The following is a 118704-nucleotide window of genomic DNA, read 5'->3' as shown; positions in this document are numbered from 1 at the left end:
ACCAGAAGAGAGAGTTGAATGGCCAGAAGTTACAAAGGGTTGTGAGCCATGTGGAAACTGGGAATTGAATCCTGGTCTTCTGAAGAGCAGTCCAACTCTGTTATGGACATTCTTGATTTTTGTTAGATCCAGTGTGTGTGTGTGTGTGTGTGTGTTCCTGCAGAAGCTGGAATTTCAAGTTAGGAAATAAGGTTTCCAGAGTTAATCCTACATTGTGGGGTACTAGTTTGGAGCAAGTATGGGAGTGTTTTTCAGCATTCACAAGAGAAGCTCAGGCCGGAACTATTAGTGAGGGAGTAAGTTAGAAGGTAAGAGGGCTGTTATTCAAGGGACATTAACTTCTCCCAAGAAAGGTACTTAGGAAATTGTGAGAAAGCCTCAGTCACTTAAAATTGAGGGACTGAGGGAATGCTTCAGGGGTATATCTGGGTGGAATATCCAGGGTTAGGGCAACCTGAGGATGTTGGGAAGGGCAAACGATTTTTTAAAAAAAAAAAAAATCTGTCTTCTGTAAAAACTCAGGGGTCTGGAGCTATGGTTCAGTGATTAAGACCATTTGCTGTTCTTGCAGAAGTCTGGGTTAGGTTCCTGGGATCCATATGGGGAAATCCCTCGATTTCTTCTGCTCTCAGTGACCATCAGGCACACACCAGGGTCACAGACATACATGCATGAAAAATGCTCAAACATATTAAAGAAAAGCAACAACAACAAAAACCCCCAACAACAACAACAACAACAACCCCAACCAACCTAATTTCCAGGCCTTCATACTGCCTTCTTCAGGAAGGGGAGTAGGTGAAGGATTTAGAATCCACCTCCTCCCGCCAGTTGCCATGGAGACAAACCTCAGTCTTTTCATTCCTTCTGGTACTGGGAATGAAGTCTTAGCACAAAGGAAGAGACGGTGCTTGTACTGTGTGGACTGTAGTGTGGCTCCTACTGCAGCTATAGAACCAGACCGGGGGACAAAGGCTAAGGTTAGTCGCAGCTCAGTCCTTCCTTCTGCTAACAATTCTAGTAGTTTCGGGGGCTCTATTGGGCGGGAGGACGGAGTGATTCGTGAACAGAGAAGAGAGAGTAGACTCCCTGGAGTTCTAGGGAATAGGGGAGCAGCTTGGCCACCGCTCTCGTGGACGCACAAGGGAGGACGCCCCTCACTCAAATCCTTTGGGCCCCTCCACGATCGCTTCCTGCCTGCGCTGACCCCGCCTTCATCCGTCCTGAGTGCCTGTCGTTGGATGGTGGCGCGGTCTCTTCGGCTGGAGTCTGGGAGCCTATTGGACAAGGCCTCTGGAACCCGCCCCTAGCCAGCTCGGATTGGCTAACTGCACGTTGGCGCAACGGAAGAGGCGGCAGCCGGCGTGCGCCTGCGCTCCAGCGGGCTGCGCGGAGGCGGCAAGGCGGCGCTGGGGGGCTGGCTCGGGCGGCAGCGGCGGCTGTTGCGGATGGGAGCGGGCCGGTTTGGCGCGCCTATGGAGCGCCAGGGCAGGGCTGCCGCCACCTCAGCCGCGGTCGGCGAGTCTGCGGACTCGGAAGCGCGGAGGCGGGACCCGCTGAGGCGCCGGGCGAGTAGCGCGGCGCCGTCGGGGTCCGGGGAGGCGGAGAGTGTGAGACGGGAGCGGCCCGGCTCTCTCGGCGGCTCCACCTCGGCCGGCCGCCCGCGCGCCGAGGGCCTCCGGAAGAGGCGGCCGCGTAAGTCCCCGGCACGGTCGTCGTTGTTTGCGCGCCCGCGGTGCCCGCGCGAGGGCTCCCCGCCACTTCCTCCCTGTCCCCTGGGGTGTTCTTTTCCTGAGACTCCCTCTTTTTTCTTGAGAAGGCTCCTCCTCTCCCAATTCCCTTTGAATCATCCATCGCGCTCACAACTGAAGCCTTTTCTATGGTGATTAATTTGGAGGTTACTAGAACATGCCCCTGAGGCGCAGCAGGCCCAAAATTCGACACTGGGCTCCGTACGCTTCTAAGCTTTGCTCGCTTTTCTTCCCGAGAGAATTCAGGTCATCTCGCATCCAGAGGTTTTTCCCCCGTTTCCCTTCCTAACGGAATTCCTCACGGGAATTCCGGTTTCAGCATAGCATTCTGGGCAGTAAAGCCTTTTCTTTGGAGGGGAGTCGACCTGTTCCTCAGTTACTCTTAAGCCTAGGGAGTTACTCTTTTCAGAGAATCGGGTTCTCATTACCAATTTGTGTTTCTTGTCTTGTGTGTTTTCTCCCCTTTAAAGCCTTTAGGGCTGTTGTCTAGCATCCACGACTACTGCTGAAAGTGTCAATTGTCCTGATACTGTAATAGGAACTTTTCAGCATAGCTGTCTGTGTTTTACATGTGGTTAAGACCTGGATATCAGATTACGGTATGAGGAAGGTAAATGCTGAGTGCAGGCAGGCTATGAAAATTATGGGAAGTGGCTTGATGTGTGAGGTCTGTTGGATAGTCCAGCCCTACCTGCTCACCCCCGACCCCAGTTGCTTTTATCGATGATTTGAGCGATTGGATGTAGCTCTGTTTTGCCGTGGAAGGTTTGGGGATGTATGTATGTATGCATGTATAGTACTTTATATCATTATATGTATATGTATATATATATATTTTTTTTTTTTCTTTTCTCGACTTGCAAGAGATTTGATAATACCAGCCACTTGAGAGGTGGAGGCAGAGGAATTTGAAATTTAAGACCCTGATCTAAAAGAAAAAAGGAAAACGGATTTTCAAAGTGTTCCTGGTGTAGAGTCATTTACTTGATAAATAACTTCCTTATTACACTTATTTATATTGTGTGTGTCTTGTGTATTGGTGTAGGTCAGAGGATTGGGGATGGAGCTCAGGTTGTCAGGCTTGAGGGCAGGTTTTGTTTTTTGTTTTTGTTTTTTTTTCGAGACAGGGTTTCTCTGTGTAGCCTTGGCTGTCCTGGAACTCACTCTGTAGACCAGGCTGGCCTTGAACTCAGAAATCCGCCTGCTTCTGCCTCCTGAGTGCTGGGATTAAAGGCGTGAGTCACCAGCCGGCTGAGAGTAGTCTGATGAATTACCCAAGTTGGCCTCGTCCTCAGGGCAGACCCTTCAGTGCTGGGTATATACTGTGCCAGTGCTAGGCTCCTCTTCCCCTTTCTCCTTTCTTTCAGGTGTGGGTTGGAACACAGGGCTTTGTACATGTGGTAAATGTTCTGTCTCTGAGCTCTATATAGTATCTACAGTCCAAGCACCTGAGTTTTGTTTTTGTTTTAAGACAATCTCATATTCCAGGATATCTTCTCCTCTAGCTCCCAAGTGCTGAAGTTATAGGCCTGTGCATCAAGCACTTGATTTCTTTTTTTTTTTTTTTAAACATTTATTTATTATAAGTACACTGTAGCTGTCTTCAGACACTCCAGAAGAGGGAGCCAGATCTCATTACAGATGGTTGTGAGCCACCATGTGGTTGCTGGGATTTGAACTCAGGACCTTCGGAGGAGCAGTCAGTGCTCTTAACCGCTGAGCCATCTCTCCAGCCCAAGCACTTGATTTCTAAGCAACAGAAAAACCTGAAGTTCCTTTGTGGGTTTGTATTACATTAACCTGAGCGTCAATGTTAGAGGGTTAATGTGACAATTAGCCATATGTAGATGATTATGTCACCCAATTTGCAGTGTTGTTTTTGATTAGTTGTGAGTCTGGCACAATTCAGCCTGATGAACTCCTGTGGTAGGTATGTGGTGATAATCTGTTTCACTGACCAGAAAAATGGTGCCCACTGACAAGTAGCTACTCTGCAATTGAGGAATTTAAGCCTTTGCGCTTTTCCTTCTATCTACTGGTTTTTGTTTGTTTGTTTTTTGTTTTTTGTTTTTTTTTGAGACAGAGTTTCTCTGTGTAGCCCTGGCTGTCCTGGAACTCACTCTGTAGACCAGGCTGGCCTCAAACTCAGAAATCTGACTGCCTCTGCCTCCCGAGTGCTGGGATTAAAGGCATGCACCACCACTGCCTGGCTCTATCTACTGTTTTATTGAATTGTTCTTTTTCTTTCCCCATTGCTTTAGACCAAAACAAACATGACTTGTGTATGTGTGTGTTCAAGGCTGTCTTGGGAAAAGTTATGACTAGCAAGTACTGAATGTAAAAAATGGCCTACAGGGCTGGGGAGATGGCTTGTTCAGTAAATTGCTTGCTTCAGAACCCAGGTAAAAAAGCTAGGGGTACAGTGGCTTGTGCCATTGATGGCCACATGGGAGAGCAGACAGATCCCTAGAAATTCACTGGCTAGTTAGTGTAGCCTACTCGGCAAAGTTCCAGGCCAGTGAGGCACACTAGCTCAAAAAGTAGAGGGCACCTGAGGAGCTACACCCGTGCACACATACAAATGAACATTAGTTTGCACCTGCACATTTTACATGCCTGGAGAGTTAGAACACAAGTTGCTGGGCCCAATTCAGTAATTGGATTAAGAATTGGGGAGGTGAGGCCCATGCCTGTAATCCCAGCAAGCCAGAGGTAGAGGCAGGCAGATTCCTGAGTTCATGACCAGCCTGGTTTACAGAGCAAGTTCCAGGACAGCCAGGGCTACACAGAGAAACCCTCTCTCAAAAACCAAAAAGAATCTGGCAGGTGCAAGCCTTTAATCCTAACACTCAGGAGGCAGAGGCAGGTGGTTATCTGTGTTCAAAGCCTACAAAGGGAGTTCCAGGACAGCCAGGGTGGTTACACAGAGAAACATTGTCTTAAATTAAAGAAAGAAAGAAAGAAAGAAAGAAAGAAAGAAAGAAAGAAAGAAAGAAAGAAAGAAAGAAAGAAAGAAAGAAAAAGAAAGAAAAGGAAGGAAGGAAGAAAGAAAGGAAAGAAAGAAAGAAAGCCCAAGAGAGAAAGAGAGAGAGGGAGGAAGAGGGGAAGAGAAGAAGGAATATGAATCTTGAGAGGTGTTTAAGACACTGCCTTAGCCAGGGCTACAGAGAAAAAACAGTTTCAGAAAACAAAAACAACAAAAATCAAAACAAAACCAAAAAAGCTGCCTTACAAATAAGTCATTCAGATCCAAGAGAAATTCTGAAAGACATTTGGGAGTGTTGTATTACTATGGTTTCAGAACTTTTTTGAAAGTACTATGTAGACAAAGCTTGAGTTTCTGTATTTACTTTTTGAAATTGTGTTTTATGTTTCCCAAGGTGATCCTCAGATTTTATGGTTAAGTGGTTAAGGATGTCCTTGAACTTCTGATCATCTTCACCTCTTGAAGGCTGGGATTATAGGTTGGGTGTTTTTTTTTTTTTTTTTTTTTTTTTTGGTCTCTATGGCTGCTTTGTTTTGTTCTGGGTCTTGAACTTAGGGCTTTTTGCATGTTAGGCAAGCATTCTATACACTGAACTACATCTCTTTTTCCTCCCTCCCTCCCTCCTTCCCTTCCAAGTTTAAATAAATCACAGACACTTAGTTACTTATTTGTATATTTACTTATTTTGTTGTGTTTGTATTTATGTGTATGTGAGGGCATATACGGGGAGTTCAGGGGACAACCTGTAGGAATTGTTTCTATTCTACTTGGTGAGTTGTGGGAATTGAACTTAGGTAGTCATGTTTGAAAATAGGCATTTGTACCCATTGACCTATCCTGCCAACCTCTGATTTCTGTATTTTTCTCTAATATGGTGTCTGATATTGGCCAATTTCTTTTCTTTGCTTTCTCTGATTGTATGACAAATCATGAAAGACTATTTCAGATAATGAATGTGCTGAAGAAACTGTTTCTCCCACTTCAGCTTTCAGAGTGCTAAGATTACAAACAAAGCCACCACTCCAGGATTCACACAGGATATTGGCTTGTTTGTTTTTACACCATTTGATCTTACATGTGGTGTACTACCCAAGGATTCCCTACTGGATGGAGAATGCAGATATTGGCTGTTGACTCCTTCCAATGGTATACTTTAGTTATAACTCTGAGAGAATCCACTGATAACTAATAATTTGTCTATTGGAAAGCCATCAGAGGTTAGAAACACTTGTTTTATTGTCTTATACTTCTCTTCTCTTCTCTTCTCTCCTTCCTTCCTTCTTTCTTTCTGAGACAGGGTTTCTGTGCACAGCTTTGGCTGAGCTGGAACTCACTGTAGATGAGCTTGCTTTGCAGTCACTGAGATCTGCCTGGCTCTGCCTCCTGATCAGAGGCATGTTGCCCCATGCTTAGGCAGTTGAAACTAGTAGGAGCTCATTTGTTTTGTAGCTTGTGGTCCTGGTTTATAGTAATGCTCCACCACACGTGTTAATTGAGCAGTGCGGTTTCCAGATTAGTGTCATCCTAGACTTCTGTATTACACGAGGCATGGGTAAGAAATGTAAAGTATTTTAAAATGATTTTAATTTGGGCTGGAGAATTTGTTGAGCAGTCAAGTTTGTTGCTTTTGTTAGAGGGTCTGAATTGGATTCCCAGCACACACATGGTGGTTCACAACTATCCCAGAGGATCTGTCTTGTCTTTCCAACTCTTAGGGTACCAGGCACACAGGAGGTGCACATACATGCATTCAAGCAAAACACTTGTATACTATAATAAAATCTGAAAACAAAACAAAACCCTATACTGAATTCTGAAAAAAAAAGCATAAATATTGTTGTATGTGTTTGGGCACACATGTGGAAGTCAGAGGACACGTTTTAGGAGTTGGTTCTCTCCTTCCACTTTGTGGGTCTCAGGAATTGAACTCACTTGTCAAGCTTAGTGACAAGTGCCTTTACCTGCCATCTTACTGGCCTAGAAGTTCTTTAAAGTTTTTAGATCAGGTAGTTGTTATATATCACAGGATGAGAAAATACCAAATAAAGACGATGTTAAAATTTTGGGAATTGGCCAGGGAGATGGTTTAGTGGGTAAAAGCACTTATGTATTGTGAGGAGTTTGCCTTGGGTGGAGAAGGCAGCTTCTATCCTCCTCTCCTCCCAAAGTTCTAGTGACAAACTGCAAAGTTCAGTCCCACAGAAGTTCACACTGATGAACCAATGAGTTGGTTAAGGTTACTTACAGCCTAAAGCAGCCACATTGCAAAGTCTGGGCTTAGCATGAATGATGGCTTCCTTAAGGCCCCTTCCCTAGAAGCAATCATCAGTTATAGCAGCATTGCACACAGATGACTGGGAGGAGTGGCTTGGTACTTAGGTGAGGGTCCAGTGACCCTCCCTACCCTCTTTCTGTGAGGGAATATTAGCAGTCTGCGAGCCCAGTTGTGATAATTTTTTGCAGGTGGAATGAGTGATGGCTCTTTGGTTCAGAGGACAGTGCTTATACAACACCATACAAACCTTACTACCTCAATTTGATCCTTAGACCCTGTCTCTACTCCAAGCCTTTTTACACTGAGATGGGAGGCAGAGACAGGAGAATCAGCCAGAAACAGAAACAATCCCTGTCTTACAGTGGAAGGAGAGAACCGACTTCTGGAAAGTTGTTCTGTGATTGAGGAGGGTGTGTGTGTGTGTCACACACATGCTGTGGCACAAGAGAATAACTAAGAAAGAAAATAAATTATGGGGGCTGGAGAGATGGCTCAGCAGTTAAGAGCACTCACTGACTGCTCTGCCAAAGGTCCTGAGTTCAAATCCCAGCAACTACATGGTGGCTCACAACCATCCCTAACAAGTTCTGATGCCCTCTTCTGAAGTGTCTGAAGACAGCTATAGTGTGCTTACATATAATAAATAAATACATTTTTTTTTTAAAGAAAGAGAGAGAAGATATGGTAAGACATTGCCTTAGCAATGTCTGTATAGTAGAGTATACAGTATGTAAGAAGCATGGGAACTCTGGGATCACAGCCCCCTTGTATTGTGGAGGACAAGCTCTGTCTCTGAAGAGGGCTCCTTGTATGCTAGAGCACATGGAGCTCTTTAGAACTTGATGGTTTTCAGACTCATTGACAATCACAGGACACCCTTCAATTTCATTAGTTTAGAAAATGAAGCTTTTTGTAGCTTGGCAATACTAATTTAGAAAAGGGGTTCCTTGGCTTTTGGAGAACATTGGTGTTGGCAGAGTAGAGCTGTTGTTTCATAAGTGTCCCTTTTTGTTTGGAAACCAAAAGGGCCTGCCTACTGCCCATCAGTGATAAAAACTTTTAGTGCTTTTGATCTTCAAGGGGTTTTCTACTTCATTTTTAACTAATTAAAAATCTTTTGTGTGTGCGTATGATTTGTGTATAAGTGCAGGCATGGGGCCTTGGCATGGGGGTGAAGGTCAGAGGACGGTCTTGAGTGTAGGTCCTTGTCTTCCATTTTGGTTGAGATAGGATCCCTTTGTTTGCTAGCTGGCTCATAAATTTCTGGGTGTTCTCTTGTCTCTGTTTCCCATTTATCTTTAGGAATGCTGGGCTTGCAGATGGGAGCTGAGGAGTTCAGCTCCTTATATTTGTGCTGGGGATTAAGGTTTATGTCTTCACGTTTGTTTGTTTTTTAAAGATTCATTTATTTAGTTTATGTATGTGAGTACACTGTAGCTGTACAGATGGCTTTGAGACTTCATGTGGTTGTTTGGGGATTGAATTTTTAGAACCGGTCAACCCCACTCACTCCAGTCAGCCCGGCTCTCTTGCTCAGTCCCTGCTTGATCTGGCCTCAGAGATTTATTTATTATACATAAGTACACTGTAGCTGTCTTCAGACACACCAAAAGAGGGTGTCAGATCTCTTAAGGGTGGTTGTGAGCCACCATGTGGTGTCTGGGATTTGAACTCAGGATCTTGGGAAGAGCAGTCAGTGCTCTTACCTATTGAGCCATCTCGCCAACCCTGTCTTCATGTTTTTACAGAAGTCAGCTTCTGTCCTTTGAGCTACTTTTTTAATGAGTTTTTTTTTTTCCTGTAGCTAATCTTAGCATCCCTTTTAAACTTTTGTTGCAAAGATACTTAATTTAAAAAAAAAATCTCTCCATATGAACTTTTTCATCTTTGATTTTGAGAGAGAAGACTTTTTTTTTAAAGATTTATTATTTTATATATGTGAATACTGTTGCTGTCTTCAGACACACCAGAAGAGGGCGGTGGATCCCATTACAGATGGTTGTGAGCCACCGTGTGGTGCTGGGAATCGAACTCAGGACCTCTAGAAGAACAGTCAGTGCTCTTAACTACTGAGCCATCTCGCCAGCCCTCATCTTTGATTTTGTAAATTAATTAATTTGTAGAGAAAAATTTGCTATCTCAGTTGTCCTAAGGTGCTTGTGGTGCTGAGGTAAGAACCTCATTTGTACCCCTAGCACCCACTTACAAGCATGATGCAGGCCCATGATCGCAGAGGTGGAGATGAGGATCCTGGGGCCTGCTAGTATATCCAAGTTGTAGGTTTAGTGAGAAACTCAAACAATATGGTAGAGAAATGACTGAGGCAGGCACTCTTTGATGATTTCTGCCTCTTGTGTGTTCACACAACCACACGAATGAAGCTGCTAGAATATCCCACACTGACCCCCATGCTGAAAATTGAACTTAGAGCCATGCATGGTATTCCCAGCCCAGGTATCATGACTTTGTTGTTGTTTTGTTCGTTTGTCTTAAGTCAATAGAAATAAAAAGTTTGTTAAGAAAGACAGTCTCAAGAATGGGAGTAGGCATGCAAAATTCATGCACTCAAAAGTCTCTTTTGGTCTATTGTAATGGCTTTTCCAAGACTTCATTTATTGATCAATATGCACAGTAATTTTTCTGATTTCATTTATATCTTTTGTTCTGTGTATGTGTGTAGTTGTAGGTGCAGGTGTGTGTGCCTCTGTATGTGTGGAGGCCAGAGGAAGACACTGGATTGGATATCTTGTTCTACACTCCCTGCTTTTTTTCTTTTGAAACAGGGTCTCTTTCTAAACCTGGATCTAGGGTGGAGGCCAGCAAGCCTCAGCCATCCTCCTGTTTCCATCTTCCACAGTGATAGGGGAACAACTAGATTTTTACCTGAGTGCTAGGATACTAATTCAAGTTTTCCTCTTTTACAGCAGGTGCTGTATGGCCAGAGTCACCTTTCTAGCTCTTAAGTTTTTTTCCCTGACAGTTTTGCTTTGTAGCCCTTGCTTGCCTATACATCATGACAGTACTCCTAGTACTCCCTGAGTGCTGAGATTACAGACGAGTATTACCATGCCTGGCTGGCTGGCTTTTGCCCATGTTAGGTCTAGCATTTTCTAGCATTTGAAGTTGTACATGACAGTATATACATATGACAGTATATACATAAGTTTTTATTTGATAACACAGGGTCACACTCAGGCTTTCTTTGAACTTGTATTCATCCTCCTGCCTCAGGCTCTGGAGCACTAGAATTACATGCCTGGGCCACCGTACTCAACTTAAAATTTGTCTTTAGCAATGTGTAAAAATACAGCCTGGTCTACAGAGTGAGCTCCAGGATAGCCAGGGCTACACAGAGAAACCCTGTCTCGAAAAAAACCAAACCAAAACAACAACAAAAAAGCACCTGTTTGTGGGGAACTGTGGTGTTTTGACTCATGTCTATTATATGTTTAAATCATTAATGTTAACATATCTATTCAAGTGTAGTTTTTCTGGGTGAAAGGTTGCAAAATCTTTTAGGGCTGGGGATTTAAGTGTTAGGGTATATACATTATGGTATGTGAGTTCCTAGGTTAGATCCACAGAGCTACCCCCACCCTCAAACAGTTATCCCCTGTATCTAGTTATTTGAAATCTTATGTTCCTCTTCTCTTCTGGGGCTGTATACATGCATGCATGCATTCCTCCATCTATCATGGGGTCTCATGAAGTCCTAGCTGGCCTGGAGCTCCATATGTAACCATGTTGGTCTAGAATGTGCAGTGATCTGCCTTTGCCTCCTGAGTGCTAGGATTGCAGCCATGCACCACCACTGCATGTTTTGTTTTGTTTTAAAGCATCCCTTTTCTGTTCTTGTCTCCAGCTGCTGTCTTTTCTTTCCTTCCCCTACAAGACAGACGTGCTGTATTCATTTCCTACTCCTTTCCTCCTTGATGTCCTTTGTTGAAATCGTGTAAGTATTCAGCATGCATTTCTTTCTCTGCTTATAGCTTATGGATAATTTTTTTTTTAGAGCCCTATAAAATTATGCTGCTTTGGATGTATATGATTCAGAGACTCTTTGAGTAGCAGTCCTTGGGTGTGAAGTCTCTCTTGGATTTCTTCTTGAAAGCTGCTTGACTAGATAACACTTTTTAAACTCCCCTCCCCCCCCTTTTTTTGAAGTTTATGTGTCTTTGTCTCCTAACACACTTGTTGCTGATGAAGAGACTGTTTACCTTTGTGTAGTTTATTCTTTTTGTTTGTTTTTTGAGGCAGGGTTTCTCTGTGTAGCTCTGGCTATCCTGGGACTCACCCTGTAGACCAGGCTGGCCTTGAACTCAAATCTGCCTGCCTCTGTCTCCCGAGTGCTGGGATTAAAGGCATGTGCCACCACTGCCTGGCCAGTTTTGATTTCTATTTTGTGTGTCTGCACTCCCACTTTACAGTTAAATGTATGTTGGGCTTAGAGTATATAGCTGTAAGACCCCCGCTCCCAGGCCCATAAAGTTTAGATGTGGATCACACCGACCTGTCCTTGTGAAGTCTGTCAGTCTGTCCTCTGTCAGTGTGATCATACAGTTGGCTTTCTCTCTTAGGTGCAGACATGATTAGTTTGTGTTTCTTAGAGCATGTAGCCTTTCTGCAAGGCTTCTTTGACTCAGCTTGTTTTTTAGGTTCATAGATAATTTTGTGGGTTTTTTTGGGGGGGTGAGGGCAAGTGTTGAAAGCATCCCACCACTTCCCCCATAAATAGGAACAAACTTATTCATCAGTTTTGTTTTGTTTTCCCTTAAGACAGGCTGTCCTAGAACTCATCTGTAGATCAGACTAGACTGGCCTCAGATTCAGAGACCTACCTACCTCTGCCTCCTGAGTGGTAGGATTAAAGAAGGCTTGGGCCACCGTTGATAGGTCAGTTTTGGTTTTGTTTTAAATTTATTTTCTTTTAAAATTATGTGCATGTGTATTTGTGTATCAGTGTGTATATTGTAAGTGTAGATGCCAGGGGAATCCAGAAGAGTGTTGGGTTACCTGGAGCTGTTGTAGTTACAGGCAGTTGTGAGCCACAGTTACAGTTGTGAGAACTCAACTCTGGTCCTTTACAAGAGCAGTATCTATTTTCTACTGAACCATCTCTCCAGTTTTACACACTTATAAGTCTCTTGTTCTGTATACTTTTTTATTGTACATTAATTCTTATAGTTTTTTGTTTGTTTGTTTGTTTGTTTTTGGTTTTTCGAGACAGGGTTTTTCTGTGTAGCCCTGGCTGTCCTGGAACTCACTCTGTAGACCAGGCTGGCTTCAGAAATCCGCCTGCCTCTGCCTCCCGAGTGCTGGGATTAAAGGCGTGCGCCACCACGCCTAGCAATTCTTACAGTTTTTAGTTTTTGATTTTTCATGGATGAGATCACGTTGTGTTTGAAGATGTTTGCGATTCATTATTCTTAGAAACCTTTCTTCAGACGCTTTATTTTTTGTGGTACTTGTGTTCTTTTTTGTGATTCATCTTTGGGTGAGAGTTGCTGTTTATCTGTCAGTGGGTATAGATTCTGTTCTAGGCCATGGGATGGAGTGTAGTGGGGAGATGGGGTGTAGGTGGCCAGGTTTGGAGGCTGTCTTTCCTCTGGATGGCAGCAGCCAAGTGCTTGCCACCTTGACTCTGATCCATTGTACTCAGGGAAGAGAGTCTTTGCCTCTGTCAGAGAAGTACTCTTGATAGAAATTGGTGGCATGTTGAGTTCCTCCAAATGTATTTCCTGCCCATATCCTCGTGGCTGCTTGCTCTGGGCAGCCACTCCATCTGTTGTTGGGTAGAGCAACCCTGTGCGCTTTCCCACCTTCACAGTTGCTTTCTGTCTTATTAGCATTCCTTTTGATGGTTCTGGACAGCCACTGACTAGATGGTTTGTGTGTGTGTTTTCCAGAATTTTTTTTAGGAAAGAATTTTTTTTTATCAGTAAACTTACACTTTTATTAGTCATTTCTTGATTTAGGGTTGGGAAGGGACATATATGTCCATATTTATTTATGTTTCTGAAGCTATTATTTTTTTATTTAATTTTATGCATATGGTTTGTATGTCTGTGCACCAAGTGCATGCCCAGAAGAGGGTATTAATGGAGGCCAGAAGAGGGTATCAGATCCCCTGGAACTGTAGTTAAACGTGTTCATGATCTGCCAAGTAGGTGCTCTCTCTAGCCCCCTATTTGTTTAATTTTGAAATTCGTTTTGAGTAGCAGGTAGCTTGGACGTAAGGTCCATCGAAGCTTTTTATTTTTAAGCTGCCAGTGTTTTCCTTGGTCTTCCCAGAACTTAGGGCCTGATGTATAGTGACAAGTACTCTACCACTAAGCTGTACAGGAAGCCCAGAGTAGGTTCTTAGAGGACTCGGCCCTGGGGATAGGTAGGGTTAAGGCTTTCCTAGCACGTTAGGGTGAGTCCCAGAGCGCTTACACTCCTTCCTCTGAGCTGGAGGCGGGGGTGAAAGTTTACATTTACAGTTTTTGGTTTTCAGGGTTGAAACTTAATTTGTTAGCTTTTAAGTGTTCATAGTATAGTTTGGGCATGACTGTACAGAAGAGTTAGTTTGGCTAATACTTTGGTATTTTTTTTATTAGATATTTTCTTCATTTACATTTCAAAATACTTTGGTATTTTTGATTTACATTTTTTTTCCTCAAAACATTTTAGTTTAAAATTTTATCCCTTAGAAACCAAACCACAGCATATGGAATAAGTTGCCAGTCAAGTAAATATAAGCTTTATTTTTAGAAAAAGGTATTTTGACATTTTTTTTTCTTTCCCATTTAGTTTTTCCATGGTTTGGCTTGGATATTGGAGGAACCTTGGTCAAGCTGGTTTATTTTGAACCTAAAGACATCACTGCTGAAGAAGAAAAGGAGGAAGTGGAGAGTCTGAAAAGCATCCGGAAGTACCTGACCTCCAATGTGGCTTACGGATCCACAGGCATTCGGGACGTGCACCTTGAGCTGAAGGACCTGACTCTGTGTGGACGCAAAGGCAATCTGCACTTTATACGCTTTCCCACCCATGACATGCCTGCTTTTATTCAGATGGGCAGAGATAAAAACTTCTCAAGTCTCCACACTGTCTTTTGTGCCACTGGAGGTGGATCATACAAATTTGAGCAGGATTTTCTCACAGTATGCATTTTTTAGCTTATATATAATTTATGGAAATTTGATTGTTTAAAATGATGCCGATTAAAAGTGGTAGAATCATTTCCATTTCTAATGGAGCTTGAATAGTCTTAGGGAAATGAACATATATTTAAACTAGGCAGTCAGGAGTTGATTGTGTAGCGATTGTTGGGTAGTGTACTTACCTGGTATATTGGTATATATCAACATAGCATTTTACCATTTCTTTAGTATGAAAACTTTTGAGTATAGGATAAGCATAAAAGTGGGATAAGAGTAGCGGATAAGAGCCTACAAGGAATAACATCACCCCATCTCATTAAGGAGTTAGAAACAAAATTTTGAAATTTAGTCCTGGCGTAGGGAGATGGTTCAGTTGGTAAGGTTTGGAGGATCTGAGTTCATTCCTTAGAACCTACATAAAATGACTGGGTATGGGCCAGAGAAGTAGCTCAGGAAGGACCTGAGTTCAGTTCCCAGTACTTCTATCAGAACAGCCCATAAACTGCCTGTGCTTCAGTGCTATGATATATGACACCTATTTGTGGTTGTCTTGGACAGTGCACACACACACAGACATAAATAAAAATTTAAGTTGGCTTAATTTTGGTCATCTCAGCAGGACTCAGGAGTTAGAGGCTGGCAGATCTCATTGAGTTTGGGGCTAGCCTGGTCTACATAGCAGTTGCAGATCTGTCTGTCAGGGACACATAGGCCATCTCAGAAACAAACAGCTGGGTGGTAGTGTCTCAGCACTAGGAAGACAGAGACATGTGGATCCCTGGGGCTCAGTGGGTAGTTTTTTCACCTTACATGAGGAATTCCAGGCTAGTGAAGGATCGAGAGAAAGTTGGTGACACCCGAGAAGGTTGTCCTCTGATTTCCAAATGTGCACACACACTATCTGGGCACAAAACTGTTTCCAATCATGTGTACCTCATAGTGTCTCTTCTGCCACCTCAGTTATTTTCCAGCATGTCTGGTTAAAAGTTTGTGTTTTTGAGGAGTAGTGGGGCAGGAGTGATGGCTAAGTGGTTAAGAGCTCTGGCTTCTCTAGGGTACCCAGGTTTGGTTCCTAGAACCCACATGGTGACTCACAACCATGTGTAACTACAGTTTCAGGGGATCCAGGTAAATACACGTGGTAAATGTATACATGCAGGCAAAACCCCATACACATATTTAGAAATAAAATAAAAATTTTAAAGTGGTTCGTTTCAGGCATTAAAGCTGATAGCCAATCTGTTTTACTCAAACTAGGCAAATATAGTCCCAGCTTGTGCTATGCTTGCCAACCAAATTTCTCAACCGTATCTAAACTCCTAAGGCCAGTATAATACTGGGCATTAGGTTTTGCTTTTCTCCTGTGACCTACAAAGTCTTGAGACTAGGTCTCTTTGAGCATTGATGTGGCAAAGGTGCAAGAACTAACAAGTGAATTGGCCAGGCTCCTAGCCTAGCTTTTAGCGTGCGGTGCCTGTAGAACAGTGTCCTCAGTAACTGCTTCTCACAGGAAGATTTGACTCTGTCAGCACAAAGCATAGCTTTTACTTCTCCGGAATTAAAGTTATTCTGAACCAAATATGAGCAGCCAGGCTTGGCAACACAAATTTGGGCTGCTTTGAATGACATTAATGATATCTTTTTGTGGAAGAGATTGAAGAACAGAAGGAAACCATAAGGCAGAGCCTTATGCATTGGTGGAGACACTAGGTCAGCAGGTGCTATAAGTTTCAGATTTTGTCTAATGGCATTCTTAAGCTTAAGTTCATGGTCTGTTAACACATTCCAAAGGCTTTAGTTGACAGTCTTAAGAAGATGTTAGGTTACATATAAAAGTTGGCAGTGGCTACTGAGAGGACTAAAGAACAACTAAGAACAACTAACTGAGCCAGCGCAGTGGCCACGCATGTCTCATTCCTTTCCCCTGTGTGTAACTTCATAGGCCTTGTTCTTTTCTGATGTGCTCCCCCCACCTCCCCACCATCCTCCAACTCTACCCTGGAAATGGCTGTTATAATCCTAGCATAGAAGATACATGAATTAGCCAATAGGGTTTTATACTCTTCCCTTGGGTTTTTCTTGTTCACTGTTTTTTTTTTTTTTGGTTTTTCGAGACAGGGTTTCTCTGTATAGCCCTGACTGTCCTGGAACTCACTTTGTAGACCAGGCTGGCCTCGAACTCAGAAATCCACCTGCCTCTGCCTCCCGAGTGCTGGGATTAAAGGTGTGCGCCACCACGCCCGGCTTGTTCACTGTTTTTTAGTGGTTTCTTTTCCATCTATGAATTTGGGTGAGGCATAGAATAGTAAGTTCTCCTTTGTGAGAGTCTCCCAGTGACCATAACTGATAGGTAGAGAAAACTTCTGGTTCCAAGACACTGTAGAGGCCCAATTACAACATATTGAAAAATCATTCAGACCATTAACAAGCCTCAGTTGTGTGAGAATCCAAGGAAAGAGTGCAAAATGGACTTTGTATATAAAGAGTAGGTGCTTAGGCAGTTGTCTTCTGTTCATGTTCTCAAGTGATGAAAACTACATGGAAGGAAAGATGTTGGGAAAGTGACCCCGTGGGTAAAGTGTCTGCCACTCGAGCATGAAGACTGAGTTTGAATCCTTAGCACCCACATTAGCAAGCTGAGAGAGTGTGCCTGTGCCCTCAGTGCAGGGAGCAGAGGTGGCCGGCCAGCCATTCTAGGCAGTCAGCAAGTGCTAGGTTCAGTAAGAGACCTTGAATCAAACGATGAGGTGAAGAGCTATTGAGAAAGCCTTGTTGACTTTCAAGCTCCACATGTGCACATATGTTACACACACACAATGTATACAGACAAAACATGTGAAAGGAAATGCTACAAGTGTATTAGTAGTGAAAATGGTTAATAATGTATATTTTTTTAAATTGGGTTTCTTTTATAATGTGAGTCAGATTTTTTCCTTTTTTTTTTTTTGAGGCAGAGTTTCACAATGTAGCTCTAGCTGGCCTGGAACTAGCTCTCGAGATTCACACAGAGATGCCTCTGTCTCCTGAGTACTGGAGTTGAAGGTGTGCACCACCATGACTCCTCAGGTTTTCCTGATCCTGGTTTTGCTTCTTGGTACTGAACTTACATTCTGAGAAAGCTGGACTAGTAGAATATTGGCAGATGAGTCCTTGGGTGTGACATCTGCGCTGATACTCATTAGGAATAGTAGCTCAGTAGGATGTTTCTGTAGTGAGAATTTTGGTTTCTTTAAAAAACACAGAAATATTATAATGTTTTTATTCTAATCCCAGGTGTGGGATATGGGGCTGCTTCAGATTGTCCACAGTTGTTAGCTATGATTTGCTTCATTCAGGGGTGTGATTTTTGCCAGCTGCAGATAGTTTCTGTGATTGTGTGACATTTGAGAGGGTCTATAAATGCTGTGACATTGAGAGGTGGGGTTGCTTGTTGTTAGTTACAGTTTGTTGAGTAGTTCTGCACAAAGAAGAAATTAGATATTCTGACAGTGAAGATTAAACTTGCTCCAAGGAACTGGAAGCCCCTAATCAGCAGCAAGTAGTTTAACAATAACATTGTCTTCCCCTCTATTCTTTTTTCTCTTTTGTATAGTGTTAGAGGGTTCCTTGAAAGGCTGGAGAAGGGTGGGAGAAAAAAGAACCCACAGATTAGCCAAAGTCAGCTGCATGTTTCAGAATAACAAATTCTGGGAAAGAGAAATTGGTTTGACATTCAGTGTCAAAAACTACTTGGCCGGGCGTGGTGGCGCACGCCTTTAATCCCAGCACTTGGGAGGCAGAGGTAGGTGGATTTCTGAGTTCGAGGCCAGCCTGGTCTGCAAAGTGAGTTCCAGGACAGCCAGGGCTACACAGAGAAACCCTGTCTTGGGGGAAAAAAAAAACAACCCCAAACCAAAGTACTTGGGTTCTAATATTATTAGTCTACCAGTGTGATGTGGTATTTAATGTAGAAGTGAAAACGCTGACACATACATAGCATGGAATTACCTTGAGAGGGAATGGTCAGGTAGAGCTACAGTGACCATCTAAAGAGTGGGTTCTGTAGGAAGAGAGCTTAATATATCTAATTGGAAATTAAGAATTCATCTGAAGTTACTAACTTTTGTTGCTCACAATAGACTGGAATAAATCGAGTATAAATATAATTGAATGGTGTTGCATAAAGAGGAGTGAAGTTTGTAACAGAATTGGGTTCTTCAGTGGCTGTGCGGCATTCCTACTTTTGTAATGTGTTAGCATGTTCTAGTCAACCTTCAAACTAGTCAGCCATTCTCCAGGGTTACTATGAGGACTTCTGTATCTTAAGTAGCTATGCATATATATACACATATACATATACATATATATATACATATGAACATGACTGTAAAATAGACAAATCCAGTTGTAGTTTATAGTTTCTGATTTGACTAAATATGTCTTGACATTTTCCCTACTTAGGTAGGATTGCTGTATTTCCTACATTATATGAATAATTAACATTTCCCTATTAATTCCCTTAAGGAATTAAGTTGATGAAAGGATTTAAACTTGATCATATTAAGCTTTGCTCTTCAAAAAAGCTATAGTCATAACCAATTAGATAGTAAGAAGTCTTGCCTTTTCTTTTGAGCTGGAAATCTCATGTAGTTGAGTCTGGCCTTGAACTCCCAAGCTTCCTCCTTTAGTATAGGGATTACAGGTATGTGCCATAGGACTTGACTACTTTTCATGGACACTTTGTAGGTCTTTTACAAAAGGTAGGTTGTTTTTGTTTTTTGTTATTGCTGTTTAACTGAACCCAGGGTGTCATGCTTTATAGGTGAACTTTACCTTTGAATTATCTTCAGTTTCAGGTTCTTTTTTTTTTTTTTTTAAAGATTTATTTATTTATTTATTTATTATATGTAAGTACACCATAGCTGTCTTCAGATGCACCAGAGGAGGGTGTCAGATCTCATCACGGGTGGTTGTGAGCCACCATGTGGTTGCTGGGAATTGAACACAGGACCTTCGGAAGAGCAGTCGGTGCTCTTACCCGCTGAGCCACCTCTCCAGCCCCCAGTTTCAGGTTCTTAAGTAGTAAAATGTGGTGTCTTTGATGCTGCTTGATAGCTTTTAGATGGTCTTTTTGAAGGTAGGTATTTGTGTGTGTGTGTGTGTGTGTGAGAGAGAGAGAGAGAGAGAATGAAAATGAGAGAATGAGAGAGAATGTGCATATGCCCTGAGTGTGTGTTCATTTACATGGTGTCCAGAGGTCAGCCTTGGTATTGTTCTGTCCAAATGGGCTCCTTGATTAGACTCGGCCACCTAGCCAGGGAGCCTTGGGGATTCCCTCCTGCTCTAGGGGATTACAGGTATGTGCCACCACATTTAGTTTTTTGTTTGTTTGCTTGCTTGGTTTTTTCAAGACAGGGTGTTTCTCTGTGTGGTCCTGGCTGTCCTGGAACTTATTATGTAGATCAGGCTGGCCTCAAACTCAGAGATCTGCCTGCCTCTGTCTCCCAAGCACTGTGACTAAAGGCGTGCGCCACCACCTGGCCACACTCAGTTTTTTATGAGTGTAGGAATGGAATTCAGTTCCTCTGTGTAGGTGGCAGAAACCTTACCAACTGAGCTATCTTTCCAAACCCAGCATGCCAATCTTTATGGATTCTGCCTTTGTTGCTAGGTACTCTGATAAGCCATGGCTTCCACTGTATCCTGCTCTGCTGTCCCCGTCAGCAGAGGTTCTGATTTCTGCTACTCACTTAGGACTTTGTATGTATGTAGACTATTTGTGTCTCTAGGAACCAGAGTTTGTCTTGGTGGTCCATCCTCCCATTTCCCTGTCCCCAGATCTGCTCTACAAAGTGTATACAAATGTCACACATCTGTGGGTGCACTTTTATGGTTCTTCAGTGTAGCGATGTCTTTTAAAATGGAATTATTTTTTTTCTGTTGGTTGCCAGATGTAGTGGCTCACACCTGTAGTCCTACCACTTAGTAAGAGGGGGCAAAAGAATTTGAGGCTTAGGCTACAGTGATACTTTGTTTCAGAAAAAATGTTGGTTTATTAGAAAGTCTGATTACATTTTTATTTTATTACAGATAGGTGACCTTCAGCTTCGAAAACTGGATGAACTAGATTGCTTAATAAAAGGAATTTTATACATTGACTCAGTTGGATTCAATGGACGGTCACAGTGCTATTATTTTGAAAACCCTGCTGATTCTGAAAAATGTCAGAAGTTACCATTTGATTTAAAAAATCCATATCCTCTGCTTCTGGTGAACATCGGCTCAGGGGTTAGCATCTTAGCAGTGTATTCCAAAGATAATTATAAGAGGGTCACAGGCACCAGGTAAATCCTTCATATAGTTATTGTCTATACTTGATATAATAGATCACTAAGTTGTCAGGTATCACAACAACACTCGTTAAAATTATATGAAAGACTTAAAGTTTCGAAACTACGCAAGCACATATTGCTTCTCTTTAGACATTCTGATATCATTGACCTCTCTTAATCTCATTTGCTTAGGGTCTTTATTATTACTTCATTAAGTGTTGCCTTAACAGACTCATTCCATCCATAGTTTACGGTGTGCATGTATAGAGTAGCTGTTAACCAAATAGCCCTTTGGAAGAGAAAGCAAAGACAGTCCTTCCTTTGAAATCTGTAGACTTTGTGACATACATGCATATATGCTTTAGTATGTGCCTGCATGTATTCATAACAGAGGATGGTATAAGGTGTCCAGGGGATGGGCATATGGCAAGGGATGGCCCTGGGATGGTGTGCGGTGGTTTGAATGACAATGGCCCTCATAGACTCACATATTTTAATACTTGGCTCCCAGGTGGTGGAAATGTTTGGGAAAGATTAGGAAATGTGGTTTTATTGCAAGAGATACGTTACTGGCATAGGCTTTGAGGTTTTAAAAGCCCAAGCTATTCCCAGTTAGTTTTCTCTCCTCATGGTTGTATCCAAGATGTGAGTTCTCAGCTACTGCTCAAGTGCCAGACCTGACAAGTACTACTATTGTGCCTAATGTCATGGTCCCACCATGATGGCCATGGACTCTTAAGCCCCCAGTAAACTCTACTATAAGTTGTCTTGGTTATGGTGTCTTACCACAGCAATAGACAGAAGGTGGTACCAGGGAGTGGGCTATTGCTGTGACAGGCTTCACTGTGCTATTTAGCTCAATATGTGGATTTTGGATTAGGAAGGTAGTTAAATGCTGTAAGCAGGGCTGAATAGGAAGACAGCAGTGCCTAGAGCAATGTTGACTATGGATAATGCCCAGCTTGTCCTGCTGGTTTTCAGTCTTGATTTGACTCAGTATTTTCTCACTCTGCCTGTTTCCTCCATTTGGAAAGCTAATGTGTATATTCTGTGCTAATGTATGTTGGGAATACAGGACTTGCTTTTTGCTTTTACATGGAGTTACTGTAACAAGATTGCCTGGAGTCTCAGAAGAGACGTAGATAGATTTTGGAACAGTGTTGAGATTGAAATACTATGGGAACTTTTGAAGGTGGACAAAATACATTTGCATATGATATGCCTACAAACCTGTGGCGCCAGGGAGTGGAAATGTGGTGGTATGAGTGTGAATGTCTTCCCATAGGCTTATATATTTGAATGCTTGGTCCGCAGGTGGCTGAAATGTTTGCGAACGATTAAGAAGGGTGGCCTTGTTAGAGGAGGTATATCACTGGGGATGGACTTTGAGGTTTCAAGAGCTCATGCAATTCCCAGTTAGCTTTCTCTGCCTCATGTTGTGTCTCAGATAAAAGCTCTCAGCTACTGCTCCAGTGCCACTGCTGCCTGCTGCCATGTTCCCTGCCATGATGGTCAGGGACTCTTAACACTGAAACTGTAATGCCCCAACATATATTCTTTTCTTCTATAGGTTGTCTTGTTCATGATGTCTTATCACAGCAATAGAAAAGTAACCTAGACAGTTTGGATCTAGGAGTTGAGGTACAGATAACTAGAAACATGATTTTAAAAGGGAGAAGTAGGTGAACAAGAATGGATGTTTTGGTTAAGGTTCAGAGGTTACTTCAGGTAAACAAAGGAACTAAGGATTTGAATGACCTGGATTTACTTAATGAGTACAAGCCAACAAATGAGAGTAGTTTGGGAAAGCAACAGATGTCAGTAGTGGAGTCTCGAGGGTTAGAATGACAGGTGCTTGAATGACCTCAGAGGTCGTTCTGTACTTGAATACAGAAAGGTGCCAGCATGACACTGGGTATGTTGGCCTTATGTGTACCTGAGCTTCCATACTCAGCAGAGGTAGACTGACTACATTGGGGACACATACAGGGAGATAGGCTACATATATTTTTCTACTTTGTTGGCTCACGTGAATATGTGCATTTTGTGTTTATGAGGCACTTGTATTTATCTTCTTGCAAACTTAACTTATTGGTATCACTCATCGTTTAATTGAGGCAAGAGTAGACTAATATATAAATATTGTTTGGGGGTTCATAAATCCAACATTTCCATTCCTATGTTTTAAAAATACTACATTGTTTGCTTTTGATCATAGTCTTGGAGGAGGAACTTTCTTTGGTCTCTGCTGTCTTCTTACTGGCTGTAGTACTTTTGAAGAAGCTCTTGAGATGGCGTCTCGTGGAGATAGCACCAAAGTGGACAAATTAGTTCGAGACATTTATGGAGGAGACTATGAGAGGTTTGGCTTGCCAGGCTGGGCTGTGGCTTCAAGGTAAGGGAATATGTAATGTAGTAAGAAATACAGAACTAAAATCCTGTTAGGTATATGTTTTATTTTAAACAGTTTCATTGAAATATAATTTATAAAGTTATTTGTTTAAAGCATTTAATTTGTAGCTGAAGATGTAGTTGAGTTAGTAGAATATATACTAGTATGTTTGAAGCCTGTACTAGTGTACACGGTCCCCGGCAGTGCATAAACTGAGTATGGTACATGCCGATAATGCCTAGAGTCCCGTCCTGAGGTGGAGGCAGGAGGGTCAGGAGCTGCAGGTCATTCTCTGCTTCGGAGTTAGTTAGAGGCAAGACTGGTATACATAAGCACTTCTCTTTTTACAAATATATAGTTTAGCGATTTGTTGTATATGTGCAGAATTTTGCAACTACTGTAATTCAATTTCAGAACATTTTTATCATTTTAGAAAGAAACTTTCACAGCCCTTAGCTATCACTCTTCCATTGTAGCCCTCATCCTTCCCAGAGCTTCTATTTCTGTGGATTTGCTTACTCTGAACATTTCTCATATGTGTGGTGTCATAGTATGATCTGTCATGACCAGCTTCATCTCTGTTAGTGTAATATTTACAGAATTATTATTTGTTGTTGTTGAGTATTGTTGATATACCATATTTTATGTATTTATTAGTTAATAAACATTGGATACTTCCATATTTTCTGGCTGTTGTGAATAGAGCTGAAGACCTGTATGCTTGTCTTTGTTTGGACATATTTTTAATTTAATTTTATTTATTTATTATTGTTTGTGTTTTGATTCAGGGATTTTTTTTTTAAAAGTCTTATTTAACCTGGAACTCACTCTAGACCAGGTTGACCTCGAACTCAACATCTGTCTGCCTTTACCTCCAGAGTCATGTAATTAAAGATATGTGTGCCCTGCTTTAATTTTCTTGGTCGCTTTCTAGGAATGAAATTGCTGTGCTGCATAGTGACTTTGTTTAATCTTTTAAGAACTAATAGACTACTTTCCAGTGTGACCACACCATCTTACAGCCCCAGACATTCTTATTTGCTGTCTCTGTCTGTTGTTTAGGAACCGCCTCCATCCCCACCCCTTTTATAAACTGCTTTAGTAACTTCATTTTTCCCATACAAATGCTTAAAACTGTATTATCGACACTGCAGTTAGATACTGACATAGTAGCAAAGAGTAAGGAAAAGAGAACCCTGGGAGTCCCAGTGGCAGTTGCTTGGGAAGTGGCAGAAGTCAGACAAGCAGAATTCATCCTATTGTCATTGAGATTCGAGGGCTCCCACAATAAGGATTCAAAGACAGTCGCTCTTTTAAGTTTTCTCCTAATTTCTCTTATCTGTTTCCTGATTTTTCATTCATCTCTACTTCTGAGTCTGCTTTTCTTTCCTTTGGTGAAGCCTTTGTCTCCCTCAACAGAGGCGGAAGTGGCCTTGAACTTGTAATCTTCCTGTATCAGCTTCTGACTGTTGGAAATAACAGGGGTATGCCCCCAGACCCTAATTAATTGTGATCTTGAGTTTTGTTTTTCTGTTTATCATTTAAGGAATATGCCTGCTGAAGTCTTTTGCTAACTAAAATTATATTTTTTTATTTATTGGGCTCCAAGAATTCTTTACATGTTGTAGATAAAAGTTCTTTACTAGATAATATATGTGTATCTAACAACATGTATGTGTGTGTATATATGTATATACATACACATATACACATATATACACACATATATATAATTAAGAATGTATTTTCTCTGTTTTGTTTTTGTTTTTTTTTTCACTGCCTTGGTGTTTGTACTACAGACATTTCTTTGTTTCTTTTTCTGAACAAGGCCTACTGTATCTCAGGCTGGTCTTGATCTTGCGATGTCTGGCTTTTTGTATCTACGTTCTCAGTACTTGGATTACAGCTCTGAGCGCTGAGTCCAGTTTGTTTTGTGCTGGGGATTATATGTAGGGCCCTGTGAGTGACAGGCAAGCACTCTATCAATTGAGGCTACATAGCTAGCCTCATTTGGGTTTTTTGAGACTGGGTTTCAATGTGTGGGCCTGGCTGGCCTTAGACTTTGGAGTCTGTTTCTGCGTCTGCCTCCTGAGTGAGGCAAGTGCTGTCAAAGCCAGCAGAAGTTCTGGTGAAACCTGTCTTTATGTGTTTATCTCTTGTGCTTTTAGTGTCATTTGCCCCATCTAAGAGTTCTTTCCCTATTCTTTTGAGCCCTTTGTCAGCAATCAGTTGACTGTAGATGTTTCAGTTGAATTCTCTTTTTTTAAAAAAAGATGTATTTATTGCTGGGCAGTGGTGGCGCATGCCTTTAATCCCAGCACTTGGGAGGCAGAGGCAGGCGGATTTCTGAGTTCGAGGCCAGCCTGGTCTACAGAGTGAGTTCCAGGACAGCCAAGGCTACACAGAGAAACCCTGTCTCGAAAACCAAAAAGAAAAAAAAAGATGTATTTATTGTTATATGTAAGTACACTGTAGTCGTCTTCAGACACACCAGAAGAGGGCGTCAGATCTCATTACAGATGATTGTGAGCCACGATTTGAACTCAAAACTTTTGTAAGTGCAGTCAGTGCTCTTAACCACTGAGCCATCTCTCCAACCCTCAGTTGAATTCTTGATTCTCAGTCCTGTACATTTGTCTTTAGAGCAGTACCATGCCCCCTTGCTTACCGCAGCAGCCTTGCACTAAGTTTTTAGGGGAAGGTGGCAGACGTACAGGACACACTTCTCTAACTTGCTCTTCCTTTCCACAATTATTTTGGCTGCTTTGAATTCTTTTGACTTTCTATATGAATTTTAGTATCAACTTGGTAATGTCTGTAAAGAAGATAGCTAGGATTTTAATAGGGATTGTATTGAATCTGTTGACCAGTTTGAGGAGTAAATTTTCTTTTTCTTTTAATTTCTTTTAATCTTTTACTTTTAATTTTCTTTTCAATTTTTCTTTTTAGTTATTTTAAAAGTTTGTGTTTTTTGGATGTTTGTATGTATACCCACTGTGTGCCTGGTGGCCGTGAGGTCAGAAGAGGATATCGATCTAGAAACACAGTTATGAGCCTTCATTTGGGTGTTGGGAATAGAACCTGGGTCCTTTACAAGAGCAAGTGCTCTTAGCTGCTGAGCCATCTCAGTAGACCTGAGTATTACCAGCTTAACACTGTCAAGGTTCAGGAAGATGGACTTCTTTCCATTTCTCTAGGTGGTGGTTGTCTCTATTTTTTTTTTTTTTGGTTTTTTTTTTTTGAGACAGGGTTTCTCTGTATAGCCCTGGCTTGTCCTGGAACTCACTTTGTAGACCAGGCTGGCTTCGAACTCAGAAATCCGCCTGCCTCTGCCTCCCAAGTGCTGGGATTAAAGGCGTGTGCCACCACGCCCGGCGCGGTGGTTGTCTCTAAACTGCAAAAGATTTTAGTACACAAGCATTATATTTCTTTTGTTAAGTATATGCCTATTTAGTTCTCTTTAATTCTGTAAAAAAATGGAAGTCTTTTTTTTTTTTTAAATCTTTTAGATTTATTTATTATATGTAAGTACACTGTAGCTGTCTTCAGACACTGCAGAAGAGGGCGTCAGATCTCATTACGGATGGTTGTGAGCCACCATGTGGTTGCTGGGATTTGAACTCCAGACCTTTGGAAGAGCAGTCGGGTGCTCTTACCTGCTGAGCCATCTCACCAGCCCGGAAGTCTTTTTCTCTGTCTTCCTCATGCTGTTTTTGAGTCAGGATTTCACTGTGAAGCCCAGGTCTGTCTTGGTCTCTCAGATGCTGAGATGCTGGCCTGTGCCACCATGCTTAGCTTGGGCCTTTCTATATTTTATTTTGTTTATTTAGGTATGTAGTTTTTAAAAATAATTACTTTTATGTGTATGGGTGTTTTACCTGAATTTATATCTGTGCAACATGTGTGTGCCAGGTACCCATGGAGACTAGAAGAGGGCATCAGATTTCCTAGGACTGAAATTAAATACTTACAGACACTTAGCTGATATGTGGGTTCTGGGAATTGAAAGGGTCCTCTGGAAGAGCAGTCAGTCAGTGCCACTGAGCCAGGTTTCCAGCTCCCCTACGTATGCAATTTTTGTATTTTTGTGTTAGAGCACATGTGTTTTCTGTTTTGTTCTGTTTTTGAGTCCAGGTCTCACTATGTAGCCCTGTCTGGCCTGTAACTTGCTATGCAGACCAGTCTCTCCTTAGCCTCTCAGAAATCTATCTGCCTCTGTCTCTTCAGTGCCAGTTAAAGGTGTGCACCACCATGCCCAGCAGAGGACTTGGTTTTTAATAATAGAAAAGGCATTCATGTGCAAGTACTTACTTGCTGGGAAATAGGCACTGGATAAATAAGCTAGATTATGCATTTTTGGCAGCATTTGATCACTGGTCATCTTTTCCTTATTCTTGTCCTTGGATTTGGGTCACAGTTACTATTGTAGCCCTTCTACTGGTCAAGAAATTTGAAGTCTTTTATTTACTTTCTAGGGCAGCCTGGAACTTTAGTAGCCACTGTGCCTCAGCTGTTTTGTACTTTGTGTGCTGATCAAATGAGTTTTCTATAATAGATGTAACTGTGACTGTCTGAGTAGAACAGTTGCACAGTAGGGATGACCTGCCAGTAAGGCATGTCTTCCTGGAACACTCTGTCGGTAGATCAGGCAGTGCTACCTTTCGGAAATTGTACTGAATGCTGCTTGGATAGGGAACTATCTGGTACCAAAGCTGAATTTTAGTACCTGACAGGGAATGCTACCTGTTCATTTAGAGTGTAATTTGTAGGCTTTTTTTTTTTTTTTAATTTTTTTTTTTTTAAACTGAGTTCCTTTCAGTGGATGCTCCCATCATTCTGTAATAAAACATAGAAAGACTTGATGTAAAGTCATTTTATCATAGTAAAGTAACATTGAAGTTCTCTTGGACTGTGTTGCCTTTGTTTCAGCAGTGAAATGTTTTTCTTCCACCACAGTTTTGGAAACATGATGAGCAAGGAGAAGAGAGAGGCGGCCAGTAAGGAGGATCTTGCCAGAGCAACTTTGATCACCATCACCAACAACATTGGCTCCATAGCAAGAATGTGTGCCCTTAATGAAGTAAGGGCACATGAGATTGTTCTGTTCACTCTAGGGAAATGCTGACCTTCCTAAATGGGTCCTACCCCCACCTTACAGTGTCTATCTTCTTAAAATGTGCCCAAATGTAGTTATATGGGGTAGACTTGAAATGTGAACTTTACACTCTTCAGATTCCTCTTCTTCTTCATTGATTGTCCTCCCATTCCCCACCATACTCCTTGTCTCTTCCTGAAGATAAGCACTGCTGCAAGAGGTGAATGGTTTCTTTGAGGAGAATTCTAGAGGGGCCAAGGAAGAAGGCCAGTCTTGAGCTACGGATGGGCTGAATGATGGGTCACAATGGTGACTAGATGTTTGCTGGGTGCTGTTGAGGTGTGGACAGGAAGCCACAGGAAGCCACTGGAGCTGGGAGAAGACTGAGCGGTCAGAGGAAGGCCCACCTTGGTTCTTCTCCACCTCAGCAGAGCTGTCTTCGTGCTTTCAGCTTCTTTACAGTGCTGCCTTGTAGCATTCAGGTCAAGCAGCATTGTACAGGGCTATGAAAGAACCAAGAATGGGCTGCCCTTAGGGAAAGAGGATCTAGGATCTAGTTGGTGCAGCTTATGGCTTGTCCCTATTTATACACTTTGGTTTACAATTATTCTTTTAATAATATAGGCATGTGCCTTAAAAAGAGACCTCAAGACCTAAAAGGATTTGTCTAAATTTTAATTTAGAAGTTATTAAACACCAGATTTAAAAAATTCCATCTTCATTTGAATAACATCACTCATATGTTTGCTTTCCTGAGCTTAAGTATCAAAAATTTTTAGTTGTTGTGCATACATTTTATGCTTTTAATTGAAATACATGGCTTGTGGCTACATTTTGTGTATGTGAATACATGTGTATACATGGTAGGTGTGGAGGTTAGAGGTCAACCTAGGGTGTTCCTCAGGTTCTGTCTACCTTGTTTGTTTTATTTGATTTTGGTTTTGGTTTTGGCTTTTTGAAACAGGTTTTCTCTGTGTAGGCCTGGCTATCCTGGAAGTTCCTTTGTATACTAGACTGGCCTCCAGCTCAGACTTGTGTGCTTCAGTTTCCCAAGTGCTGGGGTTAAAGGTGTGTATCACCACTGCCTGGCTTTTTATTTTTAAACTGGTTAAGGACCTCAAACTCCTAGAGACCTTGCTGTGTCTGCTTCCCTAGTGCTGGGATTAAAGGTGTATGCCACAATGCCTGATTCACCTTAGTTTTTGGGACAAGGTCTCTCACTGGTTGAAACTTGATTAGGCTGGGTGACTGTCCAGTGAATCCCTAGGATCTGCCTGCCTCGATTTCTAGCGCTGGGATTATAAATGTGCCAATGCTACTGCTTTCCTATGTGGACTCAGGGGAATTCCACTCAGCCTCGTGTTCACATGGAAGCACTTTGCTGACTAAGCTATCTCCTGAGGTCATGACTGTATATTTGATCAGATTCTTATTTTGTCATAATTATTCAAATAGAGCTGGGCATTTGGTTTCTTGGAAGTAGGGACTGTGGTAAGTATTTAGAAGTATGAGCCTGCTCTTTGGCTGTTTTATTCTTGATACGGGGCTTTCTTGGGAGCAAACCTTGTGATCCTACATCATGATTGTACTTAATGAATCCTAGGAGGTTACCGAGGGGTTTGCACAGGTGTGTGCCCATTCAGAGCAGCATCTTTAGCATTGATGGCTGGACAGCTTTACTGATGCTGTGGGTGGAATTTCACTCTGTTAAACAGCTGTAAGATTTTGCTTTCTTGGTTCACAGATGGTGAATTGTTTTTAACTGTCACATACCTTGCATAATTTGCTATTTTGTGTCATGTCCTGTTTGGGTAAGTTTTCTCCTTGCTCTGACCAAATCCATGACAAAAGTCACTTAGGAGCAGGATTTACTTTGGCTGACAGGTGAGAGTATAGACTGTCATGGTAGGGAAGGCATGGTGGTAGTCACTTGGGGCAAAGTGTGACGCTGTTTATTTATATCTGAATATGCTAGGGAACAGATGAATGCTGGCTCTCAGCTGGCATGTCTCTTTTTCCCTTTTTTTCAGTGTAGGATGGTATTACCACATTCAAGGCAAGTCGTTTTAATTACTCCTCTACACAAGACACAGCCAAAGGTCTGCCACACTAATGCTCTGGGTGCTCCCTACTCCAGTTATGCTGACAACCAGTATTGCCCATCTCAAACTTATCCCTTGTTAACTTGGCATCATATACCTCACTTTAATACTCGACTTCTCACTGCTAGTGTCTCATTTTGTCATCATCAGAGTACATGCTGTCTGAGTGTCCACAGTCTGTCTGCCACATTACATGTGCTCCTCAGCAACTAGTTTTGTCTTTCACTGAACCTTCTTCTACCCCAGATCTTCCGCCTACTTTGATGTTTTTGGTTTTTGTTGTCATTGTGTTGTTTTTGGACCACTGCATTTAATTGGAGTTGCTTGCATAGGTAGGGCATTGTTTACTTGAGTAAGGCAACTTGGTTCTGAAGCTGGACATAGAGAACCATGCCTTTAATCCTAGCACTCAGGTAGCAGAGATAGGCAGATCTCTGAATTCCAGGTTAGCCTAGTCTACAGTGCGAGCTCTAGGCTAGCTGGGAGTACATAGTAAGAATGTATCTTAAGAAAACAAAGCAAAACAAAGTTTGTTATGAGACTTCCATAATTGAATAATATTGAGGTTCTATAAAAATCAAAACCCAAAGTACACCTTCCAGTACAGTGAGGCAGAGTAAACATTTTAGTCCATATGGAGAAACAGGAGCATAGCGAGGAGATTACAGACTGTGGGCTCATGATGACATCATTTAGGCTCCAGCAGGCTTTCCTAGTTCTCTTTCAGCTGTTGTTGGTGGCAGGTGTAGTTTCTCTCTTGAGTTGACTTCACATGGAGTCTATAGTTTTCCTTGGCAAATAACCCATGTTCCTGGCATCTCCAATCTTTTCAAAGTCTACATTGCCTTTTAGACTTTACATTCAACCCTGTCCCATATTGCTTGACCCCATTAGCTGTCTAGAGCCTTGGTGACGCCATCACTCTTGTATCCTTTAAAAACATTACATACTGATATAGTGGGTGTGTTGTGTTTTATAAGAAGAAAAGAAGTGTATGTTTGGTGGAGGCATAGTATGGTGGGGGGGAGGGGGTACCTCTGTGGGCCCATGCTGAGGCATCCTTTCCCTCTGAGGTACCAGTCTCAGATGGTAGAGTATAGAATAGAGGTTATTTAGGACATGGGGAGGGGAGTTGAGGGAGTGGTGGAGACAGAAAGGCAGAGGTGGGTGGAGAGTGTAGCGGAAGAGAGGCCAGCCATGAGCACTTGGAGAGAGAGGGAGGAGGGGGTTGGGGAGAGACAGGGAAGAGGGTAAGGGAGCAGGAGCAAGAGAGTGAGGAGGGGGCAAGCAGCGCCTTTTATAGTGGGTCAGGCATACTTAGCTATTGTCAGGTAACTGTGGGGCAGAGCCTAGATGAAATGCCAACAGTGTGTGCTTGTGTTTGTATGCCAGAGGTTGTGTTAAGTCAGGACAGCTTTTGGGAATTTGTTCCATCCTCTTACCATGTGGAATCAAACTTGGCTTATTAGGCCTGATGACAAACACTTTACTACTGAGCTATCTTACCAACCTAACTCTGAGATTGTGATGCCTGCAGAACAGTACCATGGTGCCTCAGCATGCTGCCTGCAGCTCCAGATGTAACTGTTATAACAGTGACAGGCCAGGCCTCTGGGAGTCTGAACCTAGGAAAACACTGCCAGCACTTTGGAGCAAGGTGTCACTAATTTGTTTGGGTAGTATTTTGTTTGTTTGTTTTTTGGTTTTTCAAGACAGGGTTTCTATCTATAGCCCTGGCTGTCCTGGAACTCACTCTGTAGACCAGGCTGGCCTCGAACTCAGAAATCCGCCTGCCTCTGCCTCCCGAGTGCTGGGATTAAAGGCACGCGCCACCATGCCTGGCGTGGTTTTTTTTTTTTTTAGGTATTTATTTCATTTACATTTCCAATGCTATCCCAAAAGTTCCCCACCAGCTCTCCCACCCACTCCCCCACCCACCTACTCCCACTTCTTGGCCCTGGCATTCCCCTGTACTGAGGCAGATAAAGTTTGCACGACCAATGGGCCTCTCTTTCCACTGATGGCTGACTAGGCCATCTTCTGCTACATATGCAGCTAGAGACATGAGCTCTGGTGGGTACTGGTTAGTTCATATTGTTGTTCCACCTATAGGGTTGCAGACCCCTTTAGCTCCTTGGTTACTTTCTCTAGCTCTTCCATTGGGGGCCCTGTGATCCATCCAATAGCTGACTGTGAGCATCCACTTCTGTGTTATTTGTTTTTTAAGATGAGAGTTTCTCCAATAAGACTTCATTTGTTAGGCCCTGGAGCTCTGATGGTGTATTCTTAGCCTCAGCTTCTTTCTTTCTGTTGTCTCAATATACTATCCCTGGTTTCTCTGTAGTAACAGTTAGTTACTTTATAGGATTTATGCTCCTTTCACATTGCCCATTTTTCATGTTTCTTGGATAGTGCTTCAAGTTCCAGACCTCCCTGTATGCTTGCAGACCAGTCAGTGTTATCCCCATGATGGCCTTACTTCTTGGAACCAGTTTCTTTTAAAGTGTAATTATTATCATTATGGGGGTGGAAATATACATGTGCCACATCCTGCTTTCAGATGTCAGAGGGCAACTTGTGGAGTTGGTTCTGGCCTACCTTTATGTGGGTTCTGGGCCTTTAGAGTTTGAGGTAAGCATCTTTTACCCGATTCTCCATTTCACTGGCCCATTGGTACCAATTTTCTGTGCTTTTCTGTTTTCTTTTCTCTAGAAAGAGTGTCCCTCCTTTTCTCACTCCCTCATTTCTTTCTCTTCTCTTTTCTCAGTACCTCTGTTTCTCTCTTTTATACATGTGAATGTGCAACTAACTGTGCACACTTATGCTCATATGTGGCCAGAGCCAGAAACTGCATGTCTTTATCTTTCTGCATCTTACTGTCTTGAAAGAGACTCCAGGCTCTCAGGATCTGCCTGTCTTGAACCCCAGTGCTGGGGTTTTGGGCATGTGCAACCCAAGAGCTTCTGATATAGGTGCTGGGATTTGACTCATGTCCTCTTTCATGCTTGCAGAACAAGCACCGTTACTTACTGAGGTGTCTGTCCCAGACTCTCTGTATTCCTGTGCCTGTTGGCAAGTTTCTAGCAAGGGCAGTTTAGGGGAAGAAGTATTTATGTGAACTAGTGATGGGAATTGCTTGTGCTTGTGGCAGTGTGACTGTGAGGCTCCTGAACACAAATGGATGGACCAGGAGTGAGAGGGAGCACGGTGAATGTTGGTGCTCGGCTGGCTTTCTGTTTTCCTCAGAGTGCCCCCCACCCACCGATTCAAACCTCTCTGTAAGTACCTTCACAGATAATCCTAAAGTTGTGCCTCACTAATGCCCCAGGGCATCTTAATCTAATAGGTTGACAGAGTTAATCATCAGGAATTCTACTTTTTTTTAGCTTACTGTTTTATTTTCATTATTGTAATGTTATTGTTTATCATATTTAAGTTTTTTTTTTAACTAATCATTCTGTGTACACTTTGGGGCAAGCTTGCAGTGGGCCCAGCATTGTCTAAATATCAGATCTCATTAGACCTGAACCAACTGGATTGAATTTGATCCATCAGTCAAGTTGCTGCTGAAACTGCATGATGCTGCCGGGTTAACCTTATGAGGAAACAGAAAATCAGGGTGTGAGCTCACTGTTGCTTTTCTGTGCTCAGAACATTAACCAGGTCGTATTTGTCGGCAATTTCCTGAGAGTCAACACGATTGCTATGCGGCTTCTGGCGTATGCGCTGGATTACTGGTCCAAGGGGCAGCTGAAAGCACTGTTTTCCGAGCACGAGGTGAGTGACTTGTTTCTGATACCGTCCTACAGACACAAGGGCACAGAGTGAGAGGACTGACGTGGGCTGCAGGGAGTCCTCTGTTCTCACTGCAACCAAAGGCCTTGGGCTTTTACTGTTGGTTCTGAAACTTCTTACCAATGTACTGAGGTGAGTGTTGAGCTAGTTTAAACAGTTTTGTTGTTTCTGGAAGCAGGGCCTTGCTCTGTAGCCATGGTTGTACTGGAACTTGCTATATACATCAAACTGGTTTTAACTTTGTACAATCTCCCTAATCTCTGCTTTCCAGGGCTGGTTTGAACCTTTTTCTAGGTAAACCGTGGGAAATAGTTTCTTAGAATGGCATCCTGCCTTCCTCTCCATCTATACAGATTAAACATCTCTGGGCAGCAAATTTGAAAATTTGAGTGCTGAGGTTTTTGGGTTAGATGTGGTACACTAGTCAGTCTATGCAGATACATTGAAATATCCCAACCAGAACCACTTCTGGTCCCAAGCAGTTTGGATAAAGGAAACACAGCCTGTAGTCTTATAGTTGTTGGTTTCCTTGGTTGCTCATTTTTCCTTCTGCTCAGCTTGGGCCATTTGTTCTTGGCTCCTTTGCCTGGTGAGGCTTCTCATTTGCATGTTGATATCTGCCTTGCCATTCAGTATTGTGGTCCTGAGGACACTGACTTGTCTGCCCTCTCAAGGCAAGGCAGGCAGGTTAGGTTAGCAGGTAGTTGGTTGAGCAGTTTGGAGGTGTCTTCGTCTCAAGCTTTCCTTTGGTACCTAATCCTTTCCACAGTGACGAATAGTCACTGCAGCTTTTTTCTTTACTCGGCAGTAGGTTCACGGGTTTTGGTCTAATGTAGCTTGGGCGTGTTGTCGATCTTTTTTTTTTTTTTTTCCCTTATAAAGTAAACCTCAGACTCTTACAATTTGCCTTTTTTTTCTTTTGTAACTGAGAAATAGAGAAACTGGGACCTTTAATCTTTTTATTTATTTATTTATTTATTTATTTATTTATTTATTTATTTATTATATGTAAGTACACTGTAACTGTCTTCAGACACACCAGAAGAGGGCATCAGATCTCATTACGGGTGGTTGTGAGCCACCATGTGGTTGTTGGGATTTGAACTTTGGACCTTCGGAAGAGCAGTCGGGTGCTCTTACCCACTGAGCCATCTCACCAGCCCGTAACTGGGACCTTTTTAGTTATATTTAGTGTGTTCTTTAGAATCTAATCCAATCCATGGGTATTTTCCTGCTCCGGTTGTTGTTTTGGGTGGGCCTGGGGAATCAGACCCTGGCTCTATGTTCCAGCCTGACAGTCTGCAACAGACACCCCAGCCCAGTTGTTCTTTCTTGCAGTACTTTAATTTCTGACATCCTGCTTGGAGTCAGTCCTTTGTATGATTCTTCTGACTCCTGTTATCATTCTCTTTCTGTTGGTTAGGGTTTTTTTTCCTCATTTTATATTTTTTTATCCTTTTTTGGTCCCTGTTTGAGGCCACTCTTTACTGTTGGACTCAGTAAGGCATGTATCTCCCCCCCTCCCCCTTTTTCAAACTGAGCTTCACTATGTAGCTGGCTAGCCTGGGACTCTGTAGACCAAGCTGTTGAACTCACCTTCCACCCTTATCCCCTCCTGTATAGGTAGGTTTGGACTTTTCCACTTCTCCCTCCCAGACCATTCATGTGTTCATCCTCCATTTCTCACCGTTAGTGGTTGGCTGTTAGAAATGTACAGGCCCTGTCCCAGGACAGGAGAGCCACTATCTATCTGTCATTGTTAGTTTTTGTTGGAGGGGAGGGGTGGTTTTTTTTTTTGTTTTTTTTTTTCCCCCCCCGAGACAGGGTTTCTCTGTGTAGCCCTGGCTGTCCTGGAACTCACTTTGTAGACCAGGCTGGCCTTGAACTCAGAAATCCACCTGCCTCTGCCTCCTGAGTGCTGAGATTAAAGGCGTACGCCACCACGCCCAGCTTATTGTTAGGGTTTTATTGCTGTGATACAGACCATAACCATAAGCAGCTTGGAGAAGAAAGGTTTATTTGGGTTACATATCCCTTCCTGGCCGCAAGTCCATCAAGGGAAGGCAAGGCACTCAGACTGGGTGGGAACCTGAAAGGAGGAGCTGATGCAAAGGCCATGGAGGAAGACTTACTGGCTTGCTTTTCAGGGCTTGTTTAGCCTTTCTTACAGAACCCAGAACCACTTACCCAGGGGTGGGACCCCGACAGTGGGCTGGGTCCGCCCACATCAGTCACTAATGAAGAAAATGCCAAATAAATTTACCTACTGGCTAATCTAATTGGCATTTCTCAATTGAGGTTCCTCTCTTCAATCTGACTCTAGTTTGTGTCAAGTTGACAAAAAAAAAAAAAAAAAAAAACAACAACAACAACAAAAAAAACTAAGCAGAGCAAGATCTTTGCCAGACCTTTCTTCCCTCAGCTGCTGTAGTACCTTCTCTTGTTGGGCATCTCCAACATCCAGCTCTTCCCTGCAAGAGAGTTCCTTAGGGCTTTTCCAGACTGGATATTCTCTTTCTGCTTGGGAAACAAATGGGTTGGGTGTTAAAGGGACTTGCTAGCTTTATTTGAGTAATCCTAATTGTGGGAGTTAATGACCTCACTGGGTTGAAGGCTGGCTCAGTGGCTGACAGCACACAATGCCCTTGCAGAAGACTGATGTTTGGTTGTGTGTACCCCGTTTGGGTGGTTCACAGCTGCTTAGCCAGCTTAAGCTCCAGGGGATCTGATGCTTCTAGCTTCTGTACGCACACGCACACTACCCCTCCCCATACAGACTTAAAAATAATTTTTAAAAAATCTTACTTGTGGGGCTGGAGAGATGGCTCAGTGGTTAAGAGCACCGACTGCTCTTCTGAAGGTTCTGAGTTCAAATCCCAGTAACCACATGGTGGCTCACAACCACCTGTAATGAGATCTGATGCCCTCTTCTGGAGACAGCTACAGTGAACTTAGATACAATAATAAATAAATCTTTAAAAAAAAAAAAAAGAAAGTATAAGATTAATTAAAAAAAAATCTTACTTGTGGTCTGTCAATTTTCAGGGTTATTTTGGAGCCGTTGGAGCACTCCTTGAGCTGTTGAAGATACCCTGACTTACCGAGAGGACTTCCTGAAACCTGCCACAGAGACATCTGTGGATTTTTTGTTTTGTTAAGAGACTCAAGTTTTATGATCGTGTACTACTCAAATCAGAGCAAGAAACAAATATATTTTTCTAAGACATCAAGATAAATTCTTAAAATTTTGTCTAAGGACACCACCACCACCACCCCCGTCTAGGCAGTATGAAGATTTGCTGTTTGTAAGGTATTCTCAGGGCAGCGTTATTAACCCCTGAGGTGCTTTGGAATCCCAGCATCACCCACTTGGGTATATGTGGAGCTTTCTGGACTCCCACCAGCAGCTGACTGCTTGTCCTGTTGAAATGTATGTGAGAATCTAACCACTTTCATCACTATGCCTTGGAGGTCATCTTTCTTTGCGCGCTGGATCATGTTTAGCCTATGTTAACATACTGAAAATGGGTTATTTCAAGCTTCTGAAAACTTGGCAGGATTGTTCTGCATCTGATGTTAAGAGATGGCCTGCATTGTAGCTGAAGGCAAGGGTGGGCCTGTCCACAGCAGCCTTGGAGCTGGAATGGAGACCTCGAGCTCTGGCTGGGAAGGATTCTGCCGTTCAGCCATGGGTTCTGGTGCCAGCTCTGGGGCAACAGAAGGCTCTTGTTGGTTTGGACCATGGGAACTCAGGATTGGATTTGGCTGGCTAGCCTCCTTGATGGTTCTCAGTTCCCACAGGGATATAGTTGGCTTTTATTACATACTTTGGCCCATTAGGACTAAGGGTTCCATTGTGCTGGGGTCTCAGGCAGCACAGTACACAGGGTGTTGCAGGGATGGTAGTCCTTCCCTCCTGCTAATCCCTGCTTTGCTTCTGAGAGATCCTCAAAACTCTCCACTTTTATCAGAAAGTTTCTCCATCTGTGGCAGGGCTGTGTTCTTCCTGCCATCCCTCAGGTGACTCCTATTTGACAGTTGTGACCAGTGCTTTGTATTCATGGTTCTGTCTTCCTACATTGAAGCTCCTACAGTGTTAGAAGAGCAAGCCTCAGGATCACAAGATCCCAACAGGATGTGTGGTGCTGTTCTGCACCCACACCATCTTTCCTCAGTTGTGCTCAGCCCAGTGTCATTCTTGGGATGGGTTCTATTTCCTTTAAATAGTGTCTCAGATGGTGAGGGCTAACCTCAAACTCGACAGTAATACTGTATAGCTGAGACTGGCCTTTGAACTGCAGATCCTGTTGCCTTCACCTCCGAAGTGCTGAATTATAGGTGTGCGCCACTAGTAAACTCCATAAATACAAAGGGTTGTTTCAGAGCCTCATCTTATCCAGTTCTCACCTGCTTCCCTGGCTGCTGTCTCACTCTGACAGTTCCACTTTCAAGCTCAACTGTGAGTCTCTCCAAGCTGTCTTCCTGTTGATTCCAGCACTATTGGCAGAAATACACACATTCCACCTCACAGCCACTTCTGAACTGGGAGCCACTTGCAGTGTCTGTTAGAACCATCTTGTCTTTTCTTAGCTGTCCAATCCAGGTCATTGTTTTGATAGCCTAAAGCCCCACTTCACTTCTCCCACTCAGAAAGGAAGGTTTGTGGCCCTGGAGCACAAAGTAGCTTGAACTAAGATGGGAGGAGGCTGGCCTATGCCAAGAGGTAATGTTTTGTGGGTATCAGTGGCTGGGTCTAGGAGGTGCTTGAAGATACCTAGTTTGGCTTTAGAATGCCTGGTTTTGAGAACCCCCAAAGCACGGGTCATTTGGGTCAGAGACAAAAGCAGAGGATGTATTTATTTGTGGGAGGGGTTAGTGAACCCCAGAGCACAAGAAAACACGACAGATCGGCAGTGAAGGAGCAGGTTACAGGGAAAACCACCCGGGGTATGGGGATCCGGGAGTCTAAGAGGCAAACTGTTATAGAGAGATGGGTTACTAGGTTGCTTGGAGGTAGCTCCAGGGTTATGTGTGCCTTGGTGAAGCCATGGGCTAAAGCTGAGTTCAGAGCTGCTCACCACCTGGCATTAGGGTTAGGGCAAGTTCTGGGAATGTTGCAGACTGTCAAAGGACAAAGCTATATACATCAAGCCACCACAAATGCTGGTGGTCACAAATGGAATGCATGGTGTGGTGTGGCCTGATGCCTTTCCCCCATCAGTGTGCCACACCTTACCTCACCCTAGTGCAAAAGTTGACAGGTCCATAATACAAAATATTTCAAAATTTGCGCTTTATTTACACGTTTGGGTCGATTACATGCATGTTTTATTTTTAAACAAGTGATTAGCAAAAAATGCATTAAAGTTTTAAAATAGCAATTAAATATACAAAAATATAGCTTACAAAAACCAATGTTTAAAAATATTCTGCTGCAGAATTCTTAGTGTACAAACACGTCTATGAAACCTGAGGCTCAGCATTTCATAAACCTTTTTTGAGGGAGTTGTATCTAGTAAATAAGCCCCATAGGGCTAAACGACAAGACTAAAGTGCCATTCCTCCACCTTCCTGGACATGTCAGCAGGCAGAGGCAATGGCCCCAAGCCGTCACCTTCTCCACCACAGCCTGGAAGGAGAGGCATGGACGGCGCTGAGGGTTCAACCACACGAGGCCCTTAACACTGGTGCGGTCATGATCTGAGCTACAGCGCGTCTTTAAAACAGCAGGGGTAGCTTTTCCTGATCCTTGAACAAAGGAACTAAGAATTTGGATGCGTGCTGAGCTAACTGGAATGAAAGCATCTTGAAATAATTTGGGTTCTAAAGCTGAACCTGAAAACTGATAGGTGTTCCAACTTAGTGAACCCAGTCCTGTTAATCTTATTTTAAAAACCTTTACCTGGCATTTTACGTCCCTACCTCTAAGTTAAATACTTTGATGGTCCCATTTTAAGCAATTTTTTAAAAATAAAAATTTATTTTTATGTGTATGAGTGTTTGCTTGCATGTGCATGTTTGCACCTGGTACACTCGGATGCCAGATCTGTAACTGAAGTTACAGATTGAAGCTGAGAGTCACAAGGTGGGTTCTATGAACTGAACCTGGATCATCAGAAGAGCAGCCAGTGCTCTGAGCCACTGAACCATCTCCCCAGCTCCTCAGGAGGTTCTTATCAGGGGAAGATTAACCAGGCTAGAGAGTCGATGAAGTGCCAAAGGGGTGAGTCTCCACCTTACCCACTGGCTGCGGCTTAGGCTGCAGGGAAGCAGGTGAGTAGCGAAGACCTTGGGTGGTGGATGCTGGAGAGCAAGGTACAGTATGCTTTCTCCTTCATTGGCTGCCTGTAGGAGACAGCTTTAACTTTTACCTTAGAAGGGGAGAGGGCAAAAATGAGAGTTGGGTGGGAGAAAATTCTATACCAAGTATTTGCTTCTATGTCTCATTTGCAGAATGACTGTTAGCCCTGGGGACTTAAAGAGATCTCTTAATACATGCTTTCCTGCTTCAAAAGCACAGGTACCAACTAAGTGAGGAAGGTGGCAGCTGGTCCAGGCACCTGGAGAGACTGGTTAGGGCTGGGGGGCAAGCTTTTGTCATCCTGGAGAAGGTAGGGAAAGCAGCTGTGCTGTTTTATTAGGGATACTGAGGGATGGATCTGTGAAGGAAGCCATATAAAAAGGAATGTAAATGCAAAAATGACCTCTACTTCAGGCTTACCTTTCACACACAATACACTTCTGGGTAGGCTCTCTTTATAGCCCCACCCCCACCCCCAACACACATTCCCATGAAAGGAGACTAAAGAAACAAAAATGAATCCAGTGCTCATGGGGTATTTTTTCAAGGAAGGCAACTATTGTGATGTGTGAATTTCATAAGGATTACCTATTCAAAGACTCAAGGAAGACTGAGCAAGTCAAGATTCAATGTGGAGGCTCGGCATGGTGCTCTGCCTTTAATTGCAGCAGAGGCAGAAGGCCCTGGATTTCTGATTTTGAGGCCAGCCTGGTCTATACAGTTTCAGGATAACCGGGAGTACGCAGAACCTGTCTCAGAGAAAACTGTGGTGGAGCCAGGAGTTAGTCCCATAGTTGAGAAGTTCCTGAGTTTGTGACCAGGAAGGTATGTGCTATCAGCAGCTCCTGCTCCCGTGCCTGTGCCTACCAGACTGGACTGGCAGATCATCTAGAAACCTTGCTAGTTCCTAGGTGGTGGTTAAAGAAAGGAGGGTCTGAGAGGTTGACCTGCAGAAAAGCACAAGCAACCAATTCAAACTAGTCCAAGATTTCTGCATAGAGCTCTCAGGAACGTCTCTATATAATCTCAAATTCTCAGTAAGTGTTGTAGGTATTTAGCACAGCCTAGAGTGGCTATTCCAAGTTAGAGATAGCATGCTGTGGAACAGAGCCATGGAAAAGATGTTTTTGTCAAGTCTTGTCAAGAACAGTGTTTGGCAATGGTGGGAGCCCCCTTGTTCCTCAGCACAGATCTCACCCAGAGACTACCTGTCCCTACATGGCTGTTTTGTTCTACTTCCTGGTTAGGCAAGTAAATGTTAAAAGAACCTTAAATGGGAATAGACCAAACTAAATTACACTTGACAAAGAAAAGCTGCACGTGTCAATTTTTGTATGTTACAGTGACCCAGGTAGGATAGATGGGTTTTGTTCCACTTCTAACACTACAGCCCACAGTGACACCCAATCCTCTAGCTACTAAAGACACTTAAGAGTCCAGTGGTCTGAGAGTAGACCCAAATCCTCACACATCCACACAAAAAGGTTACCAGAAACTTAGGAAATGGTGTGGAAAGAGTGATCTCATTGTAAGTTTGGGCCAGTGCTGCAGGTAAAGAGAAAGCACTGATGGGGACCCAGATATCAGGAGCAAATACTGGGTTGCTGTGGCTGGCAGGTGCCAGAAGTAGGAGCAGTGGCCAAGAAGGGAGACGAGAAACATACTTTGCAGCTGCAGCTTCTCGCCCAAGGAATGCCTTTTGGGAAGAAATCACATTAAGAGTGGCTGAGCAGAAAAGGTTAGGAGACCTCATTCAAGTTGAGCAGAGCAAAGCACCCAGGATTCTTCCAATGCCCCTGACTATTCAGGTTGCACACCAACCACCTCAACCTATCTGGAAGTCTGATGAGCAATCTTGCCTCTAGAAATACGGGGCTTTGGTGATGCTGGCTTTTGAGTAGTTGAATCCAAGGACAGGAGAAGCTGCAGCTAAAACTAAAGGCCAAGATTCTATGAAAGCTGTGAGTGGCAATAATTTATAGTATCGATCATATTGAAATCTTTAAGGGGGGATTTCCTTATTGTATCCAGTTATGCAATATGAAATGCTAGATGCTAGCCTATAACAAAATTAAGCCAGGAGAAGCCCACTTGTGGCATTGGTCACTTGAAAACATTTCACTGTAAACTGAGTGTGGGCATTTGACTATGGTACTACAAACAGAGGGACATAGGGATGAATTACTGGAGTCAATCAGGCTAAGGCTCCCATAGAAAGTTTCATACTCCCTTGCCCTGCATAGGAATCCAGCTGGCCTGTCACAAACAGCACACTGGGAACAGCTTATTCTTTCCAACTGGATTTGTAACTTTCCAAATGGACTCTGCCAAGAGCCCCTATTCTTACCCCTGCTGCCTCCTTTTGCAAGAGGATCTCACTATGAAGCCAAGTCTGGTTTCAAACTTGTGACACTGCCCGCCTCGGCTGGGACTCTACAGATATATACTGCCACAACTTGGCTTCCACAGCACTTTTTAGACAAATTGGAATTTTCTTCCTCAACTGATTCCAGCTACTGGAGGCAAAGGCAGGTCCCCTCTCATTCTAAGTTAGGTAGAATACAAGAACAGAGTAGCAAAGCCCTCCATCTCCATGCCAGAATGTACTTCATGAAAACATTTCCTCACACCTGTGGGATGGAGCAGAGCAGAGCAGAGCAGTTGAAGAGGCATTGCAGTGGCACTATTGTGACAAGGGAAGGGAGAGCAAGCTATGTAAGAATAATAGTCTGTGCTTTAAACGGCAAATTTACACTGTTCACAAAGCCTATTGGAGGCAGTTATCTCTAGAAAAGTTGGACAGAAAGAGCCAAAGAGCAGCATGCATTTTCCCTATAAAAACCCCTTCAGTTAGGGATCTCAAGTCCACAGAACTGAGGTACACACCAACAGAAGGCCAGCCATGCGGGAGCTTCCTCAAACTATTTACAACTCCAAGTGGCTTGCTGGCTTCGGAATTACAGGGAGCTGATTTGGGATAAATGTTTAAAAATGCAGTAAGACATTTTTCTTATGTAGAAAAAGAGCAGAGGAGAGAAGCCAGTGTCTGTCCTGGCCGTCCTGGTGGGTTAGGACTGGCTTTGCTAAGAGGCTCTTCATTGGAGCCATTTGAGGGGCCAGAGAGACTCCTTAGCCAGTGGGCTGAGGCCAGCAGCTGTAATGGAATCACACTACACGTGTGGTGTACTTGAGCAGTCCCCTGGCCCTGGGTTACACAGGGACCATGGAGGTTCCGGGTTAAGCTCCTGCTGGGTCTTACTGATGACTAGGAGGGCAAGCAGAAGTGGGATGGCTCCTGACCAGGCCTTTCCAAGGGTTTCCAATGGCTTCAACCTGGAAGGTTTGACAGCAAGTGTGAACTGGCACGTGTGGCAGGGGTTCTGCAGCTGCTGTCCCCAAAGTCTTCAGGTTCCAAGATGGCCTTATTAAAAGAACAGAACCCGAAAAGCCTTGCAGGGGCTGCCTCACCGAACACTGACAGCCAGTTGTGCTTCAGTTGATGGAACAACTGGCTTCACTGGACTCGGGATGTCAAGAGGACATGTGCCAACAACAGGCTGTCGTGTCTGCACAGCAGCTTACAGGTCCACAGGTGGGGTGGCATCAAAGCCCCATTCACAGCTCTGGTCTCTAACACCTGTGCTTATCTTCCCTTTTGTTTGATGTGGAGGTGCCTGGGAGACACAGGCGATGCTCAGGAAACTTCTGAAACCAAATCTGCAGGCTCATCCACTCCTTTTGGCATTGGGTAATATCAGGGTGCTTTGGTTGTCACAAGATCCAGATGCCTGGGGTCTCAGCTTGCCTGGCTCAAGAGTTCTTCATGAGGCAAAAGAAGTGACAGTGGGTGCCCCAGGCAGAGAGCAGCCAAAACGGAGTCTGCTTGTGTTCCTCCTGGCTCCATACTGATGTGTCCAGCAACAGTCTGATCCTTGCAGCAAGCTATACAATATTCTCTGCCCCAGGGAGGGGCTCCTGAGGGGGACCTCGGTCCTGTTTACTGTGCAATTGGGCCAGCTGCAGCACCGGCATGTTGCACAGGGGACACACTTTCCGGACTTCCAGCCACTTAACAAGGCACCTGCAGAACAAGACAGCCAAGTGAGAGAAGTCAGCTCTAGACTTACAACAGCCTCTGCCTAAGCTCTCTACTGAGACTGTCAGTTACACAAAACCAGCGTGGAGTCTGGGGTAGGATCTCAGCAGAATCCACATCACCCTCTGACAAGCCAGAGCCTTCTATCTCCTACAGGCTGATGTGAAGGTACCACAGTTAGTACTTTATAATTCTGGTCACACATGACTTCTTATAAAGTATGCTGATGAAGGAAAGCAGAAAAAAACAAAGATCTTAATAAGAGAAACCAACAAAATTTCCAGGAGGGGATATGAATGTGTCAGAAGAAAGGGAGGTGACCCTACAGCATCATGTATACCTACATATTTACTGTGACTTAAAATTAATGGCTTGATTAAAACACAGCATCAAGAGATAGAAAGAGTTGTTGGACATCCCAGCTAAAGTGCTGTATAGAGGTGTAGGATGGGCTGGATCTCTGCCCAAGTCTGCAGTGGTGTTCATGTTCCACTTCCCTGGTCCCTTCTAATGTCACGTACACATGCACAGGCCCCACCCTGTGGAGTGTTGTCAGTTTTCTGCACTACAGACCAATTGTGACACCATCAAGCTTGGCTGGCAGTGCCCTATAGCCCACAGCAAGTTGGGTTACACTAAATAATTCCACACCAATACTCACTTTCTGTGGAAGGCGTGCTTACATGGGCAAATCCCCAGTTCATCTCTAGGCTTGAAGTCTTCTAGACACACAGCACAGAGCTGAAAGGCAAAGTCACAGGTGAGGCCGTGTTCACCACAAAACACGGTGCGGGTTCCTAAAGCTCAGCAAAGCAACTCTGGCTGCCTGAGGCTGCCAGTGAGAGGACCAGGTATTAAATGGAATTCTTAAAGCAGCCATGCTGAGTTGTGCTTGCCACCACTTGGGAGGCTGAAGCAGGAAGATTGTTGTGAATTCAAGGCCAGCCTGTGCTACAAATGAGGTCTCACAAAGAACCAATCCCTGAGAATGCGGAGACTTCACGTAAGGGCTAATCCTCACTATCAATCACGGGGCGCTTAGCCACTGCGGCTGTGAAGGGGTTCTGCAGAGCTGTAACTGAGGAGGGAGACACACCTCAATGTGGGCTAGGTGTCCGAACTGAATAAACAGAGGGGAGGAGCAGGGAAACCCTGATGAGCAGCTGTGCTGATGTCTGCTTCCTACGGGAGGGCAGTGAGCAGGTCATCTCCTAGGGCTGTGGCTAGGCCTGACTCACTCATCACCTAGGGCTGTGGCTAAGCCTGGCTCACTGCCAGCACTTCTTCACTGTGATGAACAGACACCCAGAACGGGAGCCACAACAAACCTCTCTTTTGTCAATTGCTATCCAGTGTTTTGTCACAGTGCCAGGAGGACTAACTGATAGTACACCATGTGCCTTATGGTATTGTCACAGTCACTAGAGATGCAGGGAGAGGGGAGGAGGAAGATGCCCACTTTTTCAGCTTCTGAAAATGAAGGTATTCAAGTACACCACTTGTTTTAGAAAACGGCTCAAGGAACAATGAAAATATAAAAGCAGCTTACTTCATGTAGGTTAAGTTCTTTTACTTTTTCTTTTAATATAACCTGTAAGAGTAAAAAAAAAAATGTTCTTACACCAATGTAAATATATAGTAAATCAGGTTATATAGATCACTATGTAGATCAGGCTAGCCTTAAACTCAGAGAGATCTGTCTGACTCTGAGTACTACAATTAACAACAGTCTTTCAAATATTCTAAAAAAAACACCTTTGTTGTTGTTTTAAGACAGGTTTTTTCTGTATAGCCCTGGACGTCCTAGAACTCACTCTGTCCTGGATGTCCAGGCTGGCCTCAAACTCACAGAAATGCTGGGATTAAAGGCATGTGCCACCACCAGCTGAGTTATTTTTTTAAAGAGCTCAAGCTGATCTTGAACTCACTGTGTAGCTAATGATGACTTTTAACCTCTCATCTTCCTGCCATGACCTCTTGCATGGCTGTGATTCCCTATGCTCTGTTTAGGTGGTGCTGAGGACTGGACGCGTGTCTTTGTGCATGCTTAGCAGGCACTCTTCTAAGTTCCACCTCCAACTATACTTTTGAGAGTAGAGCAATACTTTCCTTTTCTTGAAGACATAGATAAATTTGGTAGAAGCAATAACCTCATGTTCAGTAAAGCAGTATTGGCTGATGAGAATTGGAGTTCATACAAGATTAAATATAAAGTGTATTTTATTTTGGATGTTTGATTATTATATGCCAATGTCCTCAAAAATTTTTTACCTAAATCTGTTTTGGGTGTGTGGTAACAAACATCAGCTGAAATGAACGTAACATTGCAAAAATTCTATCAAAAAATACAAATTTCATAATATACATCATTAAAAAATTTTTGGAGGCTGGAGAGATTTCAGTTGTTAAGAGCACTGACTTCCTTTTCAGAGGACCCAGGTTCAATTCTCAGCACCCACATGGCAGCTCACACCCTCTGTTAACTCCAGTCTCAGAGGATCTGACTCTTTCATGCCTTCTTTAGGCCTAAGGACACCAGGCAAACACACGGTGTGCTGACAAACATGCAGGGAAAACACCTGCACATGTAAAATATTTTAAGAAAAAATTTAGATTAATTTATTTTATGTATATGAGTATACTGTAGCTGTCTTCAGACACACCTGAAGAGGGCATTGGATCCCATTATAAATGGTTGTGAGCCACCCTGTGGTTGTTGGGAATTGAACTCGAGATCTCTAGAAGAGCTCTTAACCACTGTGCCATCTCTCCACAGCCTCTACTTATGTTTATCTTTTTTTGGGGGGTGGGGTGGGGGGTTTCGACGGGGTTTCTCTGTATAGCCCTGGCTTCCTGGAACTCACTCTGTAGACCAGGCTGGCCTTGAACTCAGAAATACACCTGCCTCTGCCCAGCTTATGTTTATCTTAAAGGGGAAAATCAGATAAGTTAAATTTGGTTAAAATGTTTAAATTCTAGATGTTTAACATTCAAATAGAAAATGATTTAAGGGGGCTGTAGAGATGGCTCAGCAGTTAAGAGCACTGACTGTTCTACTAAAGGTTCTGAGTTCAATTCCCAGCACCCACATGGTGGCTCCCAACCATCTGTAATGGGATCTGAGGGACAGTATATCACATACATAAAATAAATAAATAAATAAATCTTTAGAAAAGATGTAAGGGAAATCGCATTTTCATAAGTCACAAAGCAAGCTACTGTCCAGCCAGAGGGTGATGTGCTAAAATCTTACTCATCTCAGGACTAGGTTACCTTTCACCTCGCCTCACCTCACTAGTTCTCTATGAATTTTACCTATTAAACGACCATCAAGGCCAGTTTTACTCTACAGTTAACTTACACCCAAACATCTTGTAGATATTCAAGATTATGGCAGAACTGAGACAGGTGGACTTACTCATTTAGAAAACTTCAGCATTCATCTGTGCTAGACCCACACGGCAGATGCCGGAGAGGGCACAGTAGTCATGGACGGGTGCACAATGAGTTCCCCTCAAACACTTCCACACAGTCAAACAGAAGGATACACAACTCTAAAATAGGACCTCAGTGCCAGCAAAGTTAAAGAAGCCACCTTTCTTACTGTCTCAGAGAAGCTAAGGACATCAACAATTTCATGTTTGGGGCCAAAATTAAGGGAAATCTAGGACCATTATTTGATTATGTTAGCAGTAAAATATTAATAGATGATACATGGAAGTATAAACTACTTTTTTTTGCTTCGAGAAAAGGTTGCGTCTATCAGCATGGTAACACAGGCCTGTTAGCACTTGGAAGGCCACGATGGGGATTGCATCATGTTCAGACCAGCCTGGACTACAAAATAGGTCCCAGGTCAACCCTGGGCATTTAGTAAGATCCTGTTTAAAACAACAAAACATGCCAACACCAACAAAGGAAGCTGGGGTGATCAAAAACACATGGGTGAAAGGCTGCTGACCCAAGGGCAAGAGAGTGAGCACAGGAACACAGCTGGCTCCTCTGGGCAGCCCCTATTGCTCATAAAAGAGGAGACCCACACGGTGGGATATGCACTCCATTAAGTCAGCGGTGACTTGAAGTGTTACAGATGACAACACTTTTCTTCGACAAACACTGGCTGAAATTCTGTCATCTTATCCTATCACCTAAATTTTCTATAGTTTCAAATAATACCAATAAAAGATCACATTAGAAAATCAAACTGCTCTGTTCTGTGGTATAAACTGACAAAGGAAAAGCTAAGATGAACGCATAGTAAGATAATTCCAGCTTAAACTAAGAATGGGACTCAGTCTCAGAGTTTATTGAAAAGCACAGTAAAAGCTACTTGGAATTCAATTTCTCACCTGTTTGTAGGCATAAAATTCTTTGTGTGCTTGATGTCTCAGCCTAAAAGACACAAATGAACGGTGAGATACTGAGATTTCGGAGAGTTCCCACTGAACCATGGGGTAGCACCCACTCTAAGTTCTAGAGAAATCTCATTGGAATAAGAATCTCAATACATCAAACATTGTAATGAAGATAAAGATTTTTCATGTTAAGCAAAGTCTTAGTTCAATAGTTAATTTGTCTCATTCTTCTTAATTAAAAAAATTAATACACAAATTCAATAAAGTACAAAAAACTAAGTACATAGTTCAGAAATGTAAAAAATGCATCTGCAGGAATAATTCTCATCTACATCAAGATATAGGTTCTTCCGAGGATCCCTGAAGCTCCCAAGTGATCTTTCCCAGTCCGTGTCCACCCTTAGAACTGCCCCATCGGCCAAATGTAGGCTAGCTGTGCCTGCTTTAAGATTCACATCCATGGGTCGCTTGGTGCATTCTCCTTTGTATTTGGTTTCTTCCAATCCAGAGTCCCTAACGGATATTCTTTTTGTATCCAGTTTCAGAAATGTCTGCTTAGCCAAAGATTAAGAGGATAATTCTCTCCCCAAGAACCAAAAATGAAGGAAGGAAGGAAGGAAGGAAGGAAGGAAGGAAGGAAGGAAGGAAGGAAGGAAGGAAGGAAGGAAGGATAATTCTCCTGAAGTCAATGTCTGGAGACAAACATGTTATCCCAGCACTTGGAGACAGTGGTAAAGGGATCAAAAGTTTAAGGTCATTCTTGGCTACAGAGAATTTGAGGCCAGCCTGGGCTACATAAGACAGTCTCAAGAGAATGCCCCACATTCTGAAAAATCATGTTTTATTTTACCTACTACATTAAGGGCTGAGAGCTATATTTTATGTGAATTGTAAGGTAGGGTCTTAGACTCTTTTTATCCCTAAACTGGTTCTTACTGGCTCTATAACATTTATCAAGTTCCTTCTTTCCCCATGAACTGCAGCACCTGTCTGTTACCAACCACCATGTGCAACATGTGGCCTTTCTCCTCTGCATGGCACCCTGTCAGTGCTCTCTCTTGCATACTGGCTGCAATGGCATCCCTTAAAACTCTGAATCCTGGGTCTGGTGTAACTTAGGCAATGGAGGGACAGGAAAAAGGCCAGGTGACTAGGTGACTGCAGAGCAGAAGCCAAACAGCAGCCATAAGTCAAGGAAAGCTAGGGTCTGCTGGTCGTTACCAGAAGCTAGGAAGAGGCTAGGAAGTGGCCATGCCCTAACAGACACACACTTTGGTTGTCTGGACTCACCTGTTTCACAGTTGAGAGGGTCCTAGAAACCTAACGCCCCGTATCAATACCATGCTTGCTTTCTCTTTTCTTTTCTTTTCTTTTCTTTTCTTTTCTTTTCTTTTCTCCTTTTCCTTTCCTTTCCTTCTTTCCTTTCCTTTCCTTTCCTTTCCTTTCCTTTCCTTTCCTTTCCTTTCCTTTCCTTTCCTTTCCTTTCCTCTCTCTCTCTCTCCTTCCTTCCTTCTTCTCTCTTCTCTCTCTTCTTCTCTCTTCTTTCTCTTCGTTCTTTCTTTTCTTTCTTTCTTTCCTGTTCCTAGATACCTTATTTAATGTACATTGTTGGTTTTTTAGCACAAATCTCAGGGTCACCAGCACAAACAAAGCTTATCTGACATACTTCCTTCCTCAGTATAAAAAAAAAAACAAAAAACATCCAGTCTTCTTTTGCAAGATATAGCACATCAGCATTGGAAGCACTCAGTGAACCATGAGCAAAAAACATTAGTAAAAAAAAAAAAATTGTACTAAACGGACCATGAAAAAAACATCCTATGCTATTTTTAAATGTTTTATTTTAGGGGCTGGAGAGATGAGAGGACTGGTGTTTCGCTTCCAGCACCCACATCAGATAGCTCACAAGTGCTTATAATTTCAGTTCCAACACTATCTAGCCTCCACTGGTACCTGCACACATGTGGTACACATACTCATACATGCACATAAAAACCACCACTTTTATTCCAAAATAAACACATAACAGGCAAAGAATCAGTATATATTTTTGATTTGAGACAATGCTACTATGTAGGCCAGGCCAGCTTGGAACTTAAGAACTTCCTGCCGTAGGACCCTGACCTACCATGCCCAGCTCACATAGACTTTTTTTTTTTTTTTTTCAGTTTTTTGAGACAGGGTTTCTCTGTGTGGCTGTCCTGAAACTCCACTCTGTAGACCAGGCTGGCCTCAAACTCAGAAATCCACCTGCCTCTACCTCCCAAGTGCTGGAGTTAAAGGCGTGTGCCACCACTGCCCGGTTTTACATACACCTTTTCATGTTTCTCCAATGCTTACAGTTCCAGAAGTACAGTACAGTTACCACACAGTAGAAAGTGACATGGCCTAATGCTGACAGGACATTGGCCAACTATCACCAATGGCCCCATTTGAATTCCACAAGATTCTTCACTCATGCCCTTTTCTTAGCCGTAGTCCAGTTCAGGATTCCTGGTTATGTCTCCCTTGCCTCTGTTATCATGGCAGTTCCTTGGCTGTTTGAACCTTTGACAATTATCCTTGGTTAGTTCAGGCACTGTCGACCATAAAGTCACTATTGGACCATTTCTGACACACATCTCTGGGAGATACGTTAAAAATCATAGTCCTCTCTTATTTTTTTGCTCAAGTTTCTTTCCACTAATATTAGCATCCACCTTTCTTACCATGAGGTCCTAATTATTTGTAGTTAATTGGGATTCACACACAAGGGTGAAAGCAGCCAGTTATGGCAGCCCGCAACTTTAATCCCAACACTCAGGAGGCAGAGGCAGGCAAATCTTGGAGCTGGAGGCCAGCCTGATCTTCATAGCAAGCTCCAGGCTAATCAAGGCCATAAAATCAGATCATGTCTGAAAACAAACAAACAAAAACCCCCCAAATTTACACAACTGTCTATGCTCTCTGGGCTAAAATGTAATCGGATCATTATTTGTTGCTCAGGCACATTGGGACTAGTCTATAGTTTAGCGATAGAATACCTGTCTAGCATGCAAGGGGAGGGGAAACCTGGCTTATAATTTCCCTTCACCTATCATGATTAGAATTCTAAACTTTTATTCAGCAGCGCATCAAACCCTTCCTACTCCCAAGTTTTATCGCATCCTCGACCCGATTCTTTGAGACAGGTTCTTACTGTGTAGTTCAGGGTGGCTCTGAACTCAGGATTCACTGGCGTCATCCTGAGTATTATTAGGACCGTGTGTGAGAGCCACCTGGCCCTTCTTCTTTTTGTGAGACAGACAGTCTTACTCTATGGGAAATTACAGCCCAGAGGCTCCTACCTGTAACCAACAGGCACTCAGAAACCTAAGGAGAGGGGACAAGGGTTAAGGCTAGTCTGAGCTACACAGAGAGACCCTGTTTCAAAACAAATAACTTTTCCCTTTAACATCCTATTTTTTAACAAAGCAAAAACAAAAAACCAAAACTCTTTGAAGATCATGTAACATTTTTTAATCGGTTTGAGCAGTGGTGGCACACGCCTTTAATCCCAGCACTCGGGAGGCAGAGGCAGGCGGATTTCTGAGTTCGAGGCCAGCCTGGTCTACAAAGTGAGTTCTAGGATAGCCAGGGCTATACAGAGAAACCCTGTCTCAAAAAACAAAAAAACAAACAAACAAACAAAAAAAACCAAACCAAAACAAAACAAAACAAAACAAAACAACAAAAAAATGTTTTGAGTCAAAGTCTCACAATGTAGCTCTGGCTAACTTCTTGGAATTCACTGTGTAGACTAGGGTGGCCTCTGAGATCCATTTGCCTCTGCCTCCCTAGTGCTGGGATTAAAGTCTGTGCCACTATACTGGGCTTCATGTAACATTTTAAATTGGGTTTTGATATGTATGCCTCACTATGTAGTTTAGTTGGCCTTAAACTTTTGATCATGTTGGCTCCATCTCACTAAGATAACAAGTGTCTGCTATTACATCTGGCTTGCATAAAAATTTTAAAGTCAGTTTTGGCTTTGAAAAATAGACTCTATTTAATAATATAAAAGGTAAAAGTGTTTAGATAATAATAAGTCAGTCAAGCATTGAAACATTACTGGCAAAATTTATCACCCCACGCCACGTGAGCTGACCTTGTCTATCCCATGTCTCTGTGTATAATCAACACTTATAGTGTGGAATGTTTAGTGCGTTATGCAGATAAGTAATTATATCCATACACAACTGCTGCATCAGAGAGGTACTTGAAGACCAGCAGCAAGAGGCATTTTAAGGTATGGCTCTTGACTTAAAATGCTGTCTTCTGACCCATGATGACTTCAGATGACAGTGGTGCAAAATGCCTTCTAACAGAGCAACTTTCAGTAGATTAAATCAGGACTCTGGAGGCGGGGGCAGGTAGATTTCTAGGAGGTCATGGCCTGCCTGGTCTATATAGTGAGTACCAGGCCAGTCAGGGATGCATAGATTGAGGCTCTGTCTCAAAACAAAACAAAACACAACCTAAAACAAGAAAGTAGATGAAATCTTAGAGCCGGTGATGTAAGTGATGCAGAATGGGGTGCTAATACTGTGGAAAAACTACTGAAGACCAACTTCTACTACCGAGGAAAACACCATCAGCCGATAGGACTGAAAAGCACACAAAAGTGGGTTACTAAACACCAGCCCACAATTAAAATGCTAGGCCTCCCTGGTTTTAGAAAACTGGCCCATTCTTACACATAATCGATTTTGACTCTATGGTAGAAATGACTGTTTCAAATATTCTGAAATATTTGAAAAGAATAAAAATTGATTACCTAATCAAGTAGCAACAGAAGAGTAAACTAAGGATGAAGACAAACACAGCAGTGCCAAAAACCACAATATAGATGTTGAGAGGCAGATTCTGGAACCCAATATTAGGCATCCTGAAGTTGTAATGTGGGAAATCTGAGCTCATGGATGAACTGTGAGGAAAAAAAGAATGGAAAAGAATTAGATGTGGACAGGCATCATAGTGCATGTCTGTAATCCCTGCCCTTGGGTGAATGAGGCAGCAGAATTGCTATGAGTTTGAGGTTAGCCAAAGCTACATAGCAAGACTGTAAAAAATAAACAAACCAAAACCAACCCTCCCCCCACCTTAGAACTAAGACAACATTATATATTTATACTTGAGAGGCAAAAGTTCTCTAATGCCTGACCTGAACTAATAAAGTATTATTATTCTTATCTTCTTTCTTTCATTCACTTATATCAAATATTTACCAATTTTATTACATTCAAAACAGAGCATTTCAATTTACATTCATAAGGTACTACATGAAATGTCAGTAATTAATCAACACAAAAAGCCTTTAAGTGCAAGAAGAAAAACATGTATTAAAACGTCTCAGATTATCTAACTTAACACCCATTAGTGTAGCAGTAGTCACCTCTTAACTTACCAGTACTTAGAATGGTAAACATAAAGCAGCTCATATGGACTGGCAGGAGAGCAAGCCTGACAAGCCAGCCCCATGCTTAGAACCCATATGAAGCAGAGACACGAGACTCCTTCCCTCCTGTGGCACATGACATATACAGTAACAATAACCTCAGAAAGAGGATTAAGTAACTACATAGCGTCTAATGTTACAGTCTAGTTATTTCTCGAAAAGCTTAATAATAAATAGAGTTGGGCCTGATAATGCACAGCTTTAATTCCTGTGTTCAGAGGCAGAGGGAGGTAGATTTCTGGGAGTTCAAGGCCAGCTTGTCTACATAAGAAGTTCTAGGCTATCCAGGGATATAGAGTGAGAATCTACAAAACAGAACAATACAAAACAAAGTGGAAAACGCAATTGGATTATCATGTGATCCAACATTTCCAGTCCAGCAATATCACAAAGATCTGAGAACAACAGTTCAAACAAAGCTGGTGTATAATACTCTTAGCAGTACAATTCATTGTTGCTCAAGTGTGGAAAGGCCTAGATGCCTAATGAGATGAACAGGTAAACAACTGTGTTTGTCACCTACAATGGAGTAAGTCCTAGTCAGTCATAAAAGGTGGACTGAGTTCCCTGGGAGCCTACTTGCCAGGGAAGCACTCAGTCCCCAAGTCTTACCCAGCTCCGCAGCAGATCACCTGCTGCACCCCTCCCTCTGCCCCCATTCCCAGGACACCAAGCAGATCCTAGATCCTAGATCCAGGACACCTTACTTCTTCCCTTTTGTGGATCCCTTCAAATCACCCAACGCCAATCTTATTCTCAAAACCTAGAAATACATTTAACTCAAACCCCCAATGGCAGGATCCCAAAAGAATCTCCTACCAGGCAACATACAGCTACCACACACTCCTAAGAGCCAGAAAGGGCAACAGAAAACAAGGAACAAAACACTACCCAAAGACAAGACTGATGTCAGAATTATGATCATCACAAACTCAGATGCCTAGATATGGGCATAAAAACAGTAACAAGGACAGTATGTCTCCACTAGAGCCCAACACCTTTAATACAGTAGGTCCTAAGGCTTGCCAGTACAGCTGGAGCTCAGGACAAGGACCTTAAAGTAGTCTTTATAAATACAACAGAGGATCTTAAGGAGGAAATGAATAGCCCCCCTAAAGAACTCCATGAAGCTGGGCAGTGGTGGCGTGGTGCACACCTTTAATCCCAGCACTTGGGAGGCAGAGGCAGGCAGATTTCTCTATGCCAGCCTGGTCTACAGAGTGAGTTCCAGGACAGCCAGGGCTATACAGAGAAACCCTGTCTTGAACCCCCCCAACCCCCCAAAAAAAGAACTCCATGAAAACACAAACAGAAATGGAAGGAAATGAGTAAAACAATCCAAAACCCGTAAGTGGAAATAGCATCGATAAAGAAAACCCAAACATCTGAGGAAAACTTGGAAATGAAAATGTAGGAACTTGAATGGGTACCTCAGAGGCAAGCCTTGCCAGCAGTATACAAGAGACGAAAGAGAGAATCTCAGGCACTGAAGGTATGATAGTTGAAATGGAACCTTGGTCAAAGAAAATGTTTTAAGTCTAAAAACAAAACAAAACAAAAATCTTGGCACAAAACAGCAAGAAAATCTGGGACACTATGAAATGAAAAGACCAAATCTAAGAAGAATAGGAATAGAAGAAGAGACAACCCAGGTCAAAGGCACAGAAAATAGACCAGAAAAGAAATTCCCCTGGGCACAACAATCAAAACACTAAGCATACAGAAGAAAGAAAGAATATTTAAAAACTACAAAGGAAAAAGACCAAGTAACACAAAAAGGCAGACCTATTAAAATAACACCTAACATCTTAATGGGAACTTTTTTTTAAAAGAAGACTTATTTATTTATTTTATGCATGTGAATACGCTGTCACTCTCTTCACACATTGGATTCCATTACAGATGGTTGTGAGCCACCATATAGTTGCTGGGAATTGGAAGAGCAGTTAGTGCTCTGAGCCATCTCTCCAGCCCCCCTTAATGGAGACTTTAAAAGCCAGACATAGAATAAAAAGATGTTCTACAGACTGAGACCATGGATACTGTCCCAGACTACTATACCCAGCAAAAATGCCAATCACAATAGATGGTGGCCTGGGTAGGTAGAACACACCCAAGATGACCCCAGACACCCAGAGGCTCCAGGTGCCACTAAGTAAGTGGTGGAGAGATGGAGATATAGAGAGAGGTAGAATGGTGTGTGCACAGTGAAGAGGGGCTAAATCAGAGACTCGAGGGTATTAATGTGAGTAGCCAATAATGCCACATGAGGCCATGCTGAGGTCCTGGCCCATGCTGTTTCAGGGTTCTGTTACACCAAGGCCATGTGGATATCTCTGAGGGCTGTGCAGAACTAGCCCACCCCTCATCTCAGCATTGTGGGAGAGGTAGCACCTCCCTGCATCAATTGCAGCACTAAGAATGAGCTCACATCTCACCTGGGCAGCACAGTAGGGCTGGCCCTGGTGTGGGTGTGAAAGCAGATAAGCTGTTTCTGCCCCTTGCCTGGGCAGTGCTGGAGAGCTGGCCCTGGTGGAATAGGTGCAGGTGAGCCAGCTCCACCCCCTGGTGGGGGGAAAAGTATGGGAGAGCTGGAGGGGATGTCTGACCAACTCAGATACCATGCAGATCCCGGGCTTGGAGCTGGCCCACCACAACATGCACCTCATCTATGAACTGCTGGAGCATTTGAAGGCGCTGGTCCTGAAGAACCAAAGCTGCAGGATCTCTATGACATAGGGCAACAACAGTCCTGGAGAAGTCCCAGTGAGGATCCAGTATTGATAGTGCAGCAGAAGCCAGAGGTCCCAAACCAGACCAATGACTCAATGCAATGAACATCTGCATGAAAAGCTGTTTTGGCAATAGGGTATACTGTGTGACACATTGGACCTTTTACATCAAGATTTTGTTTTCTGTTGGGAGGAGGTTGCAAAGGTGGAGAGGGAGGATGTGGAAGGATGGGGAGATGAGTGGGATTGGGGTACATAATGGGAAATTCACAAAGAATCAATAAAAAGTTAAAGTAGATGGGAAAATAAGATATTCTATGATAAAACCAGATTTAAGCAGTATCTATCTACAAATCTAACCTTACAGAAGATATTAGAAAGAACACTTCAACCTAAAGAGGTTAGCCATAACCAAGAAAACACAAGGAATAAATAACCCCACACCAGCGAAGCAAAGGTAGAGGTATACCATGACAAAAAAATAACAGAAATGAATAAACGCTGTTCATTAATACCTGTCAACATCAATGGCCTCAATTCCCCAATTTAAAAACAAAAACAAAAACAACAGGCTGATAGATTGGATTAGAAAACAGGATCCATCTTTCTGATGCATCCCAGAAACACACCTTAACATCAAGGATAGACATCACCTCAGAGTAAAAGGATGCAAAAAGATATTCCAAACAAATGGACCTAAGAAGCAAGTTGGTGTAGCCATTCTAATATGTGACAAAATAGACTTCAAAGTAATCAGAAGAAATTGGGAAAGACACTACATACTCAAAGGAAAAATCCACCACGAGACCATTGCAATTCTTTTATGTACCAAACACAAGGGCACCCAAATTCATAAAATATTACTACAGCTTAAATCATATATTGATCCTCATACAGTGAGTGATAGTGGGTGACTTCAATACTCTACTCTCATCACTTAACAGGTCATCCAGATAAAAACTAAACAGAGAAATGCTGGAGCCAAAAGATGTCATAAGCCAAATGAACCTAGCAAAAATGTAAAGAACATTCAGAACATTCCTTCCAAAAAGTATATGAACATTCCTTCCAAAAAGAATACATTTCCTTCTTGGCAGCTCATGGAACTTTCTCTAAAATTGACCACATACTTGGATACAAAGCAAGTCTCAACCCTGAAACAATACCCTGCATCCTATATGACCTCCAAGCTGATATCAACAACAGAAACAAGAGAAAGCTTACAGACCCATGGAAGCTGAACAACACAGAACACACTACTGCATGAAAAATGGATCAAGACAGAAATTTGAAGGAAATTAAAGACTTTGTACAAATGAATGAAAAATACAGATCCAAACTTATGGGGCACAATGAAAGTGGTTCTACCAGGCAAGTTCAAAGCACTAGGTGCCTACATTACAAGAACTAAATTCAAAACAAAAACAAAATAAAAACAAAAAGCAAAAAACTGGGGAGATCTCAGACTAGTAAGAAAACACCTGAAATCTCTAAAACTAAAAGAAGAAATCATACCATACCCAAAAGTAGAAGATGGCAAGAAACAATCAAACTCAGGACTGAAATCAATAAAACAGAAACAATAACAAAACTAATACAAAGAATCAATGAAACTAAGAGTGGTTCTTTGAGAGGAACATCACTAAGACTGACAAAACCTTAGCCAAATTAACTATAAGGCATAGAGAGAATATTCAAATTAACAAAATCAGAGATGAGAAGGGGGAACTAACAGACACTAAGGACATTCAAGAATCACTAAGGACACACTTTAAAATCCTGTACTCCATCATATTGGAAAATCTAAAAAAAGAGGGTAATGTATTGATGTATACATACAGACCTATAACCCCTATTTATTACTTCTATTTAGAGGCAGTAATTAAAAGTCTACCAAAGCAAAACAAAACCAAAAACAAGAACAACAAAAAACAAACAAACAAACACCTAGGGCCAGATGGTTTTAGCACAGAATTCTACCAGATTTTCAAAGAATTAATGCCAATACTTCTCAAACTATTCCACCAAATAGAAACAGAAGAAACTTTGTCCAATTTGTTTTGAGGCCAGTTACTCTGATACCCAAACTACAGAAATACCCAACAAATAAAACTACGGACCAATTTTCCTTTTGAACATAGATGTAAAAAATTTCAGTGAAATACTTGAAATACAAGTACATAGCAAAACGATCATCAACCATGATCATGTTGGCTTTATTTCGGAGATGCAGAGATGGCACAACATATGTAATGGATAAATATGACCCTTCAGATAAATAGACTGAAAGAGAAAACCACATGATTATTTTATTAGATATTGAAAAGGCCTTTGACAAAATCCAACATCCTTCCATAATGAAAGTCCTGGAGAGGGCTGGAGAGATGGCTCAGTGGGTAAGAGCACTGACTGCTCTTCCGAAGGTTTTGAGTTCAAATCCCAGAAACCACATGATGGCTTACAACCATCCTTAATGACATCTGACTCCCTCTCCTGGTGTGTCTGAAGACAGCTACAGTGTACTTACATATAAAATAAATAAATAAATCTTAAAAAAAAAAAAAAGTCCTGTAGAGACAAAGAATATACATCAACATAATAAAGGCAATTTATAGCAAGCTCATACCCAACATCAAATTAGAGAGAAACTCAAAGCAGTTCCACAAAAATCAGGAACAAGACAAAGCTGTGCATTCTCTCCATACCTATTCAACATAGTACTTTAAGTCTTGGCCACAGCAGCAAGACAGCTGAAGGAGACCAAGCACATACAAATTGGAAAGGAATTCGTCTGTGAGTTCAGTTCAGTGAAGCCTCCCCCCCAGGGCAGCCGAATCCATAATAAGGAGCCAGAGATTTGAACAAATCGACAATTAGTTTGAGGCCAAGCAGAGCAACTAAGTGAGAAGCTGAGAGAAACCAGATTGAATCAGTAGTAAGTCCCTGAAATGACAATTACATCAGGAGAATGAAGTTATTATTTACACAGCATGATATTGGTACAAAAATGCACATGTTGATCAATGGGATGGAACTGAAGACCTAGATGTAAATCCTTACACCCATGGACACTTGCTTTTTGATAAAGCCAAAGATGGGGAAAAGGAAGTAACTTCAACAAATGGTGCTGGTCAAACTGGATGGCTGTTTGTAGAAGAATCCAAATAGATCCACACTTATCACCATGTACAAAATTCAACTCCAAATGGATCAAAGACCTCAACATAGACACACTGAAGCTGATAGAAGAGAAACGGCACAGGAAGACTTTCTGAATAGAACGCCAACAACACAGGCATGAGATCAACAATAAATGAAACTGAAAAGCTTCTGCTCAGCAAAGACTCTATCATTTGGACAAGTCGGCAGTCTGCAAAATGGGCAAAGATTTGTACTAATTATACATCCCGCAGAGGGCCAATACCAAAATATATAAAAAAAAACTCAAGGGGAAAAAAAACCAAACATAGACATCAAGAAAACAAGGAAACTAATTTAAAAATGGGATACAGATCTAAATAGAACATTCTCAAAAGAGGAAACTTGAATGCCTGAGAAACGCTTAAATGTTCATCCTTAGTCACCAGGGAAACGCAAATGAAAACTACTTTGATATATCATCGTACCCTGTCAGAACGGCTAAGATCAATAATCAAATGATAGCTCATGTTGGTTAGATATGAAATAAAAGAAATACTCATCTTTTGCTGGTGGACCTGAAAACTTGACCAGGCTCAGTGGGATTCAATGTGGTGGTTCTGGGGAATCAATCTACCCTCAGATCCACATCTGGGGCACAGACCTAAAGGATGATCCATCCTGCCAAAGACACTTGCTCAATGTTCACTGCAATAGCCAGAAACTGAAACCCTAGATGCTCATCAACAGATCTCCCGCAACCTTTCCTTTATACTGCCAATTATAAAAGTACAAAAAATACTGCAATTTGAACTGGATAATTAAACTTTAGAAGAATAGATCATGTAAGTCAGAAATAAAGGGAAAACCAAAAATAGATTAAGAGAAAAAAACAAATGTTTGAGGTTTGAGTCAACTAACCAAACAAAACATTAAAAAATTGCTATTCTGAGACCATTAAAAACTAATGAGAGTTTGAATACTAATTTATAATTTAGATTATTATACTTTATAGGCATATAAACAGCCAAAGTGGCTCAAGAAAACCTGACTTTTAAAAAAATTATTATGTCACTGATGTCCTTGAGCATGCTAGGCAAGCACTCAACGCCTAAGCTGTGTTCCTCACGGCTGCTTGGGACTGCATGGCCACTCTGCAGGCTGCTGTAGTGTTCCTCACGGCTGCTTGGGACTGCATGGCCATCCTGCAGGCTGCTGTACTGTTGCATAACTGGGTTGGAGGCGTTGGCATTTTTACAGTCTTCAGAGTGCCTGTGCCTCTGAACGGATGCCAGTAAGTTCCCACTTGTCACAATTTTCACCACTTCCTGTTTCACTGGGTTTCTGTTGCTATTCTTCTGTAAGGAGATAATATTTCTGTCTGTATCCAAATGAAAGACAGGGAAGAAAAAACGAGAAAGAAAGAACACCAGTGGAGGGCATTGTGACTTTGTTTTCTGTGCAATCAGCATGTCTACCATAGGTCCTGGTCCGCTGGCTCCTTCTGCCACTAAATCTGTCATCCGTCTTTATTTTTTTCTATCTTTGGCTTTCCCATATCCGATTTAAAAAATGTTTACTTATATTCTCTTTTCGTATTTGCATGGTTTTATTCCTGAAATTTAAATGTTTAATCCACCTTGAATGTGATATTAGACAGCACTATGATGTCTATGAAGCCTAGCGCTTCCTATTAATTTAAACACATTAGTAATTCATTCAGGGTGAAGCAGTAGGTTTTTTTTTTAATATTTCAAAATTATTCTTACATAATCTTTTCTAGGAATGTTTATTTTTAAAGATTTATTGTTTAATACGTGTAGGTGCATCTGTCTGCATGAGTGAGTGTGCACATCAGTGCGAGTGAGTAGTGCCTGAGGAGGCCAGGGACACTGGGCAGCCTGAAGGCAGAGCTAAAGACCCACCTCAGGTAGGTAGTGGGAACCGAACCTGAGTCCTCTGGGAGAGGCTCTTACTCTGAGCCATTTGTCAAGCTCTCGGGTTTTAAAATGTTCTTTTGGGCTGTAAAGAATATCAAATGTATAATTTACATAAAAGAATGGGTCTTGTTAAATGCTGGTCTCCTTCCAAATTTATGCTCAAGTTTAATTTTGGCTGTAATAGTATTAATCGGCAAGACCTCTGAGAGGCGCAGAGTCATGTGCTCTCCTCTCATCCGTAAACGGCTATCATGAGGTGGTTTCTTATAACAGGATAGATTTGGTCATTCTGACTCTTGGCTTTTCTTTGTATTTCCACCATATTATATAAGGCAGCAGAAGGCCCTTGTGAGAGGTCTCAAACAAAATGAGAAGTAAATGTCTGAGAACTATGTGAATGTGTATATATGTGTACACATGTAAGAGCCTGTGTCTGTGTGGTGAATGTGTATATATGTGTACACATGTAAGAGCCTGTGTCTGTGTGGTGAATGTGTATATATGTGTACACATGTAAGAGCCTGTGTCTGTGTGGTGAATGTGTATATGTGTGTACACATGTAAGAGCCTGTGTCTGTGTGGTGAATGTGTATATATGTGTACACATGTAAGAGCCTGTGTCTGTGTGGTGAATGTGTATATATGTGTACACATGTAAGAGCCTGTGTCTGTGTGGTGAATGTGTATATATGTGTACACATGTAAGAGCCTGTGTCTGTGTGGTGAATGTGTATATATGTGTACACATGTAGGAGCCTGTGTCTGTGTGGTGAATGTGTATATGTGTGTACACATGTAAGAGCCTGTGTCTGTGTGGTGAATGTGTATATATGTGTACACATGTAAGAGCCTGTGTCTGTGTGGTGAATGTGTATATATGTGTACACATGTAAGAGCCTGTGTCTGTGTGGTGAATGTGTATATGTGTGTACACATGTAAGAGCCTGTGTCTGTGTGGTGAATGTGTATATGTGTGTACACATGTAAGAGCCTGTGTCTGTGTGGTGAATGTGTATATGTGTGTACACATGTAAGAGCCTGTGTCTGTGTGGTGAATGTGTATATGTGTGTACACATGTAAGAGCCTGTGTCTGTGTGGTGAATGTGTATATATGTGTACACATGTAGGAGCCTGTGTCTGTGTGGTGAATGTGTATATGTGTGTACACATGTAAGAGCCTGTGTCTGTGTGGTGTTTCCTCAGAGGTTCTCTCTCCTTTCTTATGAAACAGACTCTCACTGGAGCCCACTGACTTAGCTAGACAGAGTTGTCAACAAGCTCCAGGAGTCTACGTGTGTGTGTGTGTGTGTGTGTGTGTGTGTGTGTGTGTGTGTGTAGACCGAATACCAGTGCCCATGTGCGGAAGTCAGAGAAAAATTTGTGGACTCATTTCTCTCCACACACAATCTGACTTATGAGGACAGAACCAGGCTTGCATGGCAAACACTTCGCCTGCCTGCCAAGCCATCTTATTAGCTCTTAACCTTATTTTTGAGATAAAGTCTCTCACTAAACCTGAGCTCACCAATTTAGTTAGATGGTGTGTTGGTTACTTTTCTATTGCTATGACAAGACACTGTAACCAAGGCAATTTATAAAATAAACAGTTCCAGAGGGTTAGAGTCCATGCCCATCATGGTGGGAAACAATACAACAGGCAGGCAGGCACAGTACTGGAGCAGTAGCTGAGAGCTTACATCTGATCCACAAGCATGAGGCAGAGAAAACTGGGAACGTTGTGAGCTTCTGAATTCCAGGACAGCCAAGGCTACAAAGAGAGACCCTGTCTCGAAAGAAAGAAAGAAAGAAAGAAAGAAAGAAAGAAAGAAAGAAAGAAAGAAAGAAAGAAAGAAAGAAAGAAAGGAGGCAAACAAGCAAGAAAAAAAAAGAAAGAAACCCTAGTGACACAGGTCCTTCCATAAGGCCACACATCCTAATACTTCTCTAACAGTTCCACCACCTGGGGACCAAACATATGGGGCCATCCTCATTCAGACCACCACCCATGGTTAACCTAGAAAGCCCCTGCTTTCTTCCACTATACACAGCCTTTTACGTAGGTTCTAAGAGTCCTAACTCAGGTCCACATGCTTATGTAGCAAGAATTCTAATCAAATGAAGCCAGTATCAGCCTCTTAATAGCAATGTTTTAAATTTCCCAGTCTGTGGGATTCTGTGATACAGCAAACCTGGACTAAGATAAATCTTTATGTACAACACATATTCTTTTCATTTATCCTAGACTTATTCTGTTCCTTTAGAGAGATTTGGGCTTTAGGGAGTTTTGTTTTGTTTTAGCTTTCTGTTTTTAAGAGCAAGTCTCACCATGTAGCCTTGGCTGTCCTGGAACTCGCTATGTGAACCAAGCTAGCCTTACGTTCTATTTTTTATTTTTTGCAACAGGGTCCTGCCCAGGCTGTCCTTGAACTTCAGATCCTGTTGTTTCAGGTACCTGAGTGCTGGAACTCCAGGCCTGAGTAGATCATGCTATGCACAGCTGGAAGAGGCTTAGAATACAAGGCAAGTCTGGAGGATACTCAGAAACTGAAGGGACGGATAGTGCAAACACTTCTCTGAGAAAACAAGAACACAGATGTGCTGGCTGGTTTTGTCATCTTGACACAAAAGATGGAAAGAGAGAACCTTAATTGAGAAAATGCCTCTATAATATCAGCCTGCAGACAAGTCTGTCGGGCATTTTCTTGAGTAATGACTGACATGGGAGGGCCCAGGCCACTGTGGGCAGTGATAGCCCTGGAGAGGTGATTCTGGGTTGTATAAGAAAGCAGGTTGAGGGCTGGAGAGATGGCTCAGCAGTTAAGAGCACTGACTGCTCTTCCAGAGGTCCTGAGTTCAATCCCAGCAACCACACAGTGGCTCACAGCCATCTGTAATGGAATCTGACACCCTCTTCTGGTGTGTGCCTGAAGACAGCTACAGCGTACCCATATACATTAAATAAATAAATAAATCAGAGAGAGAGAGAGAGAGAGAGAGAGAGAGAGAGAGAGAGAGAGCAAGCAAGCAGGTTGAGTGAGCCATGAAGAAGAAGCCGGTAAGCAGCACTCCTCCCACCCAGGCCTTGGCATCAGCATCCCGCCTCCAGGTTCCTCCCTTGAGTTCCTGCCCTGATGGACTGTAAGCTGTAAGAAATAATTTCCTACTCACATTGTTTTTGGTCATGGTATTTATCACAGCAATAGAAACCCTAACTAAGACAACAGGAAAATGTATATATTATTTTGAATGTTGAAATTAGTATGCTGTGTCTTTCAAAATATAGCATTTTAAGGTAAAAAAAAAAAAAAAAAAAAACCAGCAATGAGCAGCGATGAGAGATGGCCCTAGGGTGTCAATCTCCAGTATTTAAAATCAACCATCTTCACGTTAGAGACAAGTAAAAGACTTGAAGGAGACAGCATTGGGAACTGCTGTGTATGGAGTAGAGGTTCTATATGTATGACTAAACATGTTTTTCTGCAACATTACCAGTGAATGCTAAAAACCCAAGTTCTCCAAAAAGCACCTCTATCATAGAGAAGAAATACTTTCCTTTATTCTAACCTCAAATTCCCTCAGATTATGAGATATTTTGTTTCTCCCATGAAAGCTGCCTAAGGAAATAAGTGTGAAAATCTGAGGCCCAGTCTGAATGTGGCACCTTCAGAGGTGATGTGTACTGGTGGTGCTCAGCCAGAGCCTGCTGGTGTCCCTGGTGGCACTGAAGTCACACTTCTTTCCAGATGCGCCAGTCTCTGCCACTAAGATTTCAAAGATCTCCCTTTGCACTCCAGGCTTTTACAATCTTCTGTGTTAGTTCCTTGCTGCAAACAGATATCCATTCTATCAGGGAATAAGATCTCAGTTAAAAAATCTTTTATGCCCCAAGTGCAAACAGCTAAGCAATGTTTTATAAACATTTCCCTAGTGAACCTTATCTACATTGTTTGAGTTCGTCTGAGGGCATTCTTATCACTTATTCTTTCTACTGAAGAAACTGGCTGACCAGCTCGGTCATGCAGGCCTGCAACCCCAGCACTTCTGAGTCTGGGGCAGGGCACCGTGAGACCCAAGTTGGCCCAGGCAGTGCAATGAGACTGGGTCTCAAAGACAAAAAGGAAGAATGCTGGCAAGGCCATAGGGTCAATCTCTAGTATTTTAAATCAACCACCTCCCAACAAATGATGGATATCTGGGTGTTCTGTCTTCAAGTGTCAAATCTGGAAAAGAAAGGAAAAAAAGCCTTGCCACGGACTCAAACGGCTGGCAGAGACTTCTCTGCAGCAACCTGTGTAACTTCCCCCTCTGCATTCCTAGCCATCCACAGTTTAGAGAACTGGAGGACAGAACCCTAGAGCTACTGCAACGCCACATGCTAGTTATCTGTCCCATCTCTATCTCAGTGTGGATCTGCCCATTTGACTTCATGTATACATCACCTTAGTATTTTGACTCTTATCTTTATTAAAGAACGTTACAGGGGCTGAAGAGATGGCTCTGTGGGTGAGAGTGCTTGCTGCCAAGCCTGATGGCCTGAGCTTGATCCTCAGCACCCACAAGGTAGAAGAGAGAACAGACTCTTGTAAGTTGTCCTCTGACTTCCACATACACACAAATAAATAAGTAGATGTAAAATAGCAGTGGCAATGTAAAGCAGAATGCTTTAAGGCTTTATTACCTTATTTGTACTTTGTTTTTAAAGACACTTACATTCTAAACAGAGCTGGCTACGATGTCCTAAGACGTTGTCCTAGTACTCTGTAGTCAGAGACAGGTGGGTCTGAGTTCAGGCAGCCTGGGCTATACAGTAAGAGCCTGCTTAAAAAATAAAAATAAAAATAAAAATGTGGGGTTGGAAAGAGGGTTCAACTGTTAAGAGCACTGACTGCTCTTTCAGAGGACCTGAGTTCAATTCCCAGTATCCACATGGCGCTCACAACTGTCTGTAACTTTGGTTCCAGGATACCTAACCGGACACCCTCACAGAGACATACATGTAAGGAAAACATCAATGTAATAAAAGTAAATCAATAAAAAAGACCTAAGCGGCTGCTTTAATAGTCTTGAGCCTCCGTGCTCTGTACATGGTGGTGTGGATCCCTCTGCAGTTGTGCCGTCTCTGCTGTCACTGACCCTCTGGGTGTGTGAACAGTTCTCTCCCTGGCGGGTCCTGCACAAGTAAAGTAGTCAAGCCTGAGCTGCTGTCTTTCATTTGTGTGTCATAACTGGAAGCCTGGATGTTTGCTGCTCTAATGGTCCTTTACTCTGCCATATTCCACAGGTTAATTATTTTGTAATTATCGTTTTGTTTTTCAAGACAGGGTTTTTCTGTGTAGCTCTGGCTGTCCTGGCACTTGCTCTGTCTACCAGGCAAGCTTTGAACTCAGAGATTTAAAAATCTCATCAGACCTTTATGAAACTTCACTGTGGTGGTAATGATGAGGGATTCAAACTTGTAATCTCCTATTTTCTGTTCTGTTTCAGGTACATGGTGCATATACTATAATATTACAAATCTATCAGTTGTTAATTACTGGACTCTATTTAATTCATGGTTTTACAATTAGCTTGGTCAAAGTTCTATTTTGTTTGCTTAGTTTATTCTTTGAGACAGGATGCCCCTACAGGATCCCTGGCCTTAAACTCTCAATCTCCCTACCTCAGCTTCCCAAGTGCTGAGGTGTACACTCTTACACATGGCTCTAAGTGCAGAATTTGTAAAACGATTATCTATCCATCCATGCATTCATCCATCAATTTTGAGACAGATTCTCCTTATGTTCAGACCTGGCTAGTCTGAACTCAGATATGTAGATGAGACTAATCTCAAAGTCACAGCGATCTGTTTTCCTCTGCCTACTGAGTACTTAGATTAAACACATGTGCTACCACATCTAAGCACAGAATTCTTTAAATTGTTAATTGTTAACAACAACAACACTATCACACTACAGTGCTCAGGCAGCACAGAGCACAAGTTGTAGAGAAAGGAAAGACTCTCATGTTGAACTTCACAGTCTGTTACACAAGGGCACTGAAAATAAGCAGGCAGAAGAGCGTGGCCATCCTCCTTCTCAATCTAGTAAACTCTAGGTATATTATCTGCTTAATCTTAGAAAAGCTATCTTGTCCCCCCCCCAAAAAAAAAACAAACCCAGTGCATCTTTCTCCACAAAGAAAATCAAATAACAACGATGTCGAGAATAACCACTCTTATTACCTGTGTGTGTCAATCTTTTAACATCTCTCAGATTCAACGGGACCAGTACATATCTCTAGAGCTGCATCTTAGTCTACATTGATGGTTCATTAGCTCCTGGCTCTTACACAGGTGCAGGGCACAAGATAAACACACTTTTAAAATAATTGGTAAGACGTTACATTCTAGTACAAAAGGTTGATTTCCTATAAATCCACATAGTTAGTAGAATATAAAGACAGAGCTAGAGAAAATCTTCAGTACTAGTTTGTTTGGCTTGATGAGGTGTGGGTAACAACAGTTGCTGTGAGTTAGCGAGTGCTTATTATGCCAGACCCTGAGACCAGCATCTCACAGCTCTCTTCCCCACCCACCAGCTCTCATTCCTCCTGCCCTCTGAACACTGGGGGCAGTCTCTGCACTAACCACTACCCACTCCAAAACAAAAAACAAAACCAAAACAACCCCCCCCCCAAAAAAAACCAAAAAAAACAAAAAAACCCTTCTCTGACTAAAGGTGAAAGCACCACAAATCTATGGGTGAAAACATAAATATTTAGAAGGAAGTCTAACAGCATGACTACTTAACAAAACTACAGGGTTTCCCAGGGCCTATTTTCTCACCATTGGTCTTAGGGTTTCTATTTCCATTTCTAGGATAAAATAACATGGCCAAAATCAACTTGGAAAGAAAAGGATTTCTTTCACCTTATACTTGTAGGTAACAGTCCATCACTGAGGGAAGTCAGGGCAGCAACTCAAGCAGGGCAGGAACGTGGAGGCAGAGACCATGCTTACTGACTTGCTCCTCGTGGAGTGTCCAGACTACTTCCTTATATCATCCAGGACCACCTGACCAGGGGTGGCCCCACCCTCTTTGGGGTTAGGCCCATCCACATCCAATCATTAATCAAGAAAATGATCCACAGGCCTGCCCAGTGGTTAATCTGGCGGGGGCATTTTCTCAACCGAGATAGTTTCCTCTTTCTACATGACTCTAGCCTGTGTCAAGTTAACATAAAACTAGCTAGCATACCAGGTATGGACTTTTGATCAGGTTTACAGTCCTCGGCCTGAAATACTTTCTGGGAAGGTGACCTTATAACCAATCAGAAAACTGCTGGTTACCCTCAGAACAATTATGTAAGTACAGCTTCCTGGGCAAATGGGTATTGAAGTATACAAGGCCCAGTGTTGGCTGAGACTAGAAAGGTTACACAGAAAAAGCCAGCCTATGTAACCATGTGCAATCCTTTACGTAATACATAACCTGACAGATCTGTTTTCTATATCAATTCTTTAAGACAGTAATCAAAGTGAGCAGTCTGCATAGTGCTTTACAGTTTATGAGCAGGATTGTATATGTAAGCTTTTAAGTCTTTATAATCACCATAGCTTGAATATTATACTTTCCAATATGTAGATGAAAAACAAAACAGCAACCAGATTACACACAGTAAAACTGGCTTCACAAACCTCTACTTCCAGGATCCTACTGCCTCTGTGGACTTTGCAAGCTTGTGTGACCTGCGAGTGCTGGAGCCGGCGTGCAAGTGAAACAGCAAGCAGGTGACTGGTCCTGAGGGCTCTGAGCAGGCTCACACACCCCAGCTCATCCCCACTGTATTCACGTGACCTCAAGAAGGGCCCGTATCACAATTCTCTAATAATTTTAAATGAGGTATATACATTTAAATTGTTTTCTAAGGCCAGTTATGGTGGTATATACTTTAAATCTGAGCACTCAGGAGAAAGGGTCAGGCAGATATCTGTGAGTTGGAGGCTAGCCTGGTGTACATAGTGAGTTCCAAAACATCCTCGGCTATTTAGACACCCTGACTCAGAGGAAAAAACAAAACAAAACAACAACAATAAAAAACCCAAAACATGTTTTCCTATCTATAATCTTATATTTATAGGAATGCTCCACAGATTTCCCATACTCTTCCTTTAGCATCCCCTATTAAATAAAATCTTACATTACGAAAGGAAAGCAAGACTGGTTCAATCCTATTAAATAAATGATAGACTTTATTCAAACTTTACTGATTCTTTGATAACTGTTTTCCATTTTAGGATCTAATCCAGGGTCATACCTTGTATTTAGTTGTAACTCTTTAGTCTCTTCCAAAATATGACAAAGAACTATGTTTTTTAAATTAAAATTAATCAGGGTTCTTCTTACTCTGAAAATCCCATGGTATTCAGAACAGAGCCCTGAACACTAACCGCCAGCCTTCGGGGTTGCTAGGTCTATGTGATAACTAAGAAAAGGCTGTGAAATCAGAGCAAGTGGCTCTAAGGTCAAAAAGAGCCCAATAACTTTTAACACTCGTGTGTGTGTGTGTGTGTGTGTGTGTGTGTGTGTGTACTGGAGGAAATGATGCACATGGAGGTGGATGTGTGGGTGCCACGGTGCACATGTGGAGGTCAGGGGACAAGTCTGTGGAGTTCTCTTTTTCCACATTTCCATGGGTTCTAGGGATTGAAGTCATTTTGCCAGCTGGCACAGCAAGAGCCATTACCATGTGAGCCGAGCCACCTCACAGGTCCCCAAGAGCCTTTCTCTAGTAAAGAGAACTGACTGTGACAACTGAATAGGTCAACTGCACTTAAGATACCTGTCAATAAAATAAATGAATCAACAGTTAGTCATAAGTTCCTGGAAAACCACAGGTCACCAGATAGAAATCAATACAATTTTGTTTAATGGAACAGTCATGAAAGGTTTAATTTGTTTTTAAATTAAAGGACTTGACTTTGTTCAGGCTCTAGACAAAGTAAATTGATAATTTTATTAATAACTAGGTAAGTATACAAAGGTTATTAAAAGCATTATGTTTTCTCTCCATACCCCTTTTCCTTACTGGTAGCATTAAAGTTGCCTAGTGAGGTAATTCTAATTCAAACTCTGACCCCTAGGGAAAGTTGTCTTTATAGAATATCCCATGATTCTATATAACACATGCATATTCAAGCTACTTTAGAAGAAGTGGTAAGATCCTCTTTGATGCTCAACAGGTCTCTTATTTTTGAGGCCCAAGGTCTAACACAGTAAGTTCAGGCCTTTCTTGATGAATCTCCTTTCTGATGACTAAACCCAGGGTTTTTAAAATGCTAAGCATTCATTGTCACTGATTTATAATCCCAGCCCCACTGGTGGGTTCTCAATTCCTAGAAAAGGTACTAGTTTTTCAGAATCCATAAAGGGCCTGAGAATCATTGAAGAGAAAAAGTACTAAAGACATAAAGCACATTACTAAGCAACATAAAGTCTAATAAACCATAACCACATTGAGAATGGTATAAAACAACCAAACAAATAAAATACTCTGTAATCTTACAGGCTTAAAATAAAACAAAACAAAACGAAACAGAAAACAGTGTAAGCAATGTTTTATTTCTTTCCTTTTTTTTTTCACTTTGTAGACCAGGCTGGCCTCGAACTCAGAAATCCGCCTGCCTCTGCCTCCCAAGTGCTGGGATTAAAGGCATGTGCCACCACCGCCTGGCGTAAGCAATGTTTTAGAAACTGACCAGCAGAATGAGGGTTAGTAAGACTAAGCTTCAAGGCGGTACTTAGAATCCAAGCAAGGGTCCACAGTAGGTCATGTTTCAATTCACTGTTCCTTCTCTGAGGATGGGAGCCACAGGGAAGTCCAGTTTCCTACTCCCAGAACAAGGATACCTACAACATCCACCTGAGGGGTGTGTCTGGCAAACAGCAGGCATCCATCATTGCTATCAAGTTAGTTTTGGTTCTCTAATGCAAGGTCAGCTTTTTTGTGGGAGTGGGAGTATGGTTAAATAAATGTAAGCTTTCCTGAGTTAGCAATCATTTTTGCTTCGGTCACATCTTCCTGGCCCACTCTGTCTCACAAGTAGACTTCCTTCTAAAGTGACTGGTTTAGAGTATGGAATTTTGAGAAACAGGCATTCATTGAACTTTTGTTGTTGTTGTTGTTGTTTTTCCAACAAGTTCTAGATGGCTAATGCACACAAACTAAAAACCTTGTTTTTAAACCTTAATGTGTACAAAGAAAATCTATGGACTAAAGCAACCATCTAAGAGGCTCATGATGAACTCAGCAAATCTCAAATGGCTGTAAATCCAAAGTATGAAGGCTGCATTTTATATACTTTAACACTGGGTGGCAATTATCCCGAGCTTCTAGAGCCTAGGCACTACACTCAAATATCTCCTCTTTGACTCACTGGATCACTTTGTTCTTTTACACAAGATCTATGGAACTTTTACAAGTGTATGTGACACTGAGGACTGAACCCTGGGTCTCTTATAAGCCAGGCAGGCACTGTACCCAGCCGAACTGTTTGCTTAAGACATTTTCAGGCAAAGCCTGGAATTACTGGGATGATGGGGAAGGATGAAGTCTGTTTCCTCTAAGTGAGCCTGATTCTGCTTTTATGTTTTAAAGCATCCTGAAAAGGTCATAATCACTCCAGAATGATGAACAATCTCTTTCTAAACAGCTTTTTAAGGAGACAAGTCTTGCAATGTCATTAATCCTGAAAGTTTTCTTCTCTTTATATAATAAAAACATTTACATGATCAGTATTATAACCTTCATCACATACAGCATTTGTATTATTTGGATTTTACAGATGGCTATATTAAATAGTTCTGAGTTCCTCCTCCTAAGATTAGGACTGACAGTCTTAACGGTAAATGTCCTCAGTAAGGTCACTGTAGCAGGGCTGGGTCTACTCCCTACTGTCCCTAGGAGTCACTGAGCTCTGTGGAAAAGTCACACAACTTACTTTATAAAAGGCTGGCTCACAAGTCCTATCAGATTATCCCTTTACAATAACCCAATTACAGAAAAAGGAAAGATTTCTTATTTTTGTGCTTTACTCTGAGACCAGGTCTTGCCATGTAGCTCTGACTAACCTGGAACTTAGACTATAGACCAAATTGTCCTCAAACTTGCTATTCTTCCTCAGTCTCACAAGTGCTGGGACTCCAGGGACTAGACACCACATCTTAAAATGACATATTCTTTTTAAGATTTATTTTGATTATTTTTAATTGTGTATGTGTCTGTCTGTCTGTCTTTGTCTATGTATGTAGGCACACATACACAAGTGCAAGGGTCCATGGAGGCCATATATGCCAGCGTTGGAGTTGTAGATAGCTGTAAGCTGAGTGACATATGCTGGGGACTGAAATCCAATGCTCTGCAAGAGCACAGTACTTACCCTAATCACTGAGCCCTCTCTCCGGCCCTGGTAATGACATATTCTTAAGAAATATTTATTGAGTCTTTTTTTTCCTCTAAAAGAACGAACTGTTTAGAAAAACACTATCAGGTAGAAGAAACCGAATCCTTCTTTAGAGGAAGAGATGTAATAAAGAATGTCCTTGGTTTTCTCTTTTATGATTAATAAGATAGATAGTGGCATGGGGCCGGGCCGGGCGGTGGTGGCGCACGCCTTTAGTCCCAGCACTCGGGAGGCAGAGGCAGGCAGATTTCTGACCTCGAGGCCAGCCTGGTCTACAGAGTGAGTTCCAGGACAGCCAGGGCTACACAGAGAAACCCTGTCTCGAAACAAAACAAAACAAAACAAAACAAACAAACAAAGAAGATAGTGGCATGGGGCTGGAGAGATGGTTTAGAAGAGCACTGGCTTCCCTTCCAGAAGACCTGAGTTCAAGTCCTAGCACCACAAGCAGCTCACAAGCATCTCTAACTGCAGCTCCAAGGGACCAAATACCCTTGTTCTGGCCTCTGTAGGCATCAAGACATATGTGACACAAAGATATATATGCAGGCAAAACACATAAAACACTATACACATAAAATATGTAAATAAATAAAATGCTTAAAATAGCTTTTAAAAAAACTGTGTAGAGGATGATGGCTGCCCTCCTCTCCTGCCATGTCTGTCTTCCTTTCTTCTGTGTAATTAGCATTTGTAGGCGGGCAGGCAGGTGTACACTTCCTAACTTCTCCTTGCAGTTACATTTGACCACATCTTAATTAAAATACATGCAATAGATACACCGGAAGCTGTCTGGAAATCATGGGAATCACAGCACCTACAACTGTTTTCTACTTCCTACTTCATCCCTTTCTTCACCTTGTTTTCTGTAATGTGGACACCATGACCAATCTACTCAAGGGCTGGAAATATAGCTCACTGATACAGCGCTCACCCAGCATGCACAAGTTCTGGGTTCTATTCATTGCATGACACATAGAGGAAGAGGATGGAGTTACCACAACTTGAAGGTGGAATGGCAAGAAAGAAATGGGCGTGTTTAGTATGGGGTCCCTTACTCCATGATTCTTCATGCTGTGACAACCTTTACATTCATGAATGTGGGGCGCCGCTAATCTTCCGGTGCTGAGTCATTTCCTCAGCACCAACTAGTAAACACCTAGTTTGCGCCTGCGCTGGAAATCCCCGCCCCGGGCAGCTCCGCCTCAGGGATGGGGTGATCAGTGTTGAGCCAATCATGGCTTGTTACGTCCGAGGCGGGGAGAATTCCTATAAAAAGGAGGGGCTGGGACTGCCTGGGGTCTCCGGTTGTGAAGCTTATGCTCTCCCTCTCAAGACGCATAAAGCTTGCTGCAGAAGAACCCTATCGTGTGTGGTGTCCTCATTCGCGGGCGATTCAGAGAACACTCACATCTGGTGCCGAAATCCCGGGAAAACGAAGAACAGAAGAACATCGCGAGCACCGTCGGAGATCCCTCGGTGACGGGGAGGGTCCAGAACTGCAGGAACTACGTCTCGGAAAGGTATGCCTGAATTTTACCTGACCCTTTCGCACTCCCTTCAACTAACTGGGCCGTGGGAGGGATTGCCCGAGGCTTTAATTATCGTCCTCGTGGCCTTGGTTGTATGGTTCCTAGCCCTCTTCTTTTGTGAACATAGAAGGTTGTGTTAAATTGAAGTTCTTACGATCTCGGAGACATAAAACTGCAGTCTCCTTTAGAGTATCATGGGGGCTTCTCAATCAGTACAAACTTCATTAAAAGAACTTCTCAAAAGAAGGGACCTGAAGCTTGGGGACAGAGTTCTTCGCCGCTTTGTTGAGGAAGTTGATCGAGTAGCTCCCTGGTATGCGGTGTCAGGATCTCTGACACTGCCGTCATGGAATAAGCTAGGCAACGATCTAGAAACCTGTTCAGACCTCAGGTTGGGAGTTAAGGCCATATGGAAACTAGTTAAGAGTTGTCTTGAAGATGAGGCCTGTGAGGAGGAGCGAAAGAAAGGGCAAAAGGTTTTAGAAGCTATGCAGGAAGGTATGTCAGAATCCGAGCGTAGTGAGAGGATGGGTGTGCGCACAAAAACTGTAAAAAAGGCAAAAAAGGGAAGTGAAAAAGGACCTCCCGGGAGAAACAGAAAGGGAGAGAAGGGGAGCAGCAGGCCCGGGTTATATCCGACCCGAGAACTGGCTGCCCTCCACCTAAGAGATACCTCGGATTCTTCCGAAACCGAGGACAGTAAACTGACCTCGGAGGAAGAGGGCGAGTTAGAAGAAGAAGCAGTTAGATATAAAGGAGAAAGGTATCACCCAGATGAAGGCGGGCGACCTAAGTCAAGTAAGCCCGCGTCCGGTGTCTCCTCTAAGGATAGGAGATTGTTGGCTGCCGCCATTCCCTCCGCTCCCCCACCTTATGAGGCCCGGTCATCCACAATTTCCTTTTTTCCCCAAAAGATCCTCCGCAAGCTACAATTAGCGTTTCCTGTTTATGAACAAGAAGGGGGGAGAATCTACGCTCCTGTAGACTATAGTCAGATAAAAGATCTTGCAGAATCAGTAAGAAAATATGGTCCCAATGCTAATTTTACTGTTATGATTCTTGAAAGAATGGCACAAACTGCCATGACACCTAGTGATTGGCAAATGGTGGTTAAGGCCGCCTTGCCTACTATGGGACAATACATAGAATGGAAAGCCTTGTGGCATGAGGCAGCCCAGTCCCAGGCCAGGGTCAACGCAATAGCCCTTACGCAAGAGCAGCGGGATTGGACATTTGACCTTTTAACAGGCCAAGGCCCGTGGGCCGCAGATCAAATTAATTACCATTGGGGGGCGTACGCCCAGATTTCCAGCACAGCCATACGGGCCTGGAAGTCACTTAATCGCAAGGGAGAAACCACCAATCAGCTTACAAAAATTGTTCAAGGGCCCCAGGAGCCCTTTGCCGACTTCGTCGCACGCATGATGGAGGCGGCAGGAAAAATCTTTGGGGACCCAGAGGGGATAGGACCCTTTATTGAGCAACTGATTTTTGAACAAGCCACCCAGGAATGCAGGAATGCCATTGCTCCTAGAAAATCAAAAGGGTTGCAAGAATGGCTAAGAGTGTGTAGAGAGATAGGAGGTCCACTTAGCAATACTGGCCTCGCGGCCGCCATCATGTTAGCACAAAAGCATCCTCCACAAAAGAAGACCGGTGAACGGACCTGTTTTAATTGTGGTAAGCCTGGACATTTCAAAAGAGATTGCAAAGCCCCAGACAAGAAAGGGGGGGTCTTGACCCTCTGCACGAGGTGTGGTAAAGGGTACCATAGAGCAGATCAATGTCGCTCAGTGCGAGATATACAGGGAAGGCTTTTGCCTCCATTAAATGTTCCTGCTCCCAATGTGTCAAAAAACGGGTCATTGGGCCCACGGTCCCAGGGCCCTCAAAGATATGGGAACCGGTTTGTCAGAACCTCCGGGATGGCGGAAGAAGCGACCCAGGAAGACCCACAAGGGTGGACCTGCGTGCCGCCTCCGACCTCCTACTAATGCCCCAAATGAGTATCCAACCAGTACCTATAGAGCCAATGTCACCTTTGCCCCCTGGGACCATGGGCCTTATCCTCGGACGAGGATCACTCACCTTACGGGGCCTAGTGGTCCATCCTGGGGTTGTTGACCACCTACATTCCCCCGAAATACAGGTCTTATGTTCCAGCCCCAGGGGCGTGTTTTCTATCAGTGCAGGAGATAGGATAGCTCAATTGCTGCTCCTCCCCGACACCCTCTGGGAGGGCTCCCCAGGCCCCAGTCCCAAAACGATGGGGTCATCAGGAACTGATTCAGCCTACCTTGTTGTATCCCTGAATGAAAGGCCCAAACTCTGCCTCGAAGTAAATGGAAAAAGGTTTGAAGGTATTCTTGATACCGGGGCAGACAAAAGTATTATATCCACGCACTGGTGGCCAAAAGCTTGGCCCACTACGAAATCGTCCCACTCTCTACAAGGCCTGGGATATCATTCATGCCCTGCCATAAGCTCAATGAGTTTGACCTGGAAGGCTCCTGAGGGACAAAAGGGTAAATTCGAACCTTATGTGCTCCCGCTCCCAGTAAACCTTTGGGGGAGAGACATTATGCAACATTTGGGCCTAACCCTGTCCAATGAAAAAATTGTGTTGGGGGAAGGCTTGAACAAGGCAAAAAACATGATGCTAAAGATGGGCTACAGGACAGGCAAAGGATTAGGACGGTCAGAGCAAGGAGGAATTGAGCCTATTTCACCAGTAGGAAATATAGCCCGACAAGGACTGGGTTTTTCCTAGGGGCCATGGGGACGGTTCGGCCTATACCGTGGAAAACAGAGGACCCGGTGTGGGTCCCTCAATGGCCCCTATCCTCTGAAAAAATGGAGGCCGCCATACAATTAGTAAATGAACAACTAAAATTGGATCATATAGAACCTTCTACCTCCCCCTGGAATACGCCCATATTCGTTATTAAGAAAAGATCAGGGAAATGGAGGTTGCTCCATGACCTTAGAGCCATTAATGAACAAATGCATTTGTTCGGCCCTGTGCAAAGAGGCCTTCCTGTGCTCTCCGCCCTGCCCAGGGGTTGGAATTTGATTATAATAGATATTAAAGACTGTTTCTTTTCTATACCTCTATGTCCAATAGATAGGCCCAGATTTGCTTTCACCATACCCTCTGTTAATCATATGGAACCCGATAAAAGGTACCAATGGAAGGTTCTGCCACAAGGAATGTCCAACAGCCCTACTATGTGCCAACTTTATGTGCAGGAGGCCCTTTCTCCAGTAAGGGATCAATTTCCCTCGTTAGTCATGCTCCATTATATGGACGACATCCTTCTGTGCCACAAGGACCTTGGCCTGCTTCAAAGGGCCTACCCCCTTTTACTTAAAACTTTGAGTCAATGGGGACTTCAAATAGCTGTAGAAAAGGTCCAAATTTCAAATACTGGACAGTTCCTGGGTACCATGGTGACACCAAATAACATCATACCTCAAAAATTAGAGATAAGAAGGGACCACCTCCATACCCTAAATGATTTTCAGAAATTGTTGGGGGACATTAACTGGCTTAGACCCTTTTTAAAAATCCCCACTTCGGAATTAAGATCTTTGTTCAATATCTTAGAAGGAGATTCGCACATCACGTCCCCCCGAACATTGACTCCAGCTGCTGATCTGGCCCTACAAAAGGTGGAAATGGCCCTGGCACAAGCGCAGCTGCTCCGTATCGAAGAATCACAACCCTTTAGTCTGTGTGTCTTACAAACTGCCCATTTGCCAACTGCCGTTCTTTGGCAGAATGGGCCCCTGCTATGGGTTCACCCAAATGTATCCCCAGCAAAAATAATACATTGGTATCCTGAAGCCATAGCTCAGCTTGCACTCAGAGGCTATAAAGCAGCCATCACCCATTTCGGGCGTAGCCCCCACCTCTTGGTGGTGCCTTATACCTCTGTGCAAGTTCAGACCTTGGCCGCCACATCTAATGACTGGGCTATACTAGTTACAACTTTCCCTGGAAGCATAGACAATCACTATCCCAAACACCCGATCCTACACTTTGCCCAAAGCCAGTCAATTGTGTTCCCGCAGGTAACGGTAAGAAACCCAATTAAGGAAGGGCTCATGGTGTATACCGATGGCTCCAAGAATGGTGTAGGGGCCTTTGTGGTCAATGGCAAAATATGTTCCAAACAATATAAAGAAGCATCACCTCAAGTAATAGAGTGTCTAGTGGTTCTGGAGGTATTAAAAACCTTCTCTGAACCCCTCAATATTGTGTCAGACTCTAGTTATGTAGTAAATGCAGTAAACTTGCTGGAGGTGGCTGGAGTAATCAAACCCTCTAGCACTTTAGCACAAATTTTTCAAGAAATACAATCAGTGTTGCTTCAAAGAAAATTCCCAGTTTTCATCACTCATATCAGGGCTCATTCAGGCCTACCTGGCCCCATGTCCCTGGGTAATGACTTGGCAGACAAAGCCACCAAATTAATAGCCACAGCCCTGTCATCCTCTGTGGAAGCTGCAAAAGGATTCCACAATCGCTTTCATGTAACGGCAGAAACGTTGCGCCGTCGCTTCTCCTTGACTAGGAAAGAAGCTCGTGACATCGTCACTAGCTGCCAAAATTGCTGTGAATTTCTGCCCCTCCCTCATGTGGGGATCAACCCCCGCGGCGTTCAGCCTTTACAAATATGGCAAATGGATGTCACACATGTCCCCTCCTTTGGCAAATTACAATATCTTCATGTGTCCGTTGATACCTGCTCTGGCATTATTTTTGCATCTCCCCATGTGGGAGAAAAGGCAACACATGCGATCCAACACTGCCTCGAGGCTTGGAGCGCTTGGGGACAACCTAAATTTATTAAAACTGATAACGGACCAGCTTATACTTCACAAAAATTTCAAAGCTTTTGTCGCCAAATGGGAGTAACGCATCTAACTGGTATCCCATATAACCCACAAGGTCAAGGCATTGTTGAGAGAGCACATCGGACCCTTAAATCTTATGTTGTTAAACAAAAAGGGGGCGCTGACGAAGCTATACCCCGTACGCCAAAAGTGTCTGTGTCATTGGCACTATTCACCCTCAATTTTTTAAATCTTGACGCACACGGCCATACTGCGGCAGAACGACATTGTTCTGAACCAACTAGACCCAAAGAATTAATAAAATGGAAAGATGTCTTAACCAACAAATGGAGAGGCCCGGATCCTATTCTAATAAGATCCAGGGGAGCTGTTTGTGTTTTCCCGCAGAACGAACAAAATCCATTCTGGGTCCCAGAAAGACTAACACGATCAATACCCCAAGATGATGAAGATCGCCCTGCTGATATTGGGAATCACCCTGCCCCTGCAAGTGACATCCAAACGGGAGGAGATCCGATGGGGAATAATGTCGACGTTCCCGCTGCCAATGCCAGTGACACATGATGCGCAAGTATTCCCCCGCTTGTTTGTGACCGAAGATACCTTAGGTTTACCATATTTACCATGGGACCCACAAGCTGAACGGGTAATAGATAATAGAACCTTTATATTTAAAGGGAGCTTGTGTTTCATCAGCGGCAACCCATCAAATTACTGTATTGGGTTATTGTCACAGGTCTCTACACTCATTTCCAATGTATGGGCCGCTAATGGAACCCACTGGTGTGCAAATGCAACTTCAATTATAGCAGTTTGGCCTAAAAGCATTATCCAACTTGTTAAACAACCCAAATTGGCACCCTTTTGCTCTACCAAGGAAGAGACATTGTCAATCTTACCATGGTCCGGTTGCCAATCTCGCAGAACAGGGACTATTGGGAATCACTTTACCTTTTCTCCCCCTCTGGCCAATGGATCATTCCATATTGCAAAACTCAATGGTCTGGATAACCCCAGGGCCACCGGCAACCCTTTTGATTTGTGGTTGCTGTGCGGCCTTAATGGCAGTTGCACAGATTTAACCCCCATAGGCTTTGTGCAAGGAGCACGTATTAGAAAGGGGGTATTGTGCTCACAGTCATTTGGCGATAAGTCCCCCTGGGCCTTCCAACAGACTAAGGATTTTGGGCCGGTGCCTGTATGCGTTTGGCCCCCTTTTTTATGGGTAGTTAGTAATTCCACCAGCTCACATGATTTTAGTCAGTTAAATTGTAGTGAGAATGCCTGTTATTATGTGATGTGCTGGAATGCTACTAAATTTCCTTTAGCTTTGATAATGCGCTTGCCCCGATTTATTCCGGTCCCGGTGGTGGCGCCCAGCTCTTTGGCCTTGTTTAGAGAAAAAAGAGATTTTGGAGTATCGGCAGTTATAGTTGGTACCTTAGCGGCAGTGGGGATCACTGCCTCGGTTACCGCCTCTGCGTTAGCTTTGAGCGGGACAATACAAACGGCCGATACCATCAACCAACTCTCGGCCTCAATCACTGTAGCCATGGATAAGGGGCATTTCGCATACTCCCAATTACAGGGGGGTCTGTTATTGGTGAACCAACGTATAGACTTGGTTCAAGAACAAATAGACATTCTTTGGCAAATTGCCCAATTGGGATGTGAAATGAAACTGCCAGGCCTCTGTATTACCTCCATACAATTTAAAAATTTTACCCGTGCTGCAAACCTTTCTAAGAATTTGTCCTTACAGCTGAGAAATAATTGGTCGATGGAATTTGATCAGACTCTCCAAGAGCTTCGGATGGCTATAGTAGAGATCAACTCCACGCGACTTGATTTTTCCCTGACTGAAGGCTTCGCATCCTGGATTTCATCGGCCTTCTCTTATTTTAAAGAATGGGTGGGGGTGGGCTTATTCGGAATCCTCCTCTGCTTTGGACTGGCACTTAGCTTATGGTTAATCTGCAAATTATATAAGAAAAACAATAGAGACAAAATCATGATATCCCAGGCGCTTGCTGCCCTGGAGCAGGGGCAATCTGCACAGGTATGGTTGGCGGCGCTTAAACAAAATTGATTTGCACCACTGGTCGCTGGCTGCCCACGCTTTAGCGGGTGAGCTTCAGCAGCCCTAGAGGATTGTAGAGCAATGCATCGCACAGGTGGTCCCCCCGTCCCACCTGGGGAATATGCCGTCTAGTGGGGGTTTCCTGCCCTAGTCTTCCCCTCCTCGAAAAAATGGCAGAGGGACAGGTCGGAGCAACTTCGGGTCCCACTCAAGCCTAGTTGTTGCTTGCGGACATAGTTCTTACATCTCTGAGTAAGAGGATTCGGCCAATGTTCCCGTCCTCTCATACTGGGTGTCCAGTTGGTTTTATTAGATAAAAAAGGGGGAGATGTGGGGCGCCGCTAATCTTCCGGTGCTGAGTCATTTCCTCAGCACCAACTAGTAAACACCTAGTTTGCGCCTGCGCTGGAAATCCCCGCCCCGGGCAGCTCCGCCTCAGGGATGGGGTGATCAGTGTTGAGCCAATCATGGCTTGTTACGTCCGAGGCGGGGAGAATTCCTATAAAAAGGAGGGGCTGGGACTGCCTGGGGTCTCCGGTTGTGAAGCTTATGCTCTCCCTCTCAAGACGCATAAAGCTTGCTGCAGAAGAACCCTATCGTGTGTGGTGTCCTCATTCGCGGGCGATTCAGAGAACACTCACACATGAAGAAATAATTTTTAATCTTTTCCTAATTTTTTAGGAGGTTTTCTGTACAGATCACTGGTCCCATCTCATACACTTATCATCTAGGTCAGTACTATTTTTAAATTATTTTGTATTCTCGGACATTCAGAAAACCAGATCACAGATCCCAATTCTAGTTCAGAAAAATAGACGTTTGCTAAGACCATATATAACTCCTGGTTATACGTTCTGACACAATATTATATAACTAATTAGAGCACAGGAAATTTAACATTGCAATGGTTTCTCTGTGTAGCCTTGGCAGTCCTAGAACTTGCTCTGCAGTCCAGGCTGGCCTCAAACCCATGGAGATCCACCAAGCCTCTGCCTCCCCAGTGCTGGGAATAAAGGTGTGTACCACCTCCGCAGCTGTGACAGCTGGAGTAGTCTGGAACCATCAGCAGTGCACTTACTAATTACCCCTACAGAATCACAGCACTAAGGATCAGTCAACCACTTCTATCTGACTTTACATCCTGATTCCAAAACTTCAGCTAGGCTACAGGTTGGAAAATCACTTATATGAAAAGATTAAGACCAGACTGTGTCAAGCTTTGGATGTTTTTTTTTCAGATTCTGGAATAGTCTTCCTACCCCCTCTCTGTGTAGTTATATAATGTGAAATACTGGGGATGGGATGCAAGGCTAAACAAAGTCATTTGTGGTTTTATGTATTGAATCCATGTGGCTAAAGCCAATTTTACACAAAAATTTTTTTCAGTCTCTATTTTGTGATTGTGACCAGTCACATGAGGACTTGTATCAAAAGTCTCAACTTCTGGAGCATTTCAGATTTTCAGATTAGGAATAATCAACATGTAATACACACTAGTTGGTTGTTCAAACTAAAACATCTAAGTTTTAATCTCATAAAACTTACTTGATAACTACAAATGTAGAAATGTATATAATATGTCTGAATTAGGCAGAACAACAGAAAAAAGTTACAAGGAGAAAAACATGAAATAAAAATGACAGTGGCATAACAGTTTTGGTTATAGTAATGTTAGGGTCTCATATTTCCTGTATATGGAAAAATATATTGACAATCATGCATTATCCACGCACACAAAGGAGCACAAAAGAACTAGCCTTTCCCATTCTCTCCCAGAACATCACTGTTCACTCTATTCCTATAGAACTAGAGAGGCAAGTCTCATTATTGTGACTGAGAGGGTCTCGGGGCACACAAGTCAGTTTTCTCTATTACCAAAAGTCATTCCATTTATCCCTCCTATTGGTCTTGTGCTTTTTAGAACATTAATATTTAAAAAAGACAACCAAAATGAACCTTGAAGACATCATTGTTAGATCAAGTAAAGTAGTCCCAAATGGACCCGCAGTGTTTGAGAATAGAAACAGAAGACCAGCTTAGTGTAGAGCATAAGGAGCAGTGATGGCCAGAGGAGATGTCCTCTTAAGGATAATGACAATGAAAATGTTCCCAAATGCTCAACTCTAGGAACAAACTAAAGTCCAATGAAACTACATTTAAAGATTTATTTGTATGTGCGTGCCTATGTGAGTTTGACTATCACATGTGTGCAGGTGCTCAGAGGCCAGGAGGAGGCATTTAATGCCCTAGAACTGGCATTGCACATAGCTGTGAGCTGCCTGATGTGGGAGCAGTGTACAACAGTAAAAACTTGTTTTATTTTTATTATCAATTTTATTTTATGTATGAGTGTTTTGCTTGCATGTATGTGTACCACATGTGTGCCCGGTGCCTGCAGAAGTGAGGAGGCATCAGATCCCCTGGAACTGATGTTATAGATGGCTGTGAGTCACTATGTGGGTACTATAAACTGAATCTCAACAAGAGCAACAAGTGCTCTTAATGGGTAGGCCATCTTTCCAGCCGAGAACTGAGACATTAAATAAATTATGAAGATGTAAATTTGTCAATAAAGCTATTTGAAAGAGGGGTGAAGAACACACTTTAAAGCAATATCAGGAATGATACATATAGTGCCTCCAAAAAAGATGGAAAAGTATGAAATGAAGTAGGAATAATTTTTTGCATCCTTTGATAATCACTAGAAGGGAACCTCTGTCCAGGCACATTTCAGCAGCCAGGGAGGCAAGGCTGCTTGTGTAACTGCAAAGGCTCTCTGTTCTGCATTCACTCCTTCCAATGTTCTAGCCCTTGCATAGCAACAATACTTATAGGACAGTACTTTGTTAAAGGAACTAAATCACACTCACAGTAAGTCTGAAGATGTAACTGTGATTACTTCCATCTGAGCTAAGATCACTGTTAATAAGTGAGGCCAGAACTGGCTCAGCTGCCATATGCTATCCTTATACGACTCTTTTCAAAAAATACCAGTGCAAGTTACTGTGCAAAAACAAAACAAAAACAAACAAACAAACAAAACTGTTTGATTTTGAAGAGAGTCATGCAAGCTCCACTCTCCTCACGGCATCACAGGAAGTCGCCCACAGGAAGCATTAGAATGAAGCTCCCGGTTCTAAGTTTTACAGGAACTTTTCAGTCAGATCATATAAAAAATGTCAGGAAGAGAATACTAAAGAGACAACTGCAAATCTAATAAATTTTTATTTGAACTGTAACTTAGTGAATCAGATAAAGGAGTTATCCATTTTTACATTCAGATTAAATGATACTTGGCATATAAAAGATGAAAAATAAGACATGAATAAAGATAGTAAACCCAAGTAAAATGTTAAATGGAATAATGAGAATTCTGGTTTCTTTAAAAACACAGAAATAGGAATGTGCTTTTGTTTTAGTCCCAATTAAAATTTAAAAAGCCATTTATTTATTGTGCGGGGGTGGGGACGGGGCACATGCACATTGGAGTATGTCACGGTCAGAGACAACTTGAAGCTTTTTGGTCTCTGGGTTCTGAGGACTGAATTCCAAGTATGGGGCTTGGTGCCTTCACCTGCTAAGCCATCTCACTGGCCCAACCAACATATTTACTTAAAAAGGTTAAAAAAAAATTTACTCTTGTTTCTCAGGAAATGTATCAGCTTTGTGGACTCCGAAGAGTTTAAGACTGGTAAGTATTGTGGACCCTACTTTATAGACATCCTCACTGCAAAAATAGTAAGACAGTTTTTGGATGGTAGAGATGACACCTTGTGGGATCTGGTTGCATTAAAAGAGAACAAGGACATGAGGCAATGAAGTGGTGACACAATTTCCTAGAAGGCCTCTACAGAAGGGAAGTGTATCTTATCTGCACCCCTGCAATGGTCCCTCTGCTCAGCGCCTAGACACAGTGACTTGCACATAGCGGCTATTCTAAAGCAACTGTTGAACTAAATCACTATGGCTACGATGTAGAATGATGATCACCTGCCATGCCTGGCTCACCTGATTAAACCCATTACAGTGATTTTATTTATGAGCTTAAGAAAGGGGATCGTTTCTGGTTTTGTTTACTGTGCTAGGGATGGAACAGGGCCTCCTCCGTTCTAAACAAGTACTCTACTGCTGACATTCCCCAGCTCTTCTTGTAGACAGTCTTTTGTTTTTTCAATTTCTCCCTCCTTCTTCAGTCTACAACCCTCCCAAGTCCCATGTCCCCTCTTGCTACCTCTCAAACTGATGGCCTCTTTTTCTTTAATTTTAAATACACACACACACCAAAACAACAACAAACTCACAAGTATGACTTAGTGAGTTGCTTGAATGTTTACGATTTCAGGGGCTGACCACTTGGTATTGGTTAACCAATTGGGGTGGGGGGGGCGACTGTCATCCCAGTAACAACCATTCTCCCTCCCTCAGGAGTGATTGGAAACTGGCCCCTTCCACAATAGCATGACCACTGATGTTGTCATTGTTCAGGTCTTGTTTAGGCAGCCATGTTGTTGAGGTCTAGGAGACTCAACTTGCTGCCCCTCTGACCCTCTTCTGAGGTTCCCTGAGTACAGGAATGTTGTTGCAGATTTATCACCTGGGGCTAGGCACGCCACTATCAGTCCTCTGAATTTTGACCAGTTGTGGGTTTCTGTAAAGGTCGTCTTGTACTGGCAACACCACACAGCCTTACTCCTTCTTAAGTAAAGAGAATCCCCACAGCAAAGGTCCTCCTAGCACATTACTGCTAAGGACCTTCTCAAACAATGTGATTAGAGACTGACTGGAGACGGCTACTAAGCTAAGAACCCTAACCTATCTAATGTTCCTCTGAAGTCAAGGCTACTTTCCTGAGAACAAGGAAATTATTCAGGGAATAAATAAAAATAAAAAATGTTAAGTAAGATAAACAGGAGTAGGACAAAATTAGTGAGGCTTTCCTCAGCAGTAAAAGCATTTAGTAAAGGAATATGGAAGTTAAGAACTACCAGGGGAAATAAATGATCAAAGAACTCTTTAGTATAATTTTTTTTCCCCCAGACAGGGTTTCTCTGTGTAGCCCTGGCTGTCCTAGAACTCCAAGATCCGCCTGCCTCTGCCACCATTGCCCAGCTGATAAAGTAAACACTTAAATAAAAATATTAGTCAATGATGAATCTCTGCCTTAAGATTTTTGAAGAGTGCAACCTTCATTTTCTTTAACCTATACATAATTTCATGAAAACGCAGTATTTTAGAGTAACATACATAAAAAGCCCAATAGTTTTTGGAGAGAAAGAATATAAAACATTAAAAATGCAAAGCATATCCTAGAGCTTTTATGTCTATCTTTATGGAAGCCATGTACTTCACAGTTCTGACTACTCAAGTACTTTGTACATAATAAATTTAAACCAAATTAAAATGGGGAAACAAATTATTAACTAGATTATGTTCAAGCGAACAGCCTCCAATAGTCTAAATCTTAAGAGTATTCTAGGATTTGGTTACTCTGTAGTACTTCTGAGAAATCTTAAAACTGAACAAGTGAAGTTCTTTTCAGTTTTATACTTTAAAATAAGAGGGAAGCAGAGCTTTCTGTAGTCCAACTAGCTTTAGATCAAAGGTTTAATTCTCTAAAAATAAAATCTTGCTTAAGAAATAAGTACATCTAGAAAAAGATATACGCAAGTATCTGTTTTTCATATGGTTGAGGAAAGAAATTTAAAACCAATGTCATCTGTGGTATTTATTTATTTATCTTGTATTTTATTCCAGATTTGTTATTTCTTGGGCGCTTAGTAACATTTACAAGACTCATGAAGAATGGGTGGAATGGACAGACATTCAGTGCATCTGAGGAAGCGCTGGGTCAAATCAGCTTCAGCGGTCTGGACTTTTTCATCTTAACCTGGTATGCTTTCCTTCCATTGATTAATTAAAAAGGACTTTCATGTTTCCACCTTTAGCTTGCAGAGATATTAGAGTATGTGTCAATTTTAAAAGAAATAATTCATAGGTTGATATGATACTCAAAAACAAAGGCAGTACCACTCTGACAAAAATTAAATCCTCAATTCAAACAATTCAATTTTCCTTCTGATTAAACTTGTTTTTACCAAAGAATACAACAGTATAAAGTTACAGCAGCAGCCTCTCATATCTTAAGGTCATCCTAAGGAGCCCTTTGATGAGATAAAGTCTTAAGGAATTCTTTCTAACAAATTAAGAAAAGTCATCACTCCGGCCTAGATGAAACGCTTTGTGCTGTGACTAGGACTCTGGAGTAGACAATCCGGATGGCCTCTAGATGTGAGACAACGTTGACCATGATACAGGGAACAGCAAATAACTGCACCGTGGGAAGAAGCAGACAGAGCCCAAATGTGAGTGGGAGTCACAGGGTGACTAGGACCCAGCTCCTGTGGTGAGTTCATAACATAAAACAAGAGGAGGAGGAACTGGCCTCAAAACAGGCAGTGGCAAAATGACATGGGCTTATCTTTAAAGTATCTCATCGAAGAAGGGGAACGAAAAGGCTAAGAGAAACAAACTTGGCAGACAAGCCTTGTAACTCAGTGCTTCTCACCCTTCCTATTGCTCAGACCTTTGAACACAGTTCCTCATGTGTGGTGACCCCAGCCATAAAATTATCTTGCTGCTACCTCATAAGTGTAATTTTGCTACTGTATGAATCGTAAAGTAAAGATCTGTGTTTTACAATGGTTTTAGGCTATGCCTGTGACAGGGTGGTTGCAACACTGCTGTAACTGCTGAATCTGAGGTGGCACTCCAAGACTACTTCTGAGTATGTTTATAGCTCTTCCCAACAAAATCTAAACTGGCTGCAAACAGAAATCAGAGAAGCAACCGTAGTTGAGCTAGGTGTGGTGGCCCAGGTCTACTATCCCAGAACTCAGGAGACAGAGACAGGCACAGCTGAGTTTGAGGCCAGCCTGGTCTATGGAGAGTCCCAGGCCCTATCTCAAAAAACAACAACAAAAGTAGCAGCAGCAGCAACAACAACAAAGCGAAGTTAAGACAGTTAAGTCTATCAAGTAATATTAATCTCAAGCAGAAGAAAAAGGGAACCCAGGGGCAAACCCCACTTTACTGGTTTTTCAGTGTATTAAAGTAGGATAAATTGTTATATGGAAAATATCCATTTCTCCTTGAATAAAACAGCCACACAGCTATAGAACACAAATAGTGTTTTATATTTGAAATACATTTTTACTGAAAATCTGTAACACAGAACAAGGAGTTTCACACACACACACACACACCCCACGGGAGGAGGAGTCTCAAACACAAACATCGTTTACGGATGCGTCACCCACTCCTCAGATCTGCGCTTTCCCGGAATTCTGGAGTTGTAAACGGATGACGGCAGTAAACTGAGCAGAGACCTGAGCCACACAGAGGTCAGAGCTGCATTCAGAAGGGAAGACTGGTTATCCTTTGTCGATATTCCATCACTTCATGTCTTTTCTGAGATAGCATCTTAACCCACAACATTTGCAACATATTCCACACACTGAACTGACTAAGGCTCTGTGGAGCTCACTTTGTAAATTCTCTTCCCAAGACCTTCAAAGTAAAGCAGCAAGAAAAATCAATAGCCTTCCAGAAATATCTTCAAACCACAAAACGCTCTACTTCTAATCAGAACAATGGTTTGTAGTTCTAGGGACTGTTTAGGCAAGTATTCCACACACTTACACCTCCTGCCCTATAGCACTTTTTAAACTCCTTTCCTTTTAAAAGAGCTATTTCCTTCTAAAAATCTATAGGAAAAAATCTACAGGGCTTCAGAGATGGCTCGGTGGTTAAGAGTACTGCCTGCTCTTCTAGAGGACCTGGGCTTGATTTCCAGCACCCACATGGCAGCTCACAACTGTAATTGTTCCAGGGAATATGACAACTTCCGTCTTCTGTGGATACTGGATGCAGGTGGTGCACAGACATGCATCCAGGCAAAAACCACACACACACACACACACACACACACACACACACACACACACACATAAATATAATAATTTTAAGAATCTACAACTAGGCCAGGCATGATGACACACAGCTTTAATCCCAGCACTTGGGAGGCGGAGGCAGGTGGATTTCTGAGTTCGAGGCCAGCCTGGTTTACAGAGTGAGTTCTAGGACAGCCAAGGCTACACAGAAAACCCTGTCTTGAAACAAACAAAACAAAACAAAAAGAATCTACAACTAGGAGTGGTAGCTCATACCCATAACTCTAACAAAAGATATGCCACAAGGCTGAGGCTCGAGCTATAGGGTGAATTTAAGGGAAACATTGACCTTCTTTTTGAAAAATAACACCATACCAAGCATGCACAGTAGTGCACGCCTGTAATCCTAACACTTGGCAGACAGCAGCAGAGAGACTGGTGCATGTTCAAGGCCAGCCTAAAGCTATGTAGCAATACCCTCTCTCAAAAACAGAACAAGGGGCTAAAGAGATGGCTCAGTGGTTTAGAACACATATCCTTGCAGAGAATCCGAGTTGTGTTCACAGCACCCACATGGCAGCAATCTCCAACTCCAGTTTCAGGGGATCCAATGCCTCTTCTGACCTCTGCAGGTTTCTGTATACATGTGCTACACACATAAAATATTTTAAAAATAAAATGTAAAGCCGGGCGTGGTGGCGCACGCCTTTAATCCCAGCACTCGGGAGGCAGAGGCAGGCGGATTTCTGAGTTCGAGGCCAGCCTGGTCTACAAAGTGAGCTCCAGGACAGCCAGGGCTATACAGAGAAACCCTGTCTCGAAAAAACCAAAATAAATAAATAAATAAAAATAAAAATAAAATGTAAATAAAACAAAACAAAAAAACCCTACATGTTCTCCGCAAAGGTTTTATAAAAGCCCGAAGACACATTAGAAATTAACACGCTCTTCCGGGAAGCGACTCTAACTATGAACAAAGTCACCCATGCAGTACTCAGGACCTTGCTCGAACTGCCCGGACTTGAACCTTACTCTCCTCTATTTCTCTGAATACTATACTGCAGTCAGATGCATCAGTTGTGGTCCCCTAAAGACACCTCCCTAGCCTTGTTTGTATTAAAACACCTGTCCATCTTTAATGCTCTGTCTTGAACGTCTCTCCTGCATGAGATCTGCCTGATTCCCCAATCATTCCTATGAAGTTCAGTCTCCTGTCCCTCTAGATCTACTTTCCCCACCTTGTGTTGTTCTGCTGCGTACTGGTCTGAGTGACACAGCACTGAAACTAAAGGAAGTTGTTATTTTCTCATGGGAAGAATGGTTAAATGGTGGCAAAACAACAACAAACAACAAAAAAACAACCAAACAAACAAAAAAACCAACCTGTCCTAGAAATCGAAATGTGACCTTAAAACAAAGGGTCTTTGCAGATGTAATTAAGGATTTGAAGCTGGCTGTGGTAGCTTAATCCCAGGCTGGGAAGGAGAAGCAGGAAACTCAGTGTGCCTGGACTACATACCATTTCCAGGCCAGCTCGGGCTACACAGTAATTCTGTCTCAAAGAGAGTTAAAGACTTAGAGAGCAAATCTGTAGATTGTGTAGATTATAGATGTATTTACAAGTGGTTTTTTTGAGAAAATTCCAAAAAACCTAGGGAAGATTTTTCCTGTAGTCACCGGGGAGCTCTGCAGCCTGACTGTCACCCTGCTTTCCACCTTCTGGACTTCACACTGTGAGGAGTAAACTTCCATTGCCCTAAGCATCATGGTGACTCCAGGGAACACCACCATCCTCTCTGTCCCATTCCAGCAGTGATGGTTTTTATTCCTGTAGTCCTGTAGCTGTTGCAGTGGCTTTTCAGCTGGCCTTTGAAAAGGTCTCCAACCTCCTCCCGTCCTCAGCACTCACTCCTCTCCTGGGAGCTGGCAGCAGTGACAGGAGCCAGCTATGGAGATGCCTGTGCCCTGCCTGACTGCTCAACCTCAAGAAGTTGCTTTTTTGATCTTTAATTCTGTCATCCACAGACAATGATTTCAGCACAGCTGTAGGGAGGAAGTAAGTGGTCTATACTACCACAGACATACCAGGTTTTCAGTGCAGCCTAATGCAGGTAAAAGACTGTAGGTGGTCTACATAAAGTCATCTGGAGCTATTGATACTACTTTGTGATTTAAAGAAGGAAAAAAAAAAAACTTAAAAATTTCCTTCTGGACCAGATTTGTGGACCTTTCTTCCCAGCACTTGGGAAGCACTGAGTTCAAGGTCAGCCTAGTCTACATCTACAAAGAAAGTTCTAGGACATCCAGGGCTGCATAGTGAGTCCCTACATAAATAAATAGATAAATGAATGAATGAATGAATGAACGAATGAATGTTTATAGCTTGTTCTAGGAACTTTAATTATAGCCATTGTACATGATTCAGTTCAGGTTGTAGATGCTAGACCCTATTTTAAGTTTAAAACACAAGTATACTTTCATATGCTCATATTTCAGAGAGAATAAAAAGAAAGGTAGGTTAGTTCATAGTGAGTTTTGGTTTGTTTAGATGAACTTAACAGGTACTACAAAACCATTCAATCTCTAAATGGGTGGGGGGGGAACCCAACACACTGACTATTGTGAGAAATAGGTTTATTTTTCTGTCAAAAGGAGTTTCCTCACCAACATTCCATAAACCTCCACATGATAAAACTTGTTTTAGGCAGTGTCTGCCACCACACCCCACACCCTTGAAATCCCAGACCTTGATGGCTTGAAGTGTCTACCCCTTCTTCCTTCCATCATTTACTTTGCACCAAATGCTTTTAAAACTCGCCAACCGTCAGAGAATGTGACATCTGAATGAGGCTATTCCTATTGAGACTGCAAAGGGCAGCCACCATCTGATGGGCGTGTGCTCAGCCTGGAAGTACCACTTGCACGTCTTTGCCCTCAATTAGACTACTATAGTAAATTGGCTAATGGAGATGAAGAAATGCCTGGTGCAAGTACTGGACAACATTAGTAAATAAAATGAGGCAAACTTTAAGATGACATAGTTAGCCCTCTATTTAAGCCAATGATTTATAATAATGTAAAACTAATCCAAATGATGCAAATTTTAGAAGTTAAAGATGGAAATAACAAGCAAACTTCATTTTAAGAGATGTTAATAACTGAAAACAGGTAAATTAGAGGAAGTTCCGAAGTAAAAGCATTCACTTTTATTGGCTAGCGAGTCTTCTATCCTTAGCATTAAATTCATAAAAATGCAGATTGCACTGAGCTTTCCCCCAAGCAATTCATTACACAGGGTTCACTTCCAGTACCCAGTGGCTTCTCTTCCTTGACACTGCAGGCCTGCGTCACTCCCTGAAGTAGATACCACAGAGGGAGGCCTGGCACAAGCAACTAACTCTGGCATGACTATCCTTAGGGTGGATGGAAAACCCAGGCTGGCTTTCCAAGAGTGGCCAACCCAAAATAAGGCCACTGGCCAGATATTCATGGTCCAGCTGGCACGGAACAAAGTGTCTAGTTCTTACCTCCAGAGCAGAGAAGGTTTATCCAGCTGGCTCTCGAAGGACCACACTAGCTGGAGTGCTCACAATGCCTTTTCAACCATCTGGCATTCTTTTAAAACCCACAATTTACACGGCACTACATTCTGAGGTCTGAGACGCTCAGAGTATAAGAGTTCCCATTATGTGTCTAGATAAGAAAGAAGTAGAGTAACTACCCAAATTAACTCAAGAAACCATTTCTAAAACGAAAAAATGTTCTTGCTTAAAAAGGCCCATGGTTGTTAAGTAAACTTCCAAGGTAAAAAATTAAGACAAACAATCAGAAAAACTAAAAAACAAACAAAATAACTTAACACATAGAAACAGATTCTTTAAGCCTCGTAAGACCTAGTCCTTTCTAGGGGGACATTTATTTACAGCTGTCCATATCTTTCGTGTGGCTTCTCAAAGTATGCTGAACTGCTACACCTATCATTCTGCCTGGCTTGCTAGCAAGTAAAGAGAAGATCTTACAGCTACTTGGGGAAAAAAGGAAGCTATTAGCTGTGTATGATGGCATTTATCTATAATTCTAGCACTTTGGAAGTAGAGAACTGAGAATCTGGAGTTTGAGGTCATCTTTCCAAGTTCAATGCTTGCCAGGGTTACATTAAATACTGTCTCAAATAGCAGGCAGGCAAGCAGGCAGGCAGGCAGGCAGGCAGGCAGAAAGGAAGGAAGGAAGGAAGGAAGGAAGGAAGGAAGGAAGGAAGGAAGGAAGGAAGGAGCAAATCCACTGAGCATCTGAAAGCTTCAGCACGTGATTACAATCTTTCCACACAGGTGTAGGAGGATATTTCGAGCTGGAGGCCAGCCTCATTGACCCAGAGAGACCAAGCCAGCCAGGGCTACACAACAGGGAAACTGTTTCCAAAAGGAACACGAAAGTAATAAATAACAATGGAGTACCATGAAGAGGAATCTTGGGGCAAGTCAGATAAGCATTACCTGGCTCCACAACAAACTCTATTGTGTAAGATTTGTTTTTATGGGCATTGGTGGTTTTCCTGCAAGTGTGTCTGTGAGGTGCCGGATCTCCTGGAACTGAGTAGCTCACCCCAGCACTCAAAATTAAACTAGTTTAGCAAATGATCAAAATGATTTATCAATTGGCCAAACTGCTATGAAGTGCTATAAGCTGCTGGTTTGTCACCTGTAGATCATTTTATTATTAACCTATCACACGATGCAATCCAGGGAACAGACAAGAAACTGGAGGATTGCTGGGAAAACCAGAGAAAGGAAAAAAAAAATAGGTCCTATTTATGGCCAATATATCTTAGAAGGATGTAAGTATTTTAAGCAAAACTATTAAAGAGATGGTTCAGACAGGAAAGGCTGCCTCCAAGCCTGAGGACCTAAGTTCAACCCCTTGGGTCCACATGATAATAGAGAATAGATTTCTGTTGACCTCCAAACATGCCCCATGGCATAGGTATACCACTCACACAAAAATAGATGTAATTTTTAAGTATTAAAATATTATGTTGGGGCTGGAGAGAGATGGCTCAGCGGTTAAGTGCACCAACTGCTCTTCCAGAGGTCCTGAGTTCAAATCCCAGCAACCACATGATAGCTCACAACCATCAGTAATGAGATATGATGCCCTCTTCTAGAATGTCTGAAGACAGCAACAGTGTACTTAGATATAATAATAAATAAATCTTTGGGGAAAAAAAAAAACATTTTAAAAAACCTACTTACTAGCATTTAAAAGATAATATGTTAAAATGAAGTATAAATTGAAGAAAGGTATAACAATTTTTCATTGAGTTCACTTCCTTTTCAAGTACCAGAACGAGTATTTTTCATTATGCCATTTGGCCCACAGGACAAATGAAGGGAGTATGTGTGTACTATACCTTTCACCATACAAATGAAGAAACTTCCCATCCTGGGAGTGACAGAACACACTGGTCATCCTGGCACTTAGGGGAGGAGGCAGGGGGACTTCACATTTGAAGTTACATAGTGAGACCCCCTCATCTCAAAAAACTAAACGAAAACGCTGACATGTCACATGTGAAAAAGTAAAGAGAGAGAATTCAGTTCTAACCAGTCTGATGCCAGAATCCAGGTTCAAGAATGCTAGTATTAGCCGGGCGTGGTGGCGCACGCCTTTAATCCCAGCACTCGGGAGGCAGAGGCAGGCGGATTTCTGAGTTCGAGGCCAGCCTGGTCTACAAAGTGAGTTCCAGGACAGCCAGGGCTACACAGAGAAACCCTGTCTCGAAAAACCAAAAAAAAAAAAAAAAAAAAAAAAAAAAAGAATGCTAGTATTAACATATGAGAAATGCAATGTATTGTAAGGTAAAATATTAATATAATTATCGTAACATTTTAACTTCTTTTTAAAAAATGAGATAGATTTTCTATATGTAGCCCTGGCTGTCCTAGAACTCACTCTGTAGACCAGGCTGGCCTTGAACTCAGAAATCCGCCTGCCTCTGACTCCCAAGAGCTGGGATTAAAGGCATGTGCCACTACTGCCTGGCTTTTTGTTGTTGTTGTTGTTGGTTTTGTGTTTATTTTTGTTTTTTAATAATAAGACAGGGTTTCTCTATGAAACAGTCCTGGCTGTTCTGGAACTCGCTCTGTATTCCAGGCTGAGTTCTGGGTTTAAAGGCATGTACTCTCATATCAGGCTTAACTTTTTAACTCTTAAGTGTAGAAAAAAAAAAGAATAAAACAAAAGTGAAATAATTTTCTTATTAGAAAAAATAAAAGGCAAGAGCTACCTGGCTAAGCTAAAAACGTTGGCTGTGCCCTCTGCTCATATTTCCTGTAGGCTCTTGAATTTCAGAGCAGATAAGGTTCTTGTCCTTGGCATCATTCTATCGGGGCTAGAGTCAACAACAGCAGTGCGGGATGGCAGGTACTACTTGAGACAGGCGGAAAGTGCATGCTTTTCACTTGAGACTCTCAGGGACACAGGAAGGACTGATGGCAGGCAGACAAAGTTCATTAAGTTTGGCATTTTGTATGTAAAGATGAAAGGGGGAGCATGCCTGTGTAATGGCAAGGAGAAGCCTGGGTAATACTAGTGATTCAGGAGAGAGGGCACACTCAGGAACTGTGAGTGGTGAAGGACTCAAGGCAGAGAGAAGGAGGGGCGTGCTCTGTGATGTGAGGAAGGCACAAGCAGGAGACCTAAGGACAGGCCTCTAGAGCTGCTGAGAGGAAGCGAAGGGGCTCTGTCTGAGATCTTCTAACTGTGAGGGGTGTGTGTGTGTTGAGATTTAAAACTTAAAATTCTGCGGGTGGTGGTGGTGGCACATGCCTTCAGTACCAGCACTCGAGAGACAGAGGCTAGCCTGCTCTACAGAGCTACTTCCAAGACAGTCAAAGCTACACTGAGATGTCCTGTCAAAAAACAAGAACAAACAAAAGAAAATTCAAGTTCAGTCAGTTGTAGTGGCACACAACTTTAATCCCAGAACTCAGGAGGCAGTGGCAGGTGGACCTCTAAGTTGGAGGCCAGCCTGGTCTAAGTTCCAGGAGCTAAGGCTAGATAGAGAATCCCTGTAACAGAAAAAAAAAAAAAAATAATTTATTCTACATTGTGAAACCCAAATCTATCAAATTATAAAAGTTATCCTTTACTAATTTAATGTCTTAAAAAAAAAAAAAAAAACTTAAGTCATCCAAGGCAGGGCCATTTTTCCATTTGCATCCCCCTTCACCTGAGAAATGTTTTATGCGACCTCAAGAGTATAGACATAAAACTGGTTTAAAATCAAATCAAACATTTACTGATAATAAATTTAGAAGAATTTTATTTTAAAACAACTCTGGCCTGGCAGTGGTGGTACACGCCTTTAGTCCCAGCACTTGGGAGGCAGAGACAGGCAGATTTCTGAGTTCAAGGCCAGCCTGGTCTACAGAGGGAGTTCCAGGACTGCCAGGGCTACACAGAGAAACCCTGTCTCAAAAAAACCAAAACCCAAAAACCAACAAAACAAACAAACAAAAAACAACTCTGGTGTGCATGATTTCTACCACTAATTAAAGACCAAGGGAAATTTGCATATTGACATGGCTCTGCTTTGACTCTGCATAGAGCATCATCATTTTCAGGTGACTGATCTTCGGACTTCATGGTATCAGTGCTGGCATGCTGCTTTATACAGTACAAAACGGGAGGTGTTGAGAATCTAGGATGGTTCACGTTGACTTTCAACTTAATGGGGCGTAGTAGAGTCATCATGCAAACACACTTGCTGGATGTGTCGATCAAGGTGCTCCCTGCCCATAAAGGTTGGCCTGAAGAGGACTGGGCTGAAAAATAGCCCAGCAGTTAAAAAAGCACTGGGATCAATTCCCAGCACCCACATGGCAGCTCACAACTGTCGGCTACACCAGTTCCAGAAGATCTGAGGCTCAGGCAAGCACTGTGACACACAAACTTGCAAGGAAAACAACCAAAACACATACGACAGGAAAACATTAATTTTGAAAAATAATTTAATGCCTGAATGAATGGCAGTATCCCACAAGCCGGAAGTAAACCGAGCATCAGCACAGGTCCCTCTTTGTTTCTCAGCTAGACACACTGCAGCCAGCAGCCTCACATACTGCCTTGGACTTCCCTACCATGATACCCTCAAGTGGTCAGCCAAACAGACCTTTCGCTGAAGCCATTTTTGTCAGGTATTCTGTCAGAGCAATGAGAAGAATAACTAACAATCTGAAGTTGTTGGAAGCCCACTCCCAAGCCAAAATTCAAATAATATATTTCTTTTTTTGTTGTTGTTTTTTAAAAGATTTATTTATTTATGTATGAGTACACAGTCACTCTCTTCAGACACACCAGAAGAGGGCATCTGATCCTATTACAGGTGGTTGTGAGCCGTCGTGTGATTGCTGGGAATTGAACTTAGGACCTCTGGAAGAGCAGTCAGTGCTCTTAACCACTGAGCCATCTCTCCAGGCCCAATATATTTCTTTTTGGATGAAATTCAAGTTAGCAACTCAAACAGCTTTTTGTTTGAGTTGTATTTAACCCTGGCTGGCCTTGAACTCACAGAAATCTATCTGCCTGCCGCTGCTTCCTGAATATTTGATTTTTTTTTTTTTCAAATTACCACTTCAAGCCAGGTATGGCTGTGGATGCCTTTAATCCCACCACTTGATTAGTAGAGGCAAGCAGACAGATCTCTGTGAGGTGTATGCAGTGAGATGGGTCTCAAAAAAACAAAACCAAAACCAAAAGATAAATATTTAAACACAATACATTCCGTATTTTACTCTTTCTTTAAAGTTTTGTTCTTGTTTTGGTTTCGATTAGTTTTTGAAGACAAGGTTTCTCTGTGTAGCCTTGACTGTCCTGGAGCTCACTCTGTAGACCAGGCTGGTCTTTGCTGGGATTAAAGGGGTGAGCCAGCAGCCTGTGTGGGTATGTAAACTTACTTGCCAGAGCAGATGTACTCATCACTGAGCAACCTCTTCAGCCCCAGGTACAGTAATGTTATACTTACATGCTGAGAGGAATGACAGTGGGAAAATAGTAAGCCTGTTTTTCTTTTATTAAACCATTATGGCTTTTGTTTGCTTGAGACTGATCTGTATTATGTAGTTCTAGCTGCCCTGGAATTCAAAGAGGTACACCTTGCTTCTTCCTCCTGAGTGCTGAGGTTAAAGGGATCACCATACACCCAGCTTTTAATGTTTCTGTAGGTTCATAAAACTTTCTATGTTCAGAAAAAAAAAAAAAAAACAAACAGAAACAAACAAACAAAAAAACCCAAACAAAACCAAGGTGATGTAATGGACAATAGCCTAGAGTCTGACCTGAGGCTATTCAGGCCGCATTCCCTGGCAGAGTGTATGTAGCACAGCAGCCTGTGAGGTACCAGGCCTACCAAAGCAAGGCTGCAGGGAAGTCCTGTGTGATGCCAGCACATGGAAGATCTATTATGTGTTTGATTGTGAATTTATTATTATTTTAGCAGGGTCTCTTGTATCCCAAACTGACCTCAAATTCACTATATAGCAAATCTCCCAAAGGGAGATGGATTACAGGTATGGGCCAGCAAAACTAGTTAATTCTGTCCAAGGGATCAAACTCAGGGTGTTGTGCATGCTAAGCAAGTATTTCGCGTTTGGTCCCTTGAATTAATTTCTGATCACTCAACATTCAGAAACTTTTTTTTTTTTTTTTTTTTTTTTTTTGGTTTTTCGAGACAGGGTTTCTCTGTGTAGCCCTGGCTGTCCTGGAACTCACTTTGTAGACCAGGCTGGCCTCGAACTCAGAAATCCGCCTGCCTCTGCCTCCCAAGTGCTGGGACTAAAGGCGTGCGCCACCACGCCTGGCTTTCAGAAACTTTTGATTGCTAATGTTTGTGACTCCCACAGTTATGCAATCCCATATTGGATTGTGACCCACAGTTCAAGAAAGAAAGATGCATAAAGCAAGAATTTCATTAAGAATAATGGATTGTCATCCAACCAGTGGAAACTTTCCTTCAAATTAAAAGCAAATGTTTCAGGCAGAGAGTCTATACATAAACAGATGTTGTGGAGGTTTACATGTCATTCTGTACTGAAATTTTACTAGGAATGGAAATATATGTGACTCAAAAATAAGTAATCTTGAAGAGAATCTTAAAGAAAACTGAACCCACTCAATTATTCATATATAAACTCCATTTTTTTTACCACCACTATTTTGAATCAAAAGATCATAACAAAAATATTTCAAAAATGTGCTTTTTCACTCTACAAAATTAGAAGGGTAAAAAAAGAAACAAAAATATCATTATCCAACTAGAGTAATAACTATCTTCTAAAATTAAAATAATCTTGCTTAAAACAAGATATCAAGGAAAAGTTTGTTTGTTGTTTATTGAGACAAGGTCTCATTCCCTGTTATGGCCTGGAAATTCCTATGTAAATCAGACTGGCCTTGAAACCACAGAGATCCTACTGCCTCTTCCTCCCAAGTCCTAGGAAGGCATTTGCGGCCACACCTGCCTATCTTAATTACCTCTTTTTAACTGTCTAAGTGAACACACCCTATCAAGTTAAAGCCTATGGAACCCAGCAGCGCTTCCTAGCCTCTTTGGGGGATGGAGAAGGGGGGAACCAGGAGCAGGGGCGAGGGGGAATGAAGACAAACAATGGAGGAGAAAAGGGGTGTTTTCTGATAAGTCATGTAAGATGATCTGTTCAGCTAGGCTGCACAACCCAAACACACAAAAATTCAGATCAAAGCTAGGGTGCATACCAGGGTAATATTTAGGTAATATCCTTTGCCAAAGCATTAAGGGGTGCGGGGCGGAGGCGGGGAGGGCGACGACCGGACTGACAAGAAGGTGGGAAAGAACCTGCTAGACCACCTCTTATAAGAGCAGAAAGGCAAGAAACATAATCTGTATGGAAGAGTGGGGAAAGCAGTGCCCTAGATATATTGGGAGTATTCCTATAGATAGGTACACAAGCACAAAGACCTATTATCATGAACTAAGCCCAGAAAACAATGTTCAGGATGCCGGTGTACCCCCGCTACGTAAATAGATCACCATTAATCGTAAAAGAAAGTGTTCTAAATATACAGAAACATAAGAATGCAGACTCACACTTTCAATGAACAGACCCACTGGTTTTACAACGAGAAACAACGAAACACCAAAAGACCTGTTATCTGAAATAATACCAGAGACGTAGGGGTAAAGATGAAGTTATCTTTACACCTCTTTCCCTTCTGCCCTTTAAGACGATCTCAGACGGTCTCATTCTACAGGACACACACCCCTAGGGTCTCCGGAAACAAAGCAGGGTCATTCTCTGGCCTGTGGGTGCATGCACGCCCCCCACCCACAAATGATGAGGCCGCCATAAGACTTTCATTAATAAATAAGCCAACCAGAGAGGTCTCAGTGTGCCTTGCACAGTGTGACAACCAGGCATGAGACAAGCACCACAAAAGAAGGAGTGGCTCGGGACCAGAAAACCACTGCCACACCGCACCCCCGAGACCAGCGTCGGTCCCCACCACCGACGCAGAGGCAGCGGCTCCTCCATCCTCCGCCCATCCCGCCTCCCCCGCCCGGGCCCAGCCCGAGGTGACCTCCGGGTGACAGCACGCGCCGCCCTTTGTGCCTGTGTTGGGGGGACTAACCCACGGTCCCCCGGTCTCGGAGGGGGTGCGAGGCCGGCGCGCTGCCCTCAGCATCCCAGAGCCGGACCTGCGGAGCCTGCGCTTCAGCCTCAGCCTCAGCCGCGCGGCGCTCAGGCCCAGCCCTCCCCTCACTCACCCGGGCGACGGGCAGCGGGCGTGCGGGCGGCGGCGCCCGGAGTCAGGTTCTTGCGGTGAACTGTTAGAGCCGCGTCCGTGAGTCCGAGCCGCTGAGCTGGCGGTAGCGACTGCCTAGCTGCGGCCCCGGCGAGGGGCGGGCCCGGCGGGGGAGGGGCGGCGCCGCGCCTCTCATTCATGCCGCGGGGGCGGGGTGTGGGACCCGGATGCCCGGGCAAGTCCCGCCTCCTCACTGAGGGCGCGCGGCTTCATTGTCGGCAGTGCGCAGGCGCGGCGTCCCTCCGGCTGGGCTACTGGCTGCTCTAGAGGATTGATTCGTGATGCTGAGCTATAAGGTTCATTTCTTCTCCGCGGTGTAGTGTTTTCCGTATATGTGGACGTTCGTAAGAGTTAAAAAAGTAAAGCTTCGCTTCTCGTAGCATCCGGCCCAAGAGTCCTCAAAGGTGAGGTACCCCTAGTTAGATCTTCCACCTGCTGCAGACCCACTGCCTGTACAGGCAGTGGAAGGAAATATATTTAAGAAACAGTGTGTCCTTTATTTAATTACATCTACTCATTACTCTCGACCCCCAGCTCCTATTCTGCACTACAGACAAAATGACTCAGGATTTGGGAGCACTGAGCCCTTGCTTAAATTCTAGCAGGTCAGCGAAAGCATGCAGGAGTTCTCATAGCTACCACTGCTAAAACGGATTAGCAGAGGGTGTGGGTACCGCACCTCAAGGCCTCCCTTAACTTCCCATTTCCCTGGGAGGTATCCCCTCCTCCTCCCCCACCCCCCTGCCCCAGATCCTTCTCATAAACCATAACTAGTTTGTAACTTTAAATTCATCGTGGAAAATGCCCACCAGCCCATTCCTCTAGCTTTAGTAAACCATACATTTCCTAGGAAAGGGGAAGTAAGAAGGACTCAGAGAATGTTTAATCGCAGACCCTCCACCCAACTTCCTCTCTCTCCAAATCAAGCCACACCTGTGAGCTATTTCCCTTCTCTCCTCCCCACCTCTCCCCCTCCTTCCCTTCCAATCCCTCCCCCCCTTTCTACCTCTGCTCTCAGGATCCCTGCTGTGTTGTTGCCAGCTTAAAGTCCTACCTAATTCTGTCACCTTGGCACATAGGCTAAGGCAGATCAGTACCCAACATTAGGGTACAAAGCTTTCATATTCTTGGTTTCTTGTTCAAGGAATTGAAATAAAAGCCCTCACCGATGTGTAAAAGTAGCAAGAAAATTTAGTTGAAGCAAAACGGGGGGGGGGGGGGGGCGGTGAAGCAGCAAAGCAAAAAAAAAAAAAAAAAAAAAAAAGAAGAAATATTCAGGACACACTACAACAGAGCTGCAGGCCGCATGAGTGAAGATACTCAAGGGCTTGGGTTACTGTCTCAGGCTTTATTTTACTGCATTCAAGAGAAGTGTCGCACAAACTAGAGTTGTCCGGGGAGAGGGTACCCCAGTTGAAGAATTACCTCCTTCAGGCTGGACTGAGGGCACATCTGTGGGGCATATGCTTGATTAATGATTGATGTGGGAGGACCCACCCCTTGTAAGCATATCACCTGCCACACCGACTGTAAACCTATACACACCAGGGATCTCCTTTGGAAAACATGTCAGTGGTTTACTGGCTAGAGTTTTATGTCATATCCACACAGCTAGTGCTATCTGAGAAGAGAAGCCTCAATCGAGAAGATGCTTCCATTAGATTGCTTGTAGGTGAGTCTGCAGAACATTGTCTAGATTACTGGTTGACACAAGAGGGTATGAACCACTGTGGGTGATATCACACCTGGCCAGGTGGTCCTGGTTGCTCTGAGCACAACGTAGGGCGCAAGCCAGTAAGCAGCACCCTTCCATGGCCTTTGCACCAACTCTTTCTTTCTAATCCCTCCTTTGAGTTCTTTTCTGACTCCCCTCAATGATGGACTATTTATTACCTGTAAATGTAAGCCAAATAAACCCTTCCCTGCCCAAGTTGTTCTGATCATGGTGTTTTATCACAGCACTAGGGAGCAAACTGAAACAATGGTCTTGCTGGGAACAGGATTAGAGCTACTACACTGCTCTGTCAATCGAGACCTGCCCACTGGTGCGATAGCAATGACCGGTGTGGTTTAGCTGAATACTTTCTGATTGGACTTGAGGCCTGCCTCACAGGGAGGAATTCATACTTGATACTGTAAACTTGGTCAAAAGCAAGTGGCTGGGGAGGTCACAGACCCTAGGGGCATCTAAGTACTGTTGTTCTGCTAAATGTTCATATTGTTAAGCTGCATCCTAAATATTTATATGTGTAACCATAGATTAGGGCTGATCCCAAGATTGGACAGAGAACCTTCTGTTTGCAGTGGCAGCAGTTAGTGCAGGGATCCGTAAGTGGTCAGAGAACTAAGAATAAGTGACTATTGGATGCTTAGTCCTAAACAGGACATCTCTTATTGCCCCAAAGCTCAGGGAATATCATGTAAGAGGGGCCAGAAGAATGCAGAGGCCAGTGGTGGGAAGGGATGCCGTGAAATGCTTTCTTCGGAGTGTGACACAGTCATGGCATTTGTGGCCCTGTGTTTACCTGCATGAGATTTAGCCAGTGAGCATTCTGGCATGGGTGAAGGGGGATTCACATCCCACCCCTCCGCAACTGAGAAACTCTTGGTAGTTGATGGCTGCTGGGAAATCAATTTTCTTTAGAAATATGTCTGCTAGTATGTTGCCTATGATCCAGTGAATGATACCATACCTACACCGTTGTGGGGAGTACTTAATTAGGCTCAGTGAGGGGAGAGAGAAGAAGGAGAAGGGGAGGGAGGGGGAAAGGGAGAGAGCATGCATGTAGGTGGGAAGGAGATGGATTGGGGAGTTTAAGGGATGGGAGAAATTGACGGGTGGATATGATCTATATACATGTATGAAACCACCAAAGAATAAGTAAAATATACTGTAAAGAAAATCTCCCTTGTTTGGGGTCGTCTGAAGACTCTTTCCTGGACGTCTGTCTTGTTGGATGTGGCAGCCCTGTGTTCTGTGTTTCCCAGTTGAGCTGTCTCTACTCATGAGGCTCCTCTCCAAGCATTAGAAGGGCATATTCTCCCCCTCTCTCTGAGGTCTGGTCATGTTGTCTCTGAAATAATAACCTGTCCCTGCTGATGCTCTCTTGCCTTAAGCCTGAGAATGACCCTCCATGGTCTTGAGGCCCTCTCTCCTAATAAAGCTTATTCTGAATCAATCTGCAAAGAACACTTACTCCCTTGCCCCTTAAACAAGAATGCTGGGGGTGATCCCCTCCCTTCCTGCCTTTTGGACCCAGGCTTGCTGATGGCACCTTTCACTTTGGCATAAAGCAGACCTCCTCACTTTTCCCCTGGGCTGCTGCGGACTCTGCAGCCCATTCTCATGCAAACCTAGCGTCTCTCTCTCAAGCTCTCTCTTTAAAACTGATGTGCCTGTCTGTGCCGCTCGCTCGCTCTGCTGTCTGGCTTTCTCATTTGCTCTTCCCAGTCTGGCACTTGAGCCTCATTTTGCAGCTGTTTCTAGAGCAGCACAGCACCTTTTCACTCCGCAACTACAGTTGCCGCTGGTCTCTCTCCTAGAAAAGCAACACTTACCTAGCAACACAGGAAGAAAAAAACAAAACAAAACAAAAAAAAAAACCCTGTTTCCTTTTTAAAATGCACAGAGAATTTTTAGAGCACCAGAAATGCCCTGAATGACACTATTATGATGGCAAACACAAGTCACACATTTGTGCAAACCTGTAGAATGGATGTCAACAAGAGTGACGCATGGATTCTAGATGGTAATGATATACCAGTGACGGGTCATCAGCTATAATGAATATTCCACTGCAAAGGGGGAGGTTGGGGATGGAGGAAGCTATTTAAGGTACAACTTCCCAAACCGTGGGTAGTGATCCACACTGAATGTAGGGGTCATGGAAAAACCCACAACAGTCAACGGTTTCTGAATATGCAGTAGCTGAAAATCCATTCAAAAGCCAGCACATGAGTCTGGGCTATTTCTGGCATCCCTAACCCGTGTTGCCTTGGGCAGCTTCACTGAAGTCTCTTTTGTTTGTTTGTTTGTTTGTTTGTTTGTTTGTTTGAGACAGGGTTTCTCTGTGTAGCCCTGGGCTGTCCTGGAACTCTCTCACAAGACCAGGCTGGCCTTGAACTCAGAAATCCACGTGCCTCTGCCTCCCAAGTGCTGGGATTAAAGGCATGTGCCACCACTGCCCGGCTTCACTGAAGTCTTGATTCTGAACACACAACACCCAACAGTTTCTGAAATGGCCTTATACACACATGTAACACTTGGTACTACGTCTTTATGCAACATGACAGTGTCAATACTAATAATCATAAAATGGAAATAGCAATCAGGCTTCAGGATGGCTCAGTGGGTGCTTGATATACAAACTTGATGACCTGAGTTTGACCCCAGGACCTCACAGAGGAAGAAAACAGACTCCCAAATGTGGTGCTCTTATCTCCACATACATTCATTGACATGAGCACACACTCTCATTCTCACACATACACCATAATACATATGCACACAAGAATGATAAATTTTAAAAAATGAAGAAATCAGTAAAAATGTTGAAGAAGTTCTGTGTCTTGTAAAGTCAAATATTAGGCCAAGCTTTATTCCTATTAATAGTGTCTATGGTGTTAGGGGAGGGGTATTCACACACCATGATGTGTGAATGCATGTCAAGGGTAACTTTGGGAATCCGTTCTCTCCTGCATCATAGACAGGTTCTAGGTATCAAGTTCAAATTATCAGGTTTGTATAGCAAACACCTTTACCCACTAAGCCATCTCCAAGGCTCCCTTAAGATCAATTCCTTATATAAAACACATCATTGTAGTATGCAAACTTACTTTTGTCCTTAATAAGTGGTAAAATTCCATGTGTACCAAAGAATTGTTTTAAAATAATTGTTGTGATTTATTATCAATAGTGTTGAAGTGGTGTGCTTATATATCTGCACAGATTATGTACCTATTTCGTGGAATTGCATAAAAAAAAAAAAACTTAGGCCAGAAGGGATTGTGAGTGAGAAAAGTTTAAGAAATCTTGGTATAAGGAAAATCTTTGTAGTTTTCTCTTATTTTTACTGTGAACCCAAATTAATCTTTTAAAAAAACAGTTTATTTTACTATACAGTGCGTCTGTGTGTTGAGGGTTGGTCCTTTGCTATATGCTGTAATGCTAAATATTGGTCCCCAAGGCCTGGCTGCCCACAGGATGAGAGAATCTACTGTAGACCCAAGTGACTCTATGTGACCATACCTCCAAGTTATCCCTGATTGGTGAATAAAAATGCTTACAGCCTATAGCTGGGAAGAATTGTGTTAGGCTTGGCTTAGGGTTCCCAGGCTTGGGGTCTGAGGAGAACCATGAGGAGAGAGAGAAGGTGGGAGAGGAGGAAGCAGCCATGGGTTAGGGGAGTCATGAAAGCACGGCCATGAGGGCTGGCCAATTGAAGTTAAGAGCAGCCCAGACAGAACATGGTAAATTATAATTTGGGGTTATTGATGGAAAAATAGATTCTAATAGCCCAGCTGTAGTGCTGATTAAGACATTATAAATATGAATGTTGTGTCTTTTATCCAGGAACTGAGTGGCCAAAGGCAGGGTAGAAACCCTGGATTTAGATGAATTTCTTTCTTTCTTTCTGTCTTTCTTTCTTTCTTTCTTTCTTTCTTTCTTTCTTTCTTCCTTCCTTCCTTCCTTCCTTCCTTCCTTCCTTCCTTCCTTCCTTCTCACTCTCTCTCTCTTTTTTTGAATAAATAAAAAGATTTTATTATATTATTTATTTATTTATTTGAAGGTCCAAGTGCATTGGGAAGTGCCTGTGGAGGCCAGAAGAGGTCATCAGATCCTTTGGAGTTGGAATTATAGGCAGTTTTAAGTCATCTAACATGCTATTGGGAATTAAATTGCAGTCCTCTAAAAAAGCAGCAAGCACTTTTTAACCGCTGAGTCCTCTCTCCAGCTTGTGTGCATCTTTTCCTTAGTTTTTATTTATTTGTTAGCAGTTGTGTACATATACACAGTGTATTATGATTAAGTATTTTAAAACATATTTTATTCTTGCTATTGTTGTTGTTGCTATTTTAGTCTGGGTCTTACTGTGTAGCTATAGCTGGCCTGGAAGTTGCTATGAACACCAGGATGGCCTAGAATTCACAGAGATCTTCCTGCCTCTGGCTCCCCAGTGCTGAGATTACAGGTGTGTGCCACCATTCTGGGCATAAAATGTTACTTTTAAATGATGTCTTTTTGTTTCTACCCACTGACAAACACTCCCCCCACTCCCACCTTCTTTGAGAATCTCTACCTGTGCCCATTTCTGTCTTGGCATTGGGTACCCTTTGAAGTCTCTACTCAGTTGCATATTGTCTCCCACGGACCGTGAACATTTCAGTTGCAGAAGCAAGAGTGTCTTCTCAGGACACGTATGTCCTCAGGCTGCTGAACAGTGGTTGTCTGGGGAGGTGATGTTTGCTGGTAGCTCAGAAAGGTTCCATAGAGAAGAAGGCTGAGTTATTTTTCTCTTAGCCCCCACAGGCTTGTTCGAACACATGAGTCTATGGGGGCTATACGTAGCTATAGCATAAGGCAAAATACATTTAGTCCAACTTCAGAACTCCTCATAGTCTATAACAGTCTCAAAAGTCCAAAGTTCTAAGTCTCCTCTGAGATTCATGCAATCTCTTAACTGTGAAATCAAGGCAGTGGTGGCACACACCTTTAATCCCAGCACTTGGGAGGCAGAGGCAGGAGGATTTCTAAGTTTGAGGCCAGCCTGGTCTACAGAGTTGAGTTCCAAGACAGCCAGGGCTACACAGAGAAACCCTGTCTTGAAAAAACAAACAAACAAACAAACAAAACAAAAAAACCCTGTGAAATCAAAATAAAAAAGCAGACCACGTACTCCCAACATCACAGGATAAACATTACCATTCCAAAATGTCATAGTGAGGAAACACTGGGCCAAACCAAGACAGGAAACTAACTAACTGTGTAAACTCCAAATGTTGCACCTCCATGTCTAATGTCAAAGCACTCTTCATATCTGCAACTCCCTTCATCTTTGTTGACAGTAACAACTTCTTTCTCTCAGGCTGGTTCCATGCCCTGTTAAGCAACTTTTTACAGCAGGTATCCCATGCCTCTAGCACCTCTAATATATTGGGGTATCCAAGGCAATTTCAACTGTACAGCTTCTTGTTCCAATATTTAGGATCCACACATGATTTTTTGGGATCCTCCAAAGAGCTTGAGTCACTTTTCCAGCTCTGCCCTCTGTAGCACTCTAGGCTCTGTTTGACTCCACTCCACTGCTGCTGCTGTTCTTGGTGATCATCCCATCTTACTGGCTTCTCCTATATGCTAAGGTTTTCTGCTGCAATAGGCTTTACCAATAGCCTCTCATAGGCTCCCTTCATGGTACCAAGCCTCAACTTCTTTGCATGGCCCCTTCAATCCTGGGCCATCAACTGCAACTGAGGCTGTACCTTCACCAATGGCCTTTCCTGAACTCTCACAGTGCCAAGCCTCAGTTTCTCTCTATGAGACCTTCATACCTTCAAAGCAGTACCACTTGGGTGACCCATACATTACCAAGACTGGATTTTATCTCAGCAAACACTTCCCAGAAGATTTCACCTCAGTGATGCTGGTTTCATCTTAATTACTGATAATATCCTAGCTCCAATTAATCAGCATCAATTGTCCCTTCTGTTCTTGACTGGAAAGCCAGAACCACATGACTGAAACTGCTGAGTTCTGCTGCTTGCTGGGCCTGGAACATGACCCCCTTGTTCTATGACATTATCACCAGCTTTCTGTTTTCCAACTCCTTCACTGCCTAAGCTTGGATGTCCTAGAACTTGCTTTGTAGACAGACCTTTAGCTCTGAGATCTTCATGACTCTGTCTCCTGAATGCTATGATTAAAGGTGTGTACCACTATGCCTGGACCTAAGCTGTTCATGGCCACTATGCCTCAAGATCCAGATCAAAAGCTTGTGTCATCCCATGTCAATTTGACACACAATCATATCTCCTTGTGTTCAAATGAGAGCAATAACCAGGTCATAATTATGTAACTACTCATTGTTTAACTAGCCCCAAAGTCATCACCCCCTTAATCTGTCTATTTTCTTGAACACAGTATTTAGCTGCATTGCACCTCCTGGTGACCCTTTAATAATTGAACCAGACATTTTACATTTTTCCTAAGTTTGCTACACTTGATCAAAACACTCTTTGTGAGAGTAAACCAGAGGACAAAGTCTATGCTGGAATTTTTTGAGACTTCCTTTGTTAATGCAATTAATGTGAATCTCTTCACCTTAACCTCAGGCAAACTCTTCAGAAGAAGGCAGAAGCACGGCCGCATCTTCACCAAAACATCATAAGAATGATCTCCAGGCAACATACTAAAATTCCTCTCCTCTGAAACCTCTAGAGCAAGGGCTACACAGTTCAAGTCACCCTCAGCACCAATGTCTTTCATATTTCTACTAGGATAGACCATTAAACCCCATGCAAAGCATTCCACTGCTTCCCACAGATCCAAATCCAAAGTCCCCAAATCCACGTTCCTCCAAACAAAAACATGGCCAGGCCTATCACAGCCTGAAATTCGTACCCTAGTCCCTGGTACCAATTTCTGTCTTAGTTAGGATTTCTGTTGCTGTGAAGAGACACCATGACCAAGGCAACTTTTTAAAAGAGCATCATTTAACAGTTTCAGAGGTTCAGCCCAGTATCATCATGGTAGGAAACATGGCAGCTTTCAGGCAGACATAGTGCTAGAGAAGGAGCTGAGAGTTCTACATCTTGATCCCAAGGCAGGAGGAGGAGACTGTCCTCCAGACAGCTAGGAGCAGGGTCTCAAAGCCCATCCCCACAGTGACATTCTTATTCCAACAAGGCCACACCTACTCCAACAAAGCCACACCTCCTAATAGTGCCACCCCTTGGGCCAAACATATTCCAACCACCCATGAGGTTAGAAAGAAAGTCTCTCTGAGACAGGGCAACCTCACAATTTCCACAACATAAGTTAGGGTTGTACTTCTTTTTCTGTAGAAAAGGACTGTCTTTTATCTTGGAGGAGAATTAGAGATTTTGGTCTCCTGGTATGTCTGATTAAAGAGTCACTTGCCCATTTGTGATTCTATTTGCTTAATGATATGTAGGATCTATTTACTTCACCCACCATTCCCAAGTGTCCCCACTTATCAAGGCTATCTGGATTTCTTGGTCCACATGATGAACAGGGGAGAGGTAGGGAAGACTTCACTGTGTAGGTCTACGGTGATTTCTATTGCCTTGTTATAGTCTGAATGTGTCTCCTGAAGTTCTCAAGCTAGATGGAGTCTTAGTAGCTAATACAGCAGTTTGGAGAGGTGGTTGCTGGAGGTAGTAGATCACTGGTCTGTGTTTAGAGTGTAAAGTCTCACCTCATTTCCAGTTTGCTCACTCTGCTTTGTGCTTGCAGTAAACCATGTGATCTCTCAGCTCCCTCTCCCACCGTTACACTTCCCAGTCACAGAGAACTCTCAGCCCTGTGGAGCTGTACACCTGAATACACACTCCCTTCTATCAATTGCCTAGTCATGGTGTTTTACTAGAGCAACAGAAAGTAACTAATACAGTCACTAGAAAAATGTCTTCCTTATAGTCACTTGACTGTGTAATTATTCAGAGTTCTTAATGATCCCTTCAAGGGTCAGTTATGCAATGCTTTAACCTCTTAGGCTGGGCCAGCTGAATAAGCCCATCGTTTTAGTGAGAGCCAGGTAGTATCTTTCCGGATTCCCCAAGTCCTTGCATTCTAAGAATTTGAAGAAAAAAAATCCCTCCTGAGGGTGCTTCTCCCCTTGAAGGCCATGTGGACATCTTGCTAGTTATGACTCTTGTATCTAGAGAGAGTAATTGCTTCACTCAGTGTAAGGTATGTGTACATGACTGAAGCATTCCCAATGGGGAGGAATCCTAAGCACACATGTGCATGATGTCTTTGGGCCAGGCTGTGCACCACACCACACCACACCACCACCACCACAATTTCTTCCTCCCTGAATTTTCCACCCAACTCATGGCTTCATCTTTCTACTTGGTTCTTGGGTTGAGTTCAAATGGAAGACCTTCAGAGATAGGGAAAGAGGAAACCTCTTTTCCCAACCATCAACAAACCACCTTGCTTTCTTGGTATACGCACAGGCCCACCCAGTCATCTAAAAAGAACTCAGAATTCCGGAAGCATAGTATGGTCAGGGACATATTTGGGAGCTTCCTAGTCCAGGCCAGCTAAAGCTGCAGAAAACCAATGAGACAATCTTCCAGGAGTGACACAAACTGCTTAGATTCACCTTTGAAACAAATACTTGTCTTCTTGTGGATTCTCCAAAGAACTGACCCTGAAATGGGGATATATATGCAGAGGATTTATTTGAGAAAAGATCTCAGGATACAGGCATGAAGAAACCAGGAGCAGGAGGGAATGAAGACAGGAAAGAAAATGCATTCATGGTCCTGTTACTGCTGGGCCCAACTGGGACTCAGTCCTTCTGGGAACTTACTAAGCATCTTTGTGGAACAGCCCCCAGCATCATTTTCCTGGGTGATGATGAGACTAACTCTAGCCTCCACTGACTTCCATCTCTCCTTTGAGTGCAGATGACCATCTGTGGAAGCCAAGTAAGCTGTCCACCTCAGCTCCCCTAGCTATTGGTGATGCTGCTCCTGCAACTGACACCACCCTAGGTATACCACCATCGCCACAATGTCTTCCTCCCTGATTTTCCACCTAACTGTCATGGCCTTTTCTTCCTACTTGATTCTTGGGTTAAGTTCAAATGGAAGGAACTGGAGTGGGATGCACCTATCACCCACAGCTTACTTAACAAAGGGGAACTATGGTAGGTTTCTTCTTCCTCCAATTCAGTCTGTCTAATCTACCCACATAGCTCCCAGTCACCAGCAGCTCATTCCAAAACAAAGGAAAGGGGAGACAGGGGAAGAAAGGAGACAGCTGTGACCATTCTCCAGCTTGCAGCATCCCTCTAGGCAGGTGTCCATCATCCCTGGGTGTTAGCTCTTCCATCGTTCATGATTGAAATGGAAAGGTAGCCCTTTCTGTTTTCAGGAGTTGGCTTACACAAGGCCCTAGGGAAGACTGTAAGGGAACAGGATCTCCAGGAAGACACAGCTCTCATCTCAGGTCTGAGGCTTTACTACGAGGTATTTCTTGCTTGCCTGCTTGTCATCTCAGGAGCTCACAAGAAGGGAAATCCTGAGCATATACATCTTTGAAATAGCACCAGAGTTTTGTCCCCTCCCCAGTATCCCAGACTAAGGTAATAACATTAGTCCAGGCATCTACTTTTTGTCCCCTCCTTGATCTCACATAAACTACTAGAATGGAGTTGGGATTGGGAATGGAGGGGAACGTGAGTTCAAGAGGACAGAGAAAACAGAAGGGTCGGTTGCAAAGCATTTTAGAGTTTAGGACACAGGAATGGATGATAATTGACTCAGGGACTCCAAGAAAGCTGAGAGCCAAGGAAAATTAAGAACAGCCTAATTTGCATGGAAAAGGGGGTGAGATGGGAAGAGAAGATTTGCATTAAGTTTTATTTTAGATGCCTTTCTATTGAGCAAACTGAAATCAGGAAAACTGGGTGAGAGGTGATTGTGAAACAGTTGAAGTATTACTTATTGTGGTATTTTTAACGAGATCTCCCCCTACACACACCTTAGTCTCTGGCATTTGAATATTTGGTCCCTGGTTGGTGGCACTCTTTGGGAGGCTTAGAAGATGTGGCCTTGTTAAAGGACGTATGTCGCTGGAGGTGGACTGTGAGAGTTACAAGAGTTACAGTCCAGCCTCTCTGCTTCATGCTTACCATGAAGGGAGTGAGCCTTCAGCATCCTGCTCCAGCTTCAATGCCTGCTGCTTGTTAAGCCCGCTTCCCTGATATGATGGACCCTTGTCCCTCTGAAATCATGAACCAAAATAAAATCTCCTTCTAGTTGCTTTGATCATGGTGTTTTGTCTCAGCAACAGAACAGAACAGAAACTAAATACAGTTGACATGTCCTCCACCTAACACTGCAGACCCCACACTCCTACCCTCCAGCCCAGAGCAGAGAGCTGGGTGTTTAGCCCCTGGAAAGGATGAAGTTTAGAGGATTCATGGGTTAGGGCACCAAGCACAGTTTAGGATGAAGGTACTCTGTTGAGAACAGGGATATGGACTAGAGAATAGTTGCTTCCCAAGTCACCAGCATGAACCCTCCACCTCCCCTCTGTAGGAATTATGATCAGCCAATTAAAAACTAATGGTATGATCAGAATGCACTGTATATGCATAAAATTATTAAAGAATGAATAAAAGTTTTTAGAAGAACTAACAATATAAGTATTAGAGATTTCAATAAGCAACCCTTGACTTCTCCATGATGTTCAGGATGGGGGAATTTAACTTTTGTTTTCAAGACTTTTCAAAAAACTTTTCAAGATTTTACCCACCCCTCCCCTGTCTTCCTATCTTCCTTCCATTCCTCTCTCCTTCGTTTCTTCCTTTTTATTTTTTTAGTGGAGCTGGGGGTCGAACCCTACCATTGATCTATGTTCCTAGTCTTGATCTGCCCAATTATTTTTAAGCAGGATCTTACTAGGTGGCCCAGACTGGCCTCAAGTTTATGATTGTATCTCAGTCTCCCAAGTGCTATGATTGTGGGGGTGTAGACATGCCCTGCCAGACTTATGCTCTTAGTCAGGAGGGGACTGCCAAAGACGGTTATATTTCTTTTCTGCCTGATGTAACAAAATGCTTTCCAAGTGCCACCTTGATGGAAGGACTTATTTGACTCAGTTAAATGAAATACAGTCTATTTCCAAACCCAGTCCTATGAGAGTGAGTGGGCATGTTTGCCCACTTGGCATTTTCAAGCCCAATTATATTGGGGGTTTTAAGAGATTGGTGCCCCCATTTGAATTCTGACCCCAGTCATATGGCAGAAGGACAGTTATGGACATTTTGGCCGCATATCTTTCAGAGCCTGATCACATCAGGAGTGTGTGGACATGTTAGCCACCATGATATTTCTGAGCCCTTCTGTGTACCACCCACCCCCATGCCATTTCCAAGTCTGGTCATATGGGAGGGTTGTGTGAGCACATTGGCTCCTATGTCATATCTGAGCCCAGTCATTTGGGAGAGTATATGGACATGTTGACCCAATAGCCTTCCCAAGCCCTGTCATGTTGAAGGGTATTAGTCCACATGTGATTTATGAACCTAGACATGAGGAGCATTTTATGGGATGGCTAGTCTTGGTTGCCACTTTGATTACATCTGGAATTAACTAAAACCTGTTGGATTTTTTCTTAGTTCAAACACTTGAAGCAGGTAGATTCATCTTTAATACAGATCTTTTGAGGAGGGAAGATCCATCTGTAATCTAGACCACACCTTCTGGTGACAACCTATAAAAACGACATGGAAGACAGAAGATTCTGCTCTTTGCCTATCATTCTTGCTGGCAAGTTCACTCCTTCATTGGCATTAGCACCTACTTCTTTGAGATTCCAGTGTATGCTGAAGACCAGCTGAGACATCCAGCCTCATAGGCCGAACAACTACTATATTCTTGCACCTCCTCTTGGTAGATAGCCATTGTAGAACTAGCTGCACCACAGCCTATAAGCCACTCTGTAAGTTCGGTTCCTCCTGAGATTCTTTTTTTTTTTGGCAGGGGGGGTGGGGAGTTCGATACAGGGTTTCTCTGTGTAGCCCTGGCTGTCCTGGAACTCACTCTATAGACCAGGCTGGCCTCGAACTCAGAAATCTGCCTGCCTCTGCCTCCCAAGTGCTGGAACTAAAGGTGTGCACCACCACTGCCCAGCTTCCTCCTGAAATTCTTAACTAATTAATATACACATGTTTGCCTGTATGCCATTTATGAGCTCAGTTAGATGGAGGTATATGGGGATGTTGTCCCCCAGGCCATACCCAAGCCTGGTCATATAACAAGGTGTCTTAGAGTTACTATTGCTGATGAAACACCATGAACAAAAGCAACTTTGAGAGGAAAGGGTTTACTTGGCTTACATTTCTACATTATAGTCCATCACTGAAGGAATTCAGGACAGGAGTTCAAAGAAGGCAGGAATATGGAGGCAGGAGCTAATGCAGAGGCTGTGGAGAGGTGCTGTTTACTAGTTTTCTCATCGTGACTTGCTCAGCCTGATTTCTTGTACCACCTAGGACCACAAACCCGTTACCCATTGTGGATAGCACCACCCACAATGGACTGGTCCACAAAGGTCCCCATTAATCACTGATTAAGAAAATACCTGCAGGGTGTGGTGGCGCACGCCTTTAATCCCAGCACTTGGGAGACAGAGGCAGGCGGATTTCTGAGTTCGAGGCCAGCGTGGTCTACAGAGTGAGTTCCAGGACAGCCAGGACTACACAAAGAAACCCTGTCTCGCCAAAAACAAAAACAAAAACAACAATAACAAAAACCCTACAGCCAGATTTTATGGAGGCATTTTCTCAATTAAAGTTCCCTCCTTTCTGATGACTCTAGCCTGTGTCAAGTTGACATAAAACTATCCATCACAGAAAGTATATGCTCACTCTTGTTATCTTACTCTTGTTCCTCACGCCTTCTTGCTCCCTCTCTGTCCCCTCTCCCTCCCTCTTCCCCATTTCCTTCCCCCCTCTCCCTCCATGTGCTCATGGCTGGCCTCTACTCCTCTACTCTCTCTCTCTCTCTCTCTCTCTCTCTCTCCTGAATAAACTATTCTATACTATATAAAAAAGAAGGAGAAGAAGAAGAAGAAGAAGAAGAAGAAGAAGAAGAAGAAGAAGAAGAAGAAGAAGAAGAAGAAGAAGAAGAAGAAGCAGCAGCAGCAGCAGCAGCAGCAGCAGCTCAGGTTGACCCCATTTCTGAGCCTAGTCATATTAAGGGGTGGCTAATGCATGTTGACCCACATACCATTTTTGAGCATGGTCCTATAGGGAAAGGTTATGGCTCTGTTGGCCCCTATGTTCTTTGTGAACTCAGTTTTATGGGGACACAGTGTGTGGGCCTTTTGCCCTCTGTGCCATTTCCAAGCCTGAACATATGGGGTGGGGAGGTGCATGCATGTTGGAACACTTGCCATATGGGGACAGTTTGGGCATTTGGTCCCCCATGCCATTTCAAAATCTGGTCATGTGTGTGTAGTGGTGGGGGATGTTTGCCCCCATGCTACTTTCAAGCAGAGACATAGGGAGGTGCACAAGGAAGTCCATTGGCTTCCATGCCATTTCCAAACCTGGTATGGAGGGAGGGATAAATGGGCATAATGGCCCCTTTGGCATTTCTGAGCCCAGTTATTTAAATGTTTGCCTTCACTAGGTTCCCAGGAGTGATCCTATGTGGGAGTGAAAGGGCATGTTTCCTGGCTTGGCATGTCCAAGCCCGGTCACGTGGGGGTGGGGTATGTGCATGTTGACCCCCTTGCCAATTACCCACCTTGCCATCAACTTCAGACTTGCTCACACTCCTTTCCCTTCCAAACTGCACATCTCCCCAGCCCCCATCTTTCTGCTTTCAGTCTTCACTGTGAACTGTGAATAAGTGCATGGATCAATAACCATGCATTTGGCTTCTCAAATAGCCTGAATGTTTGTTCTCCTAAGATTTCCTCTGCCAAATAACTTAGTTCAGGGGCTGGACAGATAGCTTAGTGGTTAAGAGCACTGGCAGCTCTCTCAAAGAACCCAGATTCAATTCCCAGCACCAACATGGCAGCTCACAACCATTTATAACTCCAGTTCCAGGACTTCTGAGGACACCAGGCACACATGTTCTGCACAGAAATACATGCAGATAAAACACACATCCACATTTTAAAGAATAGCTTAGTCCATTACTTCTTAACTCATGCTCACTCCTGTTTTTTGGGACAGGGCAGAATGCAGCCAGATTCTTCGCCACAACTTAACACGAGTGCTCTCCAGTCCAGGTCCCAATAGGAGCTCCAGTTCCCTCTGTAATCTCCTGAGCCAAGGCTTCAATGTGTCTTTCTTTCTGCTCTTTGCTCTCCTGCTTCACAATATACTACGGCTTTTCTAGTTAATAGGTCTAAATTCACTTCTAATTAAAATTTCAAATTAGAATACAATTACATTACTTCCTTTTTCCCTCACTCCCTGACAAATTAATGGCCTCTTTTTGATTATTGTTAACACACACACACACACAGACATAAATACATAAATTAATCAATTTAGTATTGCTTGTGTGTATTTGACTTCAGGCCTGACCCCTTTGTGATTACCAGTAAGGGGCCTCATCCCATAGAGAGGTTACTTCTCCCTCTCTCAGCATTCATTAGTGGACTGTTGTCTTTATCTAGGAATGGGATTCCACGATACTTCCCCCTTCTACTTTAGCATGTCTATAGATACTATCATTGTTTGTGTCTTCTTTAGGCCACTGGATTATTAAGGTATCTTGCAAGAAAATTCTGTCAGTTATAGAAAATACAGTCTCCCAGAAGACTGTCTGGTCCTCCAACTCTTAAAATCTTCTGCCCTCTCTTCCATGATGTTCCCCGAACCTTAGGTGCTAGAGTTGCGCTGTAGGACTATCCACTGGGGTTGGTCTCCACAGTGTCCATTGATCTCAGCATCATGACCTGTTGTCATTTTCTGTAACAGTCTCTGTTTGCAGCAAACCAAAGCTTCTTTGATGAAGAATAAAAGCTACTTTTATCTATGAGTATAAGGATAAGTTTTAGAATGCAGTTCAAATCTCTGAAGAAAGACATCGAAGAAAATAAAATGAAAAAAAAAAAAAAAAACAAACAACCCTACCATGGTCAAGGATCAGTAGAATTAATACTGTAAAAAAGGACCATCCTACCAAAATCTAACTGGAAAGGACATGGGCTTTTGAAACCTTGGAGTCCATTCCCAGTGACACATCTCCCCCAGCAAGGGCACAGCCCTGTTCCAAACTCTTTTACCAAGTGGGAACTAAGTGTTCAAGTGTATGAGACTTTAAGGATCGTTCTCGGTCAAACTACCACAGGACCTCTTCAAACTAAAAGGCGTCTGAACAGCCAAGGAAACAAT

The 118704-nt window shown here is 43.0% G+C and overlaps 2 protein-coding genes across 10 annotated transcripts; one reads left to right on the top strand and one right to left on the bottom strand.

The window, feature by feature from the left end:
• Positions 1-869: 869 nt before the first annotated feature.
• Positions 870-39843, top strand: Pank2 (pantothenate kinase 2). Of its 5 annotated transcripts, XM_021157019.3 has the most exons (7): positions 1374-1695; positions 13805-14157; positions 20227-20480; positions 22687-22863; positions 27817-27940; positions 33709-33834; positions 36898-39843. In XM_021157019.3, exons 1-7 carry the CDS (start codon positions 1449-1451, stop codon positions 36946-36948), a joined length of 1332 nt encoding a protein of 443 aa, XP_021012678.1. In that variant the 5' UTR covers positions 1374-1448; the 3' UTR covers positions 36949-39843. The 5 variants fall into 5 exon arrangements, with proteins under 5 accessions (XP_085690172.1, XP_021012678.1, XP_021012679.1 ...); XM_085834046.1 differs by lacking the exons at positions 1374-1695; positions 20227-20480 and adding an exon at positions 870-980; XM_021157020.3 differs by lacking the exon at positions 33709-33834.
• Positions 38684-101677, bottom strand: Rnf24 (ring finger protein 24). 5 transcript variants are annotated; one of them, XM_021157023.2, is made up of 6 exons: positions 101553-101677; positions 53400-53549; positions 48599-48641; positions 45799-45840; positions 44911-44990; positions 38684-44234 (listed from the first exon to the last, which is right to left on the bottom strand). In XM_021157023.2, the coding sequence occupies exons 2-6, from the start codon at positions 53540-53542 to the stop codon at positions 44096-44098; spliced, it is 447 nt and encodes a 148-aa protein (XP_021012682.1). In that variant the 5' UTR covers positions 53543-53549; positions 101553-101677; the 3' UTR covers positions 38684-44095. The 5 variants fall into 5 exon arrangements, with proteins under 5 accessions (XP_021012682.1, XP_029324761.1, XP_029324759.1 ...); XM_029468901.2 differs by lacking the exon at positions 101553-101677 and adding an exon at positions 69567-69695; XM_029468899.2 differs by lacking the exon at positions 101553-101677 and adding an exon at positions 68799-69203.
• Positions 101678-118704: the final 17027 nt, after the last annotated feature.

The sequence above is a fragment of the Mus caroli genome, unplaced genomic scaffold, assembly GCF_978045245.1.
Source record: "Mus caroli unplaced genomic scaffold, Mus_caroli_1 scaffold_2, whole genome shotgun sequence".
Lineage (NCBI taxonomy): Eukaryota > Metazoa > Chordata > Mammalia > Rodentia > Muridae > Mus > Mus caroli.
This window is presented reverse-complemented; position numbering and strand designations above follow the sequence as displayed.

Excerpts from the sequence above, each read along its gene's own strand:
- Pank2 (XM_021157019.3), top strand. The coding sequence starts at position 1,449 with ATGGGAGCGGGCCGGTTTGGCGCGCCTATGGAGCGCCAGGGCAGGGCT. Across the intron at positions 14,158-20,226 it reads TTGAGCAGGATTTTCTCACA|ATAGGTGACCTTCAGCTTCG; the intron begins GTATGCATTTTT and ends ATTTTATTACAG. Across the intron at positions 33,835-36,897 it reads CACTGTTTTCCGAGCACGAG|GGTTATTTTGGAGCCGTTGG; the intron begins GTGAGTGACTTG and ends GTCAATTTTCAG.
- Rnf24 (XM_021157023.2), bottom strand. The coding sequence starts at position 53,542 with ATGAGCTCAGATTTCCCACATTACAACTTCAGGATGCCTAATATTGGG. Across the intron at positions 48,642-53,399 it reads TTCTGTTGCTACTTGATTAG|GCTGAGACATCAAGCACACA; the intron begins GTAATCAATTTT and ends TGTGTCTTTTAG. Across the intron at positions 44,235-44,910 it reads AAGCACGCCTTCCACAGAAA|GTGCCTTGTTAAGTGGCTGG; the intron begins GTGAGTATTGGT and ends CTTGTTCTGCAG.